This window comes from Corvus cornix, chromosome Z, assembly GCF_000738735.6.
Source record: "Corvus cornix cornix isolate S_Up_H32 chromosome Z, ASM73873v5, whole genome shotgun sequence".
NCBI classification, from domain to species: domain Eukaryota; kingdom Metazoa; phylum Chordata; class Aves; order Passeriformes; family Corvidae; genus Corvus; species Corvus cornix.
This window is the reverse complement of record NC_046357.1, coordinates 29,539,288-29,661,682: the sequence shown is the minus strand read 5'-3', so window position 1 is coordinate 29,661,682 and position 122,395 is coordinate 29,539,288. Positions and strand designations below refer to the sequence as shown.

At 40.4% G+C, this 122,395-nt stretch overlaps 1 protein-coding gene across 6 annotated transcripts; it reads left to right on the top strand.

The window, feature by feature from the left end:
- The first annotated feature begins 29,634 nt into the window (after positions 1 to 29,634).
- Positions 29,635 to 85,956, top strand: PCGF3 (polycomb group ring finger 3). 6 transcript variants are annotated; one of them, XM_039566620.1, is made up of 12 exons: positions 29,871 to 29,918; positions 57,364 to 57,406; positions 60,759 to 60,826; positions 61,904 to 61,966; positions 64,715 to 64,832; positions 69,953 to 70,049; positions 73,756 to 73,811; positions 74,776 to 74,886; positions 75,384 to 75,472; positions 77,111 to 77,248; positions 79,208 to 79,288; positions 80,632 to 85,956. In XM_039566620.1, the coding sequence occupies exons 5-12, from the start codon at positions 64,724 to 64,726 to the stop codon at positions 80,677 to 80,679; spliced, it is 729 nt and encodes a 242-aa protein (XP_039422554.1). In that variant the 5' UTR covers positions 29,871 to 29,918; positions 57,364 to 57,406; positions 60,759 to 60,826; positions 61,904 to 61,966; positions 64,715 to 64,723; the 3' UTR covers positions 80,680 to 85,956. The 6 variants fall into 6 exon arrangements, with proteins under 6 accessions (XP_039422558.1, XP_039422557.1, XP_039422556.1 ...); XM_039566621.1 differs by lacking the exon at positions 60,759 to 60,826 and having other exon boundaries at positions 29,869 to 29,918; XM_039566623.1 differs by lacking the exons at positions 57,364 to 57,406; positions 60,759 to 60,826; positions 61,904 to 61,966 and adding an exon at positions 31,130 to 31,281 and having other exon boundaries at positions 29,848 to 29,918.
- The last annotated feature ends 36,439 nt before the right edge of the window (positions 85,957 to 122,395 follow it).

Here is a 122,395-nt window from a genome sequence, read left to right as displayed (position 1 = left end):
TTCAGCAATGGAGTAGTTGAAGTCTCTGTACTTTGGTTGAAAATGGAAATGGCAATGAAATAACTTAGTCTTGGAAGAGAATTTTGCACTCATAGCGCTTTTCCAGTATTCAGACCCCATGATGGTAATTACAGGATCATCCAGTTCAAAGCAGGGTCAGAAACTGTCATTAAAAGGGAAGGGAGCACCCAAGATTTGTAGATGCTCATGGTTGAAATAAATTACAAGTCAGAGGGTCCACAAAAGCTTACAAAGTTTTATTAGTAAATGACTCTTGGCATGTAAATTGGTGTAAGCACATGGCACTGGGTTTGGGTAATGGGGTAGGGTGAAAGGGAACAGAGGGATGAATTGAAGAGGAGGAGAAAGAGTGAGAGGAAAAAAGGGAGAAGGTGAGATCACCAGTTCTGGCTCCAGCACTGATCCAGCTGATGGTATGTTCAGGGTTCTGGGAATGCCTGCACACCTGGGCTTTATGGGGGTACCTTTTATAGATAAATCCCCCCATCTTGGAGATCAGTTTCTCACTTTCTATGCACATCAGGAATCCTGTGCAGTCCATTCCTCTAGACCTTTCTGGAAATGGGTCAGAAGGCTTTGGGGATCTTTGGTGGTCTCCATCCCCTCTTACAGTCCATGACCCCTTCTCAGCCTCATCCCTGCACTTGTGCTGTGCTGTCCTCATCTCCAGAAGCCAGAAAAAGGATGTTTGTCCCAGAAATGTGCTACCCTACCTCCTTATGGCCTCTTCTCCAGCCACGTCCTGCTCTTTCTCAGTGTGTTATCACCAACAATTCTTGGCTGCTATCACCAACAATCCATGGCTGGCTCCACAGCTACCTGGCTGTCAGTGTTTGACACATACACATTAGTCCCCTAGGATTCTACAGCAATGAAGTCAGACCAGTTTGCTTAGGACTCAATCTGGTCTTGAAAACCCTCAGCAATGGAGACTGCACAACCTCTTTGGGCAGTTGATTCTGCTGCTGGATCAGTCCTAGGATAGGTGCCACAACACAGTCCTCAGAGTACAACTCATTAAGTGTAACCCTCTGACCTCATTTAAAGTTGGATCAGCTAGCTACGCATCCAGACCATAATGTCTTAAGTTAAATACAAGAACACTGGTAGACAGAGTTGAAAATGTTACTAAATTCATGGTGACATCCATTGCTCTCACTCATCCACAAATACCATTCTTTTATCAAAAAAGGGCCATCAGGCACATTCACAGTTATGTTTTATCCTTGGTGAACCTGTACTGATTATTCACAATTGCCTACTTCTTACTCATGTGTTCAGAAATATCATGCAAGGGAACTTGTTTCATGATTATTTTCCCAGGGACTGAAGTGTGACTGGACAGTCTGCAGTTGCTTGAGCTGTTCTTTCAGTTCTTTTTAAGTATAGGTGCAACATTTCTGCAGTTGTCAGGGGTATCCATGGCTCCTCAAAGATCATAAAAAGTGATCTTGGGGCTGGCATCAGACAGCTCTCTCAGCATCCTTGGACACAGCCCTTGTGTTTCCATGGACTTGTATAAGCCAGTAATTTCCCCAGTCATTTCTCACTCACCCACTCATGGTCATCTCTGCCCTCCATGAATCCCAGGTCTGAAGGCCTGGGAGACCTTGCTGTGTAAAGAAGGCATTCAGTTCCTTAGGTTTGACTGTGTCCACTTTCAGGACATCACCCAGCCTACTCAGTGACCGGATGCCATTTTCCTTGTTCAGCTACTTGCCATTTAGCAGCTGAAGCTCTTTTTGTTACTATTGACATGCAAGTTAAAATTCCAGCTGAGCTTTTACTTTCCTGACACCATCCCTACATGCCCAGGCAATGTTTTTAAATTCCTCCTGTGTAGTCCATCCCTGCTTCCATCTTCTGTATATTCTTATTTTGCATTGGAGTTTTGCCACAATTCCCTATTGACCCAAGCTGGTCTGCTTATTTCTCTTTTTTTCCTGAAAACTGAGATGGCCTCTTCTAACACTTGGTTGAAGCTTCAGTGATCTTGTCACTGCTGGAAAGAGTGACAGAGTGAAAAGCAGCTCCTTTACCTGCTGTGCAGTGAAAGAGGTAGGGAACAAGATGTCCTGAGCTGCAGAACTAAGAAGTCAGATACCTTAGGGCTGCACCTTCAGGTTGACTAGCACTGAGTAAGTTGCAACCCTTTCATCATGGTTGGGGCATTAGTAACACCATCCTGCATGGGTCATCTGCTTGCTGCTGACACTGCAGGTTTTCTGTGCTGCAGTGCTAACAGGTTCTTCTCTCTCTTTAGCCACAGATTTTCATGAAAGTGTAGGGACTTTGCTGCTGTTGAGAATGTTGTCCCGCTGTCATGTATCATTAAAACTTGGTAACATTAAAAAAAAGAAAGAAAGAAAGGGGAAGGAAATAGGCAAACTTACTAGTTTTGTGCATTCTGTACTATCTAAGGAGCCCACATGGTACCTGAAAGTGTAATTAAAGGCCATGCAGGCTCATAAAATACAAAATGTGTGTATGGGGGTGGAGGTGGAAATAGGATTGCTCAAGCAATTTTTATTCTGGCGTTTCCTAATGTTTTAATGTTTAAATTAGCAAGTCTTAATTAATTTTCATTACATAAAAATATGGTGAAAAGTGCTGTTGTTACATAAATGGATCCACTGTCCATTGCTGTTTTCTTGCTAGGTCTCAGAAACATAAGGAGGGTTCCCCAGGGAATCCTGAATTTTGTTTAATCTGGAAGTTTTAATGCTAATTAAAGTGTGTATTTGTTTGGTTTGTAGCAGAGAGGGCTCTGAAGACTCAGTCTGCAAACCTGAAGGCCAGCAAGCACACTGTTTGTTTCCACAGTGCACACTGGAAGGTGAATTGGAAGAAACTAGTTAAATTTTTATGTCAAAGACTGCCATGGTACAAGTCTAACCCTTTGTGGAGCAGATCATACATTGAAAACAACAGCAACAATAAAAGATTTAAAAAGGGAGAGCAACTGTTGAGTGCACAGAGCAAACTAGCAGCAAAGTATCTCCCAGACTGCAATAGAGTATTGCATAGGCAAGTTCCGCATTACTGGCAGGTATGGAGAGGAAACAGGAATGCAGAAGTCACTGCACTGGCATGTTTGCAGACTGCTGAACCACACACTTTCCTCCAGACACAGATTATCTGCTTGCTTCAACAAACAGACCAAAACAGACCAGTCAAATCACAAAAAATATTACAGGAGACAGCAAAATGCATGTCCAACACTCCGGGTAGCAAACCAGTTGTCCAGTGGCTGAATCTCTTCACAGTCCTGGGAATGATTCCTCTTGCTCCCATCTCTGGCAGCTGTGAGTCTGGAACACCAACTGTAAGGGAACTGTGAGCAGCTGCAAAAAGCATGGGAAGCTAAGTCACCTCTGCTGCTCTGTGAAAGACTAGTTCATCATGCAGTCTCATCTCACAATCATTTTCTCCAGGATAAGTTGTCTTGCTCCTTCCTCCTTGTGCAGACGTTCCTTCTCCCAAAGCTGAGTATAGATCTGTCTTTGTAGCTGTAGCCATTCCTGCAAATGGGAATATCCAACCTCACAAGAGGTCTTTTTTGGCCAAAACAAATTACATATGCCTTAGAAAGTTCTGCGTGTGGACTCTATGAATGTGAAGTAAAGCATGCTCTTGACTGCTGTATTTGTGCTGCCAGTCTTTTCTGAAGCCTAAGATCACTTAATGAAAGACGTAAAAATTTCCTAATATTTCAAAGTATTTTCTTATTTTATATTTAGTCATCCTTGAGCTATTTTGTTTCCATTTATAGTTATACCAATTTTTCCCATTTATATAGGACAAGCAAGTGGAATTATAATTTATCTGCATAAAAGTCTGTCCTTTGTGAACTCACAGCTTCATTAGTGCCTTGTAAAATTAATTTTTCAAGGACAGAAATAGAAATAATATTTTAGTTTACTATTTTATTTTATTTATTTATTTTATTTTCTGTGTAGGAAGACATAATAATTTTAATGGCTTTGCAAACATGCATAGTTGAAACTATTTCATAGTCATTATATCTGACCATATTTCATGCTCCATTTAAAATAAGCGAATGCAAAATCCAAACAAAATAGGTGTCCAATTTACATTTTGAAGTAAAAGGAAATTTTAATGATTAGCTTTCCTGAGGCAGTATTGTCTCTGTTCTTGTTTTCTTTTTGTATTTCTTTATTGGCACAAAGGTTGCTCAGTGGGTCAGCAATGGCTGGGCCTTCTCCCCCAGATTTGGGCAAGCAAAGACAGGTTTTTCTCAAAAACATTCCCAAATTTATCCTTTGTTCTCTGCACAAAGAAATGTTTCAAATGGGAGCTAATGAGTGAAGTAAGGATCCACCAACACAATTAGATGCCTGATGGTCCCAGAAAGCAGTCAGTGATACCTGTGGACAGCAGCTCCCTGTTCTGCCTTTCTATCTCCTTCTCTCTCTCTCCTCTTCCTCTTTCCCCTTCCTTCTCTCTGCAAGACAACAAAAAAGGTTGGATGATTCATCTATGCATTTCCTGCGTGTTGCTCATCTTAGTTCAATTTCTAGTGTTCAGAAGGCCTGTTTTGTGGTAATTTCATTTTCTCTTCAGTGCCATTTACCATCTCATTGGATGCATATTCTATTACATGCTCCTTTCAGCTGTACATTTATCTGGAATGGCATTCCCTTCCTAAACCTAATTCAAAACACCAAAGAGGATGTTGTCATTTTTGATTGCTAATAACTACAGAGTTCTCAAAAAACTTTCATTTTGTCTTTCAGTAGTCGAATGTACTAATGTATTCCTTCTGCTTTATACAAATTTGCAGATGTAGAGAGCAGCTACAATTACACAGGCTGGGTGAGGCATACATAGGCTGGTAGAGGATTTTAGACAGCAAAGTGCAAAGGTCTACAAGGTTATTTCCTTCCTCTTCTCTTTTGCTCTATCTGTGCATGCCAGAAATCCCCAGCAGGGGACTTCTTAATCCCTCTGCAGGAGGACACACAGTATGTTCACACACCCACAACACATGGAGGCACGCACCCTTGCTTTACTCTTGGTCTTCTGCTGTCAGTTTGTGTAATTGGAAAAGAGCAATTCTATATTTTTATTACACAGTGGCAGCAGAAATTGGCATGTGAAAACTTCACAGAAGTCCAGAATTAACCAGGTTAGGGAGTAATCTCAGTCCTTCTTTTGTTTCTGAAATAGCTGCTGACCAGTAAACATAAAACAAACCAACTGGGTCCTAAACCAGCCCAGAAGGATGAGAAATGGCAAAGTGATTTTGTTTGTCATGCATGTAGTCAGTGTTACCGAAAATAAGAGCTAGCAAGTATTTGTGAAAGAAGGACAATTCACTTAGTCCTGCGCTAGAAGACCGAAGCCTCTGCCAAGGAAAAAGTCTGTCATCTGTGTAAGTAGCTCCTTGTATGTGTTGACCAGCTTCAGTCATGATGGATAGAAGGGTGGAAATCCCAATGACTTTGATGTCGTATAAATTTCGTAAAAATGGGTCTCTAGGAAGATGAGAAGGAAGACACAGCACTGTCTGTTAGGGAAGGCAGAGAAGGGTCAGGTATTCTGTCTTCTGATGAGCTCCCCAGAAGCTCAGGAGCAGAGTTAAGCTGGGCAGTTGGCACCCTGTCTCCTGTTCCAAGCCAACCAAGGCACACACTGCCCCTTGACCTGCTGTCCACCCAACCAAAAAGAGCTCAGGGTCATGGGAGACATTCTAGGTCTTAGAGGGAGACCAAAAGAAAAGATTCATGTGGCAGAGTGGATACTGGGCAGAAATGCATGGTTTTTGTAAAGACCAATTTGTTTAGATTTTTATTACACCAGACCAGAAAGTAAAAGCCATCTGGTTAAAAACTTGCCTACTTTCTTTCTGCTTTTTTCAGCTTTAATGATTCTTGGTTCACAGTATCACAGAGTTGTTAGGAAAATACGTTGGGTATAGTTTAGGTCTTTCTTCCAATTTGTTAGACTAGGATAGTATTTCACAAAGAACCTCTTCTGTGTTTTCATGGTGAATTTCACAGTTGCTTCCCACCTTGAGCAAATACTCAGTTCTTATTTCCATGCATAATTAACAGATCTGAAGGCAGAATTATTTAATACATATCCCAATTGTTATGATTTTAAATTTTGTTTATGGCCCTGCAAAATCACTGAAATCCTTTAAAGCTCAACTCTTATCAGAACTTTATCCACCAGAGGCTGATTTGCTTTCTGTCCTGTGCTGTCACATATGCTAATATAGCTGAAAATGCAATTACACCATTTAAATGTTCTCAGTAACAAAAATGTTTAAAATCAAAACTGTTACAGACAATTTTAAATACTTTTAGGGAATAATTAGCCTCTGTGTAAATGATAGGGTACATCCTGTGGCTTAAGACTAGGAAGCTGGAATTTTTTGACTTTGGAAAACTCACAGACTATATGGATGGCAAAGGTTCTATGTAACAGACCTGAACAATTTTTTATTCCAGCAGAAATAAAGAGATTGATATTTGACAGTCATTGTGGCCTTTGCATGTGCTAAAGAGAAACACTATAATGTGTTACCCAGAGGAGTTGTTCATACAAAGAGCATGGGATAAATTACATACTACAGAGGCCAGTGAAGATAACTGTGTAGAACTGGTTCCTTGTAAAGCAAAGGTCAACTGTGATAGCATTGCCAATGCAGCCAGCCATTCAGGCTGGTGCTGCAGTATATTATTCTGACTCATCACTAATGTAAAGGAAAAAAACCACACAAAAATAATTTATTTTACTATATTAATGCTCTAAAATCCAGCTGTTCAATTCCACATTGAACACGTCATCAATTGCATTTTTAGATGAGCTTCCTTGTACACTGAAAGACTTTCAAGGAAGATCTTATACTTTTAATGTAAATGGGGAAATGTGTGCAGTCATTTCATAAAGGTGAGGCTGCTTACTTTTCACCTATGCAGTTAGAAAATAACACCGCTGTGAAAAAAGCATGCCCTCACCTTTCACAAGTAAAAATTACTGTGAATTGCAGCAGGAGCTACTGTTGCCTCCTCAGACACTAGATTTCCTGCACTGGAAGGAGCAGCTTCCTGCTGACAATAAATCAAACTGCTCTCCTCTGCTTTGTCTCTAAGTACATTCAGCATGAACTCAACTGCTTAGTCTGCCTAGTTACTGAACAGTCAACAGGGTACAAGGAAATTTTATTTGTCAAGGTAGGCTTCTGATTTGGCACTGAAATCTAGAGAGAGGACCAACAAAAAAAAGATGAGTAGAGAAAGCTGTGTCTTAAAATTAAACTTCTCTTCCATGATTTCCTCTATTTCTTGGGCAGAGAAGGTGTCTGCAATGGGCTGTAAACTACAAGGGGCTGAGAGACTGCCTGGCTCTTCTGCTTCCTTACAGTATCCTCATTCCTTGCAGTCAGCTGCTATACACTCATCACTTCTGACACTGGTGCAATATTTTTATATTCCTAAATTCCCCTTGGGCTGGGGCTAAGACTGTAGCTTCTGATAGCTTTTTAAAAAAAACATATAGGCCATGTTTTCTCCTCTGATCCACCTATTTCTTTAGCAGTCTGCATTTTATTTAAAAGATAAGGCTTCCCTCTACACTGGAATAAATATTTCAAACACCATTGAGAAGGCAAAAAGCCATCTCTCTGCAGTTTACATATACAACCTTTCTCCCACATTTTCATTTTCCTAAGGAGAAGTATTTTGCATAAGACATATTGATATCATTCTTAAAACCAAAGGCATTCATACATTCAAACTTACCTAATTTTTTTTTTTGACCTCTGACTATCTTACAGCGGTGTTGGCAGCCTCAAAGGTTGACCTATAATTCTAATTCCATTGTAAAAAGTATAAATAAGTTTCCTTTATTTAGGTCCAACATCTAGGTTCACTTAGATAAAAGACTTTATAATAAAATAATCATTGAAGATCTCAGGGAGCTTTTCAAGCATGTATTTAGGTCCTGTATTAATAGTTCATGTTCTGCTCTTTAATCTGGTTCTAACTGGGTGAAGTAGCACCATTTTAAGTGACAGCATATTAATTAGGGAAAGAAAAGACTTAGAATTACATCCCTGAACAGTAACTATGCTAGATAATGTTGTGTTTAAACTAGCGTAACTATCTGCAAGTCAATAGTGAAGAAACTGTGAATGGAAACACCTATTATGATGAAGACTATTGGTAGGGGAAGGAAGATAAATCATGACAGCATGGACATCCTCTTGCTGAGAACGTGCCTGTGGAACTAACAGCAAGCACCACTCAAAGCAAAGCTTCTCATGTTCTATGACATTGTCAATGCTTTGCCTTTCTTTTTTGAAGGCCTCCTCCCACTATGGATTGTTCTGGATCCCAGAGTAAAATACATGAATGGTCTGCTTTGGAAACATGGTTGAAGAGCTGTGGAGTAAGAGTCAGTCGCGTACTGGCAGTCAATTTCCCTTTGACCTGTAGCTCAAAGGCACATCAGAAATACAATTTAACTAATCTCATTAATAACATGATGAAACCCATACCACACTGTTGGGGTCCCTCCCCTGCCGTGTAGCCCTGGGAGAGGGGCCCTGAGGGCACAGACACGGGGCTTCCCTGCCCCTGCTCAGCCTCGTTCCCATCGGTTGGTTTGTGTTCCCTGCACGGGCAGAAGGACCCTTGGTCCCGTGACTGGAACAGTTCCTGGGCAGAGCTCCGGCCATGCGGCTGGAGAATAAACATCTCTTGAAAACAGCTATCAAGAATCTGTCTGGTCCATATATATTTCCTTTCCACGGGACTTCCTGGTTTGATATATGCGTGTTGCAGGATCCCACTGCAACATAATGGTGGAGAATTGTGAGCAGAACGATCCCCGATCCCTAAGCGACTGATTTGTGTGAGTAAACCCTGGAAACTTTGGATTCCTCTTCTTGTTTTGCTTTGCTATTTCCATATCTAAACTATGGAGGAGCGGTGGGAAGACTCTTGGCTCTCAGAGCGCATATGGACATTTATCTTAAACTTGAAATGATTCTTGAACAACGATTTGTAAATTTTTAGCTTGATTCAAGCTCAAAAGAACTGAAACACTTCCTGGCATGGTTGTTAAGAACTTTTTCTATGTTTCTTGGGGATTTAAATTCTTACCAAGGGGCTTTTGGAAACCGTTTGGACACAGTTTAATTACTGGAGTCAAAAATATGCGATGGAAAGAATATTTTCGTGAAATTATTTTTAGTTACCGAGACTGTTTGAGCAATGTCAGCTGTGTCCTGCGAAGGGAAGCCTGGCGCAGGGACCGTGCGGCCCCAGGCCACATTGCACCGAGCGCATCTGTGAGCAGCAGCGAGGCAGTTCCCGTGCGCGGCGGAGCCACGGCGAGCCGCAGTGTCGGTGGCGGAGCGAGGCGCGGCGGGAGCGGCGGGAGACCTCGCGGTGCCCTCCCCGGCCCCCACGCAGCACGTGGTGGAGCGAGCCCCGGAACGCCCGGCCGAGAGGGGTGGCGCGCGGGCGGCGGCGGCGGCGATGGCGGTGGAACGGAGCCGTGCCCAGCCGAGACGTGCGCTGGAGCAGGACACGGGGGGGGTCATCGCTCGGGGGCCCGCCGAGATGTGGGTGCAGCGCCGGCAGCGGCAGCGAAGCTGCGACCAGAGGAGGCGACGCACGGAGAACTGAGCGCGCGGCCCGGCCCGGCCTCGCGGCAGCCCCGAACGCGACCCCGGGAAAGAGCGCGCAGGCACCAGCAGCCCCGACAATTCCAACACGGGAGCGACCGAAGGAGAGAGCAAAGACCGCAGCGAGACAGAAAACAGCAGCCACTCGGAAAAAGGAAAAGATCATAGTAAACTAAGACCTTAGGGATAGTAAAATGGTATAATGTTAAGCAAAATTATGGTTTTATAAACAAGGTGTGACAACCAAGCAAGAACATATTCGTGCATAGAACCTGCTATTAAAAACAATAACCCTGAAAAATGTCATCCCAAGCTTTGGGAGATGGAGAAGTCGTGGAATTCAAATATACGAGGTAGAAAAGGGTTACAAGCATCGCAGGTCACTGGGCCTGATGGTGTTCCTGTAAAAGGCAGTATATATGCAAAAAAATCGAGTCATGTTAGACAATATCTCCATTGTAAGCCCCCCTACAGTCTCCCTTTCCTAATCCCACCTTTCCCTTTTACCCTATGTCCTATTACCCCCAGTGTATTCCCAATCCGTTTTTTCATCCATGGTTTCCCTCACAAAACCATGCTTTTGCCAATTGTTTCCCCAAAAATCCCTTTCCAATGCCGAGTGGGGGATGAAAAGGGGAGGGAAGAAGTTAAACCCTCTCCTGCCTCAGTTTCCCCACAAAGCATGCTCAGAGAGTCCTGTCTCCCTTCTGTCAGCCCTAAGATGTTCCACAGAATCTGTTGGACATTTAAAGACTCAGGAGGGTGGCTTGTTTTGTTTTGAAACTGTTCTTGTTATGTTTATCCAGTTGTTTTCATTCTCCTTTTATTAAAATAAAACGGGTGAGGTGTTGGGGTCCCTCCCCTGCCGTGTAGCCCTGGGAGAGGGGCCCTGAGGGCACAGACACGGGGTTTCCCTGCCCTGCTCAGCCTCGTTCCCATTGGTTGGTTTGTGTCCCTGCGCGGGCAAAGGACCCTTGGTCCCGTGACTGGAACAGTTTCCTGGGCAGAGCTCCGGCCATGCGGCTGGAGAATAAACATCTCTCTGAAACAGCTAGCAAGAATCTGTCTGTCATATTATTTTCCTTTCCACGGGACTCCTGGTTTGATATATGCGTGTTGCAGTATCCCCACTGCAACACCACACACATTGGAGGGCAGCTATTAAGCTAAAACTAATTTGTATGAAATTGTAGGAGTTTTCCATAGTCCAAGTGCAGAAAGAGGTACTATTTTAGCATGTTTGTCATACGTTGCTGATGTGAAATACCTGGAAAAAATATTTGGTGTAATGTGCCCAATTTTCAAGATGAAAACATCTGACACAGGCACATTGGTTGTAATTAAGTCAGAGAGGGTTCTGATGTGAAGTTGCCTCCCTCTTTGCAGGATTAGTTTCCATCTATTCATCTACACAGATATAATGTCTCTTGAGCATGTGTAAAGGCTACAGTGAAAGTCAAATCTCAGTGAGATTTCTCCTGGAATAAAAAAATCATTTGGGTCTCTTAGAAGTCTGCACTGGCAGATGGAAACTAATGAAGGTCTCTAGCCTGCTGCAGGCTTACTGCTTGAGAAACAGGAAGAAAAGCTTTCCAAATCTGCTGCTGCATTCCCTCTGCAGAGCATGCAGAAAGCCTGACTTGCATTTAGAATCAGGAGCAAAGGCACACGTCATAAATAGTAACAGTAATGAATCCTTTTGTACAGCAAAGTACCTACCTCCACCAAATCCTCCTAAAAAAGACTTCTAACAAGATAATTTACAGGCCAGGCCTAAGTAGAAAAATACCTATTATAAAACTCTGCTCTGTCCTGAGCAAATTGGGAAAAGAGCAACTTTTAGGCAATAGCGCATCTGGTATGGCCAATGTGGTTTATAATCTCCTTTTTCAGATAATGCCACAATAGCAAAACATGAACATGTCTAGTGGTTAGTCCCACACCTGCCTGAAATAAACATTCAGTACTGAAGAAAAGATAATTCCTATGCTTTCCATTTCCCCAATGCTACTCAAATGGTAAATCACTCATTTAAGGGAAATAAAATGTGAACTTTATCATTGTCTCCTGGTCATCAAGCTTTTAGGATCTCTCATTTGATTTCCACACTATTTCCAGAAGCCTGGAATTTTACTTACACATTTTCAAGAGGTCTTTCTGGTAAAAATTTTACATTCACATGCAGTCCTATGTACCATGAGAACTAGTTGTCATTGCAGAGAGATCTGGACTGCAATGGGATAAGGAAACTCATTCAATGCCCATTTATAGCAGTATCTGCATTGTCCAGTGTGTTTTCCCTTATGGGTAGTATTACTCAGACTCATGCTTGGCATAAAATTTGACTATGTATTTTTGTCATACCCACATCTCTAAATCATTCTGTGTTCAGGAATTTTGTCTCTTGCTTCTATTTAATGAGTCAGCAGTTGAATTACGTTTGTTCAATTTAGGTCCAGCAAGAATGACTTGTTAGGCTATTTTTTTAGCATCCTTTTGAACAGGGTTCATTGTACAGAAGAGAATGACAAGATTGTTTTTGTTGCAAGAACATTAAAGAACATAATAAATTAGATCAGCCACGCCCAGGTAATTTCTGCATATAATCTGTAAAATTGCTCTTTAAAGAAATTTCAGAGCAGGAATGTATTTGTTCAGATTAACAATGTCTTAAAGGGTATGCAAAATAAACTCATGTCAGCTCCTCCTATCCCAACAAATGTTCTGTCTCTGATGTGCAGCCTGTTTTTCCTGCTGGTAGTTTGCTGTGGGTGGGTATGGGAAGGTGTTTGGAGCATGGAAATGTTATTACAGAGGCAAGTTAGAGCTCCAAAAGCAAGGTCTCCTAAAGTCTATGGTGTTTGTGAGGGTTTCTCATGTTTATCACTCTGGCTGCACTTGTGTCTCCTGTCTATGACCCTGCCAGCACAGTGCAGCTCTGACCCTTGAATTGTGCTGCCTGTGAGCCTGTGGGCTTCTGTTTTCTCTCACCAGTATGTCCCATGTGCTGGTCATAGCTATTTCATTGAGGCCAGATGGTGGCTCAATGTCTGCAAAAGGCTTCCTCCCACATGCAGGGACAGCAAACAAGGAGTTCCTCAAGAACTGCCCCATCATCACCAAGCATAATAATGTAAAGCTACCCTCAGCACCAACACTGGCCTCCGCAGAAGCAGCCTGTGTCACTTGAAAGAAACCTTTTCCTCATCTCAGCTGGGACTCTGTGTTTTCTAGGCTTCTAAGCTTTGGGGTCTCCTTGATCCCTCAGGTCAGGCCAGGGAAATCATGGGGCTTCAGCCCTGGTGGGGCAGCTATGTTCTGCAGCTCGGCATTCCATGCTGAGGTGAGCGCCTCACCCTTACCACCTCCCTTCATCTTTCTTCTGAGTGTGAGCTCCTACCAAGTGACTCCAGCCTGTCAGGAAAGGGGGCTTCATCTTCCTCTTACCCTGCCATTGCAGATGGTAGGGGTCTTGCTGGGATCTGGCATAGAGCAGGAGTAAGGAGCTGAGACCTCCTGACCTGGGGTTTGACTGAGGTACTGCTCTGCGCAGGGAGGAGGTCTGTATTCGCGTGGCTGCTGACAGCACCTCCTTGTTGCCATGGTGGGGATCACAGCATCACAGGGTCACAAAACAGCTGAAGGTGGCAGGGGTCTCTGGAGGTCCTGGTCCAATCCAACCCCCCTGCTCCAGCAGGATCACTGAGGGCCAGTTGCCTAGGTGAGATGTGAGTGAGCTGGATTTAATTGCAGAGAGAGTTTATATTAGACAGAGCCTGCAAACTCTCTGCAATTAAAGGCAGCTAGTGGCTCCAAGACTGCAGACAGTAATTATATGTGGTTTCTCACTTCCCCATCGTATGAGAACTGATGCTGTGGGTTTGCAACAATAAGGTCTTGCCACTCCAAGGAAAGAGCTGCTCTTATTTTCTCATCTCCTAGGGTTGTTTGTAAATATTTTCTATCTAAAATTATTACAGAAGAGCTGAGTTTGAACCATGGGGTTTACTCTGCTAAGGTGATTGATTTTAGTTTCTCAAATTTAGATCTCAGTCAAGCTACTTAGAATGCAATAATGACTGATCATCTTTGAAGTCAAGCTCCAAATTCAATAGTTTACTTAAAGAATCTAAAATTATTTCTATGGATTTTTGTGTCTTAAATTAACTTCTTTTTGAGAAAGAAGTTTCAGAGACAATTTTAGATTAATTCTTTAGTCCTGAAAATAATTTGTTTCAAAGGAAGTGGATAGCATTTAGATCATTGTACAAAGACAAGTCTTTGTGCAGTTTCTGAAAGACACTTACAAAAACTTGAACTAAAATACTTCTATCAATGTTAAAGTATTAGTATGGAGTATGTAGATATCCCAGGTAAAGGTTAGGAAGCCTTTCAGTTGTTTTCTCATGGACAAGAAAACCTTCTATCTTGGGCAGACAGGTAGTGGGGAGAGTGTTCATTTCATTATGCTAGACTCTGGATCACTGTTTCACACATCAGCATCTGCCAGAAATGAAAAACCAAAACGAGTAAGTGCAATTATCTAAGGAGTCTTGTGGCATAAAATAGATTACAAGCTTAAACCTGTCACCTTTCTATCTCTTATGAGGCCAAAGAAAATCAGGTACAAGGATTTAAGGTACAAGACAGTAGAAAGAAACACATCTAGTCCAGCATCCCCTTGAGGACCGTTTTAAAAAGCGTTCCCCTGCAGAGCTGCCACAGTGTTAAGGAACAATTCTATGCACCTTAGTCTGTGCCACTCACACTTTGATGTCTCCTCCTGGAAAAATCAGTATCTTGTACACAAGAGCTTCTCACCCAAGAATTCCCTGTCAGGTTCAGGAGAGAAACAAGGCCACTGCTTCAGATGACTCTAATAGATTCAGCTGCCTGAACTTGCTTCTGTGCTGCTTCGTCCCAAACTTAGGCATCTTTCTCCTTGCACCAGCACCAGTGAGCCTGGCTGTATCTGGAGACTTGTGCCCAGTTTTGCCTCCTTGGAACTGGGCAGCCATTGACTCCATGGAAAAAGTCTAGCAGATGCCACAGAGATAGAGAAAGTGCTGTAGCGCAGTACATCTGGAAAGAGATGGAGAAAAGACTTTTGTTCAATCTGGAGACACGAAAGGGAGAGGAGGACTCTTTTGGATGTCTTCAACTTCTTTGTGGTGAGGAAACAGAAAGGAAAGAGACAGACTCTTTTCTGAAGTGCAGAGGGACAGCACCAAAGACTCTTGCCAGCGACCAAAGGGGCCCCTTATCCCCCAGCAGGATGCTTGACTGAGAGTGAGAGACATGGAGAAGCCATGGGATCTCCACTCCTGTGGATCTTCCCTACTCTACTGAACAAGTCCTGAGGCACTCTGATTCAGATGGCACTCCTTTAAGCATGAAGCTTAAAGGTGTGATGGGGCAAGTGGTGGATCACAGACCTCCACAGGTCCCTTGTGAAAAAGAATATTCTACAATATTATGTCACAGCTTCCTGAGTACTGCTTCAGCTCATTTTCCTGAAATATCCTCTGCAGTCTGATAGCATTGCAGAGCTAACAGCAGTCGTACTCAGTGTGTTGGCTGAATCCTTGCCTTGAAGGACAAATACAGGGAATAGGAGATAATTTGTTGTGAGGCTTCTTTGCCCTGAGACTCTAGTATTGGTGACAACTGCCCTGGTGGCAGGCAACCAAGGGTTATTTCTAGAAAAAATACTGCATGTTCTTCATCAAACTATTATGGCCTGATTTATCCTGATTTCACAAGCATTTTTAAAAAAGAGACTTTTAATGTGTCATGTTACAGCCAGGCAAATAAACTGGGATTCTTACCAGTAAAGCCTTAAGAAAGCCTTACTTAAGAAAGAAAGAGGGTCAGTGTCTTCTGTAAGTCCAGCTATATGATGGCTACTGGAGAGGGCTAAGGAAAGTTGCAAGCAGATACGAGAAATGTGTAATAGCCTAATCCAGGGAGGAAAGTAGCAGAAGAAGATGTTTATGAATGTACTACTTGAGAAAACAAAACAAAATAAGACAAAAACCACCTTAGCAAGGAACGGGATAGACCTGAAGTCTAACACAGGTATATGCTTTCAGTTTGTCACAAAAATGGAATACTATCAGTTTGGCTTGCTCAAAATATGAAGGTTTTTCAGAGGAAAATTATCACAGAGCTAAGGGACAATGTGTTTCCCTTTACAGATAGCTCTTCTAAGAAAAAAATGTGTGATTTATACCTAGGTATGGACTTTGGGATTATTTTCTATTTCCTGGGTCTGAGCCTTGTATTCCATGATTTGCCCTGGCTTCCTTAGCAACAAAACATCAATGTGCAAGCTGAAAACAATTGAGCTGTGATGTGTTCCTTACAAGAAGCTGAAAATACAGGCTTTGTATTCCTCTGGTATCCATCTTCACAATTTCACCCATTGTTTCTGCTTGTTTTCTGCCTCTTGCACTAGAAATACTGAGAAAGTAATGCTGTAGTCTCAGAGCTGTACTCTTGGGAATCGAAGAGCCCTCAGATCTCAGATCCAAACTTCTGCATGGCTTGGACAGTCTTTCTGTCTGTGTTTTTGGCTTGTTATCACCTTGAAACACCTTCATCCTCCTTTTAAAGTGTACTCAGCTCCCCTGAAGGTCTGGCTGCTTCAGGAGCCAGGATTCTGCCATTAACATCTCTTATCACTGTAGTCTAAATATGATGCTGCACTGGTCACCATAGAAATACCCTGTCACTGTGAGTCTTTCGAGCATTTCTCATCATGCAAATACACTTCTCAAATTTCTTTTTAAAATCTGAACTGCAGTAAGATAACCCACAAATGTCTTGGCATGATCACACTATTAATCACTGACATTGCTTTTTAGGAGCCTGGCATCTTGTTTCATCCTGTGTTTGCAGTTTGCTTTTTGATATTAAAGCTGACCTGTAAGAAGGGAAGAAAGGTGGGATGGCAGCTTTACTGCCCTTCAACTCTTGCCCACTCAGGGCTGCAAAAGCTTATGGTATTTCTATGCCACTGAAATAAACCTGCAGCCTGCAGATCCTCCCCCACGAGCTTGGAAATGTGGCACAGATGGAGCTGTACTGTCTGTGGGGATTACATACTGGGGAGAGTGGCTATGCATAAGAACCCTGTCAGCGTTTAAACCCACTCACTGGAGGCTCATGGGGCGAGTGGGTAGACAAGAACATGGAGAAGAGCTGTGACATCCCAGTATTGGGCTGGGTCCTGTCCTGGGCAGGGAAGCACAGACTGAGAGGTTTTATTCTGACCAGAGAGAGAGAGAACCACCTCTGGAAATCCACAGTGGAAATGGACTTCCTAGCACCTCTAGGAAGACCTAAGTGTGGCTGAAAAGTTGATTTTTAATGAGCAAAAGACAGTCAGAAATAAAAGTCAAACTATGTCTGCTTGCACATAATGTGAGTTACAATCCAGGGACCCAAAAGGATCATATCATGTCAAATGGAAATAACTTCTGTCTTTTGCTACTGTTCCCTGTGGGGTTGCTTCTCCACAGCTCCTATTTTCAGGACACAGTAACTCTTCCATGCTGCACCACTTGAAGGCTACACATACTACTGTATCAGGAAGTGCCAAAAATCTTTGTGAGATAATTTCTCCTCCTCAAAGGAGAATCATGCACTGTTTTGTATTCAGGAGAGTTTCAGGATTTTCAGTGTCCATCTGGTGTTAGACATGGGGCTAATGAGGAAGAATTACTTCTGAGGCCACTTACTCAAGTGTAGGTCTCTGAGCTCTTGCAGATTTTTTTATTGCTATGGTTTTTTAACAATAGTTGAGCATTATATGTATCTCAGATAACATGGTAATTGAGCTGGTACTGTTGACCGAAGAGGCTGTTGTAATGAAGTCATGGATGGCTGCTCAGTGTGCAAATGTCACAATGACAATGAACTCTGGAAAGTGAAAAGCACCCATATGGGAACTGTATGCTGTAGCATGCAACAAATCTTTGAATTGCCCAGTATTAAATGAGCCAAGCTGAATCTTTAAATACATGGGTGTAGATTAACCATCAGAGTATTATCTTCAGTAATTGATTAAATTCTAGCCCACAGCACTCAACAGAATCCTCTTTGACAGAGATTTGGACTCCACAGTGGAGCCCCTTCCCACTCTCACCTATCCCATCCCAAAGTGAAAGGTCGTCCTGTAGGAATCTGCTGAGGGATTTGTTCATCTCTAAATGAGGAGCATAGAACAGCTGCAATCCTGGCTCAGATGGCCCCAGCATTTTTCTCAGTCCATGCCACAGCCTATTGAGCAGATTGACCACTTCATTAGACTGGAGATAGATGTGAAGATTTGACTCTCTCTTTACATATAATGGAAATTTCATTTAAATGTCTTAGGCATAGATTTAAATACAAAACTTTGTATCCACAATCCTGGTTAGATTGAAATTAGTGGCTGGATCTGATTTCAAAGAGTGCTGGCTAAAGCAGCCATATAATTGGTATTTGCCCTGTTAACTGCTTACCTTCTCCGAAGTCTTTTACTGTCAGCCTAGTTTTCTCCCAGGTTAACACCGAGGACTAGCTCTCCAAAATAAGGTAGCATTTGAGGTACCAATAAGAAAGAAAAATATTAAGAAAAAAATCCAGATTTCAAAGCAGGCTGGTACTATGGTTGGTACTTCAGAAGTGCTTGTTGTTTTATTTTTTGTTCTCAGAGAAACATGGCACACTTTCAATCAGGCCAAAAACTTACAGGAACCTCAAAGGGATTTAAGAATGGAAGTAAGGTTCTAGCTTAATTTTGCTTCTTATTATAAAAAAAAATTAAATCCAATGTATTTCAAATCCAATATATTTCAAATGGGACTAAAGGTATTGATTTAAGAAACCAAAACCAGATGCCTGGCTTACAGAGCATCAGACTACAAGCAATGCTTCTTATACTGCACCAATTTGAAATACCCCTAATCATTCATCACTGGTGAGTAACATCATCTTCAGAGTTCATAGAAGGGATAAATGTGTTGCTGTCCATGACTGGGAACCTTAGCAGACTAAGATTCATTATTCAGAACTGCCTTTTCCTCAAGGAAAATGACAGCACTTATAAATTTTATCTGTAGTTTTCATATGTGTGGGTGATTTGGCTGACTCATTAATCCAGGCAGAGATTGTTAATCAGTGGATGACTGCTATGTGTGCCACAAAACCGTGATTCAGATTTGTTCCTTTATAGGAACGCCTGATTGAAATAATAGTATGTCTTACATTAAGCTGCAGCCTTCTCATTTTGATCTTTGCTTTCCTAAGAAAAGTGGCTTGTGTCTGCCTCCTCCAAATCTTTTATTTCATTTGCCAATCTCTAAGACATTCAGCAATAAAGTGGTGACCTCAGTCTCTAGTTGTCACGAGGTTTATGATAGTAGGTGGCTGGGTCAAGAGACACTAATCACTGTAGCCCTCTTGATGGAAAGAGCTGCAGTCCTTCTGAAACATGGGAGGAAGAAGGGGTACAGGAGCCAGGCCTGCACTTCCCTTGTGAGGCTCAGTAAGTGCATCATTGTGGGAAGCTCCTTCGTGGCCAATACAGAAGGAGTTTAAGATATGCAATTACAGAACTCTTTTTTCCACAGAGAGTTGATTTATTTCTTTGGTTTTAAGGGAACTAGTTTTTCTACAGTTGTGTAGAAGAACAGTCCAGGTGTGCGGTTACAGAATTGGACAGATAGTGTAGATGTGAAGAGGACTAAGAGAAGGCAGTTAGTAGACTTCATTTAAATCATGATTCTCCAGTATAAACTACTGTAAAAAGTTAGTCATAAGCCTGAAGTGTTGCAGGCTTTGGTACACTTTGCTGGACAAAGACTAAGTGCCCCAAATCATCAGTTCCTTAACCAAAGCTGTTTAAAAGAAATACAAAAAAACTCAACCCAGAAATTCCTGGGCTTTATAGTAGCTGTATTTTAGAAGAAGGCCTGCATTCTAAATGTCTTTTCAAAACCTGATGTAAATTCACAGTTTCAACTATACCTGGTTCAGCATACCTTGTTTTGAAAGTAAAAGAGGAATGCACTAGTGTCAATTTGAAAATACAATAAATCTAACAAGATGGGTGGCTTTAGGTCATTGCACATAACCTTGAGACACTGCCACATAACCTCTTAGGCTCAGTCACAGGTTACACACCAAACAGAAGGGGGGACACCCATTTCATTTTGCCTACCAATTTTCATGCGAAAGAGAAGTGTGTTTGGAGAATGGATATCTGAAAGTAAAAAATCGGGAATTGCCTTTACACACAGTTATTACATTTTTTGTAAAACTTAAGAAAAATACAAATCCAAATTCATATGCTCTTTCCTCCACTTTTTCTCTTCCTCCTCTTTCTCCCCTCCTACAGACTTCCAAAGTTTGTATTAACCTTTTTCCCTCTTCTCTGCAGAATTCTTCTCTCCCTTATTATTATTTTGTGCTTAATTTTTCCCTGCTTAGTTTGCATAGCAGATCTCAGGGTGCGTATCTTCCAGCCTCCTTTCACTGCTCTTGCATAGCCCATTGCTTGGCTCCTTGGCCATTTCTCCTCACTCTCTGTAGACATTAATTTCACACTCCTCCATTGCTCTGCTTCCTCGCAACCCTTATAATTTGCTCCTTCCTCCTTAGTCTTCTGTGGTTTTGTCCACTCCCTTCCATCTTGTTTCCCATCAGTGGCTAAGGCTCTGAGGTACTCCTGACCTCTCTCCAGTTTTCCTCCCTTCTTTCTAGTTAGCAAGAGCTCCTGATTTCCCCACAGAGAAACCCAGACTCAATCTGTAGAGTTTTTCACTTGTGAAAAAGATTTATGTGACAAGGTTTTAGTGCAGGTGCTGCAGGGAAACCTTTGTGAGAGGATGCCAGGGCTGCTCCATGCCAGACACACCACAGGGCACACCTGAGCCCTTCATCCAAGATGGTGGCACCTTAAGAAAGGGCAAAAATGCCACAAAGGCAAAGAAGGTAATTAAAAAAGAGGTGTGAGCAACAGCCCTGCAGACACCAAGATCACTGAAAAAGGAGGAAGCGTTCCAGACGCTGGGGCAGAGATTCCCCTGAAGCCCGTAGAGAAGCCCATGGTGGAGAAGGTGTGTCTCATGGGAAACACACACTCGAACAGTTTGTTCCTGAAGAACTTTACTTTGTGGGGAAGGCCCACATTGATCCCATAGGAGGAACCCCACACAGGAGCAGGGGAACAGTGTATGGAGGAGGGAACAGCAGGTAGGAACCATTATGGCCCAAACACATCTCCTGCTGCCCATTCCTCTGCAGGTTCCTTTGTGGTCTTAAGGTTCATTATTTTCACTGGGAAGTCCTCAGAGCTGTTAATGGAAGCACTGATGCAGTAATAAACTGTCACTAAGTCCTGTGGTTGTGGCAGCTTGTCCAGATTGCCTAGAGTGTAGCATAGTGAAACAGTTCTGGCTAAATATCTTCAGTAGCTTGAAGGTTAGCATGTACACCTCTGGCTGATCAGCCCTGGGCTTCTGTACCACTTAGGAAAGCATTTGTTTTTCTTTTATATTATCTAGACTCTCACTTAGACCTGAGGCCCTACAAATGATTTTTATCTTCCTCCTTGTCCTGTGGGTTATAAACTGACCTGTGACCAAACATGTCCACTGAAAACTGTGCTCCCATTCAGAAAGACCAGAAAGCGCTGACTCCACACAATTGCTTTTGAGGCTGAAGCTGAAGCATCCTTGAGGATCTATTGAAAATTCTACATGTTGGTGCAGGGACAAGCAGAACTTACCAAAGATCTTGCTGCAACCAATGTATTAAAAAGCCATGAACTTTCCTTCTTTTCATGTTCTGATGAAAACAGAGTGGTGTGCAAATCTCCTCCAAAGCAGAAATCAAACATGAGGAAGAGACAGGAAGAAAGGAGAAATATTTGAAAAAAGTTTCTTGTGGAAGAATTGCTTTTGAGGTATGCATTACTTAACAGGGTGCTTGGCCTGATTTATAATAATGTCTGAGTTCAGGGAGTGGATTGTAGGAAACCTGCCCATGGCTTGTGTGTGGGACCTCATTTTTTCCAGAGGTGCAGACAGAAACTGTGCAACTATTTAACAATTTAAAATAAAACCCTTCTGCCTGGGGCAAAAGTCTGCAAGGGGTGGCAAATATTGAGACTGTGAGTACATGCAGATGAAATGGTGGCCACCACTGCCTTCCAGCTGCCAATCCTGCTTCTGCAGCAGAGGTGATTTCACGCTTGCCAGGGATGACCAACGCTTTTGCTTCTGATCACCAGTTACTACCTGCACTGACACAAATTCGGAAGCTGTTCAGAAAGTGGGCAACTTGTATTGTTCCCATTGCCAGCGAGTAGGTACCGAGGTTTAGTACAATTAAACAACTTTGTCAGGAGAACAACAATTTTTTAGAAGGTTTGTATACTTATACATAACCTTGAGCCAGAACGATGAAAAAATTAACTCTATCCCAGCTAAATCTAGGGCATTTATCTCCTAGATATGGACACCTTTGTTATGTATCTAAATGTTTGAAGTAATACTGCTAAATAAAGAGTTGGGCAGATATAAATAGGAAGTTAATTGGTACCAAATTGAAAATCAGACTACCGTAACTAAATGATATTTAATACTTTCAATAGCATCTTTTATTTTCTTTTCATCCTTCCCTTTTGTTTCATTTTCTTGATGGATTAACTGTGGATGGGATAGTAAATATATAATATTTCTTTGTGATAGTCAGCTGTTTCCCCCTCATCCTTCACAGAATGTACCATGTTCTGACTCACAAGTAAAGTAGGAGGCACTTTTTGTCTGTGAAATGTTAAAGATGGTGTAATTTCTACCTCTTGCCTGAGCTCAGGAAAAGAAATCATTTCTGATGCTCTGGTGAACCATTCTTCCTCTTGGAAGGGGCAATTATTAATTGTAATGCTTTGAAGGCAGTGCTGGCATCACAATTCTTCTTTACCTGCCTACCAACCCTGCCAAGGTGGATATTTTTCACTGGGTCACATTATCTAACTGAATGTTAAGTTATAAAAGGTAGTTCCTAAGTGCGGGTACAGCTCTTTATAGGTCCAGGTTACTAGCAAACTGGTTTAATCAAACAGCTTTAGACATCCTGTTTTCCCTTCATATATATAAACATTTGAATCCTTTCCAGTCCTGGGAGTCTCTGCCTCAAGTTGAATGGCTCACATGCTTCTGTGGAACTTCATGGTAATTAGGTGGTGGTTTTAGTAGTTCCTGCTTTGAGAAAGGCTGGGAGAAACACGTAGGTGATGCAGAGCCAGATATTTAATGGGATGGTTTGTGTCACTTAGCACAGGAGTTCTCATGCAGAATCCCTGTAGCTTTTTGAACACAGTCACAACGGAAAGTCCGATCCAGTCCCACCTAAAGGACGTGTTTTCCCCCGTGCCTGCAGGTGCAGCCTATTCTTGCCATAAACAAGTCCAGCCATCTGATGCAGCTTATCATAAGATAACATTTTCATAATGGACTATAACTATTTCTTCAGAGTGGGGTGGCTGTTTGTGGCTGTGGCTGGTGCAGTATGAATACACTAGTCTCCCAAATGGATATCATCAGAAGGTGAACATATGAATTCCTGAGGTCTTGATGGCAGTAAACGATTATTTTTTAGCTTTTTTTACTCCCTGTGTCTCTCTCCTGATTCCTAGATCAACAGCATACTTCACCTCAAAAGCTGAAGGAGCCTCTGGAAACATTTGCACTCCAGTACATCTGCTACTGTCACTGATCTGACAAACTTTAGCATATCATCAGGATGTCCCCTATTTTTCCTGCCACAGGAAAGCTGATCATGAATTTATAAAACCTGTGGTGGACTTTCCTAACTACATATCCAATTCCATATGGATGAATGACCAGGTGACCACATTTATCCACACCATACTGGACATGTCCATCTACTTCCAAGACAATTCATAAATTTCTTGCAATACCATTGTGAAAATTGCTATAGGGAAGCCTTGCAGAGAATTGGAAAGCTTAGTGGGGAAAGTCCAAGGATGCTCAGGAAAGGTTTAAAAAGGAGATTGTTAAAGGCCTCAGGAATCCCCATGCCATGGTGAAGATCACAGCATGGGCTGCATGTCTCTTCCCATGGAAGGAAGTATTTGTACTTCAGCACAAAAGACAATAGGTGATATGGATCAGGATCAGCCAGGATGCCATTGGTTTTCCTGGCCACCTGGGCACACTCCTTGCTCATGTTCAGCCAGCTCTCAACCAACACGCCCAGGTCCATTTCCATCAGACAGTTTCCAGCCACTCTTCCTCAAGCCTGTAGTACTGCATTGGGGTGGTTGTGACCCAAGGGCAGGTCCCGGCACTTCACCTCATTGAACCTTATACAATTGGCCTCAGCCCATCAATCCAGCCTGTCCAGATCCTTCAGCAGAGCCTTCCTGCCCTGCAGCAGATCAACACTTCTGCCCAATTTGGTATCATCTGCAGATTGATCGAAGGGGCACTTGTTCCCCTGTCCAAATAATCGATAAAGATGTTAAACAAGAATGGCCCCAATCCTGAGCCCTGGGGAAAAGCACTTGCAACCAGCTGCCAGCTGGATGTAACTCCATTCACCACCACCCTCTCAGTCCAGCTGTTCAGCCAGACATTCACCCAGATATTTACCCAGCCAAGAGTGCACCCATCCAAGCCATGAACAGCCAGTTTCTCCAGGAGAAAGCTGTGGGAGACAGTGTCAAAGGCTTTGCCAAAGTTCACATAGACAACATTCACAGCTTTTCCCTCATCCACTAAGTGAGTCATGCTGTTGCAGAAGGAGATCAGGTTGGTCAAGCAGGACCTGCCTTTCCTAAACCTTTGCTGGCTGGGTCTGATGCCCTGGTTGTCCTGTATGTGCTGCATAATGGCAGTCAACAAGATCTGCTCCCTGTCCTTCCCTGGCACCACTGTCAGACTGACAGGCCTGTAGCTCCCTGGATTGTCTCTCCAGCCCTTCTTGTAGATGGGTGTCACACTGACTAACTTCTGGTCACCTGGGACCTCCCTGTTTAGTCAGGACTGCTGGTAAATGGTTGGAAATGACTCAGAGACTCCACCAGCTCCCTCAGTACCCTTGGGTGGATCCCATCTGGTCCCACAGACTTGTGTGTGTCTAAGTGGTAAGTCACCACATGCTGGATACCCAAGAAGAAATAGTTTTTACTCCTTTTTCTAAACGTCCCTTTCTCTTGTAGCCTGCTCCTCTTTGCAGAGTTTACTTCTGGTTTACCATCTCTGCTTTTAATTTTGTACAGGTTGCCCAGAAGTGTATCTGAAACTGAATTGCTGGAATTTAAGTGTTGATGTTTGTGGTTTCTACATGTGTAGTCCATCAAAAATCCGGTGTTCTTGTCAGTGTTCAGTCTGGTATATTAGAGCCAAATTATAATTGATGATCAGGAAGAAATCAGAAAGGTAAGCACCAGTCAGGAAGGTAACTTCCTCCTCAGTTTTAATGCAGTAACTACAGCTGACAGTCACAGGGACAACACACTGCCTTGCACAATGGAGTAGGCTGCTGATAACTTTCCTCTTACTGGAGCAAGCTCCACGTTCTGAGAATGGAATATTCAAGCTGCAGAACTCCTGGGAACCGAGCAAGAGTTTCTGTTTTGCTTCTCCCTGCTGCCCCCTGCCCTCAGTATAAATTTCATCATTTAAAAGTAAGGATATTGCTAAAGCTTTTGTGTTTAAACCCCAGATCGTTGAAGGGATTTAAGCTCTATTTATGTAAGTAATTGGTGGCAAAAGATTCGTATTTTTTGAGTCACAAAATCCCTCACTATTTCCAGTTTTCTATCTAATGCTCATCTTTAAAGCATTAAGCTGTCTTAGGTGAGGAAGACTTCATAACCAGAAGTTTCTAATTGCTAGCTAACAGTTACATGCTCTGGCAAGAGCATTAATCTTTCACTTACCAGTGGGAATATTTGTAAGACTAGAGATACTTCAATAGCTGATATTTGCTTTTTCCTCTTTTACAAATGATTGCTGAATCAGTTTGTCTCATACAGTTGAGTGGATTTGGCTAGAGAATGAACCCGATTTATTTAACTTTGAGAGTAGAGAGAAAATGAAGGATTTTTTTTCCATGGGAAATGAAGGAGCTTGAAAGCCAAGTAACAGAGACGACTGAAGAACTCAAGTGGGTTGGAATGACTGAGGGTATAGTTAAATATCTATCACTTGGGTTTAAACCTCTCTGAGCTTTATAGTATCCTTAAATCTTAAAAAAAATGATGCAGATCAGTTCAGGAATAAAACTGTTCAACTAGAGACTGAGAGCATGCTTTATCAGTTCTTTAGCAAGGACAACAGGGAGAAAGATATCAACTTGCCAAACCCCAAATATTAAAGGTTATTGAAAGAAACAGGAATTTCCTAGTATTTTACAGATGCAGGAGATTGCATAACAGTTATGGAATTAAAAATTTATGGATTATGCTTATGTTCAGGTACATCTATAACAAAATGCTGAACCATATTTCAGAATGTCTGAATTTGGGGGGCAGTGAACCTCCAAATAGTCTGTTGCCAAGTCAGTTTGTCTGACCTATGCAGCTGTGTCTGTAGGGGGTGGTAGCTCATAGCTCCTCCTGTAAAGGACCTCTAGGCCTTTATTTTTAAACCAGAGGATTAATAGACCACATCTCTGAAGCCAGAATGTAGCTGTGGTGAAACTGACATTCAAAAGATTGTTTCCCAGTTGTTCCTAGGTAAGAACGAAGTTATTGTTCAGTCCTGAGGATGACCATGCAGAACCTACAATGTAAGAATGGCAGTGCCTGGTCTGGTGATAACTGAAGAAGTGACATTGCTGCTCTGCCTTATCCTGCTTTGGGCAGGGAGACTGTCCTGAGTCCCTTCCAAACCTTATACATTCGATGTGTCTGATAATGCCCAGATCTTACAGACTTACCCATTAGAATATGGTACTTAAATAATTTGTGCCTGGTGCTTCTATGTGTAAGAAATAAGATGGTCAATGCTTGAGTTCTTTGGCAAGCTGTTTGAGCCCAGCTCTGAGATCTTTGATTTCTCCATGATTTTCTCAGGGACCAAAGTGAAGCTGTAGTTCTCTGCATTAGCTTTCTTACTGTTTTCAAGACAGGTGAAATATTTACTATTCTCCAGTACTGGGGGACTTGCTTGGTCATCATGATCTCGGAAAGGTAATAGCTGGGGAGTAGCCTTGCAATGGCATCAACAGGCTCTCTCAGCACTTGCTGATGCAAACAGTCTAGTTCACAGACCCAAAGAATTGATGTAGCTCTAGTGCTCTGAGAAACTATGGGAAATATTAGTTCTCAACATTGCTGTTTCTAAACACTTTTTCATAGTCTTAAATTAGAGTAATTTTGTCCTTTGTTTTCCACTTTGTGCTTTATTAATTTTATTTGCTACTTTTCTGCTTTTTTAAGAAAATATGTCATTTTGTTGGGTTTGTAGTAATTTCTTTGTTTATGCCATTAATATTAACATGCTCATGCTGACCAATTCCCTTTCACTGTTACAAGACCTAAAGGAGATAAAAAAATTTCTTTTACCTGTGATGTTTGGGGTTTTTTTTTCTGTCAAGAGGTCTCAGATAGATTCTGTTCCATTAAATGTTTTAGCTAGGAAACATATGTTTCTGGAAGCTAGAGATTCAATTTACCTGTGTTCGCGTCATGTTCTTGTTTGGGCGAAAACTGTGAAGACTAATCCATGTAAAGCTAACTTCAAGAATCCTTTAAATGCCGTTTCTAGTTCTCCCCAAGTCACTCTCTGGACTTCTGTAGTTTGACCACAGCTCACTGACTGCAATGCAAACAAGTTTCACTTCTCTTCTAATATCCAGTGTTGTAGTTCAGAAAAGGCACTCTAGTATGCAATTGTGGTATTAGATACTGTAGTCACTGGCTAAGCTTGTATTTCAGAAACATCACTTATGGCTAACACACACTTTAATGGTGTTCTAATGCCAAAGGCATTAGAACTGATGTTAGGTGATGAGGTTGAGAAGAGAGCAAACCACTGCCTGCACTCTCTGAGGGTCATGAATCTTGTCACAGTGGGTATATTACAGCAGATTGTTTCAGTAGGCATGGCCATATCATCGTGCTTAAGGTGCCATCTTCTGAAAAATTCTATAGAAAGAGAACGCCAACACCTATAGACCATGCCCTTAACAGTTTTCCCAATCTGCAGTGTTTGGTCTGGAAACACTAGGAAAAAACCAACCAACCAACCAACCAACCAACCAGCCACACAAGAAAAGCAGGCATACAGTTTATAATTTCATGCACATTCTTGTAGTTTGTTACTTTTGCTTCTGGCTACTTGAACCCCAGTTCCAGGGGTCAGATAGGAGGCCCCATTTCTTTCCACAACACACAAGAAAGGCCCATACAAAGTAATTTGTTGTTAAACTGGAAACAGAGTTTGTATTTCAGACAGACAAGATGCACTCATGTAGCTACATAACCCTTGAACTGAAACAAAGCAAATCTAAAATACTGACATATTTTCCATTAACTCAGACTTAGCATCTGGAAAACATAGCTCCCAGAGCCAAGCACAGCCCCTGTCTTGGCACACAATAAAAGCTCAGTAGTTTGTTGAACATGGAGGAGGGCTTGTGCCATATCAGATAGCCCATTTCCAATGGCATTTTTAGACAAGGTGGAAGACTGTCTCATGGCTCATTCTTTGTTGGAAAGGAAGAAATAAAGAGGGAAATATGCAGGTATTTTAAAGGATTACATTCAAAATATATGCATATTTAGGAATGTAAAGATTGGTTTGGTGTCTTTAGTTTCTGGACAGGTGAATTTTTAAGTACTTGTCTTTCCAAGTGAAGCATTCAGCTGTTTGGTGCAAACCTGAACTTGGCATGGGCTTCCCAAGCTTTATGCATGCTCTTTGACCCATGACTTCACACCTTCAGGAAGACGGGATCTTTGTCATTTCATCAGTTGGGAATGTCTTGAGCCATCCACAGTGGCTCAAGATACCAGCGTGTCTTGAGACCAGCATTCCTATTCAAGCTTCTCCTTCCACCCAGCTACAACTCAAGTTTCCACTCTCATCAGTTGAAAAGACACCTGTGCACTTTTGAAGAAAACCTTTCAGAGAGAAGAGGCAGCTTGGAGCAATGCAGAGGCACATCCTGCCTAAAAGCCAAACCTTTGCTGATCTCGCCTTCCTGCTCAGAAGTTGTATGGATTTTTCAAGGTTGCACACTCAGCCTCTACTCTTACCTCTGCTCTACGCTGGTGTGGCCTCACCTTGAGTGCTATGTAAGGTTCTAAGCACCTAAGTGAAAGAAAGACATTGAGCCACTAACGTCCGAAGGAGGGCAATGAAGACAGTGAAGGGCCTAGCGGGGAAACCATTCAAGGAGTGGCTAAGGTCAGCCTGAAGGTCTGTTCAGCCTGAAGGAGACTGAGGGGGGGATTGGAATTTTCAACACCCTCACAAAGGGAGGCAGACAGGCAGGCACTGATCTCTTCTCTGTGGTGACCAGTGACAAGACCCGAGGGAATGGCCTGAAGTTGTGTAGGAGGTGCTTTAGGTTGGGTATTAGGAAAAGAATCTTCACCCAGAGGGTGGCTGAGCACTAGAACAGGCTCTCCAGGGAAGTGGTCACAGCACCAGCCTGACAAAGCTCAAGAAGCATTTGGACAATGCTCTCAGGCACATGGTGTGATTCTCCGGGGTGTCCTGTGCAGGAGTAAGAGTTGGACTCGATGATCCTGATGGGTCCCTTCCAAGTCAGCATACTCTGAGGTTCTGTGACCGGGACATGGCTTGGGCCCAGGCCTGGCGGGGGCTGCAGGACCCCCTTCCGCCGGCCCGCTGCCCGGGGGAGGGAAAGAGGGGGCGGCCGGCGCCGTGCCCGGGTGAGCGCCCCGCGCGCATGCGCCGCGAGCGCGGCGCCCCCGCTCGGCTCCGCTCGGGCCGCACTCGGCTATTTCCGCCTCTTTGTTTTAAACTCCGGGCCGAGCCCTTTAAATCCCCGTTTTTTTCTTTTTAAAATTTTCTCGGGAAGGGGAAGCGGGGCCGGTGTTTCCCTCCGCCTCGCGTTTCCGACTCCTCTGCTCTCTGCCCTGCGGTGGCGCCCGGAGAAGGACGGGCCGGGGAGCGGAGGGTCGGCGGCGGGTGCGGGGAGCCCCCGCTGTGGCCCCGAGCGGCGGCCGCGCCCCCCCCGTCAGGTCAGTGCGGGGCTGGGGTGGGGGGCGTGGGGGTCCCGGCCTTGCCCCGCCGAGGGGCTGGAGGGCAGCCGAGGGGCTCGGGGGCGGGGCGGGCCCGCCGCCCCCCGCCCGTCTGCGGGGTATTTGCGGTGAGGGCTGCGGGATGAGAGGAAGGGGTGTGGGGGTGCGGGGCGAGGGTCTTCTCCACCCCCACGGGTTGGGGGGCTGCGGAGGAGCGGGCCGGGGGTGAGGGGGGGCCGCGCTTGAACTTTCGGGGCGGCAGTGGGGTGGTCACAGGCGGGGTCGGGGTTCTGTGGGGTTCCTCTCCCGAAACTGTCAGGGAGTCCCCGTGGGCCGGGGGAGCGTCTGTCCCGGTCCTGCTGCGTTTGCCCACCGCCGGGGAAGGTGGCTCGTGGCTGCTGGGGGCAAGGAAACCCGGGCACCTCCTGCCCCACCCGTTCCTACCCTCGGGAGGAGTTGCCGGTTCTGTGCAGGGGCCTGGGCAGGGGACAGAACTCCACGGCTTGAGGAGAAAGGGTCTCTTTGAGTGGAGGGGTGAAGATGGCGTTTCCAGTAAGCTGGAGATAGGGGGGACACGTCCCTTGGGTGTGCGACTTCAGCCGTGCAGGTATGTGGCTCCAGTGCTGTGTATCTGGGATGTGAAGTCGTGACAAATAGGAAATGAATTGATACTCATAGGTAAGGTATAGCGGCTTGAATTGTTTTAAAGTCTAAGAACAAATATACATATATGCACACACACATATATATACACATATATGTATTTGGTATTAAGGAATTTAGAAAGTTTTCTAAACCACTGAGTTCTAGTAAGCTGTGGTGTTGTCACATTTGGCCTTTTAAGTTGGTCACTTTTAGCCTGAAAAGTGCTAAAAATGATCTCTGTGGAAAGTTTTGCATGTCCCGAAGTTAATAAGGCTCAAAGGAGGTTTGATTACTGTGGGTTATCAAATGCTTGGATGTTTTCTTGCTACTTCACATACTTGCATTTTCTCCTTTTTTTTCTTTTTTTTTTTTTTTTTTTGGTTACAAAACTGTTTGTGCCAGCTTTCTGTCAAGTCAGTTTAGACCCTTCCTGCTTTCTGTATGAAATGAATGCCTCTGAGAAACCAGTTCAAGAAATTCTGGTTTATTACCCCTACATGCTCTGGAATGTTCTGAAAATATTTTATTTGGTACTTCTCGAAATAATACTGCATATTTTCTTCCAGAGTTTCACCAAAGAATTAAGTTTGTGGATGAAAAGCTTTGAATTGAAACAAACAAAAAAATTGAGATGAGTCTTTAAGGAGCATCCCATATATGTGTCCTTCATTCTAGATTGGTTTTGTTTCTACAGAATGGACAATTAAGCATATGTTAGGTATGTTGTAATGAGTTTTTTTAGTACCAGATAGTGTACTGTTTAAAAATTATTATTGGTTATTTTTGGGTAGGATACTTGTGAATTTTTGTGTTCATTCTTTTAGGGGCAAATCAGATGAGAATCTCAACTGTGATACTCATCATGTATCTCAAAAAGGTGCTCTGCAATTCATAAAAATTCTTTGGTAACAAGGTGAATAAAAACAGAAACGTTGTGCCCTTTCAGTAGCTTTACTATTTCTTTTGAAGCTATACTTGTAACATTTTATAATGTGTTTAAGGGAATACAGAAGCTGTGCAGAACCAAAGGTACTTAGTGAAAACACATAGGATGCATTAGAAGAGGGTCAGGTGACTGTCTAGAGATGTATAGGTGTACTGTGACAGAAAACTCAGAAATAAAACATTTCATAAACCACTTTTTGAGGAAAATCTACTGGATTTCTTTCTGCAGGCTGATCTGGCTGTTTTGATCTTGTTACTCTGCTGTCACCATAGAAAATCAAGACTGAACACTTGTAAATGTTGTAATAAATTCGACTTAAGAGTTTGTAATTATCCTAGCCTAATACTAATGCCAGGAATGGCAGAAATTAATTACTATGGTATGAAAGATTTCTGCTACTAAAAGACTGTAAAGTACAGCTTTCAGTCACTGCAGCTGTCCTGCTCTTACATCTCCTGTCTGCTTATGTGATTTAGAGGAGGTCATCTCAAAGCTTTATATTTGAGATACAGGTAAGTTTTCTCGTCAAGAACCATTCTACACTTACTTTAATAGCTTTCATTTCTTTTTTCCCATATGGCCGTTTAATCTAGGTGGCATGGCCTTTTTAGCTTTTGTCATGTAATGAACTCCCAGGACTGATATAATTCTAGATTAAATTCCTGAACTCTCTGGGCAACATTGTGAGAAGAAGTTGAAGCATTTCCATTGAAACTCTTAAGTGGAGCTTCTAAGCTCTAAGCTGCAAAGTGGATGTATACATGGTGTTTTGAAAAGCATGCATGTTTATAGTGTCTCACTTTACAACTACTGTCTTAAGTTACGATACTAGTTTACAAGAAAGTGTAAGGACATCTTGTATTTTATAAAAGAAACATTTTCTCTACTTTTTTGCTTTGGAGCTATTGTTGTTTGGCATGTGTGTAGTAACTTAGTACTTACTAAGTGGAAGCTTGTTTTGATAGTAGTGTTTGGAGATGCCGTTGATTTAAGACTCTCGGCATTCCTGAGAGTTTATTAATCTGAACTCTGGTCTCTTTTTCTCAGTGCTACTAAAGATGTTTAATGATGATTGAAACTTCTCTAATTTGCTAGGTTAGGTTTTCTCTCATGTTTAAAGGAAATGTGGAGGAAAACCTTCTCAGGGCAGTTTCACTGCAGTAGGTTAGAAGCCAGGCAGAAGCTGCCTACATCTTTTAGCTTACACAAGACTTATTTGGAAGCTCTGTCTTGAAGTAGTTTTGTATTCCTTACACCTCCCTTTTTAATATACAAGCTTGTTATATTAGACTGGAAGTTTAGCTAGTATGTGAAAGTCTTGTATATTGTACAAGAGAGAGGAAAAAAAAGCAGGTTATTCTGTGTTAGAAGCAATCTTCTCTATTGTGGTATGTAACACAGTTTCATTGCTAACTGAAGAAACACTATAAATAGTGGTTTGTTTTATAATTGCTCTGAAGAGCCTAGAGAAAACTGCTTTTATTGAAATTCATAGAATCATAGGATGTTTGGTTTGGAAGGGACCTTAAAGATCATTTTGTTCCAACTTCCCTGCTGTGGACCCCCACTAGACCCAGTTGCTCAGAGCTCCATCCAAACTGACCTTGAACACTTCTAGGGATGGGGCATCCACAGCTTCACTGGGCAACCTGTTCCAATGCCTCACCACCCTTACATCAAAGGACTTCATTGTAATATCTGATCTAAACCTCCTGTCTTTCACTTTGAAGCCATTCCCTCTTGTCCTGTCAGTACATGCTCTTGCAAAAAAATCTCTCTTGTAGGCTCACTTCAGGTACTGGAAGGCTGCTGTTAGGTCACCCCAAAGCCTTCTCTCAGCCTTTCCTTGTAGGAGAGCTGCTCCATCGCTCTAAACGTCTTGATGGCCTGCTTCCAGACTCACTCCAACAGGTCCCTGTCCTTCCTGTGCTGGGACCCCAGAGCTGGATGCAGTGTTCCAGGTGGGGTCTCACCAGAGCAGAGCAGAGCAGAGGGGCAGAATCCCCTCCCTCCCCTGCTGCCCACGCTGCTTTGGATGCAGCCCAGGGCTCGTTTGGCTCTCTGGGCTGTGAGTGCCCATGGCTGGGTCATGTCCATCCTCTCATCCCCCAGCACCCCCAGGCCTTCTCACAGGGCTGCTCTCCATCTATTCATCCCCCAGCTTGATTGGCTTGCCAAGGCTTCCAGGTCTGGGTGCAGCTCTGAGCTGTTGCTCAGGAATCCCTGAGCTTGGGAACCCCCCTGCGCAGCTTGATCTAGTGCTCACCCCCACAGTTAACCTCAGTCGCTGCTGGTGATGCTATCTCATTGACTGACTTAAAATTAGCTTTTCTCAAGTTAATTCTACTGAATAAGTGCATCTATACTTAATTCAACAGAATATGAAATTGAAATACTCAGTGTGGTGGGAGCTAATTGGACTGAAAGCCCTATGTTCTGCTGAAAGTTTGATTGAAGTTTGTAGAGACCTGAAGTCTTGCAATCATACCAGAGAGCCAGCATTTTAAGAACAAATAAACCAGCAGTGAGTTCTTCAATTACACTATTTTCTTCCCCCCCCCTTTTCTTTTTTCTCCTTAATCAGAAACAGTACTTTAGACTAGGAACTTCAAACTATATGTAGGAACTTAAGGGTCTCTTTATTCCTTTGACAAACACAACACATACTTTTCAAAAGTAGGGGGTGGTACAGATCATTAGAAGTAGGGGGAATGACGAACTCTGGTGAGCTCAAGTTACTTGTTCTTTGTGCCAGAAAATTATTGTTCTCACAGTTATGACTGCCTCTTTCAAATCACAGTTATAAGTTGATGGAGCCAGTGGGGGAAATTGTTGAGGGGGTGGGGGTGAGAACTGGAGCAAATCAAAGTATGTGTGGTGACATTATGATAATGTAGGGATTGTAAGGAAGAAACAAGCAAGAGTGAAAATCAGTCGTTTTTGTAGTTTTGTTGCCAGTAGAAGAACTTAGTTCTGACATTATTTTTCATCTCTGCAGAGTGGCATAGAGAAGACTTATTCTCCCTACAAACATTTGTTTCAGATGATCTTAAGATATAACTATTTTTTATTCTGAATTTTTAACTCACAGTAACTTAGAACTTCGTCTACATTAAAAAGGCCTGTGTTCTGGCAGCAGTAAGGATCCTTCTTGTTTGATTCTGAGACTGTCCTTATTGCTGGACGCTGTTGCTTTATAAATAGCCTGAGTTCATTTTAAGACAGAAAGCATCGTACTTATGTTTGGTGTCAATGAGAAAATGCTGTGTAGTATCTGTGTAATTAAGAGAGAAAAAGTTAATTTTTTAGATAACAGAATGAGTTGCATGTTATCTGCTAACTTGCAAATGGCTGTCTTGTGAAGCTTTTCACTTTTACTTAAGAAGGTTTTTTTCTCTCTGCATAACCAGACAGCATACGTCACTATTTTTATTTATAATGCAAATTTTGTGTGAATTATGATGATGTTATGCTACTACAGGTCATCTTTGTTATTCTTTTGCAATATGCATGCAAACAATATTGCGTTTGTAATCATAAATATCATTTTTTCATGCAAATTTGTCAGTGCAGTGTTTAATGAGTTTTCAGGTAATGTGTTGTGCTGTACAGTTTTTTCTAGGTTGTCACCTGAAAGATACAGTACAGCTGGCTAAATTATAAATTCTTTATGAATAATTATATCTGACACTTCCTGTTGCATTTGAGCTATTGAGTACACAGATTGGCATAATAAAAGCCATGGGTCAGTTGATTACTTAGTTAAGGGACATTGCTGATTTTATTTTAACTGACTAGGCAAAATGTTTTTATGATAAAAAATGATTTGTTGTGCTAAGCAGTGGCGATCAGTAGAACAGATTTGAGGAACAGGATTTTTGGTTTTTTTTTTTTATTCAACGTAGGACCATCCTTTGTTCCTTCAGAGTGACTTTTCCCAAAAATCATTTGGATATGGATACATTTGGAAGCATGAGCTGTGCCTTGGCATTAACATCAAAACAGTCTGGGATCTTAACTCCTGCATTTCAGATGATTGTATTTCATACTTTTTCATTATGATAATAACTGGATTTTGTTTTGTTTACCTTTTTTTTTCCTAATATATAAATTATGTTCTAGACACAAGGACTCAAATACTAATTTCAGGATTCAAAATAGGAAGAGGTAAGGGAATTTTTTACGTGCTGTTTAAGTACCTAATCATGCACTGTGCTGAAAGTGTATGTACCCCTGTTCCTACATCAAATTATTTATATTTCAGAGTGTAACTTCTGTTAAATCTGTATCTGTTATTTCAGTTAAATCTGTATCTGTTATAAGTTATTTCATAACTTTAAGAAAGTGCTAACACACTGTATTCAAACCAGTCTTCTTAATGCTTGAAATGTTTTTCTTTCCATCTTTGAGTTACTCCTTTCCTCTGAGGTCTGGGCCCCACACCAGGGTACAGTGTTTGCCTGATGGCTTCTGTCTGTACTTAGGAAAGCCCCCCAGCTGCAGTGCTACAGCAAGTGATTAATCTTTCTCACTTTAGCATTGTACTGGTTGGTAGTTTACTGTCTGGTTTTTAAGCTTTACTGATCCTTTTTTAGGAAAAAGCAAGCATAACTTGTTAAATGCTCACTTGAAATTGCTCATCCACATGGGCAAGTTGCTCTTGCCCTGTGCAAAAGGCTGCACTTGTGGAAAAGTTTTTTTGGCATGGAAAGTGTAGTAAAAAATTACACTCTTGAGTGAAATCCATGGTCTTAGTGATAAACACCTTTTTTAGTAACATTTGCATAGATTTATTTAATTTGTTGAATGAAATAAATGATTAAACTATCTTTTCCTGTAGCAGTTTCCTTAAACTAATTGCAAAGTAGACTTCCATCTTAAATCAATTTATGCTTTAAGACCATGCTTTTTGTATTGGGTTGCCATAAGATGATGATTACTTTACAGATTTTTAATTAAAATATTGGCAAAAGAAAATTCTCTTATTTATGCTTATACTGTTCTCAGACAAATTGCAGGTGCCCAGTATTTTTCTCTTTTCCCTTGAAAAATCCATATATACCTTTTCTGTGATTGAAGTGCTGTGGTAATAACATATTTTACCAAAAGTTTCAATCTAACTATTATTGAGTAGGATGAGTTTAATTGAAATGCTTTTTAATAACAAATATACTTGTTAATAGTAGTGTTATGCTTGGTAGCACCAGAGTAAGTAATTTATTTGCATACCAATTTATTAATTTTGATTTTCTGGTCTTGTACTTCCCTTTCTTGATTGACTAGAAGGAGGTAGAAATCCCTCCCAAGATCAGGTTATTCTGCAACAATTTCAGAAGACTTGTGTTTGTATTAGTAAAATACTTAATTTGTCATTCTTTCTTTGACCATTGGCCACAGGAAAAGTAGCCTAGACTTGTATAGGCTTGTATCAGGTGTAGTGTAAATGGCACCGGACCAAATAAAAAGGAGTCTGGGTGGAGCAGTTTTCTTCAGTTCACCTTCTTGCTTGTGAGAGTCTTTCAAGCTTTGATAAAAGTCACCAGAAGCAGCCTGCACATTGATCCATGTGGTATTAAGTGAATCTTGGCACTTGAAGGTTTCATTTCATTATCTTGGAAATACATAGGTGTAAAAAGTACTGCATTAGTTGGAGTCATTTTTAATATAACATTTTAGGGATAATCTTAGATATTGCCGCTGGAAATTGTTTATCTAAATTTGTCTGCTCTATTCTCTAACAGTAATTCAGATTATGTAAGGTTATTTTGCTCAGACAATAATAGCTCTTGGGTTGTGTGATTTATGATTTTATGACTAAAAATGGCTTGAATTTGGGCAAAGTTTTGCAGATACAGGGAGGATAATATCTTGTTTTGTTTCCCATTGGTTTTGGTGGTTTTGGCTTTTCTTTTTTTTTTTTTTTTGGATAAAGATGTATTTTACCATGGCCTTTTTTTCTAATTTACTGAATTTATCAATGTCATGGGTTGAAAATAATTGTAGGACTAATTCTGTATATAAGCTATTCTGTGATCAAATATATAAATTGATTACAGTCTTCAAATGCAGTATTTTTGTGGCTTCCCTTAGGGAAGAGAAAGTACATCCTGTCCCCATGCTTCAGTTCCTCTCTCCATTACTTCACCAAATGGGTCAAATTACTTTCATAGTGGAACTTGATGTACACTTCCAAAGCCACTGCTCTGTCAGAGCATTTGTTCTTCAGTCACAAGCATTAGCTGGCAATGAATTGAATTTATGGAGGTGTTTGGAAAGTGTCATAGATTTTTTTTTTTTTTAATCTTTAGAATGGGAAATCTAGAGTATATGTGAAAAGTTTCTGGAGTCCCCTTCTGTAGATTCCATTATTAGGCCTGATGTTATCATAAGATATATTCACTGTAAGAGTGAAGACAAGGGAAAAATGAGCTGCTTTTGCTTCTCCCCCAGATTCCTTAGCCATTTATGGCTTCCCATGGTAAGTAACCTTTTTTTCGACTTACTCATCCATTATCACCATCTGCAGAATTCGACAATTTTAGCATTCAAATGGAAAAAAACCCCCAAATTCAGCTCTTTTCTCCCAACTTTAATCCAAAACCAAAGGAATGAACTTTTATTTTCATTTTCCTCTGAAATTAATTCTTTCTAGTGTGAAGAGATCTACATACGGTAAATCCTGAGAACAAGAATTCTTTCAGATGCCCAGGATTTGCTGTGTGGAGATCGCTGGGAGACATGGTCCTTTCTGATCTTGTCAGCCAAACTTTTACTGGTTTGTTGTATGTTTGTTGTGTTGATGAATGTTGTGTTCTGAAGAATGGAGGGAGACAAGTGTCAGTGTATATGCCATCTATTAAAAAAATATTACATATTTGATAAAGTTGGTAAGTTAAGTTATTTTGGTTATCTCTTATGGCATAGTTCAGTCACCAAAAGAAGGTCTCTTGGTAGTTGCAGAGAAGGACCAAATTCAAGCCTACAGATACTAGTAGCAGGCTGCAGTAGTTAGTAACTAGCACAGAAAGATTTTCTTCTCTTTTTACTGCATGTCATACATACATTTGAAATTTCTTGTAGCATTTAAAATTTGTTGTAGGAAGCAATAGGGGTCTATGAAAATGATTTTGCTTTAAAAAATTCCTGGGGGTAGTTTAAAAGTCTATCTGGAATACAATTATTATGATAAGTAGCAGAGATTGTGTTTATTTACTTATTCCTTGCATGGACTGTCAGACTGTTTAAGCTGAGCCTTTTCAGAGAGTGGTTTCTTTCTGCAGTTTTTGAACAATTTCTGTCGATGTGCAGCTGAAAAGTTTTGGTTGGTAATGGCTATCTCTTTGAATGCTAATTATCAATTCAGTAAGTTCAATGATATTGCTAATGATGGATACCTTTTCATCCAGAATGAATAAAAGATAATTATAAAAAGCTGTGGCTCATCAATGAGTTGCCACTGCTTTCTAATTTGCTGCTTTCTGATCTTAAACTGTGGATTAGGAAAGTTTATCAGTATATCACAGAATCATTATGTCCATGTGAAATGCTGTCATGACTCCTCACAGCACAAAATCTGTTTAGCAATTATTTGTCTTCTTTCATACTAGTCTTCCACATAGGTGTCTCCTTTACAAAAAAAAAAAAAAAACCAAACAAAGCAAAAAACCCAACCAAACAAAAAAAGGAAAGTTGAATTACTTTTCCATTCTTTTGCAGATTTTATTTTTTATTAAGTCTATCACTTTGTTTCACCTGTCTGTTAGTGCTGTCCTTTTTACTTGAAGTTGGCAAGAGCTGGCTGGTTGTTCAGTATCTGTTCCAACTTCTTTATTTTCACTTACAATTTCCCATTACCTATAAAAGTTGACATCAGTGTCTTGTTTTAAGGGATTCTGAGGAGTTTTGTGGAAAGATCTAAGTGCAAAACAGTCAACTCTTTTTTGGACTAAAATTAAACTATTCCAGAGACTGTAGGGTACCGTTACCAGGACTGGATAGGGAAGAGCAGTTTAACTTTTGCACTGGTCAAGTATTTGTTTTCTGTATTTGTGACTTCAGAGAGACAGGCTTCCGTTTAGCAAAATGACTATAGGCAAGGCTGAAAAGGGAAACTTCTGCTAGCTGGAGTATGTGAGTCTTTTGTTAGTGTTGCAGCAGGTGCTTGTAAGAGAAACTGGTAACCACATACTTCATTCAGTTAAGCAGCTGGTATTTGGCAATTTAACAAGTGTTTCCTTGGCTACTCCTTCCTGATTAAAATACAACTCTTACTGAACATGAGGAAGGAAATACAGACTATCATTTTGACAGATCTTAATAATGTATGCTGTTAAAACAGCACATTCTGTCTGTCACGCAGTTTGGTGGATGTAGCTCTCCTTACACCTGCCTTTTTTCCTGAAGAGTTTCTCCTTGCTCTTCCACTGCATTAAGCCTGTACTGCCATAAAGTTGCTTTCATCAGTAATTTGTGCTAGTATCTGTTAAAATAAGCACCTGATGTGTAAGAAAGTTTTGCTTCCAGGTGGCCATCTCTGGCAAGGGGAGTGAACAGTACCAATCAGTAGTTTCTAAAGCTGCAGAAGTGAGTTTGTCTAGGCTCTTGCACAAGTGAAACTAGCCTCATGGTGAGATTTTGTTGCTTTAGTAATTTAGACCTTTCATCTCCTGCATGCTGCCAAGCAAATTTTCTCCATTTTAGATAAACCAGCAAATGTCACACCACGGCAGTGATTAGGTCACAGCAAAGAATTCAAATGTAAGTGCTGAAGCCTCTCATGCTTCTGTTGTCCACTATAGGCAGTGTTCTTCACTGACACTGAAAGACAAGATAGTGATGGTATAATGGTGTTGCTCTCCTTTTTGGTTAGAGTTTGAAGAACTATCTGTTAATAATGACTTTGATGCAAAGTTTGGAATGATTGATATTCTGTATGTACTATCAGGTTTTCTTGAGCTGTAACACAATATTAGATTATGCAATGAAAAAAAATCTTAACAGTTAAACTTCACAAATCTTTTCTTTCTGCAACATTGACAGTGAAATATAAAAACAAACCCAAAACCCGCAAACCAACCAACAACCTGAAACAAAACAATCAACAAACCTTGAACCAAAACCCAGCAAAACAGAAAAAGTTTTGATAACGGCAGATACTTTTTCTGTGAAGTGTCATTTCATGGTGGAAGATAATGCATCTTTTTCTGTTGCTAGACATTTAACTTCTTCCCTTCATTCCTACATGCATGCAGAACACCAGATCTAATGACGACAAAGAAATGAAAATAAATAGAATGTGAGGGCTTTAAAGGTATAATTCTTTCTACAAGTGTAAGTTTTCAAACACTCTTATCCTGCTGAGAATATTTTGAGCTGGAAAGTGGAGTCATCCTCATTGCTGAAATCGTTCAGACTTGGAAGTGTAGTAGTTGTTTTACATGATCACGCATAGCAATGTAAAGAAATTTCAGAGATGCCACACTCATGTCTCTGTAATTATTTCATTAAGCCTGCCACAAGCATGAGCGGAATCTTTCCTTCATGTAATGGAACCGATCCCAAGTACAAACATAGTAAGACAAATTCAGAAACATGTGAAATGTGAGAGACATGGCTGATGAAATCTAGTTATGAGTATCTTCTGTGTTCTGGTGGAAGATACTTTCAAATCTCTGTGCTGAGTGCTGGTTCCAATGGATACAGCAGAACCTAATTGCTGGAAGGTTGGAAAGGTTTAAAAAAAAACCTCCTGAGATGGCTGGGTTAGTAGTTTAGGGCTGCTCTTAATATTCCTGTTCGATTTAATATGGTAAAAGTGGTATGTTCAGCATGTCAAAATCAGCTCAGAGCTTAATAGCTAGAGTTTTAGTGTATTGGAAGAATGTGGTTTTGTGCTTATTGCATGAGTGTAGGGTTTTTTTGCCTGGTCTTTATAGTCCTCTTTTGTTCAAACTACTATTTTTCACTTTCCTTTCTATTACCTGTTAATGTGTCCATTTCTTTCCTAATTCCTCTCAACTATTCCTTCTACTCCAAGCCTACATGCTTTTGTTAGTCTAATGTCAGCCTTCCTTTTAGGCTGTTTATACTGAAGGCTTTTACTTGAGTGCAATTGGTGTAGGTACAAAGAGAGAAAAGGAGAGTTCTGCTAGATTTGATTTGTCCAGGTTGCTGGTTTTTCCCTGTCTTTGTAGGGTTGACAAGTGCTTATTCATTGCCCTTGATTCTGCAGAACACAGATGGGCCTAAGGGGTTTTTGCACAGCTGAGGAATAGTGTCTCACATTTTTTGGACAGTTCTGCTGCTCAGTTGCAGGCTGATGGAAATGGCTTTTGGACCTTCACTACTGGCTGTCTGCTGTCTTTCAAGGGATGTTCGTCACGTCGTGAGTGGTACTTGAATGAAAGATTTAACCATGAGAAATGTGTGCAGTTCAAGCCCTGTGGGGTTGACACTGAAGAAGGGTCTGCTAGAGTAGGAGAGGATGCTGCTTCATGACAAGTGCACACTCACTAATAAGTGATGATTTTTTCCTGGTATATTATTTTGCTTGCAGTGACTGACAAGTGTGGCTTTATCCCAACTGTTAATGGGTTAATGTATCATTGAAATTATTTGTGTGTCTCCTTGTTAAAAAAGGGAAGCTTTTAATAGTGTATTCTAGCATATATTTAACAAGGCAAAATCTTCCAGTCTTTGTAAATCACACATAAAATCCTCTTGTGGTTTAACCCCAGACAGCAGCCAAGTAGAACCCTGTATTATCAACATTGTTCAGCACACATCCAAAACACAGCCCCATACTAGCCACTGTCAAGAGAACTAGCTCTGCCCTATCCAAAACCAGCAGATTCCACCTGTTATTCCATACCATTTACATCATGCTCAGGTATCACACTGTTCAATACAAGCTCATCAACCACCATTCCCCTTCCCACCCTTTGATAAAATACCCAGATGTCATTCCCTTTGTCTGTGGACCACTCCTGAAAAATGTCCATAAAATATCCTTTGAGTTCATTTACTCCATGACTTTGGGCTACATCTGTTATGGTAGTCACTCCAGATGGGAGAGGTGGTGTGTTACATGGAATTACTGGGCACCAAAGCCAGCTCAGATTGTGTCACTGCTGTGCTTGGACTTCTTGTAAGGCTTCTCCTCCATTGGTTTGAGTAGTTCCTGTTATATTTATTCCTGTAACGTACAACTCAAATAATGGATTATTGTAATTTAATGCTATATCCATGATAATCTCCACACCTGGTCCTTCTGGATTTATAGAGTTGAATATTGCAATGAACTCCTCTTCTTGTCCCCAGCCTAGCTGCAGCAAGGGGTTCCTGTTATACTCCACCATTAGTGTAGTCCGCATTGTAGTCCTCCCCAGGCTGCAAGGACACAGCCTGCTTCACCATGTTCTTCACCACAGGCTGCAAGGCAATCTCTGCTTCCCCTACTCCAGTGTGGGGCCTCACCAATGGGAGACAGTTCTCCTTGAACTTGTCCAGTGTGGGTCCTTGCCAAGAGCTGCAGCTGTTCATAAACTGAGCCAGTGTGGGTCGCCTGTGGAGGTCCTGCCAGCAAACCTGCTCCAGCATGGGCTTGTCACAGGGTCGCAGCCTCCTTAAGGCATTCACCTGCTCTAGCAGGGGCTTTTACGTGGGCTGCAGGTGGATCTCTCCTCCATCATGGAAGCGTTCACACCTCACAGTCTCTTCAACTCAGCTTCAGACCGAAGTTCAGCCTGTCAGCAGAGAAGCACTGAAAACAGCAGCACTACCCTGGCCATTTGCCAGCCCAGGCACACTGACATGGTGTTACCAAAGTGTTCCCAGGCACAGTTCAGTAAGGCGAGGAACAGCACAGCAGTACAGAAAGCAATGAAAGCGAAAAGTGAGCACCAGCAAGCACTAGGCTCTTAACACATGTCAGGAAAGCAAGCCCCATGGCAAGCGCAGGAGGCTGCTGTTTACCAGCGAAACAGCACTAACAGCTATGTATTCAGTCTGATAGATCCCAGTGGAATCTGTCATTATCTGGAACCCTTTGTGTCCCATGTCAGGTGCAAAAAAGGACTGCCCTGAGCAGCCACTCAGCCGACCCCCCAGAGCGGAATGGGGGAGGGAATCGGAAGGGCATGCTCTAAAAAAACTCATGGGTTGAGATAATGACACTTTAATAGGGAAAGCAAAAGCTGTGCACAAAAGCAAAGAAAACGAGAAAACAAATTCACCACTTCCCATGGGCAGTTTTCAGCCATCTCCAGGAACAGGGCCCCATCACGTGTAACTGTCACTTGGGAAGACAAACGTCATCACGCCAAATGTTTCCTTTCTTCCTCTTTCTTCCCTCCCACTTAATATACTGAGCATGATGTCACTTTAGCAATTATATTTGTTCTGAGAGAGGACAAAAGGTGGAAAATATTTTGAAAACTGAAGTTTCAAGTCTTCAAGTTAAGAATTGAGGGAATTAAAGGCTGAAAGAAATGGAGGACTGAACATCTGTAGGTGGAAAGAAAAATAGCTTCTGTGCTCTATTGGTTAAAATTCTGCTATAATATTTAGTATGAAATAAATAATGCAAACTATCAGGTTTGTTTTCACATCGTGAGAATTGTGTCTGGGTTAAGAAAGCTGCAGCAGCAAGAGTTCAAAGGAGACTGAGTGTGTTGTATCATTGCTGCAGTTTATATCTGAAAGAGCTGAATGTCAGAATAATGGGAGAAGTGTGTGAACAGAGTGCATCTTAAAGTCCTCCTAGGCTTTCAGGAACAAAAGAACGATTTTGCAAGGCTCCTTTATCATTTGAATTGTATGGTATGTAGATAGCTAATGTTATGTAAGTTACTGGCTGTAGATTTGAATCCAGAAAGAATCCAGAATACCTGCTAACCACTTGAAGGTTATGAGGCAATTCTAGCAACATTTGCTTGTCTTCTGTTGTAGCAGCACAGAGGCAATCATTGGACAGATCAATGAAGTTGAAAGCTTTAGTCACAAGATTTTTTTAACCAAAGGATATGTAGTGTCTCAGGCCCTTTCAAATCTTTGTTTGATTAATTAACTGCCAAGTGCTGCTATCTGGGCTTAATCTACATGGGAATGTGACAAAGTGATTGCTGGTAAAACGTGCCTTCAGCTGAATTGTAGCACCTTCCTACTTCTTACCTGCTGGTAGCTTCTGGCCTCTCACTACAGATTTCCATTTTAACAGCCACTCTTTTACTGTTCTGCCAGTGTACCTGGACCACTAAGTGGAATCAGGTGACTGAAAACCTGAATTTTTAACAGCCTTTTAATAAAAATCAAGAGGAATTGTCTTATGACAATTATATGAAGATTCACCCTCTCTTTTTCAGAAACAGTTGATAGAGTTGTTTCTGATAGAGGTCTGTGACCACCTCAGATGAAAGATGTAAAAATCCTAGCACTCAGGTTATCGTACAGTTACTTACTAGGGATACACATTTTTCTTGTCTTTGTTAATAAGTGGTTAATTTCTGGGGTTGTAAAATTGCATTTATGTAACTAGATGGTTTTATTGTATGGTTTGGATTTCTCAACAACAGAAGTCAAAACATACATGTTTAAGTGGAAGGAGAAAGGCAAAGATCACCAAAGCTTAAAGATTTTGAGGAGTTGATGGCACAGGTCCATAAGGCTTCTTGCTTCTTTGCAGTAAACCTTTCAAGCCCTGGTTTTCTTGTCTGGATGGAGTCAGGGCAATCAGTTCAAATGTACACCATCAGTTCAATTGACAACTGCAAGTCATTTGTTGTTGTGAGTTGCCCATCTGTTCTGCAGAGGTCTTCATAATGAACATTACAGTCTGTTTCAGCTGTGGTTAAGACCTTAAATTACTTTCTCTGAAGTGCATGGATATTAAACATTCAAAAAAGTGATGTGAGATCAGGTAGTAAAATCTCACTGAAGATTTTTTTCTTCATGAGATTCAGGGCTGGTTTTGATCTCAGTTTTAATTACTGGAAGCCAGGGATCTCTTGGTCTCCTGGTCTGTGTGAAAAAAAGTGCTTTTTAAATGACTCTAAATTCTCAACAAGGAGGATGTTGGAACATAATCTTCCAGTGTATGACAAATGCATCCATAACATTTTGTCAAGACTTGATCTGGGATAGCAATCCAGAGTAGTCTTCAAAAGCCTCCTGCCTCTAGCAGTGATTTTGATTTCTGATAATGAGCCAGATTTTATTTAGAGAAGGTCATAGTGTGTTCATTACAGAAAATGAGTTCACTTCTGCAATAATGCTTTGCTTTCATAGTATTTTAAGACTTTAAGAACTTTGACACTCTTAAGATTGCTTCCCATTTTTATCCATGCTTGTAAATGCATGTTGATTGGAAATGATCTTGTGCCCTCAGCACTAAAAAAGGAAATAGCAGAATGTAAAGCGTAGTTTGAATGTAATTAAATCAGTGACTCTTTGTCAGAAGTTGGAAAATGTTTAGTAGGATAAAATCTGGCCAGACAGATGTTTTTATTCAAGCTGTCTTGCAGAGGTTTATTTATCTGTTGTACAAATACTCTTCTGTGTCCTTGTATTTGTTACTTTGTTCTTAGGACTGTGTCAAGACCTTGTTATGAGCATCTCATGGTCTGAACAATTAACCAGGTTGTAATTGGAAGAAGGGTCTGGAAAGCACTTAAATTAAGAGTTTTGAAGGAAGTGGTTTCACAGGCTGTGGAGCCAAGCTAGTGGTGTGTTGCTGCCAAACAAAATTCAGTTTTCACCGTGCAGTACCTCCTCTTTGCTTGAGTATTCTCAAGTTCTCTTGTTAACCTTCTTGTGGGTAAGTTAATTAAGCAGTCCAGCAGAAGACCATCTACAAATTTGAGTCATTCCCAAAGCATTCCTAAGCTTTGAAACCACCTTTCTGGAAGATGCTGTTTTAATGTGACTCTATTAGGAGGTGCTTTGAACAATATAGTGATGAAATTCTAAAGTTCTGCTAATCAAGACAAGCTAGATGTCAGTTAAGAAAACATGTTTTCTAATGTAAAATGCAGCAAAATATTTTTCTTGCAAGGAATTTTACTGACAATGTAATTTATAAAAGCTTTTCTAAGCAAAGTTTCATTAACTAAATTGTATTTTAAATGTATACCTTACTAGTAGGACTTGGTGCACATGCAGGTATTATACAATAAACCACAAATACAGCAGTAAGTGAATTTGATTTTAAAAAATCCACCAAAATAAAAACAAAAAACAACTGCAATACTTTAGAACTTTGAGACCATCAAATCGTGTTTTTTAGTTGGATTATATTACAAATGCGTCAGACTCTCTTAGGTTTTCTGTTACCATGTGAAACATCTGCTCTGAGGCAGTGTTTCCTCATTTTCTGTTGCTGTAGTTCTCTGTTTATGCTGCAGCTGCCTAAGCCCTACCAGAATGAAATGGAAATGGCTTACATTACTGTTACGTGATTTCAGATAGATACATTGAATGCTTGCTGTTAGTGAAAGCAACTGTGTCAAAGTGGTTTCTGTGGAGGGCAGGGTACTGGCTGGGCTGAAATACAAACTGTAGGTGTTTGCATGTGAAAGTCAAGTGAGTTTTAAAAACCATGCCCTCCCTATTAACAGATGAGTACAAAAGTTACGAAGAATAATTCTTTGTCCTATGACTCTTTATATTTAATACCTTTTTTCCTGGAGATGGTACTCAGTCTATTGGGGTGTGTAAAAGAAGGGCATAAACTTCTCGGCAATAAAATTTCATCCTATTTCTAAATGGGCTTAATAGTGTAATAACTGACATTATAGTTAAGCACACATCCCTAATTTCAGTGATACTGAGTGCAAGCACAGCAGCCAAAACCAGTACAAGACAAGGTGTTTTGTTGTTTTCAAAACCTTTCTGTCTTGCCCTTTCTTTCCCTCTCCTTCTGTGCTGCTGACTCGTGCTCTGGCCACTACATTACTTCTCTCAGAAGTTAAAAGGAGTGAATGGCTCGGAAGGCTGGAGCTAAAAGTGAAAGAATCCCACTTCCCTTAGTAGCTGTCACTGCAGGTACAACAAAACTTTAAAGTTTTTGTGCTGTTGCAGTAGGGCTACCTCGTGTGCTCTCAGTCTGAGTCTCCAGATACACTGCTGCTCATTGCAGATCTTTTGCCAGACACTTTTCCTCCCAAGATGCTGAAATTCAGTTCAAAAGCTTGGAATTCTGATCCCACTGATTAGAGTCTCTTGCTAATGCAGTTCAATATCTTGCATCTGAAATTTGGCTAGTTAGCCATGTGCCTCCTAGTGCCTGATGAAGAAAATGTTGATGTGGGAAAAGCATGTCTAAATTACAGGAATTCACAGTGCTAAATATCCCTGTATTTTTGTGGTAGTATGCTTACTGCCATTTTAAATGTCATTCTGGAAACCGTGAAGGGTTTAATAACCTTTTTTTCCCTTTATTGAGGTTTACAGATTAGCTTTATGATATTAATACGTAAGACCAATACAATTTAGGAACACTGTAGCATGCTGCTTTTGAGATGACTATTTGGAGACAAAATAGTGAACCACTATATTAACAAACAAACAAAACTCCAAACCCTAGTATCCTAATACACTGCAATAAAATAATGGGAAAAAATTAGCCATTCTGAAAGTACTCTGAGAACTGGATTAATCTTGTGTTTTGTACATTTTTGGCTAGCTACAGGAACACATGGTCTTTATAATTAATGTTTCTTTCTCTAGGATGAATGTTTTTTTCCAGTAGTCAGCTCTTCTTGCTCTTCTTCTTTTTTTTTTTTTTTAATCCTTTTTCTGTTGTAACAGCAGCAGTCTTTGGATTAGTTTCAGTAAATTTTGAATATTGATTTTAAGATAAGACAATTCTACAGTGAAATTTGTATTGTAACTTACAAGCTTAAGTTAAAGCACTGTAACTGCACTTACTGTAGCTTTTTAAGTTAATACTCTGATTGAAAGAAAACTGAAAGTACCTATAAAAAATCTCATATAATGTATTACTTTATGTTTATTATCATGTTTTATTTCTGATAAGAAATGCCTACCATCTGTTGCCACTTGAAAAGCTTCCTATTGATGAATTATGGGAATGTGATCTCTTCCATAATAATACTTCCAGTGTGTCTTGGGTGGATGTAATACATATTTATCCCTTGTCTGACTCTAAGAAATGTTGAGGCAGTGGAAAAAGTGGAGGAGGAAGGATATGGGGAATAACACACTGGGGCTGACAGTTGTGATGGTAGGTGGGAAGCAATCAAGTAAGTAGGCCAGGTTGTTGCATTTAGTGTGTATGTACATGTTCCTTACTTTAAAAATCTGCCATTCTCTTATTTTTCACTCTTACTGCTCTTCTTCCTAAACAGAACCTTTTAAAATGCCAGCTCTGATTTAGTATTGGTGCTTTATACATATTAATATAAGGCAATTTTTAATCATCATTGCTTGACGTCAGGAAAACCTTAGTCTTGAATTTCTTTGCACTGTGTTTGCTTTTACCTTTAGAGCTGAAGGCAGCTAATACCAAAATCTGTCTCCAGCTTCCTATAGAGAAGTGGGGTGCTTAATTTCTCTGCTCTGTTGAATTCCCATTTGTACATTTTAAATGCACTTTCATTTTCTTTCCTCATGACATAGTCCTGCAGCAAAACTCTGTAGTGGGCTTCTATAGTAAAGATTTTGAGATGTTACAGGTGGTCTTTATGAGAGGGGTTTAATAATGGTTGTGCTGCAAGTCAGAGTTGAGGGTATGACATCATTTGCATTTGGTTTTCTGCAGCTGGCATACTGAGAAGAAAAAAACATTTATTGTCATTTTCCTGAGTTTGCTGTGACCTTGCTGTATCAGAGGCACCATCTTAGAGAAACTGTAAAAGCTTGAAACACTGTCTGGATCATTAAGCTAACTTCACTTTTATCTCCACCATCTCCCACTGTCTTTAAGTAAACAAACAAGGTGCCTGATTACATTTCTACATTATCTGAAGTATTAGGAGTATTACAGATGTTTAGGAACATTTTTCTAAAGCCCACCTAAACATAGTCCTTAGATAGTTTGCACATGTGGTTTCTTTACAGTGTATCTTTAATTTAAAGAACTCTTTCTGTTTTTCCCTTGTCTTGTAAGTAACAGTCATACAGCTGTCTTAGATCAGGATGTGATAGGTGGATATAGGAAAAACATAGGGTTTTTTTAATTCATACTGTGTTCTGATACTTGGTCCAGTTTCATGCCATTCTTCCTTAATGTGTTCATCTAGAATTGAACATTATTTCAGAAGATGCGGTACTAGCGGCTTACAACATTGCACTTAGGGCAGACTGGCTATTTAAGTTGGCCCATGATAGGTTCTGGGTTAGTCTCTATCTGATTATGGCTGCAGTAAACAATGTTTGAAGCTTGTGCTTTCTCATGTTTGGACGGAAGGCACTGTCCATCTGTCGCTGGGGGGTTTTTAGACTGCTAAGTCTTGGCATCTATGCGTTCAAATCTACAATAAATCAAATGAAACTCAATATTTATTGAAAATTAAATATGAAACTCGGTGCAGGGATTATGTCTTTCTTCTTTGAAGCGTTCTATTATGCTATCGGTAGGTGAAGATGTAGATATGTTTTTAAAGTAGAGTTAAATACTTTGTATAGCAACTCTCTAGTCTTGCCATTTTTCTGACAAAAGTTTATTGTCTTTAGTTGATTTTATCAGAGAAATAACAGTTACTTACTTGATTTTCAATATATCTTCCTTAATTTAGTGCTTTATAAGCGTCTGTTGTCAGGTGAAAATTTGAAGAACACTAACTTTGATGATTTCAGTATTTGTTTATCTCTTTGGCTGCAAACATATTGATGGATCAATTTTGAAACCATTTTTAGCTAAAATTTGACAGGCAGTTGCTTGACTGTTCAGGAGTCTAATGTGGTAAATTAATTTTAATAAAGACTCCAAATCTAAGCAATGTATAGGAAAAAAGATTGAAATAAAACCTTGTATCAAAATGTCATTGTGTTCAACCGTGGTATTAAACACATGTCTAGGTAAATGAGATTTTTAAGATACTTGGAAAACTGAGATTGAATGGTTCTTGTTGTTGTTGTTGTTTGTGGTGATGGTTTTCTGTGGGGGGGAGTGTTAAATTTATTTTTAATATATTTAACATTTTAATAGTACTTACGTCTTGTGAATTTTCTAAGAAAGTTAATTCCTGTGACAGCTGGGAGGAGGTGGTGTTTTATGTTCCTCATTTCACTCTTCAAATTGAAATGACAGAAAATGTTATCAAAATTTGTGTGAAGGGGTGTGGGACCCAGTTTTGAGTCACTCAGTCACTTAGACTTCAACTTCATTGCTGTTTCTCCTGCCTTAATGAAATCCTTCTTTTCTTCATGATGCCTTTTACTAATGACATGTAAGACAGAAATTTTGAACATCTTTGTGGTTTTGACAATTTACTGCAGAGCCTATTTAATTTTCTCTGGACAGAAACAGGTGTTTAAAGGAGAAGTACCAGATAGATCAGCCTCTCATTGTACCATAAAAGAAAACATGTGAAAATACGTGAATAAAGAGTAGATGGGTAGATTTAATGCTACTGTGCCCTGATTATTGCTTCTACTTTATCTCAAACATTTGTGTCAATTTTTACATGTCATTTATCATCAGTGCTGTCTTTTACTTTACATTGAAATGAATGAAATCTGTGTAAAAGTGAATGTGTTTTGTTTTGGGGTGAATATTTAAGCCACCTTAATGCAACTCTTAGTTAATGGTGTGCATACACCCCAGGTAGTTTCTCTTTAACCAGTTAGTCAAGTCTCCTCAAGAAAAGAGACAAGTTCTCTTGAGTGTAATAGATTAAAGAAATAAATACTGCATGGTTATTTTCAAGGATGTTTTCATGAAAGTGGTGTGATATGGAAGACTTCTTTGTTTTGTTATTACCTGATAGCTGACATTACCATTAATCATGGTCCAAGTTCTCTAAAATAACATGGCAAACTTAATTTCAAATCAGTTGGCTAAAGGTCCTATTATTTGTGCTTTGGTTGACTTGCAGCTTTTTGTCTTTTGATCATGAATGTGAAATGTGAATTGGCTAGTGAAGAGTAAGAATTTCTAGCCTAAAAATATGTTTAGCATAAAGCTTATCACTGAATCAGGCTCTGGGTAGCAATACTGAAGATCAAGTTTATACTTACTATGTATAGGAAATTTTACTACAGAAGTATTCAGATAGAGCTTATTTGGTTGCCAGGTGGTTGCAAGGAGGGAGCTAAAACCATTTCACTCATTTGTTTAGTTCCAGAACCAAGACTAGAGATGAAAAAAACCAAATCAAGAAAAACTAAACAGCCTTTTCAGTTACCAGCTCACATAATCACTTTAAAACTAGGATCATAAGCTTTGATTTTTAAAAATTTTTCTCCAGTATTCTTGTGGCAATAGTAATGCTCTCATATAAATTAGAAATTCTAATATGTCTGTCTCAAGGATGCTTTCACTTGCTGTGTGCAAAATAAAGTGGGTTTTTTGTCCTTGGTTGGTTTTTTTGAGTCTTTTTTTCCCTTTTTGTGATTTTGTCTAAACTGTGCTTGAAACAAATAAACTTAGACTTGGGGAGTATTTCAGGGAGAAAAATGTGGTAGTCTAGAGCTTTAGTACTGGCCCAGTGTTCTTCTCCTACCATCTTCCCTTTCGTTTAGTTGTGTTCTCAGACTCTGTGAATGTGTTCTGTAGGCAGTGTTCTTGGAAGCAGTACCTCTGACACAAGCATGCAATAATACGAGACACTGGGAAGAAATCTGTAACTCTCCTGCGTCTGCTTATAAAGTTATACCTGCTAAAGAAAGTTCCTGATTTATTAAGGAACAGTGAAATGTCCCAGCATCCCCACCCACCTTGTCCTCCCCAAGTACTGAGATATGTTAAAACAAAATAGGTGTTGATGCTAGCTTGCAGTAGGAAGGCATGGGGATTTTCTTTCTAGTCACTTCATGAAAGGTTGGTGCATTCTGATAACTTTTATATAGGCCTTGTTTGACCTAGTTTTTAATCTTGATTGACTGACCTGATCTCCTTCAGTGACAAGGTGACCTCCTTAGTGAATGAGGGAAAGGCTCATCTTGTTTATATGGACTTAGTAGAGCTTTTGGCACCATTTCCCACAGTATTCTGGAGCAACTGGCTGCTCATAGCTTGAATAAGTGCACTCTTTGCTGGGTAAAAAGCTGGATGGATGGCCAAGCCTAGAGACTGGTGGGAAATGGAATTAAATCCAGCTGGCCATTAGTCACAGGTATTGTTCCCAAGGGTTTAGTATTGGGGCCAGTTCTATTTAATGTTTTTGTCAACAACCTGTACCAGGGGATCAAGTGCCCCTTCAGTCAGCCTGCAGATGACACCAAACTGGGTGGGAGTGTTGATCTCCTGGAGGGCAGGAAGGCTCTACAGGGGTTTCCAGACAGGCTAGAGTGATGGGCTGAGGCAGTGGTATGAGACTCAGCAAGGCCCAATGCAATGTCCTGCCCTTGGGTCACAACAACTCCATGCAGTGCTGCAGGCTGGAGACAGCAGAGTGTCTGGAAAGCTTTTCAGCAGAAAAGAACCTGGGGGTGCTGGTTGACACAGCCAGCAATGTGCCCAGGTGGCCAAGAAGGCCATGCCATCCTGGCCTGTATCAGCAATAGTGTGGCCACCAGGACCATGGCAGGGATTGTCCCCCTGTACTCAGCACTGAGGCCACACCGTGAGTTCTGTGTCCAGTTCTGGGCCCCTCACTTCAAAAAGAACATTGAGGTACTGGAGCAAATTCAGAGAAGGGCAACAGAGCTGCTGGGGAAGGGTCTAGAGCACAAGTCCTATGAAGAGGAGCTGAGGGAACTGAGGTTGTTTAATCTGGAGAGAAGGAGGCTTGGGGAGAACTTCTCACCCTCCACCTGAGAGGAGGCTGTAGCCAGGTGGGGGTCAGTCTCTTTTCCCCGGAAGCAAGTGATACAAGAAGAGGAAGTGGCCTCCAACTATGCCAAGTGAGGTTTGGATTGGATATTAGAAAAGATTTCTGTGCCTAAATAGTGGGTCAGGCATTAGACCAGGCTGTCCAGGGTAGTGTTGGAACCCTGAAGATATTTAAAAGATATGTAGATTGGCACTAAGGGACATGGTTTAGTAATGTGCCTGGCTGAATCCATAGTCCATAGAGCTGGCAATTAAAGTAAAGTAGGTGAGTGTTACTGACAAACCAGCCAAGCTCACCAGCATGGACAGGCGTGTGTGTCTTTAAGGGGGAGATTGGGAAGAACAGACTGTTGGGGTGACCAAGTGAGTCTGGCTGGCTGCCAGGGACACAGCAGAATCTGGAAGTCTCCATGGTGAGACTGCTGGTGAATGTGTTGTTTACATTTATTTTTTTCCGTTTCAGGGCAGTCCTGTTTTCTGTGTTATTAAGATACAGCTATCTGCTTTATTGAAGGTAGAGTACTGGTGCCATCTGGTGGTGGTAGTACATTCCCGGGAATGAGAAAAACGACTTGTGAGGAATTCCGTTGAGATCTGAGAAATTGCTGGCGTGATACTAAAAAGAGTACATGGATTTATTTGCTGCCTTAGCATGTAAATATGCTGTTGAATTGGGTCATAAAAAGCTGTACAAGTATTCATAACTAGTCTTGCTAGAGCAAATTTAAATCTTTTTTTCTTTCTGATCAACAGAAAGGTTTGTTTCTAGTAGTTTCTTTTACAAAACAGTGCTTTGCAAATACAGCATAAGTTTTATTGGAGCTTACAATATTTTAAAACTCAGTTTGAAAGACACATTATCCTCTGTTATTGCATTTTGCTAAACCCAGCACAAACTTCTCACTGCTAATGTTTGAAGTCACTGTGCCCTTTTATAAGTGGCTTATATATTGTTTCAAAGTAAAGTTCAACAGCTGACAAGAGTACACCTGACAACAGTTGAAATAAACAACTTTGGTATCTGAAGCCAAAGCAACCACAATATTGTTTTCTCTATCCTTTCATCTGTTGAAAATGTGTCCTGCATCTTAAGTTGCTTACCTGAGGTAATATACTCATCCTTCTTTTGAGTACTGTACAGGCTGTACTGACATTGCTAGCAATGAAAATAGGGCTATGACTTCTTCTCCAGTTCTCTTGAAGTAAATTTCTGACTGATAAGTATCCTGCCCTACAGTGGAAAAACTTGGAAAAGAGGAAGGTACTTTATTTTAAGCTGGTGAGGCTTTTTAATTTAGTTCATATAGCCATTACTCTTCATCTATTGCAGGTCAGCATATTATTCCAATAAGTTACTTGTAAATAAATAGCCTTGTAGAACAGAGGTCTATATCTTCAGTCATTAACAACCTCTGTCTTTCTGCTACAAATGATTAGTATAACAGACTATTTTTGTTTTAATCCAGCTAGTTGAAGAAGACAAATTCTGTGCTTGTATTTCTTCATAATCTCTGACCTCATGACCAAACAACACTTTACTTGCATTGTGATGGAAGTGAGAGTTGGACTTAGTTCTCTCATTACAAGGTTGTGCTCACAATATTTTAAAATTCTGTCTTTATGGAATAAGGTGTTTGCAGGCCTTTTTAGCTAGTGTAAATTGTGGAATTAAATAGAAACAGCTATTAAAATTGAACATATGTAATAGTACTTAAGAATTTAATGTTAATATTTAAATTAATATTTAAAAAGTTAATTTATTGAAATTTATTGGTCATCTTTGGGAATAATGAAACTGATGGCCATAGCAAGGGCTTTATTTTTTTCTACACTTCAATTCAGCTCATTGAAAATGTAGGTTTGTCTACTGAGTTTCACCAGTGTGTAGCTACTAGCAGAAGTGAGATGCTTACGCCTGATGTAAGCCACACGATCATAAGCATCAGATTTGAAAATTGTCTTTTCCACACTGAGTTTTGGATCTGAACAAAGTTCCATTGTTGTAATGCTTTGTTCTTTGATTGCTTTAAATACAGTGTCCTTATGAATTGAGATACACCTGCTGCTTCCACTACTTTTGTCATTTAGCTTTTGGTGCTGTATGACTTCAGTACCTTTCAGTAATTATTCAGCAAAATTGTTATTATTTGCTACATTTAGCTGTTTTCCTCAGGCTTTCCCCACTGTGAGCATTATACTTCTGCTTTTTAATGAAGTAACATTACTGTACTATGTTTCAGCAAAAGAAAAATGTGTATGCTTATCCTGTTAAAATAGCAAGGTTGTAATGGTTTGTAAATCTGTCAGGCATTCACTTCACTTCTGGATTTGTACCTGATAAGAATAACTTCCTGTTTTGCTTTACAAAGCTAGGTGGTACAAACAACAGTTACAGTTTGATGATCTGAGAAGTTGTTAAGAGCTGTCATAGCACTTGAGAAATCCTTAAAGAAAATATTGGTACTCCTGACTTATTACAGGATCAGTAGAATAATCCGCTTCCCCAGTCTCCAGCAACCATCTAGATCTAAAAAAAACCTGAACTTCTGTGTCTTTAGTTTTCATAGTGCATCACTATCACCCTGTAACTAGAACAGGAGGAGTATGGTGATGATTTAAGACCAATTTGGTTGTTGTTTTTATTCTCACAAATTGAGTGGTACTTCCTTCTTCCACATGAACCAAAGTGTAACCTTGTCTTCTTCCAGCAGTAGTGAGGGAAGATGCGTGACAAGTCCTTCCGAAAGACTGTTACTCGAGTTTATGTTGTGATGTGCATTTGGAATGGGGATAAGCCTCTGAGCTGGTTTCTTTAGAAGCAGTGTCACTGCTCTGTTCTCCACATTTTGCTGGAGAAATAAATCTTTTAAATGACAAAGTGTTATGGACTTTGTTCTACTGTATGAGAGGCTTTCTGTCCTCAATGGGGATTTTTTTAGGGAGTTCCAGAAAAGAACATCTCCTGCAACTCTGCATTGCTTTCAGTTAATAGTTATTTTTTTTAACTTTTTTTTTACTTTGAATTCAATCAAAGAAGTTCATGATGGAACTGCAAAGAGATTTTTATTGTCATTATTCTGAAGTTTCTGTCAAGTGCTATCATGAATATCTTGTTTTGTCATTGTTTTCATAATTCCCTTAGCAATATAACAGCAAAATCAGTAACTACAGGCTATGCCTTTGATTTTTTCAGAGCAGGAAGACAGAACTAGTAGTACTCTTTACCTGTCTCTGTAACAGCTGAATCTTCACTGTGTGAATCAGTTAGAAAAACTGTTTCTTCTGTCAAACTTACCTATTCATGTGAGATTGTATCACCTTTAGCCAGAGAATAAAGGTCTTCTTTTTTATTATTTTTTAAAATATCATTTTATTCTGGCAAATACCTAGAGATTCTGGAAATACGAATTATTTCCTTTGAAAGTATTTTTGGAAGATTAAGATACAGAGAGCAGATTACTTGAAAACATAGCTTGAAAACTGAGAATGCTGCTCACCTGAATGTACGCCTTCAATTCAAAATATTTTCTTTTCTTACAGACTGTCTAGTCCTTCCATTGTGCTTCAAGGTTTCTGCTTACTTATTTGGTTCTTTACCCTGTCATTTTTGAAGATAATGAATTTCTTTTTATTTTGTGATCATGTGTAACAGGACTTCTTAGTTTTTCGAGTAATTTTCCTTGTCTTGTAGGAGACTGTGCTAAATCTTTTTTTCTTTCTTTTTCCTGAGGATCAATTTTTTTCCCCCCTTTTCTTGCTTACAAGTACTTCTGCCCCATTGTTATCTTAAATTAACAGACATACCTAAATACTCAGGTGAATTTAGTGGGTGAGTCTTTTTGGCAGCTGTATTTTGAAGAATTTTGGATGTTAACTTTCAGACTATTCTTCTGTCTTTTCAGGTCTCTGGATGGCAGACTCTGAAAAGAAATGCTGTTTTAAGAGGTATGCCTCATGTAGGCCAAAATATTCTGGAATGGTGTCTATGTAAATGATAAGGCTGTACTTCTGAGGAGTCCCTCTGCTGATCCTCTCTGTAATCTTGCATGAATAATAGTTTCAGTGCTGACATATCTCTGAAATGTGAAAGCTTGTACAGAGATATGCAGGCTTCTCGGTGATACAGTTTTAATAGACAGGCCTGTAATATTTTGCTTAACTTTTTGCTTGATCATCTGAAGAGAACATTGCCTTAGTGGGTGAAGTGGATGAAGCGCTAACAAAACAGGTTGACTTTCTGAAATGTGCATATCCCCTTCCAGCTTCTCCCGACTCTGTGTATGTGTGTGTGTGGTTGGTTGCCTGGTTTTTAATTGGGAATATAGCCCAGATGCTTTTGTAAATGTCCTCACTCCCTTTTTGGTGTGTTGTAAGACTTCCAGACAGTGAGAGGCTGACACCATGCCAACAGTGTGGTTTAAAATAATGTCAGCTGGAACCAAGATGAAGAAACACAAATCTTTTTGCAAATGATCTTTTTTTCATGTTAGCTGAATGTTTTGGAACATTTTCTCTGTTTGGGGTTTCATGTTCCAGCACTGAAAGGAAGTGTCTCTTGTCTCTTGTCTCTCCATTGTTGTATGTTGTTTCTGAATAATTCATTGCTTGGCAGCTGTTAAGAAAACAGTCTTTTCAAAATGGAGTTCTTCTACCATGCATTTCAAGCAGATGTGGTGGCATATATTAGAAAAGCAGGCTTTGTCTTTGTAAGAGAAAGATTGGTCTGAGTATTTTCTTAACTTTTTTAAACAGGATCTCTCAATTCTTTTTAGGCACTTCAGAGGGTTTTGTATTTCTATAAAGCAGGACAGTGCTGATTCGTTTTGTTCTGCCTCCAAAATAATAACCAGGATGAAGTACTAGCAACTTGGATTAAAAGTGGGTCTTCAGCTATTGACTAAGATTTTGGTGTTGCTCTTTTTTATTCAGTGTTTACAAGAGTCCTAAGGAAAGTGATGCTAAGAATTAGGGAAGATGTTATTTCTGTTTTCAACACAACCTGTGGACAGAAATCAAGATGAGGGTGCTGCACTGCTCTTGGAGGTGCACACTTGTAGGATGAGAGGCATCATACCCAAGTTGCAATGCAGGAGATTCCTAAGAGACAGTAGGAGCATTTTTTGCCTGTGGGGGTGGGTCAGGCTCTGGAACAGGTTGCCCAAAGAGACTGTGGAATCTTCGTTGTTGAGGGTTTTCTGTGCAAAAAAGGAATAGGCCCACATTTACTCAATTTAAGTGGGCTTGCTTTGAGTGCAAGTTTGGATTAGAGCAGCTTGGAGAGATTACTCCGTAACATTATCCTATGAATCTATGTAATATGCTGCAGGGATGCTTTTTTTGCATTTCACATTTCCTGTAAAAACAGCTGAGGCTCAGGTTGGTGTGTTTTGTTATGTCTTTTTTGGGTGGGTTTTTGGGGTTTTTTTGTGGTTTTTTTTCTGGTTTGGTTGTTGTTGCTTGTTGGTTTTTTTGTTTGGTTTTTTTTTTTGCTTGGTTAGTTGACGAGTTGAGAAGAGTTTTGTGATTATAGAACTGAGGAGTGACTTACTACTATTCCAGCAATGTGGTTTTGAGGGAGAAGAACGGTGCTTTGGCTCCAGCGTTCTTTAGTTGTCTAAGTAAAAAATAAGACTCTTTAAATTTTTTTAATAAATGTCACAGTTCAGTCAGTGGATTGAAAGTTTCAAAGTTGTCTGCAGTTCTTAAAGTTTGAGAATTGCTTGTGGGTTACTATTTGAGCAGGTAAATCTCAGAAGAGCTAACAATTTAATTTAGAAGAACTAAGGAATTTCTGTGTTACAGAGATTTGCCTTTCTTGGCTTTGGCTTTCTAAAAACTAAATTAAGGTATGGTATTTTCCGTTGTCTGCTAACTTCCATGGAGGTTTAGTGGTAGTCTGAGCTTCACAGTGTTCAAATGAGATATTAGGTTTGGAACATGATATTGTAAATGTTCAGAATTTGGTCTGTCATCAGAATTTGCCTGTTTTTATATAGAACGGCAGCTTTCTGTGAAACTTTTGCTTCTGAACTTGACTGAGCCTGTGAAAAATTCAGAAGCTCTTGAGCATGCGTCTTCTACACAGTGGTTGATGGGTCACGTTACAAAATAAGGCAAATGCAAATAATCTCTTTTAGAACCTTGCTGTTCTTACTAAATCCTGCACAGTCTAGTGAGTCTCTGTAAAAAAAGAAGTGTCAATTGGGAGATACGTTTTTGTTCTGAATTTTTAAAAAATATTTTTAGGCAAGAAGGTATCAGCCTAGGTTGTGCTTTGGAAAAGTAAACTTATCATCTCCTATTGCTTCAGGCTGGTGTGTGTGACTTTAATGTCAACCCGATTCTTTGTGTTGTCTTTTTACAGCAGCCAGTTTTAGATGTTGAGCTCATGCTAAATTCTTTGAGTTAGTGTCTCTGTGTGATAATGATTGTGTAACAGTCGTAAGCAGCTTGAGATCAGTCAATATAATAAGAAGTTCAGCTTGTTTATTACATGGATAGGCAAAGGTGGTGTGATAGTGCAGTAAATTCGTAGGATTGTATGATAACTCAGGTTAAAAAGACATCAGGAGATCATGTCCATCATGTCATATGGTTACCTGCACTAGGACCTGAGGGAATGGCATGACCCTGTGTCAGGGGAGATTTAGGTTAGATATTGGGGAAAGGTTCTTCACCCAGAGGGTGGTTGGGCACTGGAACAGGCTCCCTGGGGAAGTGCTCACAGCACCAGCCTGACAGAGTTCAAGAAGCATTTGGACAATGATCTCAGGCACATGGTGGGATTGTCCTGTGTAGGGCCAGGACTTGGACCCGACAACTCCATGGGTCTCTTCCAATTCAGGAATGTTCTAAGTAGTCCAGCTGCTCAAAGCAGAGTAAACTGAGGTCAGACTAAGTGGCTCAGTGTGTTATCCAGATACCTGTGCTTTTAAGCTGCATGGTTGCTTGGAAATGTGTATTTGGAGATGGACTTCTAGACTTCTGTGGTTTTTGTTTATAAGGTTAGATTACTTGTTTTGGAGGTATGTGAATTAATTTTTAGCTTTCTTTTCAGCATATCACTGCTTCAGAGATGGGAAGATGAGTTTTGTGAAAGAGATCACCTGGAATTCAGATATGAAAAAATATCTCTTTTTCAAAGGGAAGGTGTTTAAGGGAGACCTGGATATGTCTAGAAAATAGAAAAATAGGTTGTGTGATTCTTAGTCAAACTTCATGTTTTGGATGTTGTGTAGTCTTGCTGTTTAGTTCCAGTTTGTATGAGATTACTGACATGGATTAATTGCATGTGCAGAAGCTGTCAGTAGCCTAAGCAGAAGGATGTCCCTTCATTCAGAATTCTTCAGAGGAATCCAGCACCTGGTAAACATGCTTTGCTTCTTTTACATTACTTCATGTTGATATGGTAAAAGTAGCTCTTTGAGAGTCTACCTAAGTAATAAAATCAGATGCTGAGACTTCTGAAGGACGGTGAGATTTTGTCAAGAGATATGTCATCTTGCATTCTTGGGAGTCCAGCAGTTAAAAAAAAACTAACTCGGTCTTCAATTGCTTGTTTGATAAACTCAATATTTGTGTGTTTGATAAACTCAAACTGAAATTTTCAGGGTGATTAGACTGATGCAAAATGTTAAATATTTGAGAAATATCTTTTAAATTATTTTCTGAACTCTTTATGTTAAAACAATGGGTAGCCTTTATAACAAGGTGGAGTTAAGATGACATAGAAATAGGACTTGGCATATCATTTATGGTATACTTGTCAGCATTAATGTATTGGGAATATTTTATTCCGTCTGCTTGCTTCTAATCTCCGGATCTGATCTGCATTTTTTCTCCTGCAGCAGTGTACTTCAGATTATATATGGTTACTTAAAATATGTGTTTGGTGTGGGGTTTTTTGGTGGGGTGGTAACAACTTGGCTGTCTTACATGATAAAAGTGGTGCTTAACTTTTGTTTGGCAGTAGGCTGTAGAAACATGAGTGTCTTGGGACACCTTCCCAAGAGCAGATGTGTGGTTCAAACAGACTAGTACCCATTCTGAGCTAGTTAGTATATTCCAGACAGGAACATGAAAGACATCCTGTGTTAGCTACCCATCGACCTGGAGAGTTTCTTCTTAAGCATTGTGAGTGGTAGCTTAGCTTTGTATTTCATAGTATGACTGTGTATAATTTTCAAATGTGATAACAATGAGAAAAATAATAATTGATGATGAAATCTGCAACTATGTTATTGACTTCCCTCTGAAGTATACAGGATAGGCAGATGATAAATGTGGAATTACTTTACATAATATGGAATTACTTTATGTTTTTAATTAGTTGCTGTGATTAGTGAATTTAATTTCTTAAATGAGGTTGTAACATTAGTGTCTCTATTTTTTCTTTATATGTGTCATTAGTTCTGCTAAAATTTTTTTTTTGTTTCCCTCTAGGAAGCAATTCAAGTTTTCTGCAAAGTCTGAGTATTTATGTTATCTGACTGAACTGACATCTTGGTAATATGCCATTTTTTGTGAACTTCTCTCTACCTTTCTAGATAGATAGGAAGTGGTCTGGCCTTTTAAAAATTTTATTTTTATTAATTTTTTTTTAATTTTAGTAAGTCCTCTTGTTGTTACAGGTTAACTGTTTTGAAAAGCAAGCGGGGCATTCTAATGTTCTTCTTTTTCCCAAGACTAGAGGACATGGGTCGCAATTGCACAAAATGCAGGCTTAAATAAAGTCTGACACTGACAGCTTGCTTACAGACCTTAGACGTTGCATTGTTTATTGGAGATGCAAGGTGTGCTGAAGCAACCATGCCTGGATCTCTGTGTGAGCAGAGAAGAGATCCTTTTCCTGTTTTAGTAGCTGCAAGAAAACAGCGTGGGACAGGCCTTCTGGAGAAATGTCCTGCTGTAGGTTTTATCACCTTTTGAAACTGAGGTGTCTACTGCCCTCAAAAGACCCGCTACCTTTCTGTTGCTTCTTCTAATAGTTCTTATTTTCAGTCCTTTAAACATCTAATGAGAGAGACTTTCTATCCTTCTTGAAAGGTGTATGAAATTTTCATAAGGTTGATTTGATAGGCTTGCTCCTGATATTCTGGAAGATATGCATTTTTCCAGTGCCAAAATGTGTATGATTTTTTTCCTATTAAGTTGGCAAAGTGTGTATTATTCTTGCTATCCTCTTTTTTTTTCTTTTTTTTTTTTTCCCCCCAGCACAATGAGCTTTATTACTATATTGTATTATTTTTGCCTTTGTTGTGTGGTTCAGTCACTGTTCTCATAAAATTGTACCCATCTGAACTTTTTTTTTAATTTGTTGAGGGTTCTTCTAGTGGCAGTGTTTATCTCTACTGTGGTGAGGAGAAACTGTAATTTTTTTTCCAGAAAATAAGTGACTTATTTGCTTCAGATTTCACTGTTAAATCTTTGGCTATTCTGCCTTAGTAGTGCTTGGATTCAGTCTGTGATGGCCCTGAACACCTTCTTCTGAATTCCTGCCTAGACAAGTAACTAGAGTTGTATTGATACTGCCTTTTTCAGGATATGTGTAGGCTAATTTCTCTTTTGCCTGCTATGAATTGTGTTTTTCTAACACAAAGTGTGCTGACTTTCTATTTGACTGGTGGCTTGATGCCATCCCTTGAGCTCTTCTTGAAGAGTGATGTTGAATAGCTCTTCCTCAGCACCACAGAAATCTACATACCTCATGCAGTAGCTTTTAACTAATGACCTCATGCAATAACTTACAAGGATTTAATGTGTGTCTGGTTTTCAGAGGGTTAAAAATAATTCTACAATTTAGAAAAGTAATTCAGTTTCTGAGTATAGGTTCTGACCTATTTTGTCTGCTGCAAAACTGAGCTGCTCTTTATTCTTCCGTAATGGGAGGTCACGAGATTTATAACTAAATCTCAAACACTGTAAAATAAATTTGGTTCCTCGCCCCTCCACCCCCCCAGTCTTAACTATGAAAACTGGAAGTCTTCCTAGTCTTTTTTGCATAGGACTGTGCAGATTTGAATGGGTGTTGGGTATGCTCTTCCATAGTTTATAGTGGAATATAAGGTACTTCTCTGCACTGGAATAGTTCAGATTGTTGTGGAAGTTTGCCTTTTGGTAGTTCCTTTTTCTTAGTACCACTTCATTGAACATAAGGAAAAAAAAAAAGATGACAAAGATCAGACAACTTCGTTGCAATATATCTATGTGAAACTCGGGGACCATGTGTCACCATTCAAATTTGGAAATGTTTTCCAAACTGAGCTAGATGAAAAGCAGTATTTGTGAGCCAGGGACAGTAAAATCACTTTAAGGGAAAACAGTATAATTTGGTGACTTCTGCAGTCTGGGAACCACATGTAGTAGGTTGTAAGCAAGTATAGCCCACTCTGTTAATTAGCTAGAATGCTGTCATGTTCTAGTAACAGTACTATTTTCAAAATATTTTGAAAAACATAATACAGCTATGTTTAAAAGATAACAGTTAATTTGTTAAGGCATGGGCTTTGTGTGGTGTTTTCTCTCTAAGTAATTGGGGTTCCTGCAAAAAAAGGTTAAATGAGCTTTTTCATTTTTGATTTCTAATTTTTTTCCTTTTAAAGGTGCTTATGCCATCTCATGCTCAAAAGAAAGGAAAAATATCTAGTTCAAGTTTTAGCACAACAAACTGCAACTCTGCCAATGAAATTATTTTAATCTGTAATGTAGTCTTTAATTAACTTGTGTTTAAATAAAAGGGATTTCAGAAGGTTTACTTTCCAGCCCCATTATTGAGAGACAGATTAAAAATTATGCTTTAACATACTGACAGAAGGAAGCGCTTAAAAGTGTGGTTAAACCTAACAGTTGCTTTGACTTTTCAATTGTCAACAACCACTTTTGATTCTGAAATTACTTTGAGGTTTTTCTCCCTCTGTATTTTTGTGAGTTTGCCAGCATTGCTAGAGTGAATATGATGACTGAAGTTACCAGGATAGTAGGGTTTCACTGTAAATCTGAGTCCCTTGGTTGGTAAAGGAACTTACTAGTAGCAGGCTGGGAGGGCCGTTTTCTATGCTCTTGCAGTACTGACTTGCAGAATAGTGTGGGGTTTACATTGTTTAGCTTTTGTGAAGTGACATAAAAGTTAGTGCCACCACTGTGTGCACACATCCTTGTATGTTGTGCGAAAGTCTAAAGCTGGGCTAATACTAGTTAATCATTTATTCCCGAATGACTACAGCTGTGTTACTTTATGATATGTCTCTTCCACAGACACCAAAGATGCTAACGAGAAAGATTAAGCTTTGGGACATTAATGCCCATATAACCTGTCGTCTGTGCAATGGATACCTGATTGATGCTACTACTGTAACAGAATGCTTGCATACTTGTAAGTAGAAGTACAATTAAGTTCATGTTGCTGGTTTGTTTGTTTGTTTGTTTGTTTGTTTCTTTTAACTTGATATGCAACATGTTGTAATGGTTTTCAGTTGAAATTTAAAATATCTGTTGTGCATCAGCCAAAATAGCATGTGCTTTACTAGACTGCTTTTTTTAACAGATGATTTGCTTACTTAAAAAAAGCAAATTAAGGGAACATTAAAGCTGTATAGCATAAACTTGAAGCCATATTCAATTAGTGGTAATATAAATATTCAAGAATGAAGTCTGTCTTCCTGCTAAAGGAATGTGGAATACCTAGTTCTCTCTTCTGTGACAGTTGATACAGCATATGTTCTCCACCTGGAGCCTTTCAGATGTCTCTTTCTCTCCTGTTCTGCTGCAGAAAGCAAATAGTTTATTGATAAAGAATAGTATGTTGTCCTGTACCCTAGAAATAAGCTTGTATTCCAAAATACTGTGATAAGGTAGTTGTTTGTTGTTACTTTGTGAATTTCTACTTTCATGTAAGTGAAGGATGACCTAGAACCTTGCAACGCATCCCATGTTTTAAAACTATTTTGTCACAATATTTATGTTTATTCTGATAAAGCTATTATGTTGTTTAATAAGCTTAATGACTTAGTCCTAAATTTTCTTTGAAGGCAATTATTTGGTGGCTGTGTCTTCATCATGAAACGAAAAGTTTCAGCGGACTTCTTCACCTAATATATCTGATGAAGGGGAAAGGCAATGCTCATGATTTGTCACTGATTATGTTTTTTATTATATTCCATTTAGAAGCTTCATCCAAACAACACTTCATGTTGTTTTGGATATCCTCATAGAATCTAGGATCATGGAATGGTTCATTCTGTGATTCCAAGAACCACAGAATGGTTCTTGAAACTGGAACCTAGATTCAATCCCCTGGCCATGGTCAGGGTCAGCATCTACTGGATCAGGTTGCTCAAAGCCCTGTATAACCAGGCCTTGAATGCTTCCAGGGATGGGACATCCACAACTTCTTTGGGCAACCTCTGCCAGTTACCCTCACAATACAGAATTTCTATCTAATCTGAACCTATCCACCTCCAGTTTGAAGCCATTCCCCCTTGTCTTCTCAGTACATGCCCCTGTAAAAAGGCCCCCTCCATCTCTCTTGTAGTGCCCTTCAGCTGTTGGAAGGCTGCTTTAAGGTCTCTCCAGAGCCTTCTGTTCTCCAGGCTGAACAACCCCAACTCTCTCAGCCTGTCTTCTTAGGAGAGCTGCTCCAGCCCTGTGATCAACTTCATGGCCCTCCTCTGAACTCACCGGAATGGGTCCATGTTCTTATGTTGGGAGTCCCAGAGCTGGACACAGTAGTCAGTGTCTCATGTCCCGTCTGCATTTGTTTCATATCTCAATTTCCATAGTGTTGTTTTCAGAGAAAGATCCTTAAGCTAGACTTCCAGTTAGTTTTGCCCAAATTTTTTACTGCTGCTAGTAAGAAGATTGTATACGGAATGAAGATCATAACAAGTTAACATGGCTGACAAAGAGCTAGGGAGAGGGTAATTTTTCACTGTTCTTTAAGAATAAAACAAAAACCTCACAAATACCCCTCAGCTGATATCATCTGTACCATCTCTTATATTTGCATATGGAGGAAATATGTAGATTAATCCACAGTGCTACAGTGCTTGCTTCAAAAGCCAGGGAATACCCTTTACTACCTTTTCCTGCTGCTTTTTGGGGGGTTTGTTTGTCTTGTTTCTTCCTTATTTTGACAGTTTATATTTTATGAATACCACTTCACTGTGTGCCCTGTATAAATAGTTTTGTGAGAACAGGCACAGGATATCATGTAGTAGTGTGTTTTATGAGTACTGTTTTGGGGCAGAACAGAGGAGAGCAGAGTATAAATAGTTTACTTTGAAAGAGAGATGGGTGATTGTGTGTTTGCATATAGAAATGGGCAGCTGTATAATGAATGGCTACTTTAGCAACTCATACCAGGACGTTTTACTAATACTGAGAGTCTGTGATAATGCTGTCTTTTTAACAAAACTTCATACATGTTGGCATTGTTTGTGTTGTGTAAGATAATGCTAATAATGTATTATTATTTAAATAATAATAAAAAGCATCCTTGCAAAATCTATCATGACATTACCCTGTCTGTTGAGATAGTGAATTCTCTTCCAAATTATACCACCCCGAAACTTTCATTCTGTTCTACTCAGAACTGAACATTTTTCTTACCTTTTCCATTTTTCTCTAATTTCCTGATCTTCAGCCATTCAAAGACTCTTCAGTAGTAAATGAAGTTCTTGAGTCCTTTGGTGAAAGTAATTTGGAGGACCAAGGCCAGTCCTCTGGAGGAACAGGGCCAGTTTTGGTAAAACTGAATTCAAGAGAAAACAAAGGGTTTTTTTGCTTTCTTTCCTGCTTGTTTCTCTGCTGTGGTTTTAGTTTGTGGGTGACAGGTAGGCCGGTAAGTCAGTCGCTAAAAACATCATTTTTAGTAAGTCAGCCTTAAATCTTTTTTTAGTTTATATCTATTCCTTGATTAATATTCTATGTTAGATGATATATGCAGATCTTATTTAACTTTGTGTTTGTAATGTCAGTTTTGTTAGTGTTTACATGTAAAAGCTGTCCTTCTATGTTATGAAAGGGAAAACCTCACATTATGAAAGGTATCATGTTCTGGATTCATCAGGATGATAAAAGGTCGACTTGAACTAGATACAGAAATGAAAAAAGTCAAAGAGAAGTGAAACTGTTAAAATAAACAACTGAGCATTAACCTTGCCTGTTCTTGTTCTGATGAAAGCTCTCTGATGTGTTTAAGAAATCAGAAAATGTACAACTCAGTTCATGCCCACAGTCAGTGCCCACATATCTGGGTACAGACCAGAGATACTGGAAAACCAAGGTAATGGAAAATTCTAGTAACAGTATTGTTTCAGACCATAGAATAATTTCCATGGTGTCTGTCCATTACTCCAAAGATTTCCGGTTTCAGGAGAGTTTATTAATCCCAACCTGACCCCAGAAAAAAAAGAATCTAGGTGGCTGCAGCACCCTTCATAAGCCGTCTAGTTGCATTTATTCGGATGCTGTGCTCAGACTGAAACCTGACAGAACCTTAGCCAGCTTGCGACCAGTTCATTTTAGGAGGAGTTAGTCTATACATAGTCCAAACTGGAAGATGTACTGACATGGGATGATGTTTGGGTTGGAAGGGACCTATAAAAGTCACCTAATGCATCACCACTGCAGTGGGCAGGGGCATCTTCAGCTGCATCAAGTTGCTCAGAGCCCTTGGCGAAGCTGTGCTGGGCTGTCTCGAATCACCTCCCTGTCCTCCAGGTGCCGTAGCACTGCTTCTAGGAGGATCTGCTCCATGATCTTCCCAGGCACAGAGTTAAGGCTGACAGGTTGGTGGTTTCCAGGTTTCTCCTTTTCTGCCACTTCCTAAAAGTGGACACAGTGTTTTCCTTTCACCAGGGATTTCATCTGACTGTCAGGATTATCACTGTCAGTGGCTTGGCTACTACATCAGCCAATTCAAGACCCTGGGACACATCTCATTAGGTCCCAGAGACTTACTTGTGTTCAGGTTCCCGGGTGTTCATGAATCTGATCTTCTCGTGCAGTGGAAGGGACTTGACTCCCCCAGTCCTGTCTTTGCGGTTCATCTGTGCGAGAGGTGTGGGAAGAGAAATTGCTGGAGAAGAATGAGGCAGAAAAATTGAGAACCTCAGCCTTTTTCTTGTCCACTGTTACTGGTTTGCCAGTGTTTATCTGGGGGGTACACATTCTCTGACCTACTTTTTCTGACATACCTATAGAAGCCCTTAAAATTCTTCATGTCCCTTGCCAAGTTCAGCTTCAGCTGTGATTTGGCCTTTTTCACCCCTCCCTACACAAGTTAGGAGCATCCCAATACTCTTTCCAGGATACCTGTCCCTGCTTCCTCTGTCAGATTCTGCTTCTATTGACTTGGTAGGAATGGGGTTTGGCTTGACTTTTGCAAATGGATTTACTGCTCTGGCATTCCACTGGAACAAACTGTTGTGTGAGATCTGTGCTTAATGTGCAAAGCTATGAGGCTTCGTCTAACCTCTGCCACCCAGAGTTCTGTCATCCTAGGTGTGTAAATACAAAGCACAGTGCAAAGTTACCATGCTTCATTTACTGTTACTTTTTTTTTTTTTAATTAACGGGTGTTTATGTAATTGTATTCTCTTCTTGTTTGAGAGGTAGATGGCACTATAGTTACAGAAATCCATTCATTTTGTATGGGAACTGCATTAATACCAAGATTACATGAACTAGTGAACTTCAAGAAAAAACTATACCTCCCTTCTTTTCTCCATACCCTTTTGAGTTGTAACTTTAAGTGAGTGAGGATATCATGTAGTAGTGTATTTTATGAATACAGTTCTGGGGCAGGACAAAGGAGAATGGAGTATAAATAGTTTCTTTTGAAAGAGAGATGGGTGATTGTGTGTTTGCATATGGAAACGTGCAGCTGTATAATGAATGGCTACTTTAGCAACTCCTACCAGGAAATTTTACTAATACTGGGGATCTGTGCCAATGTAATTTTTTTTCTGGTAGAAGTTTAACTGTAGTGTACTCTGTGAGAATAGACTTAAAATAACACCCAGATATCCACTTTCCAGCTTTGGAAATTTTTTTTTGTCTTGGTTTCATTGCCACCACACACATTTGCTCTATATGTTGCCATGGTTAAAGCAAGTATGTTTTGTTTAATATCTTAATGGCAAGTAGTTCCTGTAGTGTCATCCATGCAAGCTGAATGTTGACCTGCTAGAAATTGTTGTTCTAGTAAATTTCAAAGTGGGATTTTGTGCTGTATGCTGCATTAAGAAGGTTTTTGATAAGTATGGATGCTTTAATTCTAGTGCATCCCTTCTCTGTATTGAGAACATTAATGAAAGGTACTGGAAACTGTATTCTGCAAATTAGACATCATGCACATATGATGTAAAAAAATGAACTTGATGTAAATTTCAGTAATGTGCATTTCTGTGACTGTACTAAAACAGACTTTTATTATGCTACTTTTATATGCTATTTTTATTCCTTTTTAATTGTGAATGTCTTTGTCACTAGTCTGTAGAAGCTGCCTAGTGAAATATTTGGAGGAGAACAACACCTGTCCAACCTGCAGGATTGTTATACATCAGAGTCACCCATTACAGTATATTGGGTAAGTATAAAAGCAGAAGTGCGAGTAGGTTCACTCTAGACTGGTTCACCCCCTTTGATACAGTACAGCTAGTCCCAAAATTTTCATTCTTGCTTATCAGCATGTTAAACACTAAAAAAGAAGTTTGAAGGGGATTGAGGAGATACAGGATAAAACTTTAGTTATGAATTTGCAAAATTCATGCATGGCAGCTTGTTCCAGACTTCAAAAAAAACCCAAAGCATACACTTAAATGTCTAATTTCTGTGTGATTTTTAATGGGATTTAGTCATTCCTCTTTTTGTATGCTTGAATTGTAAAAATAATATATATGAAACATTTGTAGGAATTATACTTTTAGAAAATTACAATAATTAGTCTCAGTTGGACAATGCTTTTCAGCATCTGACAGTTATGAGATAAATAATTTTCAGCTTTATCGTTCAGCTAATCTTTTAAGGGTCTGCTTAGGTCATAGGAACAGGAAAGAATGTCATAGTATCATCATAAAATGGTTTGGGTTGGAAGGGACCTTTGAGAGATCATCTAGTTCTAACCACCCTGCCATGGGCAGGGACATGTTTTGCCTGGACCAGGTCACTCAAAGTCCCACTCAGCCTGGGCTAAACATTTCCAGGGGTGGGGTATGTACAACTTCTCTGGGCAACCTCTTCTGGTCTTGCCACTCTCACTGAAGAATTTCTACCTGTTATCTAACCTACACCTGCTGTCTTCTAGTTTAAAACCATTCCCCCTTGCCCGTGTCGAAAGTTTGTTTCCAGCCTTCTTGTGGGTTCTCTGCATGTACTGGAAGGCTGGTCTGAGGGCTCCCTGGAGTCTTCCTTCTCCAGGCTCTACAGCCCCAACTCTCTCAGCTTGTCTAAACAGGAGAGGAGGTCCATCCCTCTCATCATTTTCGTGGCACTCCTCTGGACTCACAGCAACAGGTCCACATCCTTCTTATTTGGGGGCTTCAGAGCTGAACGTAGTGGTCTAGGTGGAGTCTCTTGCAGGCAGAGTAGAAGGACAGAATTCACCTGCTTTGATCTGCTGGCCAAGTTTCTTTCGATGCAGCCCAGGATGCAGTTGGCTTTCCAGACTGCAAGTGCACTTCGCCAGGTCATGATCAGTTTCCCATCCACAAGTCCTTCTCCTCAGGGCTGCTCTTAATTACTTCTCTGCCCAGCCTGTAGCTGTGGTTGGGATTGCCCCAACCCAAATTAGCTTTGATGAACTTTATGAGCTTCACATGGACCCACCTCCTAAGCATCCCTTCCCTCCAGCATGTTGACTGCCCCACACAGCTTGGTGTCGGTGGCACACTTGCTGAGGGTGCCCTCGATCCTACTGTCTGTGTCACTGACAAAGATCTTGAACAGCACCAGTCCTGGTACTGACCCCTGAGGACACCACTTTTCACTGGTGTCCTTTTGGATATTGAACCATTGATCACAGCTCTTCTGAGGGCAACCATCCAGCCAATTCCATATCCACCAGGTGCTGCATCAGCCAAATCCCTGTCTCTTCAGTTTAGAGAGGATGTCATGCAGGACAGCATGAGTCACCCTTTCCTCATCCACTGCCTCTGTAACCTCATCATAGAAGACCACCAAAGTTGTCAGACACTGCTCTTAGTGAAAGCCATGTTGGCTGTTGCCAACCACCTCCTAATTTTCCATGTGTATTTGCATAGTCAAATTGCATTTTCACTAAGTATTTTTGTTGGGTTTTTTCCTCCTTTAGTTTTTAGAAAAGACATTCTCCTTCTTTTCCTTAAGTGCTTTCTTTTCATTTTACTGCAGTGTAGTAACTCCTGCTGATGAAAATACATTGTGACGGTGTGTCTGCATAAACTGTTGCACATCAAGTAGTGTTTTGTCTTCCATTATAAAGAACTTGGGTTTGTTCACAGCATTTTTCGATATGCCTTTCTCACTTCTATAACAATTTCTGAAGCAATGGTTATAGCAAATGGGTCTGATTTCACTTTTACAGAAAACTCGATATTCCGTACACAGTTGTATTTTTCAAGCTCCTCCTCATTCAGGAGCCTGAAACTATGCTCTCTACATTTATATAATACACTGATAATAGCCTGTATGAGTGTATAATTGAAGGGACAGGTAGATGCAAATAGGCAAGAATGAATAAATGACATGCAAGATAACATGTTTGCCTTGCTTCAAAAACCTGTTTGCTGTGCAAAGAGGGGCCAGGAAACAACGTGACATTGAGAACAGCTAGAAGGGAATTTGTTATTTGTTTTTTTTTTTGTTGAATACACTTCAACTTAACTCAGCTGCTTGAACAAATTGTAAAATACTGCCCCATCAAAACTGAAACAGACTTTGTAGGGTCTACTTTGTCTGGTCTCCTTTTGGGTATATTTGCTTACCTTTCTTAAAAATAATTGGGAGTCCGAAGTTTCACAAGATGTTTGAAAATGGAGATTTAAACTCCTATTCATCCTCCGTCTGTGTGGAAAATAGGTAAACCAAATGTATCACCTTGTTCACATTTCTAAATACTGTTAAGTAGCATCATAGAGTCTTAAAATTCTTTGGAACCTTAAAGATCATCTGTATCATCTAGTTCCAACCCCCAAATTCTCACCTCTGATGTAATAGTGATGCCTTATTTACGTATTTTTGTTGAAATATTTTTGGCAATGTGTCTGCAGTCCATATGTGATACTTCATAATCCCAGCCTGTACAAATGGGATTGCTACTGGTCAAAATGATGTGAATTTAGGATAAATGATATTCTGAATCTTGTTGTAGTGCTACTTAAAATATTGTAATTACTGTTTGTAAATGTCTTGATTTGTCACCTTTCTGTGATTGTTCACTGATCTCCACTGCTGTGAAGTGCTCATGTCAGGTGATGAGAAGCCTGAGACTACTCTTGTAAGCCTTTTCTTTTCAAGTCAGATTCAGGACTTGATGACGCAAACTCTTTTGGGGTAATGACATTGCAGCAGCCAAGGCAGACACTTGAAATGCTTATTATACTATTTTTTAATTGGAATTTAAGGTAATATTTCATTTCTTTCAGACTATGACTTATTTTAGACTAGGACAGGATTTTTCTAGGTGAGCTGGGAATGAAAGTTTAGAATCTTAATTGGCCCTACTGTTATACTTGCAGTGGGATTATTACCTTTTCTTCATTTGAGCCATGCTACCTGTACGGACTACTTAGCTACATAACATTTCTCACAGTTAAAATGTTGTCTTTTAAGAAGAAAGTAAACTTTAGTTGTTGTGATCTTTTTCTGTGAACTGTTCCTCTTGAATTTTAGAAGAATCCTAGTAAAGATAACTAATCTATAACTGTGAGAAACGAAGTCTATAGGGGTGAGAAACAAGTTATCCTTGATTCTTTTGTAATAAAAATGAGTTTATTTCTAAGTTCTAAAAGAATTTTAGACTATTAGTGACATACTTGTCTTGATGCAGAAGGACATATTCAGTGGAGTGATTTCCTCCACGGACTAGTCTTTCTCAAACTTTCATTTGTTTTCTGTCTTAGCCTGTACTTTTTTATAATTTATGTTGCTGTCCTCCCTGGTTTGATAGAAACATCGATTTGAGATGTAAAATTCTTATTAGGTGAATTTAGAGATTTTTGCATGTGGTTAGTACTGGAGCTTTTTAAAGAGAAATGTTTTGAATCAAGATGATGAATTTAATCTTTTGATTTGGGTGTTTGTTTTTTTTTTGCTAGTCATGACAGAACAATGCAAGATATTGTTTACAAACTTGTGCCAGGGCTCCAAGAAGGTAAGTTGTGGTGTGACCTTTCTAAAAGTCAGTTTGCACATACTTCTTTGGCATTAAAAAAAACAAAGTTTCAAGTGATGAAAAAGGAGGGGGCAACTGAGGAAAAATACAATGGAAAACCAGATTCTTTCACCTGTGTAATTTTTAGCAATTAATTTAATTTCTTGCCTGTACTAGCAGAAATTGAGTGTGGGGGTGGTGAGAGGCAACATGGGATGTTTCTTCCAAGAGCGGTGTTAAGTAAAGCAGAATTCAGCTTTTGAATGTTGCCATACCATAACTCTAATCTGTTTTTGTTAAACTGTGTACCTGTTGTGCAAGCTTTCTAGAATTCTCAGAGGTAAAATGCAATGCAGAACTACTTTTAGTTTCTGCTATTCTAAGAGTTCTTTCTTATCAGGGAACTTTCAATTTCTGGTTTCATAATCCTCTTTGACACTAGATCTGTTTAACTAAAGAAATACATTATAAAAATTGCTCAGTGTTTTTTTTTTTGTCTTAATGTATGTTAGAGCTTTCATTTAAATAGAGTATTTTAATCTATTTAAGCTGCTTTTTAACCAGAGCATTTTCAAATATCAGTGAGATTAAATTGATAATATAAAAATTATTTCTAGGATCTTGAAAATCAGAACTATAAATAAAAATTCAAACCCAGTGTTTTGACTGAAATACGGTTATATTCAAAATGGGGGTTATTCAAAATCAGCTGAAGTATTTTAAATACCATCTCATTCTAGCAGTAATGCTGTAATAATAATTATACAGACAACTTAATGCTATTCTAACTCGGAAAAATAAGATGAGGCATGACTTGATGCGGTAGCAGAGATAGAAGACAGTAAATAATGACACCACCACCACCACTTGTTGGCAATCCTTAAGTGGGAAGGGATTTGGAATAACTTCATAAATATTGCATTAGAACTTTATTACAGGGATTAATATTTGCAATTTTAAACAGCGGAAATGAAAAAGCAAAGGGAGTTTTATCACAAACTGGGCATGGAAGTTCCAGGGGACATCAAAGGGGAGACATGTTCTGCAAAACAGCACCTAGATTCTCATCGAAATGGTAAATAGTCCCTTATTTATTCTGTCTTTGGTGGGTGACAGCTAGTAAATAGATAAACTGTTCTTTTGGAAGTATGTGCCCAGTTGGTATTTTACAGTCACAGTTTTTCCTAGTGAGGAATAGAGTCAGCATAGGATTGTTGCTTTGTCCCTTATTTGTGCACAGAATCTTTGTTTTCAGCTGTTAATAGCATGTTGCTTGTGGCAAAGTCAGTCTCCATAGCAGTGCCTACATGGGGATTGTGAAATTACCCAGCTTCTGGGCTGGTAGCAGCTGAACTCCGTATGTGTTGCCCTCTTTCATGTCACGGGCTGTTGGCTGCAAGTGTTGCTTGAGCCAATAAGCACAGTTTGGGAATAACAAAGTTTATTCTATACTGCGAGCCTGAACTGTGCTGTTTTAATTGTATTATCTCTATGAGCTGCTGCTGAGTATATCCGGGGTTTAAATATAAAAATAGTATATGTATCCCATATATCTGGCTTTTTTTATCTAAGGTGAAACTAAAGCAGATGAAAATATAAATAAAGAAACTTCGGAGGAAAAACAGGAAGAAGATAATGACTACCACCGAAGTGATGAACAGGTGGGCTCATAGGGCATGCTCTAGTTTTATCTTGTATTTTAGCTGTTGTGCTTTGGTAAGATAACTTCGATAATCTAACAGAGAAGAAAATAAACTTCTTTCAAGCTACTTTTTCTGTTCTCTGATACAAACAAGATGCAGTTTGTGCAATGCTTTTTTGTAAGCATGAGGTTTTACCTTTGAGTTTTGGCAGGAATAGACAATACATTAAAGACATTTGCATTAAGATTTGATAGTTCTGAATGTTTATGAATTTTCAAAGTATTTATTTGCTTTCAAAACAAATTAATGTAATTTTTCCCCTTCTACAGGAGTGTACCCCAGTGTTACCATGATACATTGAGGTGAATGTGTATTGATAATTATGAATTAAACCTTTGGCATTGTTAACACATTCAGTGCGGGTAGCTTGGGGTGCAGTTGCAATGAGAGCTGTAGGTTGAGCTCTGGATGGGAGCCCAAGTCAAGAGGCCATGAACTGCCAACTCTTGGCACAGGAAAGGGCACAGGGACCTGTGGCACCAGCCAGGGAACTGGACACTGAGACACAGCAGGAGCTGAGACCCCCAGACTTCGGTGCTGTGAGGGTACAAAAGCCCAGGGGTTCCTTTGTTCACAGTCCCTCCTCAGAGGCACCAGCTCGAGCTGTTGTTATTTAGTTATTGCACCATGATTAAGCTATTTGAAGGACCTGGATGTCTGAGAATCTGCTGTGGGAAACCTGGGGTTGAGCTGGTAAGGAGTCCTGGTCAGACTGTGAGTGTGGGAGGTGTAGCTGTGAAGGGGCTTCAGTTCCAGCTCAGGTGGTGTGAATGTGACTGCCAGAGTGGCTTCTGGATGGTCAGACAGGGAACTTTCCTTAACAGCACTCTTACTAACTTACTACATATTTTATTTTCAGCCTTTAATACTAAGACAGTGTTAGCTCTATATCATAAAAATATCATAAGAGTGGGGAAGGCCACTGTTAAATTTGAAACACAAAGCTTGTTTGAAGGTGGAAACTCCTTTTGGGATAAACAAGCCATGCCTTTTATGTTTTCCTGTTATGTGTGTCCAGAGTAACTTTAGCTTGGGTTCATTTTCAGTTGCCATGTAAGGGAACTTTCGAAGGGAGTGTCCTTGTTATTAGATGCTCCTAGTGCAATACAAGCATATCATCACAAAGACCTTAGACTGTAATGAATAGCTGGATGGGAAAAGAAGTGAGAATTTGAAAAATTTGTCATATAATTTGTATTCATTCTTTTTAAACATATTAAAATTAAACTAGATTAGCAGTTGCATTAAAAGTAAGAAGGTATGTTAGAAGCAATCATTAAGAATTGGCAATGGTTTTCTTACTCTTTTCTTGCTCTAAGTTTTAATATATGGTCCTCTTAAGCTATTGACAGCCTATGAATTTGGACTGAAGCAGCCTTGTTCCAACATCAAAGATTACTTTTTGAACATTTTTGTCTATTACTTACCACTCAGCTTATGAGGTCTTAGAAAATGTGGTTTTTTTAATAGGCATTTCAGTTTAAAGGATACTGTGCTTCACTTCATTGGATTAATAATAACTGTGTTTGGAATATATAATAGGGGACTGCAGAAAATTATTCTAGCCAACTCTTGGTTCTTTACCTTTTCCTGAAGGTAAGCATCTGCTTGGAGTGCAATAGCAGCAAATTGCGTGGATTGAAACGGAAATGGATTCGTTGCTCAGCACAAGCAACAGTCTTGCATCTAAAGAAGTTCATTGCCAAAAAACTCAACCTTTCTTCTTTTAATGAGGTAATATTTTAATTTTTAAAAATAAGTTTACAGATATAAAAACTTAAAGGGGTGGGTTTGTTCCTTTGCAAAAGAATGTCTTTATTCTGATTTTGTTTTCAGAAAACAGCATACACTGCTTCTTAAATTATATGTTATATAGCCATTTTCCTGTCCTTTCTTGGGTCTGTACAGGACTTTACACTTAGTTTGCAGTGCATCTTTGCATGTGCATTTATAAATAGTTGAGCTAAAAGGCTTGGTTATGTGCTTCCACGTGTTGAAATGGACTCTGGCAAGATGATTTGTTTGATAGATTGTAGTTGAGTTTATCCCCACCCTTCCAGGAAGGTTGCACTCTGCGGGGTCCAGACAGTAACCAACACTTGGACACTACTGAAGCCCAGTTGAAGAGAAAGCACCACAAATACTTTGTTCTTTTCTGTGTTCTTAGGGAAGCTCAATCTGAAGTTGCTGCCTACCACAACCAGAGTGTTACCAGATGCCTACTTTTCCCTGTCTTTACAGGGAATCGTGGGAAGAATTTAAGTTGACAGGTACAGAAGGAAAGGCAATACTTTGCACTTCTCCTAGATCAGATTCAAAAATTAACAGTGGCTAACTATGAATGCAGCCTCAGTTTATCACATGGCTGGATCTTGGTCACAGTCTCTGGACATCTCAGTTGACTCTGATCTTGACATCTCTCAATTCTGCATTATGACACTGATTCACTGAATTTCATTAAGATACTTCATTCAAATCAAATCATCTGTTTTCCAGTCCAGTGTGTCAACACCTTTCTGCTCAAACTTGTCAACAGCCAATTTGCATCTCTACCACTTTTCCTTCTTAGCTTCTGTACATTTCAAACTAACACTCTCTCTGTCCTGTGGTTGAACTATATCTCCAAGCTCTGCCAGTCATCCTGAAACAAAACCATGTATCCTGTCATGTCCTCAGCTGTCTCAGAAGTGGTTGACTCCTGGCTTTAGCCTAGCAAATGTTCAGAATGGGTTTTTTTAATACATTCTTTTGGTATATGCATGTGTAAGCTATCCAGTGAGCTGTGCCAGTCTGTGACTTAAAAACCTGCTTGGCTTCTACTGAAAGAAAAACTTTCAGGAGTACTGTTCATTCTTTTGTTATCTCTTTCTACCCTCTTAAAAAGTACATAAATGGTGGTGTAATCATTCTACCAGTACCAAGTAACATAGAAGAAGAACTTGAGCTTGTGGTCACTTGGTTGCTTGATACAGACTATTCCAGGTTTGAGTTACTGTCATGTAAGTGGACTGCCTGCACATTCAGGCCTTTCTGGGCTGTGGGGTAAAGCATTGTGATATAAGGCACCTTGGTGGAACTTACTGTTTTAGTTCATGTTCCCTGGTTTTAGTTCATGTTCAGATATTGTAGTTCAGCTGATTAGTATAGTCATATGATCCTCATGCTTTTGAGATCCTCACTGTTTCTAATATTGAGATTTTTTAAAACTGAGATAGAAAATGAAAAATACTTGTTGAGTATCTGCAAAAAACCCATAAATATAGCATATGAGTATATGGCAGAGAGGGTTTTTTAAAAAAAGTCTTGTAACAATGCTGCCTGACTGGTGTTAGGTAAAAAAAAAATCATAGCATGCTAAATAACAACTCTCTTTCAGACTTCTATCTCCTTGCTCATTTATTCGACCTTTTTAAAAGCATGTAAAGCTTTCAGGAAAAGGTATTAGTACTGCTTGGGAAGATAAATCAAGCAGTTAAGTCTAGATCATACTGTATTTCCTAGGCAAGCACTGACATGGTCTTTCAGTACTTCATGTTGAGAACAGATACTATCTTTTCTTTCCGGGCAACTGCAGGATTACCAGTTCCAGTATCTTCAGAGCAAAAATGTCTTGTCAAGTGTGTAGTATTATGTGAAATACGTTGTTTGATGTATTGGGTCCCAGTGAATTAACTGTCGCCTTTATTTTGTCAGCTGGACATATTATGCAATGAAGAGATTCTTGGCAAGGACCACACGCTCAAGTTTGTAGTTGTTACTAGATGGAGATTTAAGGTATGACACAATGGTTCAATGTAAATCATGAAGTGACCAAATAAAATGGTTATAAAATAGTGATAATTTGGAACTATACTGCAGTAACTGCAAACTCAATAAAAAGGTACTTCTATGAATATCTGCTACAGCATCCTTAGACACCAAGTATTTATTTGTTTCCAGTAAATGAAGGAAAGGAGAATTAAGTATTCATTGCAGGAGAAAAGAGAACACTGCATTAGCTGTCAAATTGTTATCAAGTCTGGCAAAGGAAGGGGAAGCTACAAAAAGTAGTATTTTTAACTCTTTCAGGTGGTAAGAATGATTAGCAAAACAACACTTAGGATGGAAGTCAACACTGAACAGAGTCAGTATATGTATACATGGAATTATTGGAACAAGAAGTTTGTATTTGTAATGGAAAAGCAACACATTCTGAGCATACAGTGTACACTGAGGTGAAATCACTCAATGGCTTTGGATAAGAGTCACAGGATAAAGTCAGTGGTCAGTGTTAAAAATGGAGAGATGTCACAAGTGGAATCCTGCTGGAATCCGTTTCGTATGGTGTTTCTGAATGACCTGGAAATGGATTTGAGTAGTTCATTAACAATGCAGTGACAGCATTGTCGTTATTTAGGTTAGTGACAGATTGATGATAAAATGTTGGATGAAGTCTACAATTCTGAGTGACAGGTGATTAACAAACATCTGAAGTTGAATGTAGGTGTAGATAAAAGGATACAATGGAAATGTTAGCAATTTGTGGGGTAGCAGGGAGAACCAAACAGGAGCATCAAATTGATGTGCATCTGTACAGTCTACTCTTCACCTTTATTAGGGAGATCTGTGTGAGTCGTGTAGAAAACAGAACTGTAAACTGCCTTCCCAAGTGAAGGAAGTGGTAGATGGAAAATGAAACTGAGACTTGGAAGGTCCAGAACAAAACAAGCAGAAGTAATTGTTTTCATGAGACACAGAACTCCATGGTGCAGGATGTTCTGGTTCTTACAAGTTTACCTATTCATAAAAAAAAATTAATAGATACTTTCACAGAACAAGAATCAAGTGAGAGCCATTATATATGAAGTACCACATACTCTAATGCTGCTTTCTAGATATGTCCCTTACTTCAGGGAGTTTTCCAAGATAAACAGATCTGCTCCCGAGATAAAGGGGAAAGGGTTCTTCATCTCTTGAAGATGAAGTTGCACCTTGTCTTTGTCTTGGTGAATTTTTGACAGATCAGATAGCTGCTCTCATCTTTAGTTGAAGCTTTAGTTTATGACACAGAAGTTCCTCCTACTGAACAGAGCAGTTCTGGGTTTGTTTTTTAACTTACTGGTATTTCTGTCTTGCAGAAAGCACCTCTACTGTTACATTATAGACCCAAAATGGACTTGCTGTAAGGGAACTTTATTGTCCTTCTGGACAGAGCTTTTTGCAGAGACTATCATCTGGCACCTTCTTAGTGCATCACTAATCACATGACACAAACCAGCTGAATAATTTTGGAAGACTGGAGGGCTTTCATAGTGGACTGTCCTGAATATTTCTTCTAGGGATGCATTTCCTAGACTTCTGGGCAGAAAATATTTATACTTTTTTTGTACGGAAGAAAGAAGTTTCAACTCAGCAAGACACTACCAGCATTAAGTTTACAGATACTGAAAACACTTCACAGTTCCATGTAGCTCAGCTTGATTTGTCTCTTACAGTTACACAGAAAAAAATTAGAGTGTTGTGGGGTGATATAAATATGTTGCTTTTGACACCAAGTTGCATTTAGTTACTTTTCGCATTCTAAATCTTTAAAAACTATATTTTTGCAAAGTGTTATTGTCTTATATAGTATGCCTGATTGCATTGGCTTTATTCAAGTTATTCTGTAGAGCATTGAACATACCTAATAATACAGTGACTGGTGATAATTTATTATGCTGCATTGAAAACTTAAAAAAATATGGGAAACCAATAAATTCATTTTTGCCCAGTTATTGCTCTCCCTCACCTTGTGTTTTAATAAAGTTTTGATATTTCTGTATACATGTTAATTTGGTAAGACTAATAGAAATAATTTCAGTTGATTTTAATGTGCTGTGATATATATTTTGCTATGGTATAAATTGCACCACGTAATGACAAATACTCACAAGTGCTAGATTTGTGAATTTCTTAAAAAATAAACATTTCTTATGTAGTTGTGGCTTGCAGAAATCAGTTTTTAATTTAGAGAGAGTTTGCTATCACTAGGTATTGAAACAGTGGCTCTTGGACAACTTTGGGAGTATTGAAGATTTTTCATTTCATGGATTAAAACTTCCTCAGATATTATGGGCAGCTTTATATTTCTTTAGCTGTTTTCTTACGAAACCATAGCATTTTCCTTACTGCAGTTCTTAGCTCACTTGGGGTAGGGAGGAAGGGGGAGTCAGACAAGATTATTTTAGCACCTTTTGGCCTTAACTAATAATTTTGCTTGCATCAGCCCTAATGGATGCAAGGTAATACACATTCATGTATGTATGGGTACATACCTCTATATACACATGTAACTATGTATGTTATAGAAAGCACCCTCAATGGCACTTAGCAGGGCTCACTGCACTTTTTGTAAGGCTTTTTGAAATAACTCACTTTTTAAAAACAGTAGTTGAAAGTGATTTCTGCAAGCTGTAATCCACTATGGTATATATAGTATGATTGTGAGAACATTTGTCTGGCACAGGTGTCAAGTCACTGAAAACAGTCTATGCCCTATTATTGCCAGCTGGAAATAGTTAACCTAATATTTGGAAGAGTTTTCCTGTCAGCTGAAAAAGCTAGTTGCTGTTCCTATTATTAAATCCTGTTATTTTTTGATAAATTGTCTTTGGATAAGAAGCCCTGCTTCCTCTTGCTGTGCTCCTTTGCTTCTTCTGTCAGAAAGTGTTACTTGATAACCAGAAGCTGATACTGCAAGAGATTTATCTAAGCATTTTAAATCATCTTCTTTTTGAGTTTTCAAAGCGCTAAGTTCCTCAGCCACATGTCCCTTAATTTCCTTCTTTGGAGTCTTCAGTCCTCCTTTCCCAGCTCTGTTGCTGCTTGTGCTTACCTTTGGCAACAGGGCTTTTTAAAAAATTTTTGATTACAGTCACAGATGTGAATAGGAAGAAAATAAAAAAAAGAAACGTATGTGAGCAGAGAGTGAAAGGAAGCCTCCTGAACTGTGGAGATGGAAAGGAGAGCCACGCAAAGGCCAGAACATGGTGCTGTCCTTGCAGGTGAAAGTCTCAGATAGCTGCATTTGTATGTTTAGGTTACACAGAACTCCATGTCTGGTTCTTGTGTGCATGTCTGTGATTCATGGAATCAAATGTGGCTCTGATTTTGTCTTACTGTTGTGGACTCAGATATGTGTATTTTTAGCTTTTTTTCTGTCTTTTGCATTACTTGATCTGGCAGAAAAGAACAAATGAGATCATATGTCTACCATTTTTTAAACTTTACAAGAAAACAGTGAATGCCAGTGGTGTGGATGTGTACACAAGCTGACATACTGGGCCTTTCTGGAGATGTGCTTTACATGGTTGTTGCTGTTCTAGTGTAAATAAGAGGCTGGCTTTGCCAGTGAGGCACTGAGAATATGGACAGGACTGTAAGGCTCCCTGCTCTGTGCACCCAGAGTATACATGCAGTGGCTGTACCTGATGTAGACATAAAACTAAAGCTGCCAGACAGCATTCTGATTAACCACCCTAATCAGAAAACATATATATATGTATACACACACACACACAAAAACAAATATATATACATATACACGTATAAATGAGATCTGTCTACCTCAAGTGTGTGTACTGCAGAAAACTTTTGTATGAATAGATATTGACGCAGTGCTGTTAAAGTACATTGGGACTTCATTACCTCCCTGTGTACTTGAGCAACTGAGAAATTAATTATGAACACATAAATTCCGAAGCCTTTCAAATCTATTTCTTGCTGTAACAACTTAACAATACAAAACTTAAAAGTTTATAACCATCTTTAGAATCACTTGAATTTGTTATGGTGCTATCAGTATATAGAAAACTCTGTTTATAACTATACGGATACATGAATTCAAGCCAGTATTAATACCTATAGCTGGGGTTTTTGCTTGTATTTGTGTGTAACTGCTTTTGCAATGTGTTTAATCTGATAAAACCGCACCAGTAAAAAAAAACCACAATAACACCCAAACAAAAAAACCCCCAAACCAACAAAAAATCCCAAAGTTACTCAGTTGTTTTTCTAAATTACATGTGATAACATCTTCACTACAAAAATTTCCCTTGGGAATGGTGTGACTGTGTCTGGACCATATGTTCGTCTCACCAAAAGGCTACAATGAGAATGAGGTCTTCTTTGGGTCAGAGCCTTGTTTCATTTCTGTGACACTTAAGAGACAATTTATAACAAGATTGTATTGGGTAAAGTAACCCTGATACTGTTCAAAGTTGAACTAAAATTTGAACTTGGCCCTAGATATTTCTTAGTCCTGGTGAGATCATGGTAGTTTATTTTGGCTTTTGTGAAGATGCCATTACTGTGAAGTAGTTTTTACAATTTCTTACGCTGGTAAATAGTTGGAGTAAGGAAGTATCTTGTTGCATTATCCTCAGCAGCAGTGAGACTGATGAATCATCCAGGCTCAGAGTCTCATTAAGTACACTTTCATTAAAAATAAAGAATTCAGATAGAATATAAACTATTGAATTTAAATAAGATTTGGGGGTTTAAATTTTATCTTTATAAAATTATTTATTCTATTTTAAGCCTTCTGTCTTATTTTACCATCCCAAGTATTTTTGGTTTCAGTGGTCCAGCTTTATTTACGGGCATATAAAATGAAATTGTAAGATGTTTTTACAAGCTTCTTCCTTTTACATTGAGTTTGCGTAGCTTTCATCTGTATGTTTTTGTTTTGTATGGATAAAGAGCATTACTTATGCTTTTGTGCAATAGGTTTGAAACATGCATTTATTAGGCATATGTTTAAATTGTAAATGTAGCATCTACTTACCATTACATTTAAAAGGAATGTAGATCGCTTTTCTCACTTGTTCAAATGGAGTTTTGTTGGGGCTGTTGTTTGGGGGTGGGCATGTGTGTTTTTTGCTTTGTTCCATTTTTTATTTTAAGAGTGAAATGGGGGATTTAAAATTTGTGTAAGTACAAGAACTATCTGTCAGCAATATTTTAAAATAAATGATCTTACAAGAAACCTTAATGTGAATTGTGGAAGCAATCGCCAAGACTTGCAGCCTATCTGAAAATGTTTTGTGCCATTGTTAGGTCTGGTATATTTGTGTACCATCAAACCTGGGAATATTTTTTTCTACTGGTTGTGCAATAGTATACACAACACTGTCACCTCAGGAGATATGGGACCGTAAAAAATATCAGACTACAACTGTGATGGTGCTATTTTTTCCAATAGGCTATGAGCCTTTGAAAGCTCATCTGGCTCTTATTGTCTTTGTAACAACACAGTCCTAGGGGATTTACAGATTTTTTTTTTTCGACTAGATGACAAATATAACTTGCTATTTTACAGCATTCCGCATATTACATTAAGATAAATATAATAGGAAAAAGCCAACCAGTCTGTACATCAGTGAGATGAGTCTTAGGTACACGGTTTGTACAGAAGGCTTTACTGAACAGAAGAATCAAGTTTCTGCTTTTCCTCAGGTAATCACTTCAGTTTGGATGTTTCTCTGAAAACGTTAATGCAACTTCAGTTAGTCTGCCTAAAGTTGATAACAGGGAAAGAAATTGTTCCACACACGAGTCACCCTACATAAGATATAATTAAATGTTACTTGGGTCTTGAGATCTGTTTTTGAAGAAAAAGCTGCAGAGAGCAACATTAAAGAACATGGAACAATGCTTCAATCTCTGCTTTAATCACAACTTGCAGTCAGGACAAAAAATACCTAGGAACTTGGGTCTTGTGGCAAGTCAACGGATTATGTTTTACCTGCTTCTGCAAATTAAAGGTGTGACTCCACTATTTGCTCCATATTTTATCCTACTTGGAGCTTTTTGGAAATCTTTTGAAGCCACGATGACCTATCCATGTCCTGGTGGTAGGGTAGGAACTAAATGTCCAAATCTATGAACATCTACATTGGTAACTTTACTAATAACATGGAGGTTCCACAGAAACCAGTGGGATCATTCATGCAAACAGATAGGTATGGCTGAAGGAAGAACTCCTGAATTTTGAATACTGATGTTCCACTATTTTTGTTATTTCTGTTTGAAACTGAAAGTATTGGTTTGATGGAATCTTTAATTCAAGTGACTTATCTGGACAAAAGGAAAGTTTGTTCTTTCCTTCTGCAACAGGATTATTTTGCAGTAAAGGGACAATTAGCCAGTGCAACCACTAAGCCTTTTATCCTCATATGTGGCATAATAAAGATTCTGGAACTGTCAGAGTGTAAAACCATATTTTTGGCTTAGCTTCATTTAAAAGTTTACAATTTTTTATGCTTTGTGTTGCTGTGTAATTTCTGTACTACTGGTGGCTAGTTTTGTCTGAATAAGCCTTTTGGGGATTAATGCTTAATGTTTTGATTTTATGATAGTGAAGCTTGTATCTGGTGTTTTGCCAATGAATATTATATGCTTGTTAATAAAAGCAGAGAAACTAACTGAAACGCTGTGAGGCTGGAAGTTTTTGTCCCATTCTCTCCCGGGAGCATAAGGAACTAGCAGTTGTCTTAGCACTGAATAAATGCAGTGTGACTGAAACAGAGGTGGTGTGGCATTGCATTGTCATAAAATTTAGGATGGCCTAAAGTATTACTTCACTGGCAGTTTGTCTGTGACAAGTGCATGTCAAGTAACTGCCAGATAGGAAATTAAATGGCTTCAGTCACCAAGAGGGAGAGCAGCATTATCCTGGTGTCTTTAGGTACCTGGATAAAAAGGTACTTACCTGACCTGTATGTGTTCCCACCCTTACGAATGCCTGGTTGAGACAATACAGTAACAATGCAAAACAGATGCTACAGTAGTTGAATTTCTTGCAGCATCTACATGCAGTAATGCAAATGTATAGCTTGTGAACTGCTCTACGTGCTGAGAGGGCAGGACCTTTATTTACGCTCTTGGCTTGTTAGGAACTGCCAGCAATTCTGGGCTGCTTTGAAGTCGGTTTTATTCATACATGTATTTCTTAATTGCACTGATAGTACCCATGCATAATTGTCCTGAGGAAATCAGGCATTTGCCAGTTAAAGACTTCATTTAAATACCAGTATGAGAGACTGACTGCAGAAAGGTCCCTGTGTATAGTAACTTAAAAGTGAATGAAAGTTAGCACTAGTTCAGCAAGTGTTACATTTTGTAAGTCTTCCATGCCTTTATTATAAGTGGTTCTAATACTTACCTGAACTTTGTACTACTGTTTGCTTCCATCTATCTGTGAAGTAACCAGTGATGGGTCTGGCTCCCTCCCTTTCCTGAACATGGTGTTAATATAATAAATAAAAAGTAAAAACTTTTCCTGTTTGATTAAAATTCCCCAGCATCCCAAAAAGAAATTGTGCTAACAGTTGTGTTAGCTAGCCCTGAAAGCATAAACCTGCCCCACAGCCAGTAGGAACTAACTACATTTTTTTTCCCCAGAAGTAATACAATATTAGAAAGTTTTTACTGGTATTTCTTACTTTATTTGTAACTGATACTTTCTTATTTTGCTGATTGAGTATTCTGCCATAAAAATCATTACTTTGAGTATAATACCTCTTTTTGTGCAATAACTTCTTCCTTGGGATTAGAGCAGTCAGAGAAAAAAGTCCATATCAATTGAATATGTGCATTTAAGATAGATAAATGCAGCTGTTTAAACCCAGATGTAAACATAGTCACTCAGGATTAAATTGGTCTCAGCTCAGGTTAGGCTTAATCCAGTGCCACATCTGAATAGAGGTGTATTGCAATGCAAATCCCTATATACCTCTGTAACAAATTCCTGCACATCTTTTATTTCAAACATCATCTTCATTTAGCTTTTTATATTCTTGATTTTTGTAGGCTTCCTTTTGATTAGTTTTCCTTTGAGAAAGTCAAGCAATGATCTGGCCTTAGTGGAGAAAAAGGCTTACAAGAGTAGTCTGAGAGATTCAGCTGCTAAGAGGAAGATGTGGTCCACATCTGTATAAATATGTCTAGTCTTTCATGTGGCACTTGTCACTATGTGGAGGTGTTTTACTGAAGGGTTTAAATTGGACATGTCTGTGGTTCGTGTGTTGTGTGTAATGATTGCATGTTGATGTGTCCATGGAGAAAAGAACAGAACAAAAAGGAAAGCCATTAGCTTTAATAGGAAGACTGATTGGGTGGTTTCCATGAGGTCATGTTGCCCTTAAAGCCTTGCCTGTTGTTTCTGCCCTTGTTTGTAGATTGCAATGGTTTCTTCACACACCTGAAGAAAGGGAAGCTTCATTCCCATAAAATTCTTTAAGGCAATTTATTTGTTTTCTCCTTTGCTGCAAAGTTCACTGTCTGTTGCCTGAATCCTGACTCCTTGTTCAAGAGAACACAAAGTCTTTGATCCTGGATGCTCTAAGGCTGCACCATAGACAGTTTCCACTGCTGTTGGGAACAGTGCTGACTGCTGATGCGGTAAATAATGTCTCTACTTCTGGTCTCTTCTGCTGGTTCTCAGCAGGGTGCAGAGCAGAAGTTCTGTTTTGGTGTATTTTTTAATACAATGTATTATCCAAATTCTTCTGTTTTCTCATTTAAGCAATGCCTTTGTAACCAGCTGCAATGGACTGTATTAGCATTACTTGGATTATTGTTCTAAATTTATTTTGCTGTTTTACAGGAGTGCCTGGAAAGAGACTGATAGTACACTAGTGAATCTGGATGTCAGGTAGAATGTATCCCTTGGGCCTGCTCTGGAAAAGATTCCTTTCTCTGCTTCATGTCAGTGTTACAGACTGCAGCTGCAACTTGATGATTTCAGCTGAAATACTCAGCTTTGAGGGTTTCTCTAGATTTTACTGCAGCCACTGCAATGGGCATTGCTTAAAAATGGTCAGTGCTGGTTTGAAACACAGACAATGAGTTGTTGTTTCTGGATCCTCTGTCACTGGCACCCTCAACAGATCCTGTGTGTTGTGACTCAAGAGAAAACAGGCTTCTTATGCTGATGACTATCTCCTCTTTCCCTAGAAAACAAGCAGTTCCAAGTCTGTGCCTTCTGATCTGACAGGGACTCTTCACCATTTCTCTCTTCAAGAATTGTTTGAGATTAGAGTATCCTTTACAGACAAGGTTGACATAGTTCTGTTCAGGCTCACAAGGTCTCACAGTAACTTTGCTGGTTTTTAGTTGGAATGGCTGGAGGCTAAACAGGTGCAAAGAGTTGCTCACCTGAGGGCTGTGATGGGCAAGTGGGGTACTTCACATTGCCTTAAAGAAAGTTCACAGGGCTAAAATACTAGATGGGCCCCACCTTCAGTATTTTCCGTAGCTGATTAGCATGTTGGTATCATTTGTCTGATCTCTCGGGGTCCTTCTTAACAAAATGTGCTTTCAGCTTGCCTTGGGCCTCATCCTCTTGCTTCCTTGTGAGTTGACTGCCTTTGTCGCTGTGGTGTGGAAGCTCTTCCTGCTGGATATGAGGAGGCTTCATCTCTCCATCTTTCCGTGGTCCATTTGCACATCGTGCTGAGAGTGGTGAAGATGACAGTGCAGCTTCCTGCTTCACGCTAGGAGCAGGAGCCAGTGCTGTCGGTGCTGTTACCACCTGCCCGCAGCACGGAGGAGCAAAGAAAACTCCCTGTAAATAAGGCGGGGTGAACTAAAAGGTTCGATTATTCCCAGAAACAAGATTAAAACCAAAACGAGGTTAAGCATTGGTACCAAAATTTTCGACATACTTTATTTAACAGTAAAAGAGGCAAAGAGAAAGTAAAAGTAGAGAAAAGTTAGAAAAAGCTAAGGTTACTTTAAAAAGTACAGGATATCTCACCACCACACTATTGCGGTGTTTTTTGCCCCTGAGACGGGGGCGGGTGAATTTGTGCCGTTTTCTCACTGCCTTCTGCCGTTTGGAGAATCTTATTTGCCTTCTCCGATCTCGGGAGCAGTTTAGCTCGAATGCAGCCGCCCGTCCTCCGAGATGCAGGCGCCGTGCCCAATCCTCGCGGTCGCGCCTCGGTCCACTCGCGGTGCTCTCGCCACGGAACGGAGGAGCAGGGAGAGGAGGGATTTCAACAGCTCACTCGTGACTTCGGTCCAGGGGTGCACGATTGGGGGTTCTCCCTAGGCGGGCGGCGTCGGTTCCCGGAGGCCTCAGGGTGTCTCGCAGCAGGTGATGGAGGGAGTGGGGGAAAGACAAGGGTCAGAGTTTCTGCCCTTCTCTTTCTCCTCCGTACTTTTGCACCGGTTTTGCCTTCCTTTTTACGGGCCTCAAGCCAAGCTGCTCACAATCCAGCCTGCACGTAGTTCAGGTGTTCAAAAGAGATTTTGGTAAGCAGACATAATGACAAAGCACTTTTTACAGCCTTTCTCTTACTATCAGTTTCTTACAGGTACAAACTGCAGATACAAGTACGCATGATATTAAAAACTACCTACTGTTTTTTGTGTTTTGTACTGGAATTGGAGAGGAGGCTGGTTTTATTACTAATGAATCATTATCCATAATTCATGGGAGAGGTAGGAACTGTGTGTAGACTAACACACTAAGTGCCTGGAACATACAAAATGTAATTGTGCTGTGGATCTGAAAGAACAGCCACTGTTACATAACTGATGATAGACTTAACTTGAAGTCAAATTAAAAAAATGGAATTCTACAGGAGATCCTGAAGGTCATCAGGAAGGGCAAGTTGACTGTCAAACAGTGAACTCTGTTCCTAGACAACAGAAAAAATATGGGCTTCACAGGGGTTGCTTGGGATGACTGAGAAGTCAGTACACTTCTGAGTACAAAGTAATTGGAAGAGAGCACAATGGAAAAGAGAGGTGAGTTGTGAAATGCCTGTTCCAGTACATGAGGTTGCTTTGGATTTTGTGTCACATACCACTTGATGTCTTGTTGCATATTGGAGGTGCTGGGCGTGTGTCCCTGCACACTGCCTGGTGACCCCGCTGCCCCAGTGCAGAAGCTGTGCAAGAAGGCCATTATTGAGCCCTGTGGATGTGAGGGAGTGAGATCCTTGTTTAGAAACTCTGAGGTGGCCAGTCACAGCTGGGGGGGAAGAAACTGTGCCCTGGGGTGTTCCAGGGTCATTGGATCACCTCTGAGGTGATCAAGCAACCAGTGGGAGAGGTGAGCCCTGGAAGCAGCAAGAAGGGTATCCAAACACAACATGTAGCTCTATGGATGGCTACCAGCCAGCCAGCCTCAGGGAAAAGAAGCCATACCTTTGAGGGAATGGGCATGCCACACCATCAAAGTGACAGCTAGGGTGCAGTCATTAACTGGTAAGTCAGTGATACACCTATCATCCATCTTCCCTCTCACAGATCAGTTTTATCAGAGAGGCATGCAGCTATTTTAAACTTAGTACTGATCCAGAGCCAATGTCAGCTAGATCCCATCCATCTGCTGGCCTGTACTCACAGGAGGCTTGGGAGCACAGGTCTGCAAGATTTCTGCAAGATGGAAGCAGGCATAACTTGTCATTCTAAGTCCTCAAAGGTTTATACCATGTTCAGGCTCTTTGCTCATTCCACTTCTGTAAGTCTTCTTGGTCTTGGAGTCCAGAATTGCATTGCTCTGATTATTTTAGAACTGGATTTTCCTGATTTAGCTGCAGTTTTGCAGCTCTTTCTTTATCAAAGAACTCTTTAGTTGGTTTTCCCTTATTTTGTTTCACTTTAGGGCATCTTGTATCACACTATGGCAGCTTCTTTCCAAGTGTTTTTTTGGTCTGGTTCATTCAGTGATTATTAATGGTTACAGGGCAGTGTTGGACTGCTGAGTTGACCACCCTGGAAGCAAACATTTGGCCAAGGCATGGTAGATCCATTCTCTGAACTGCAGCATAAAAGCAGTTAGAAATCCCCTTATAACTACGGAATCTAGAGATCTACAGAGAGTAGTGGATGGGGTAGATGATGGCTGCAGATAAGGTGACAAACTAGGGACAGCTGACTTTGTCACTTTATACTGGGCTGTATGCTAACACATCTCTTTTACCATTAGAATTGTAATTCAGGAAACCTCTTGGTTTTGTTCTGCACTGTGCATAAACCCAACTTCTTGATAACAGACATGAAAGTCATGAGTTATATGGGCTTTCCACAACACTCATGCATCTGGTTTTTGTCTTTTGTGCAATGGGTCTATTTTAAAACTGTGTTCCTTGCTAGCCATTTGTGGCTTGTTTTAGAGCAGCCAGTCGTGCATACCATGTAGCGAAAAAACCAGATGTTTTTTGCAAACAGCACACTGCTCGCAAAAGTGTGTTTGTTAGAGAAGAGCAAAGCTTTGAGGAACACAGGCACTTTTTTCTAGAAACCAAAGATGAAACAAAAGTCCAGAACTGGCACCAGTAACAGAACATGTGGACTGCACGGGCTTGTGTGTGTTTGTGTGTGCTGGGGCCTCTGAGCTTCACCCGTAGTCATTCACAGAAAAGGTTTACTCAGTACAAGGTGGGCTGGACTCAGTCCAGCACCCATCTGATAGCTGGACCCCGAATCCCAGTCTCTCCAGTTGCTATTGCATGGGCATACATGCCTTGGAGGGCGCAGCTCCGTTCCAGCTGCTAGTACTGACCATCACACACACATCACTCAGCCCCCCCCGATGCCTGCATGCAGAACTGAGTGCCCCTCACACCCAGGAAGGAATTCACTGTGAAGATGAGACAGATGCACACCAGGTACAGGTACACGAGGTAAGACATAAGTAGTGATGAGCTGACTATTTATGCAAACCTGCTCCTTTTAAATACCTTTACAGCTCTGTTTTCCTATGGGTTTTTTCATCCTTCAAATCACCTAAGCCTCTCCCTTTTTCTGCTTTTGTTTCCTCCCCCAAACATCCCATAATAAGTCCTGTGTAATCCAGAACTGCTTTTTCCCTGCATTTCATAAAACATCTCATAGCCCTAGGAAGCAAACCCCCTCAGACACCTGATCTGGAGAGCTGCTCCTGAATGACTCATAAGGGTGGGTATGAACCTGAACCTGAACATTGGGCTGATGTTCTCCTGGGACAGCCCTGGGAGGTGTCAGACAAGGCTCCTCCAGAGTCATTAATTTTCCTACCATTGTGTCCCTGTGTCAGAATTAAATAAAGGCTAAAAATATATCATCCTGGTGCAGAAGTGATTCAGTTTTGCTGCTGTGGACATGCAGAGTAGCAGGAGGGGTAGTAGACAAGAGCTGGTTGCAGATCTTGCTCACGTCTCTTGTTGGAAAGACTGTACAGGATGCCCACTGCTGCGAGTCATCCTTGCATGGACAATGAAGCCCATCTCAGCTCAGCTGCAGTCAGACTTTGTGGGTTTATGAAATTTCCAAGGCATTTTCAATAAACTCCCTTTAAAGCCCACCACCTACTTTGTAACAAAGAGAAGAAGCAAATTGCTTTTAACACTGTCTCAAGCATGCTCGTGTTAAATACTTCCCACCTCTTACAAAGTGGTGGCAGTGTTCAGCTTTGCAGGAAGAATAATTCTTCCTGTAAAGCCTCTGTAGGTGATCGTCATGAGGTTTGGTAAGTGCTTTGCACAGGTTCCTCTCCTCATGTGTTCAGCTTTCCTGGGCATGGAATATGTTTCTTCAAGGCAAGAATAAAGGATTATAGCTGGCAAAATAAGTACAAGCTGAGCTGCCCACAGGCTTTGAGTGCCCTAACAGCAGTGTGGCAGCTGCCTGATGACTTTTCAGAGCAACAGGCTTTCTAGACAGACTGGAAGTGGGGTCACAGTTGGGGCTGGGCTGTTGTGAAGTGTCACAGGAGGGATGATTGACATTCAGAGAGCACTTAAACTAATGGCTTTTTTAATGCTATGCCTCCTCCTGGTTTACATTCTGGGGGTATATCCATGCTCATACTTTCAAAAGCCAGTTTTCTTGAGCTAACTGTGGGTTCTGCGGAGCACCTCCTAGTCCAGGGAGTGCAAAAAAAGCTGAGCTTAGTTTAATGTGCTGTTTGATATCTTCTCTTCATCCTGGTCAGCTTTGCTTTATTCTAACCATTTTGTAAAACTTCCATCATCCAGCCATGCTTTTTATGTGCAGTCTGTGGGTACTTCAATAGATTTGGCTCACTGATTACAATATTGGACAGAGTGAAGAGGCCTGGGGACAGGACAGGCAGAGCTCTCATGGTCTGCTTGGCAGTAAGCTTGGAAGTACTTAGGTAAATCTGACCTTTTCCAGCTTTGCTATAGAAAAAGGTTGTGAGTTTAAGTCGGGTTAGTCCTGGAAGTCTGGATCATTTTGGAGGTCCTTCCAGGCTTTCCTCGACTTTCTGGAACATAACCTAAAGCTCCTCTTTGCAGGACAATGTCTTTCAGCTGCTTTGCGCCAGAGGGAACCAGCAGTGTATGCAGAATGTTATATGCTGGCATAATGAAATATTTCAAGGGCAGCTCAGATGGCTGGGCTGGTTATAAATAGTACTGGAGGAAAGCTGCATGAGAGTCACATAAACCACTCCTAAAAATCTCTGCAGGGAGGTATTTTTAAAACCCACCCACTGCAGTTTCATTAGCACCACCTGTCTTACATTTGGAGAAAGACAGAGATGATGTTCTCCAAATATTTGTGGTACCCTAAAAACCAATGCATGCAAGTGATTAAATATTCATAGTGTCCCTTCATATTCCAATGTTTCTTTATTAAGCCTGCAGCTGATCATTGGCTGCCTTAGAGAGACACTTGAGGATTGCAGGATTCTGTGAGATTTCATAGCTAATATCTGAAGCAAATTAACTGTTGGCCCTAGGAAACTTGCGGTTGAGATACGTGCAATAAACTCAGCTATGGGAAACCAGCAGAAATTCCTGTGTATTTCATAGTTGCAAATTTTATTTAACTTTCCAGTATAGGAATATTTGAAATGATGAGAAGATAGTAGAAAGATGTAAAATTCAGAAGTCTAATCGAGTAATAAATTATCTTTATAATGAGTAGAAGTTCTCCCATCTGTCCCAGGGAGCTAGCAGGGGACATTTGAAGCATACTGCAGCTTGGTGGCTGCTCAGCAGATTTAGTTAGGAAGAGTAAATGGAAGATTTGAGACTGGTTAGACTGGTCCCAAAACAGTTAGTGAAATTTTCCTCAGGATATGAACAAACTTTATCAGACTTACTCCTGCTTCAGCCACTCTTACTTTCAGACCTAGGACTTCAGCCTGTTACAGTAATGCAAGGTAATTCCTGGAGTGATTCCTGTCTAGGGCATGTCTAGTCCACATCCCAGCTTTTCTTGTAAGTGAAGAAGTGCAGTAGTTCAGTTAAACCGGGAAGTGGCACTGTTTGAAAGGAATGAGACGTCAAGCCTGCTCTGCAGCTCCCATAAAGGCAAATTCACAAGGAGACAGATAATCGGGTGGGACAGGGGGATGGAGTATATGACCCTATTGCCAAGGCTGTGAGTAACCTTCATGTGTCACTACACCAACTCTGAACCCTCTGCGGGGGTCACCTCTATTCAAGTTTTAGCAAAGACAGGTAATAGAAGAAAGAAAGAATCAACTGGTTTCTTCACTTCTTGCCCATCAGACCCTCTACCAGAACACAGAGAATTTGGCAAGTTCCTTCTTGCAGTGCCTATGTCTTTTAATGTTTCAGAAGGTACAACACAGAGAAGATGTACAATCCTAGGTTTTTCTCTTAAGGCCTCAGATCTTCTGAAAAGCCTTTCCTTCTTTGCAAAAAAAAAAAAAAAAAAAAAAAAAAAAAAAAAAAAAAAAAAGAAGAAAATCAGAAATGCTACTGAGAGATTGACACCTGCAAAATTAAAGAATTCTTGTGTTTTGCACGGTGATGTGGTGGTGCTGCTGTTCACTACTATTACCTGTGAGACAAAAGAGAGCACTTGAAAATTTTTGAGGCATAAGGCACTGACTTCACTCTTAGAAGCTGTGATTCTTCCCGAGAGAGAGGAAGAGTCTCTCTGCCCCAGGGCACATTTATTTCACAGCTTCTCCTCTTGTGGGCAAGGATGCAAACCTTATCATTTCCCAAAATGATCACACACCAAATAGTCATGTCCATAGTTGCCTCTCTGCACTGCCTGTTTGATCTCTTCCTGTAGCTTGACAGTAAAGAGCTGATACATGACTCCTAGAAGGAAGACACCAGCAGGTTGGCCATCGTGCGGCATTTGAACTGGGGAGTCACCAGCTGTATTTCACTGACACTAAATTTACAGCAGCAATTTTTGGAAGTTATCAAAGTTCACTACATTGTAGAAGAAATGTCCTGTTTCCTTTCCTCTCTTTGTCTTGTCTTTTGAACGACAATGCTCTAGGTAATGCTATGCCTTGATAAACTGACTGACATGCAGCTCCTTTAGGTTTTCAGAAGGAAACAGTCTCTTGATTCGAGTGTCTGTGCAGCTGCCCAGCAGCATGGTGCCATCAGCAGGCAGTGTCGCCATGCAGAGCTCCAGGGGCTGGGCAGTGGGCAGGTGCAGGCTGGTGAAAAACTGAGTAGAACTCTGCCATTGCCTAGATTTGCATCCTCATTCCAGGCAGACTTGTCTGTATTTTTCACACTGTGGCTGCGAAGATTTAGGGGTGCATCAGTCAGAGCCTCTAACAGAAGAAACTTGGGAGATGAGTATGTGCACACACACTGCTGATGTATTTCTCCCATGACCCTATCCATGCTGGTTAGCATTGCTCTCCAGGTATGTCGTAGTGGACGAGTAAAGCAGTCCTAAAGACTGAGGGATTGTCATGAACGTCTTCGTCTGATCTCGGTTTCTAGGTCATTTTGTTCATTCAAATCTGCTGTAGTATTGTCATGGGTTATTTGAACAAAAATTTGTGCTGTATTTCTTTTAGAAAGGCAGCTGAAACAGCTAGCTTACCACCCAAACATTTTTAGTGTTAATATTTCTTCTGCATTCCCCGACCTGCCAATATAAACTGCTACTGAGCATCTCCTAGCAGAGCTGTAGTAGTAAACATATAACTTTTTTGGCAGTCTGTAGCTGTTTCATAAATTTAGACAAACTAAAATATATAAGCATTTCTGAGTAATATATTGAGGTTTCAAAAAATGATCCATCCATTTTGAATCACTTTTTTACTAAATAAAACATCTTCTGTTAAGCAAAAAGGTAATCCAAAAGAGAAAGTTAATAATTTAGCTTTTAGTTATATCAAAAGTCTTCACTGTTTCTTTCTACATATCCATCTCTGACAGTTCTCATGAGAATACTCATATCTCCTCTGGGGAGAGTACTGTATTTAATTAAATACATGTATAATGGTAGTGCAGTGACTCACATTTAACTTTTCACTCCCATATAACTTACTTTGGATGACGCATTTTCAGTGCACGAGGCATTTGAGATTTCTGGTCCAGGCATATTTTTATACAGGAATTGCCATATCTGGTTCTGGGGAAACCTGTAGTTTCAGACTTTCCCCTCAATGCTGGAACAGGACTGCTTCCTCACAAGGCTTGTCCCTCTGGAGCGAGACCAGGGGTAGTGAGGGATCTGAAGCACAAGTTTTAAGAGGAGCATCTGAGGCAGCTGTGTGTGTTTTACATGGAGAAAAGGAGGCTCAGGGGAAACCTTATCATTCTCTGCAACTCCCTGAAAAGAGGGTGTGGCCAGGTGGGGAGCAACCTCTTCTCTCAGGCAACCAGTGACAGGACAAGAGGACACAGCCTCAAGCCGAACCAGGGGATGTTTAGGTTGCACGTTAGGAGGAATTTCTTCAAAGAAAGGGTGATTAGACATTGGAATGGGCTGCCCCGGGGAGGTGGTGGAGTCAGTATCCCTGGAGGTGTTTAAGCTAAAACTGGACATGGCACTTGGCAAAGTATTCTTGATTGGTCAAAGGCTGAACTTGATGATCTCAGAGGTCTTTTCCAACCTAATCAATTCTGTGACTCTGTGATTCTGCAGCACCCGTCCCCGACAACCTCAATGGGCCACCATAAAATTCCCCTTTGACAAAATCACAGTGCTTTCCTGGAATTTTGACACTCCGGACCAGCCCCTTCCCGCTGTGAAAAAGCGTGGCATGCGCCTGCTGACAGGGAAGATTGAGGCCCTGTGAGGGCAGCTGGCTGCTCTGGCTGCCCTTGGTTAATGCTACAAGACAGTCCAGCTGGCAGGATTACCCAAAATACATTAGCGAAACTACTTTGGCACCGATCGATAACTTTATCCCTCACTTAAATTCCATTAGTTAATTTTGCAGGCTGCAGCATGAAAGTCAAACTGCAGTAATGTAATTTGGGTGGATAATAAAAAAGGAAAAAGCAAAATCACCCTTACAAATAGTCAGGAAACATCTATTTTGTGTAATGCTATGGGATATGTTAGAATATCTCTTAATTCAATGCAGAATAAAGATAAATCTAGGTTTATTTTCCTGCAAAGTTGTTTTGTATTCACCTTATTTGAGTATGAAAGCCATTATCTCATTGCTTTATTAATGCAGAGTATGTCACTGCACGTTTCCCAGCTATCTTCTTCAGTTTGACTCTGTTATACCTTTGTTTTGCTTAGTCTCCTTCCGCCCATCAGGTCAAAAAAGAGAATTACAGTTGCCCCAGGAGAGACAATTTCTATCTTAAAATTCATGGTAAAATGAGTTTTCTACAAGTGGTCTGATAAGTGTGTTCTTTTTTAATTAAACTTTTTAGCCTGTCAAGACCAAGGAAGTCATGCTGGTGATTTAGTACAGGGGAAAATACCACTTCATATTGTGATACTTGCTAATCTTATTTCTCTATGATTTATTGCTGTTATATACCTTAGAAGGGCTGAGCATCAGAATAGATAATTTTTATTGTACTGTTAGGCTGTAAGAAATGGATAAAAATACCTGGTTTTGTTTAAGAAAAGTTACACTGGACTTTAAACTAAAACATACTGCTCATGGACTTACAGATAAAATCTTTCTCTCTGGTTAGGAATAGTGCTTGTCTTCTATTCCATGTTCTTCTATGGAATTTGCTATAGAGTGGATGGGATCTTCACATTGTCTTCATTTCCACCTGGACAAGAGACAAAGAAAGAGGCTCAGAGATGAGAAGAACAAATCATTTCAGTTTTTGATCATCAGAATATTTTGGGACAGACACAATCACTGCTTACTAAGTTTACCATACTTGGTAGTATTGGTGAAGAATTTTGAGTTCTTTTGTTTGGAGCCTTGTTCTCTCACCAGAGAAATAAATAAAAAATTTGGTCACACTGAGGATTAAATAGGGGACAAGTGTTGAGTTCTTGACAGCTCTCCCCTGGGGCAAGAGAAAGGGAGTATCGCTATGACAGACTAATTATAAAAATTATGGGGAAGTGATATCCCTGTCACACATCTGGATGCAAGTTCCCTTGGACAGCATGTTAAGTTTACAGATTGAGTCCACTCATGTAGCATGGCTCAAAGTGAAATATTGTATTTCACACTTTTTGGTTATTGCTTGATGCATCCTTGTCTTGGAAATCCTGACACAGCTTTTGACTAAGAGAACAATTCAATGATGTCTGACTTGGCTGAGCAGTGTGGCCAAACCTGCAGCAATCTGCAGTGGAGCATGCCAGCACCCTCTTATTCCATCTCTGGAAAGACAGCAAGGTTGTTTTCACATCATCTATCCCAGTGGGGATAGAAAAGACTTGGGGAGAGCTGGGGAGGAACATCCTTCATGGAAGCTTTGTCACAAGTAAACTGTGTCCCTTTGGGTTGGTATGGGATGAAATCCCTCCAAGGTCTGCAGGCTGGCGGACAAAGACTTGGACACTAACACTCCAGTGAGCTCTGGCTGGCTTTAAATTTCACCTTCCCTTTGGCTCCCTCCTCCCCCACATGGTGCTGATGTAAGATGTTAATTAACATCTTCTACAGAAGCAGCCCTTTCCACCTAATGGAGACACAGCTGCCGCTGTTATTCATTAGGTCTGCAGGATCAGGTCTGAGCCAGAGGCTGGGAGGAAGTTTCTGAGGAACTGTCCCAAGGCCCTGCTTGCCAGCTTCTCTGCCTCATTAGGTAACAGATTGAACACTGTTCAAAAGAAGAGTTAACAGCAAAGTAACCTAGAGTTGCACTTGGTGAGCAGCCCAGCAGCTGGAGGCACAAACTGTATGATCCTTCTTGCAAACACTTTGGTTAGTTGCCAGCAGCCCTGATCTGCGTGTGTAAGAATCCTGAGACCAAAAAGTTGGAGAGGGCTGCCTGGGGTGGCTCTCCTGGAACTTCACAAGGGGAGGTGGAGAGAAAGCTTCTTGGAAATCTTGATAGCCGTGTCAACAGGGAAGAATTTCATTTAGCAAAACCAAGAAAATATTTTCCTCTTCCTGACAAGGACCCTAATGCAGCAATCTGAGATTCACTGCACAGTGTGTGTGTGTGTGCAGGGCACATTATGGATGAGGGCAAATGGCTACACATTTCACTGATAACTCTGCAGGGTGCTTCAGAAGATTGGCCACTTCAGGCTTCTGATTGTTCTGTCTGATAACTGAATTTGATTTGCCATCAAGCTTGTGAGACCTGCTTGAATGTGCTTCCCTCCCACCTTGGGAGAGTAGAAGCTCTGAGAGGGAGAAAAGGAAATTTTCCTGGTTCAGCCAGAAGAAGTAAAGATTTCAGCCTCTCTCATGATACAACAGTATATGCTGTGATTGGTCCATTACTACTAACACAAGGCAGCATAAATTGCACCTGAAAAGGGAAATAAGAAAGAGAGACTCCTAAAGATCTCAGCTGCTCATAGCATCCACTTCTGCTTTAAACTTGTCTCTGGCACAAACTGAAACAATCTAAGTGTAAAATTTTGAAACTTCTAGTGAAAATAGGGGCATAGCAAGGGGGAAGACAGCTTGATTTATGATCAGACAACAGCCAGAAATTACTTGTAAGACATGGGACCTGTGCATTTTGAGGTTTTATGGGAATGAGCACTTTTTTCTTTAGAGGAAAGTTCAGGTAAGAGGAAAACAGCATTACTTGATTGGAGCAATTGCAAAACTTAGAAAATGTCTGTAGCTTAGCTAGGATGTTGATGAACCTGCTGGAACAGCTCTGTTCTGATTTGTTTCCTACAGTGTGCCAGAGCCAATTCTTGGAGGATTATAATTATATTGCTTTTAATTACGTCCACCTTTTGACATTATTGATTTTGTCAGATGCTACTATTACAGCATGCTAGGCTTTATAATCTGTAATTACATAGGTTTGCACATGGCTTAGAAAACATGCAGCGAAGAGTATCTACAGTGTCACCAAGAGTTATTTACCCTGTAAACTCCTCCTTGCTTCAGGTATTAATTCTACTTCTTTCATGTCCTGTACTGCTGCCTCTAAGATTATGTGCTGTGCTGTTGCATAAGGAACAGATGCAATGACAACGGTTAACAGATCAGGGAAGCAAGTTGTAGTTAATATCTGGGCTAGAGTTATGTAGTTACATACTTAACTAACTATAGGTCTATAGTTCTAGTGAGTGCCACGGCAACTTGTGCCTGTCCACAAGACAAAACAATTTCAGCTTCAGCTTTAGATGTGACATAAAAACAGAGGACCATTTGGAACTTGCTGATGGGCTCTGGCATATCCCAAACTCTTGAACTGTTGCTAAGAACGGTAGTGCTTTGCTCCTTATAGACACCTCACAGTTTTTTAAGCACAGGAATGTAAGTTCAACTGACCTAAATGATACCAGAGATCTGGCTCTGGCCCAGTATCCTGGTCAGCAGCTGATGCCAAAGAGTCATGTGTAAGAACGGGTCAAACATGATCCTCTCCTAGCACTCCTTCATGGACTCCTGCAGATATCACATCTCAGTTATCTGCCCTGTACTGACTTTTACTGGCAAATTTCTCCAGGTTTGTTTTCGAACCTTGCGCAGATCTCTAGCATCCTGTAGTGGGGAGTCACACAGATGAACTACATTTTAGAAGTCACTTCCTTTCTTTTGTTTTGGACTTACAACAGATAGATTAATCTGATATGCCCAACTTTTTACCAGAGGAAACAGTTGAATAGTCTGAGCCTCTTGTCATTTTGTGTAGCTTTCCCTTTCTACGTTCTGTATTCTAAGACCTAGCAGCCAGTGTTATTAGCTCCTCCCCCTGGTCAAACCATTTTTGGGGGATATTCCTTATGCAGAATCTGATCATCCCTCTTGCCATCTTGGCACCTTTTGTAAATCCATTAGATTTTCTTGAGTGCCGGGAAAAAATTAGAACACAGAATTCAAGATTTAGTCACTTATACGGGGATGTAATATTTATGTTCTCTACAGTGTCTTCCACTGCTTGTGTAATAGTTCTGAATATGTGAAGGTTTTGACTACTGCTGAGTACAGAGCTGGTGTTTCTGGTGTATCATCAGCTAAAAACCCATTCCTGAGGGGTTATTATTAGCTCAGATACCATCATTTTATATATTAAATTGATGTCAGTTTTTTCCCCACCCATGTGCATAATTTTACGCTTGTCCACATAAAATTTAATCTGCTCTTTTATTGTCTAGTCACTCGATATTACCAGATACATGTGCCAAGTCAGCTCTTTTCTGGATAACTGTGATTAGGCTAGTGGAGTTTCTGGCCTCCCTGCTTCTCTTCTGACCTTTTACAAGCTTATTTGAAACTGTGTTGAACAGCAAAGATCACCAATACTCATTTCTCTTGAGATTTTCCTCTGCTGAAAAAACCCCCACTTCTCCTGCTCTTTATCTTTTCTCTTTTAACCATTTATTGAAGTCTGTACGAGGGGTTTAGCCTGCCATCCCATGGTAGAGTTGTATCTCTTGAGGACTGTATTGAAAGCCATCAGAACTGTTTCAAATGGGCATGTTTACCAGGCCATTCCAAGAACAAAAATAAATTAGTAAGGCACATACTTCCTTCACAAACACCACTGTGATGTGTTCTCAGGGCCTGTGGTTTATCCATGTGCCTGTCAGCTCTGTTGATTAGCAGACTCTGTGAATTTGCCAAATACAGACAGTGTTTGCAGGCCCATGACTCCCCACATCTCATGGCTCTGGCTCTTGGTGACCTGCCTGTCTCTAGAGAGGTTCCCAGTCAGAAGCAGAGTCTGGACACGTTAATCAGGTCAGATAAATATAGATTTGCCTGAGAACATGCTGGGAAGAAAAGCAGAGGGAGAAGTGACCACATAGGATTTTCATAGTCCTGTAGAGCTCGGTACAAAAAGGAACAGAGAAGCTTTCAACTCTCTGCTATTGGTGGCAGAAGAATGAAGACAAAAGTTGTGTGAAGGAAGCTAGGTGAGGAATGAAAAGCCATTCAGGGATAATGGGAGAACTAGTGATGGAACACTTCTTTCTGGGAAGGGCACACATGTATCCATAGTCTGATTTTTGGCTGAAGTGAAGAAATGAGAAGAATTTCCATCTCCTTGTTAATGATTTATAAATAAAAGAACAATAAATATAAATGAAAGAGCAGCAACATAAAAACAATCATGTCAGGTCATGTTTATTAATTTTCAAATCAAAGTCAGTTGCTTCAGCAGAGGAGAATTGATGACAGACTCTCAGTGGTATGGATATTTATCCCTGGTTGCAGTGGTGTTTTATGGGTGCCAAACTATTCTGGCAGATAGAAGAAATGATCCATGGTCGTGCAAGCTTCTGCTTGTGTAGCTAATTCTCTCCCAGTGTACAAGCAACTGAATGCTTGGGAGATATACCCAAGCACTGGCTACCTGATTGCAGAGGTGCGTCCAGAGTAGTTGTCTACATTCACCTTTGGCCAGCATGACTGCTTATGCCATCTGCCCTAAGACTGCCTCAGTTGTTCTTGCCCTCCTGGCTGCCTCCAGCAGTTTCTGCTCAGGACACAGTACCTCTTGTGTGAAACCTTCCTGTACCATTGTTGCCCCCAGTAACGAGATGTTAAACTTTTCTCATAGTACAGAACATTGCCAAAAGCCTAGTGCAATCATCAGTAGTAATAGCAGAAAGTTACCGTTTTAGGTGTGACCAATAGAGTGAAGAATAGAGTGAAGGCTTCATTACAGTAAAGGCCTTGCAGACAGGAAAAAGTAATTATTGGCACCTTGGAAAGCTTATGGCCTAGGGATGTGTTTAGTGTTCAACACCTTGTGATTATTTCTCTGTTGATGTAATAGAAAAATGGTAACCTTGTCTCTAGATCATAAAGGCTTCTGAAGGTCTAAAAAGTAAAGCTGTGAATTCCCCCCTCTCCAAAGCTGTTATCACTGATTCCATAGTTTTCTGTTCAGTTTTCAGCAGCATTGGTCTCATAGTAACAAAGGCATTTTCTTTTAGGTAGTTGAAAAAGAGCTGTGAGAGCGCCACAGATCTTTCCTGTCCTCTGTATATTCTTTAAAAGACCAGTGTACACATATATGTATATCAAGATCTCCAACCCTCCCTCAAAAGCCATAGAGCTCAATATGTGAATTTTTAGGTAATTTTTTGTGTTCTTTCACTGCAGAGCTGGCTTTCCCTAAAGATGCTGAATGGTTAGTGATGCTGATAAGATGAATTCACAGTCATAGCATTTTCATGACAGCATCTGCTCTTTTGCAATTCCCAAGCCTCTGAGGATTAACAAGCTGAACCACAGTTGTTCATAGGCACCTCTGTGATGCCTGTCAGGTTCATGGTTTCCATTACTCCGCCTGTGACAAGGCCCTGCGACATCCTGGAAAGAGAATTGCACTTGGCTGGGCACTCCTCTTCATCTCCCTCGTGCTCTGCCTTGTGCTGTGCTCTGGTGTTGGTTTGAATTATCAGGCAGGTGATTCAGAATGACCTGCTTGCTCTTCTTCTTACCATGCTCACATGGCAGTATAGAGCAGTCATTGTTGTGACACAAAGAAAAGGGAAAATGATTCAGAGGTGAAAAGATATTATGAAGAAAAACTGCTGTGGTATGTGCACCAGCAAGTTAAGTCCATGCATTGGAAGAAGAGGATTATTAAGTCCCATCCTATAAGATGCACCATCTAAGAGGAAAAAAGTAAAGGAGCAGCTTCTAACCTCTTCTGTGCTTTAATCAAATGGAAACTGGGAATCATTGAAGCCATAGGAGGAAGGCCAAGCAAAGTGCAAAACCTGTATATGCACAAGAGAGTCATAGAGTAGGAGTTCACCAGTGAAGAAAGATTCTTATCTTTCTGGTCATCCCGTGACTTATCTCGCTTGGGGAAAAAAGCAGTGGGAATGTTGTTTTGAAACAAAATAAATCCTTTCAGCCATTATGTAGAAGCTGTAAAAATGTATGTACTTCCCAAATCTTTCTGAAGTTCACATAAATCATCTGAAAGAACTGGTAAAAGTGTCTTTGAACTTACTTCTGTTGTAGGTAAAACCCAGATGCTGATGGATGATATGCAGTGAGTTTCTGCAAAGCACTGGGCAATTCTTCTTCAGAAGCTTCATTGTGTCTAGATGCCAGGAGCTGGAGTCTCCCCAGTGTCTGGAAGCTCTGGAACCAGGACCTGTCAGGTTGTGCCTTGGGATAAACACCCCACAAGCATGAAGCTTTCTAGTGATGAAATCTTTTGGCTCTCTGTTGGCAGAATTTTGGACAGAACAGAAACAAATGCCATCTCCTGGCCATGGCTGTAGCACTCTTGAAGAGCCTTGTCTGTATGCTCAGCTTGCTTGATTATATGTAAGAAGAAAAGAGTATTTGCAAAATTCAGGTTTTATTGCCTTAAAGCAGAACTTTCCCAGCAGATGTGCAGTAAGGGCTCCACTTGATTGTGCCAAAAGTTTGGTGTGCAGATGATAGAGGAAACTGGATAAACTTAGAAGGGCCAGGGACAAAGACACAAGCATTTCTGGGGACCTTGTGGGACTGTTTTATCCCAGGAAGCAACTGAAAGCAGTTGGGAACATGGCTGGAGAAACAGGTGTTTCTGTGCCAGAAAAACGGTGTTTGCAAATGCTTTATTTCAGTCTGTTTCCTCTGGCAGATTTTTTTCTCTGTTAGAAAATGACTTCGTTCATTGTTTTTCCATTCCAGTAACAGAGCAGAGAAATCTGGCATCTAAGGGTGCTCACTAGCAAGACAAGCGCGCTACTTCTTGTCAGGTTTTTGCTCCTTAGGGATTGCATTATGGCCTGCAATACCTCATTTCCTGGGAAGTGCCCTTGAGCAGGTATCTTCCCACATGTCCACTGCCTATAGGGACTGTGGGGGATCTTTTGGAGAGGAGGGACAACAACGGGTTGGCGTGCTCTGCTCAGGCAGCTGTTTCCCAGCTGGTGTGTTTGAGGAAGCAGGTGCAGCTTAGCAACCACTGCCTGAGTCATGGCCAAACCCCTGTACCTGCAAAGGCTTTAAGTCTGCAAGTGCAGAGCAGCAGATGATCTGAGTGAGTTTGTCATCTGGGCAGTACCTTTGTGAAAGAACTGACATGGTGAGAGTCACTGTTCTTGCAAGTGAAAGGACTTGAATAGTCACAATCCATGGGCAGCATGTGCTTATGCCCACTGCTGGCCAGTGTTGCTTCTTTCAAGCCATGCTGGGTAAGTGCTCCAGAGCCAATGCAGTCTCTGAACCGTGAGGCAATAAGTAGCTCTTGATGCAGTTTCTGAGCCTGAGGAGAGCTTGGAAGGTCAAAGCAGATTGTGATTTAGAGTAGTTTTGCATATTCAAATTTTGATACAATCCAAAGTCTAGCTTTCTAATGCCAGCGTGTACTGTCCTGCAAAATTTGTGTCTGTTGCAATGTTAACTGAGGGATCAATCTCCTTGTGAAAAATGTTTTTTCGAAACGAGAGACTAAGGAAGCGAAAATGAGAAACTTCTTGTGTCCATGAAATTATCCAGGAAACAAGCTAAACTCCACTTGCAAGTGAAAACCTGCTCTCGGGTTTTTTTTCCCCCCTCTGGTAACATAAACAGCATAACTTGTCATCAGTGACATCAGTTGTACACAAAAGTGCTTGTGTGGGTTTTGTGTAAAGCAGATTTCTTTATTTGGAGTTATTTCAGCGAAACATTTCCCCCTTTCCCTATGTCACTAAAAAATGTTTTGAGAGTACAGTGTTTTCTAAACAATTAGATTTTCTAACCTGCAATTCTGGTCTTCACCGATACATGCAAGTGATTTTAGATGGGGAAGTTTGAGCTGGCCCGCCTGCTATGGGGCTTTTGCACATTGGAACAACCTGCAATGAACACAGCAGCAGACAGAAACACTTTGAAATGTGGTCAGGGAGGAAAGCTTCTGAAAGTCAGGGCTACACCAGTTTGTGGGGAGGCAGAGTGAGCTAAAATAATGCCACAGGAAAACTTATGGGGATGATCTCCTCGGGGCTTGGGGAAGGGTGAGGTTGCTCTGTGTCTTCCTCAAAAGCTGGTGTTCCGTTACACCTTTTTTCTTCTTTTTTCTTTTTCTGCCCTGTGGGAATTTTCACTGCTTTATCTTATTATTCCCTCCTGATCCAGAACAAAAGGTTAGGTCTAAAAATAAACTGTGGACTGGAAACAGGAAAAAAGAAACATCAGCCTACACACACACACACACACACAAATCTCAAAAGAAGTGAGTTTAGTACCAAAATCAAGTTACAAATGTTTTTAAAACAAAGAAAATTATAAAATTCCTCTTTTCATGAAAATTGTTTATGGGGGCCATTGGCAGAAATGAAGCTCTTACAGCCGGCCGCAGGCTGATGACTGTTTTGGGTTGTGTTTATCCTTCTCTGGGTATCCACTGTTCATTCCTGCACTTGTGTTTGTTTAACTGGTCCCATGGGACTAGTTCTGTAGTACTTTTCCTTTGACTAGTTGATGCAATTGTCCAATAATTTGCCATTGGTCTTCCTTGAGACTTGCACAAATTCCCTCACCAGGATTTGAAGAGATTCCCCCTACCTTCATCACCGGCAATGATTTGTTTTTCAGTTTTTCCCTGAATTTTATGTTTTGGATGGGTCTGCCTTGTGCCATGTGTGTGTGCAGATGGAGAAGGTACTGCCTTCTTTCCCAGCTGCCTCTTCCATGCTGTCTTCTTGGGGACACACAACCTGTTTTATATTCATTCATTTGCTTTCCTTATCCAAGTTTGTTTTCTTAGAGAGTTTCCGGCCTCACCAGGACTCTCCTCATTTCTTATCACGCTGACCCAGTGGCGCTTCCCAAAGGAGAATTTCAGTGGTGTTGAGACTGCCACAGAGAGCCAGGGTAAGTTGCACAGGAGAGGTGCATGCCCCTTTCTGTTGAGTCTTCCCAGCTGACTGCCTCTTGCCGAGTGGAGTCAAGCCTCCACATCTGCGGCTCACACCACAGTGAGGCATCATCTTCAGGAAGCTCTCTGAAAGCTTTTCAGCATCATTAGCAGGGGATTATAAGTTTTTCTGCAGTGCCCACTCAAGTGGGCAGATGGCTGCAAGATACAACGCTGTGACAGAGGCATTACACTCAGTTATGAGGTCCCTGTTTCCACATCTAGATTGTTGTCAGCTTGCACTGCTCGAGCAATTACTGCCTTTATCAGCAAACTCTGTCCCTCCTGTCCCTCCCTTTACAGCCAAGAGCAAAGATCACTGCTAGCAAGTGGTTCTTCCTGACCCCGAAATGTACATTCCTCTCTCACCTTTTTTAAAAAAGTTTTATCTGTTAGATATAGCTTAGAGAAGATGGCACCTGTGAATACCTGGTCTATCTTTCATTATGTACTACATACAAGAAGTCATTAAGAGCTTGTACAAGGTATTCTAAGGGGTATTCCAGAGTTTTCCACAGGGAATTGTGAGTTATTCTGGTAATGTTTTATTCAGAGTCTCCAGGACTTTAGAGGTTAAAGGAAGGTTATAACATGTGCAAAGGTGTCTCATTCTCATTCAGTTGAAGTTCTGGAGTTTGGTATTTGGCAGAGAATATATGAAGGAGAATTTTTGTGGCACCCCAGCAGGTCAAATTTTATGCAGGAGCATTGTGAACAATACATGATTTTCTAAATCCATTTTCTATGTGCTTGGTAAGAAATGTTTCTTTTGTTTTCTGATTTCTCTGTTAAGAAGCATTTGAAAAAAACCTGTGCCACCTCAAATAGACAACTTTGATTCCTACAAACAAAGGAATGGAAGAATGGTGTTTTGTCTGCTTGTCCACAGGTGGTTTCTGAAACTCAGTCGTCTCAGTTGGTTCCTTCTCTGGTTCTGAGATTTGCTGTGAACTGGGGGCTACAACATTTTATGGACAGTCAGGGAAGATTTTGGAAAATTAGAGTACCTTGGTAAACATAATTTTTCTGTCTATTGCTTATTACAGTGTTTACCAAAGCATTTATTGTGCTTTAATGCTGACATGTGTCTCTCAGTACTATCTAATATTTAAACTTTGTTTACTTCTTATGCAATCTGATTTATATTGCAGCAAAACTTCTGTCAGTGCTTGTGCTCATAACTTGACAGTCTGAGAGATGTAGACTATAAATTTCCAAATGAAATGTAACAAATCTTGTCAGAATCAACATTGAATCATAGAATCAACACAGCTAAAATGGTCATGAAGAGAGCATCTTCAGGATGTGTACCATTTGTTCAGGGAGAGAACTCTGGAAACTAAAAGAAGAAAAGAATTATGATATATTAATGGCTCTGTGTACTCTGTTCAAAGCCCTGCCCAGGTGTTTGTGTTCATGCTCTGTCATGAGGGATTCTGTTGTAAAAAGGAAAGTATTTTCTTTTTGGAAATAAAATTCTGGCAGTCTAGAAGACGAGATTTCTTAGCCTTCCTTCAGTTCAGTCTCCTATGTTTGTGTGCCAAGTATCTTAGACAGCATTTGTTATGTGTGGATAAGAGATGGAGTTGAGCTTGAATTCATAATAAGTTTGAATCTGAAAATAGATTTTTGAAGGAAATTGATGGGTTTTTTCTAATCCAGAAATATGCCATGGAAGAGTTGCTGGAAATTGTCAATGCTTGCAGCAATAAAATGAGTGAAGATAAAAGTCTATGTCTATAATGCAAAATATTCTCCTAAGCAGTCAAATCTTTGATAAAGGATGGTTCTAGTGCGGTACACACTATGTGACCAGTATTTGTGTCTCTAGCTCTCCTGCACACTTGAGCAAGGTGTGTCTGAGTTCCTTACCTCCATGATCTAGTGCAGGTTTGTGAAGAACAGATTACCTTCTCAAATTCTAACACTCCAGGCCCTCTCCTGATTCCCAGGCTGAACCTGCTGGTGAGTTTCTCGGTGGCCTTGTCCATGGAGAAATTACACGTGTGAGACCCACGTGTCAACAAGTGCCTTGCAGAACAGGGCTAAAGCAGCCTGAAGTCTGCTCCTAAGGTCTGGCCTCTGCTTTGCTCCAGTATGGGACACAAATACAAATATATGTATTTCAACAATTTAGAGTACCTTGGTAAACAGGAGTACATAATCTATTGCTTGGTCTCTATAAATATATTAAAACATTTCTCATAAGGAAGATAACCCCATTAAGTTGTGAGGAGAAACATCTCTCTAAGCAGAAAAATGCATTTTGCGGAATAAAGAAAGCTAGGGGGGAAAAAAAGGGAAGTGTTGTCTGCACTTTGCTGCATAGAAAGGAAACAAAAAAACAGGTTCTGCAACCATAGCGAAGTACAAAACTTTTCCTTGCTTCCACCAAGTCTTCAACTTATCAGAGATTAAAGGCTCATGTCACTGCTCAGCAGTCCGTCCTTGAATTTTTTTGCCCTCAGGCCAGGCTGACCTGTTCCCAGGAATGGCACAGACATCTTCAGGGGGTAAGGGAGCTGTGCTCATACATAAATAAGCTGATCTTTCTGATGTGAATCTCACAGCTACTATTGATTTCCTTTTATCTGAAAGTACACTGGAGTGGAAAAATGAAAACTTTGTCTTGTGGATTTGTTCTTCATTGGACTTTATTATGTGTGAAGGCACAGTTTCTATTTTAAAGGCAGTAGAAGAGAATTTTTGTTTAACCCAGCAGTATCTGAACTGCAAAACCTTCTCTTTATCTCCTTTCTGAAGATTCTTGTCGAATTTCAGACAGTGAATAAGAAAGTTGTACATGTGTTGATTTAATCAAAATCTTTCTCATCTAATGATGCATTTTCTGATTTTTTAACTCTGGATTTCATTAATTAGTTCAAAGAAGTGTTCTGGATAAAAGTTCCCTTATAGGAATAGAAATAGGAGGCTGTAAAGCCTTTCCTTTCTTAGCTGGTGAAGCATAAGCATTCATAGCTGAGATCTCTCGTATCTATGGAGCCCCAAGTCCCCAGCTTTTCCCAGGTGAGCTGTTATGAACTTTTCAGTGCATCCTATGGACCACAGAATCCACAATCAGAGAGAGATGGAGGTGAAAGAGCAACTCAGACCTCAATGTTTTCTTATGGTGGTGTCATTATTGGAGCCAGACAGTGTATGAATCGCTGCAACTTAGCAAGCTTTCTATTCAGTCAATTTCACATTGTGAAAAGCATATTAATTATGTGAATTTCCTTTTTGTAGCCCCCAGGAGGGGCCTATGAGACCCCATTAGTGGTCTCAGATTTGTCAACTAGATATAGGAGAACTAAAAAGTGAGCAGTAAAAGGTTTATCTGTTGAGTTACCAGTTTGCATTTGAAACATGTTAAGAAGTGATACAGCTTGTATGGAAGCAGAATTCAGAAGCAGCTGTGAGCAGATTTCCTGTCTCAGATTACCTTGGGAATGAAATGAGTCACAGAAGATTTCAGCCCAAATAAATTGGAGACATTTAAAAATTCCAGTGAAACCAGTGTGTGGTACTAGTAATTGAAATACGGCATTGCCCAATCCCAAGTCCTGTAGCTAAATGCAAAGCAACTTGAATAACTCAAATTAACCAAATAACTCAAATTAACCAGTACAGCAGGAGGGCTAGACTGTATGAACTCCTCCATTCACCTGCAACCATGCTTTTAAAGATTGTGAAAGGTTTAGTAGCCTCTTGTGTTATTTGTGCCAAAGAAAAATTTTCATAAATAGGATGCTTGCTAACAAGTAGGTAACTACTTGAAACTAGTACAGTGCCAAGGTCAGATTTGCAATTGTAGTTACTCAGTCCTTTGAGGGCTATAACTCTTCACAAGCCTAGCAAATCTGGGTTAAAAAAGTTAAAATCCACACTGATGAAGAAAGGTCCAAAGCCATCAAGTGTGAGCACAGCTGATTTGTTTATAGAAGATGCTGTGGGACATCTTTTGAGCTGCCACACTTAGAAAATGTGTGAAATCTTGCAGGAGGGAGATGCAGCCTCAAATACAACTACCTCAGTAGAATTTACTAGATACTGTAGTGGATATGAAAATTTACTCCATCTATGCAAATATCAAATCAAATCCTGCAGCAATGTCCATCTACTGCTTAATTTGTCAGGAGTTCTGTCTCTCGTGAGGAGCCAAACTGCTATCAGGGAGAAGGTCAGGTTCTCTTCTCAGTGAATTTGCACTGACTATGCAGTAAGGAGATACAGACCTGCCCAGGAGATTTGCTTTTCTGACTGTTTTAACTCTTGTGAAGTGTTTTGAAGATAAAAGTCCCAAATATTTGTTTTAGTCATCACTTGTTGCCATGTCCAGTGCAACTATAATTTCATAGTTGTGCTTTCTGCCAGATATGTCAGACCATGAGCAGAGGGGTTTGTAGTCTGTTCTAAGTCTTTGATTTATTTCTAAATGATTTTGACATTTTCTAGCAGTTCCAAGTGTTACATTTTTGCAATAAATTCACAGGGGGAAGAGAAGAATTCAATAAGGATTTATAAAATCTGTACTGGCACTTTGATGTTGGTTGAGGTTGAGTTGGGTTGGCATGTGCTGTCATGGTACTTCTAACTCAGCAGATGGCAGTCCTGGGGACTGTACAGAAAATTGTGCCTCTTAATGTCAGGCAGGACCCAAATCTTTCCCTGAGATGTATGCAGGTGTTGGTGGGTGGAGCTAGCTGCTACCTGTGGCAGGGACAAGGCACGTGTCTGGTTTGTCTCTGGTTTGGTTGAGAATGCAATGATGGCTCTGTAAAGGCAAGTTTGTCCTGAGCCACAGCCGATTAACAACGGCAACAGCAAGGCAGGGATGCAGGAGCTTGGTTGTTGCTGGCTTTTCCAATTTAGGGCATCAGATGTGCCTTCCTCAAAGCTGAGGCAGGGGAGCTAAAAACAACAGAGTTCAAAGCAGACTTGTGTTTTCACTATTCACAGTTCTCTCCAGGAGAAGCTGTGAGTGACACATAGAGGTGACTCCACCATTCTCTTTTAGGAGACTGAATGGGTGTGTATGTGTGCATTTGGGGCTTTTCAGCCATGCTGTCACAAGTGTTTCCTACGGTCCAGTCACTTCTAATTTACACTGTGGGTCCAGTGCTCAGACCCTGGCCAGACTCTCCCTGTGGGACCAGCACTGCCATCGCTGCTGGTGGTGGGAGCCCTAACAATGGTTACAAAACCTGTGAAAGTGTGGAGAAGGTTTTCATCTCTTTCAAGCCCAGGAAGGCTGAACAGGGCACTCACATTTCTTTGCATCCATGAAAGCTAGAAAGGGAACTTTTCCCCAGCAAAAAGGATTTTGGTAGAATTTAATGATCACAGGAGGTGAAGATTAACACGCATGAGTCATAGATATTTCTGGCTCTGCATGCAAGCAGAAATGCTATACTCAAGTATACATCCAATTTCTCTGTACAGTGCAGCAGCAAAATTAAGCACAGAGAAGACACTGAACTTCAAACATCTTGGCAAAATTGCTCATATTTTCTTGATTTTATCTTAAAGACTATCTGTAATTTACAGTAGAGCCCTTTTCTATTCTAGACTGAAGCAGCAGGACTGATTTCTGAGTGTGAAAAGTGGCAGTTCTCCTCAGTACCACTGTTGCAGAATGTGGAATATGTCGAAATTATCTTAAGTTGGGATGTTCTTTAAATACCTTAGGTTGGCTAATTAAGACTTTCCTATATCAGCAAGAAAGGACTCCTAATCAGTGGAACAAACAGTTAGCATTCCTTAGTCAAGGGCATCCAGGAACTAATCTATAAGAATGTGGTAAATTAGGATCTTGTATGTCTATGAATGTCACAGAATAAACTTGGCAAATACCTCAAGGTCCATGTATCCCTTAGAGGAGCTATCTTTTTATAATACTAAAAGTCATGCCTAAAAGTCAGAATGACACATGCCTTCCCTTGGGCATGCGTAGAAGTTAGGATTACCTAGTTTATGTGGAAACTACTAACCAATCATAATAAGTGGGCCGTACTTGGGAAGTTACTAACTTTGAACTTCTGTGTGTAAATAATGGTGCAGAAGGTCCTGCTGGGGTGCTTTGTTTATGGAAAACCTCTGTGCACACAGCACAAATCTGAAAAAAATAGTCAATGTCTCTCTCAAGTGTGTAATTATTGGCTTGTTGCACACCAGGTAATGAATCAAATTTTGTGAACAATACCACCATGCTTTTCCCTCTGCTCAGAAGGGTTCATGCAGCAGTGGTGAATTCTGGTGTGAAATAGGTGGCTCCAGGCATGTCTTTCATTGTTCATCTTTCACAATGCATGTTTTTGAAAACTGTTGAGAAATTATATGGGACTTAGAGATAATGAAACCATTTTCCTGGAATATATTGATTCTTCAGCATGACATCTGCAAGTGCTTCAGGCCTTTCACTACATAATGTTACTTAAAATGTAGGAAAACATCTGGAAAACATTTTTATGAATTGCTGATGTGCCATTTACAGAACTTTAGCAAAACTGATTTTGTTACAATTTTTAAGCTGTGAAATTGTTGGGGAATTTAATGCTCCTAAAGGCCATTTACTATTCTTAAACACCATTAGTCACACTATTTTACCAGTAAAAGCCTTCCTTGTAGCTGATGATAATGTACTCTCTCTGCCTAACTTTAATGAGAGAAGGGTGAAGGGATCGGAGACAGGAGGTTGAACCATTATGTAATTCCTCTCTACAGCCTTGGTTGTTGTAGCTTCTGTGCACAGATGGGAAGATGAGCTATGCTTGTTTTGTCTGCAGTGGCATCAAGTGTACCAGAATGCTGACAAATTTCAAAGGTGAGCTGGTTAAAGCTGCAATTTCTCTCCTATGGGGATATTGTGACATTTTCACATATTTTTCACACTTACGAAAAGGGGAAATGACACATTTCTCTTGCAGCTTATGAATACACTTTTGAGTCAAGTTTCTCCTAGTTTCCAGCAACCTGCCTGAAGAAAGCTGGGAGCCCCAGAGCCCCTACCTGTCAGGCAGTTAGCTGAAAGAGAGTCTGGATGACTGGCATGTTCTCCCTAGCACCTGAAAGACCAGTTGTTCATAAGAAAACTTGGGCTAAACCCTACCCTACACGCCCAAAATCGGACAGCATGGCCCAAAGGCTGTGAGGGAGTTTTGGGAATAACTGGTACTGTTGTCTTGAGCAGCCACAGCACTAACTGGGCTGTTAATTAGGTATTTGATGAGGGTGCCGAGTAGCTTCTTCCAATGAAGTTAAGGACAACTGTTCCTCAAAGAGACGTTCAAAGACGGATTCCTGCTTCCCTCTTCTTATGGGGCCCAGACACCTCTTGCCATGATGGGAAGGAGGGCAGTGACCTGGTATTTATAGGTCTCCTTTGAGAACCCTTTCATTGTACTGATTTGCTGTCCAGTAAAGAGTGCAAATGCTGAGATTTTTAACATTGCTGTTGATGTTTCAGGGATGTAGTCACAGGCTGTCACTTAAAATGTGAGGCGAGGTTCCCAATTTGCATCTTGTTTCTTTGATGCCCTTTCTGGGGCCAGGCACTGATGTGGATTAGGGCTTATTTTAACTGTTGTCCTTGGCAGGGAAACTCTGATTGAAACAGTCCATCCTTTTCCAGCCTCTCTTTCACCAATTCTGGCCCATCTGGAAAGAACCTGAACGTCTGCAGGCAGTAGCCAGAATCACTGAGCAATGCCATCCCTGCTGTTGCTTGTTGTACAGTCTTGTATTAGAGCTGTCTGTGACATTTATTTTGTTTATGAAGCAAACATTCCTACACCCACTCCTGTTTTTGTTTGTTCATGTAAATTACGGCACTTTGCAACTTAATTGCTGTGGGCTTTATGAAGCTGCATTAAGGACCATGCTAATTGTGGGCTTGCTCCCTTCCTATTTCTGGATAGATTTTGAAATTCTGTAGTTGGATGTATTAAATTTTTTGTAACTTTATGTAACAAAATTGCGGATTTATATAAAAGAAGCAGAAAAAGTCTGGTTCTTCATCAATGCAGAGCAGTTTCTAGAACAAAGTTTTGCGTTCTGGGCGTTTGAGCTGTTTTTCAGAACAGCGATCCTGGGAAATGCTTAGGGGATTGGGATTTGATAATTGGAGAAAAGAGTTCTACATAAATATCTGAGCTAACCCTCCTGCAGGTATGAGCTGTGGAACCTACCCAACCTGCCCACCTGTCAGAACCACCTTCACAATGAGTCAGGGGAAATGATTTTGTCATGAGGTACAGGAATTTGTGGGAAATAGTCAATGATAGGAGCCATCTGGAAACATGAACATTCAGATGGGTAGGTCTGGCTCACTGCAGGACAACATCCTAGTTATTGCTGTAATGGGCAGCAGAAGCCTAATTCTTAGGAAATAACGCTTTCAGGAAAGTTATACCTCTGCATTGACTTGGGATGGAGAACTTCCATCAGTTATTGTTTCCTGTCTATCTTTGTGAGCCCAGATATTCATATAAAGAAGCTCAACAAATTTGGTGAAGACAGTCTTTCCACAGCTGGCTGACCAAAGCTCCAGGCTGTGGATTAGACATTTATATCTGAGTTACCTATCAGGTTGCTTCCCCTATTCCGTCACTGGCTCTACACAACTGTGAGAACTTCATCATATTCAGCAGTTCAGTGAACAAATCCTGCTTTTTCCTGATACAGTTTTTCATGGTGCAACATAAAGAACATAAAGAGCAGCAGATGGGCCTGACAATTTGCAACACACTCTTTTTGTCTGGTAAAATGTCTTTGTTATTTTTAACTCCATTCCATTCTTTTTATTTTATTTAATTCACTGTGGAAATGAAATGCTGTATTTGGTTTTCAGTGCCAGCTTTTAGTAGGGAGGAGGGGAGGTAGCTACAGTGGAGGTAGCTTCTCCCATATTTGTCACAGCCAATGCCAGATGGCTCCAAAACAGACCCACCCCTGGCCAAGCGTGAGCCAGTCAGAGATGGAAGTAATGACTCTGTGATAACATCTTTAAGAAGATGATAATTGGTGAAGACCATGGTGAAGCAGCTGTCCCCCCACAGCACAAGGAGGTACATGGAGGGTGTAGAGATTCACCCTCAGCCTGTGGAGGAGCCCCATGCTGGATCAGGTGGATTCCTGAGAGGAGGTTGTGACCCCATGGGAAGCCCATGCTGGAGCAGCTTTTCTGGCAGGATTTGTGACCTTGTGGGGGACCCACTCTGGAGCAGTTAGTGAAGAACTGTAGCCCATGGGAAGGACCCAGGCTGGAGAATTTCATGGAAGACTGTCTCCCATGGGAGGAACCCCATGCTGGAGCAGGGGAAGGATTCCTGTCCCTGAGCAGTGTCAGGGACAATGTGTGATGAACTGACCATAACCCTCATTCCCATCTCCCTGTGCCGCTGTGAGGACAAGGTAGAGCTAGGAAGAAGGGAGGGGTTGAGGAAGGTACTGAAATTTGATACTTGTTTTACTTCTCATTATTCTGCTCTGGTTTTGATTGACAATAAATTCAGTTAATCTCCCCAAGTCAAATCTGTTTTGCCTGTGACAGTATTTGGAGAGTGGTCTCTCCCTGTCCTTATCTCAACTCATGAACCTTTCATTGTCCTTTCTCTCCCCTGTCCAGTTGCACAGGGGAGTGATAGAGTGGCTTTGGTGGGTGCCAGGCATCCGACCAGGGTGAAACCACCACAAACACATGATCACATAAACAAGAAATCTAACCTATACAAGAAATCACCATCCCCACTTGCCCCCAGATAAAGAAGGCTGGATGGTTGACTCAGAAAACAGGATTTTTCCGTGTATGCGTTAAGCTGTATAAACTGAACATCAAAATGTTAGGTAAAGGATTGTTAGCCAGGCTCTTACCTTGAAGTAAAAAGATTTCCACCTTCCAAATGTGTGCAGGATTATCTGCATGATTCACATTACAATAGCATTATCATCTCACCATACTCCAATATGTGTGGAATATAAGGATCCCTGGTATATAGTGACATCTAGTTAAGGACTATTCAGCAAAATAGACAAATTTAAGAGGTAGTAGTAAAAGTAATAAAGAGATGTATACACAAGCCTTAATTGGTTGACCAGAGATGTTAGGTCAGGTCTTTGCAGGAATTTAAGCATATACTCAGAGACATTCAACTGGAACCTTCCAGTTAATGAAAAAGGAGGAAAAAAGGTTGTCTTTGGTCTCCTGTGAACCAGTAAATTTTTTATGAGATATTTGAATGGGCTTGCACAACTGTACAAACTTTCCAGAGGATTTCTTAAGGGAATTATGGAAATGTGTGGGAATCCTCCCCAGATTTTTCTACATGCATGTGATCTTGTTAACTCTTTTTCAGATGCATCACTGTCAATGAGACAAAACCTCAGCGTTATCTGTGGTTTTCTATTGGCCTGTTACACATTTGCAGATGTGTGAGGGACATATGTGTAGTCATATGTCCATGTGCTATCAGATCAGTAACAGATTATTCCTGGCTGACCAAATGGAGAAACCTGTTCAGCGTGGCCATCCACTTGGTATTACATGAATCAAGAGTGGTGAGAGGAATAAGTTTTTGTGTTCTTGTGTTCACAGATAACAGCAGCTGACTACAGAAGTGGGCCCTTAAGGAATTTTTCTTTGTAAGGTCATCTGTGTTTTGGGGTTCATCTCCAGCATTGGGACAATTGCTCTCCTTTTTCCAAGAATGGATATTTGCCCAGTGATGTATATAAACACAGGCCGTGTTTTGTACTTGGCTCCAAAAGGATTTCTTTTTGACTAGTTTGGTTTCCCCTGCTTGTGAGTCAAGTTTGGTTCTTCCCTGACAATCAAGAATTGAGAATTTCTGATTGTTTATTTTGGTCTGGTGTTGCCACTCATTCTTTTCCTAGTTTAGAATGGAAAGTCAGCTGGAAATAGTGATTATGAGCCTGTTGTAAGTTGTGAGGTCTCTGTGTGCCTCATCCTTCTTCTCCTGCACCTGATTCTTAGGTGAAGTGACTGTAAAGCAACTGGCTTTTCTTTTGCTTTTGGGGGAGCACAGGTTTACCTTCCCACTGGATCGATCCTGTGAGCTTCAGTGAGAATGAGCCGAGAAGAAAATCACTCAGAATGTGTTTTCTCAAGGTAGAAAAACTCTGGCCTGCTTTTAACTTAAGTCCAAGGTTTCCTGTTCACAAGAAATGTATTTTAGTTTGGTTGAGCTGTGCAGGCCTTTCCTGTAAGTCTCTTTTTGAGCTCCGATCACTGACAATGCATGTCAGTAGTATATCCTTGCATCAGTGAAGGCCCACCCTGTGGTGGGCTGTATCACTGAAGCATAAGCAGCTGGATTCAATGTGCAATTGCAGGACAAAAGATTTTAGCTATATCACTAATCATAGGATTTTCTCTGTCACCCTTCAGGATACCAATTTTGGGGCCAAACTGAGAGTTCATGAAGAGATTTTGAAGCATGGGTTGGGATATTTCTGCCTGTCTGCAGTGGTCAGTACTTTCAGCTTTCTGCCTAGATTGACTGAGAGTTCCTCTCTGCCTACCTTTATGTCCTCTCAGTATTCACTGGGGAGATACAGAGGCATATGAGCTTGGATTTGCAACCTAATTAGCTGCATTAGTTCTGTGAGGGAAGAACACAAATTAGTATAGCTGATGAAGAATTGTGGTGGGAGAGGTTCATAGAAATGCTGTTTGTAATGAAGTTTGAATGCACAAACAAGGACCTTCATGGCAGGAGTAAGCCTGGTCACTGCAGGACTCTTAACAAATTCAAATCCGAGTTGCTATCTTTTCTAAATTTCAGTGGAGGTGTTTCCATAAGCCACCATCTATCTCCTGCTTAGCAGAACCAGGTTGTATCACTGGCAGTCAAAGAAGATGATGAAATTCCTGAGTAACAGTCAAGCAGCAATAAGGGAGTATTCTTCCAGTGAGTTCAATCCACAGTGTAAGTGCTCTTTCTCTTGAGGGTAACTAATGTGAAAAGCGAGTGCATCCCATAGCAGCACTCTTCACAGGGCAGTTGTCCCTTTTTGAGTAAAAGTCCTCTGTGGATCCTAAAACTGTGTATTCCAAGTGACAGGGAGTAAGTGTCACTGTGGGACAAAGGGCTTTTGCAAAACACATGTAAGGATCCCAGAAGAACAGCAGAACAGGTTCATGAAGAGAAAACCTGCTTCACACACAAAGGGAGAAGCGCTTCTCTTGGTGCATCTTGGTGAAGCTGGAGGGTTGCTGGGAATACTAGGACAGGCCTCTGGCAAGACAAATACATTCAATGCCTGTTGTGTATCTAACCTTGTTCCTCTCCTCTCTGTTCTGGAAGCATGGTGAACTGTAATGTTCTAAGCAAGCACTGACCAGCGCTAGCTCATGAGGACAGATGCAGTGAAGGTTTCCTACAAGCCTCAGTTAGTTCAGCCTGCTGTGCCCACCTGATTGCTCCAGCTGACTGGCTCTGCAGTAGCAGTGGTTTTTAGTTTGCAAGAGTTGGTGGCTGCATGCTCTTCCTGAATGCTGTGGCTGTTTCTCAAGTCGGATATTTTGCATTTCCCTCTCAATAGTTTTGTAGGAAGATCTGAAGAGTTACTCTGGGTCTCTCCCGGATATAATTATTCTGTTGTCCTAATCAGTTTCAGACTACATAATTGTGGTCTCCTTACAGTACTGCATAGGAGGTTTTCTTCATACATGATTCCTGGCTTCTGCAATTGTTTGTAGCTAGGGCAATGCCACTGCAGAGCTGTGAAGAACAAATTGGGCTGGAAAGGTGAAAATAGACATCTATAATTACCAACTTTATTTTTGCATGTTAGTCAAGTATTGATACAGTTGTTGACATGCTCTCTCATGTTAATAAAATAAATAATTTTATATTTGTGAAATCAACAGCAAATTCCAAGAACAACTGTTATGTAAGACCCTCTGGAAAAGCTGTACATTTGTAAAGAAGGAAGGATTTGGTTTCACTTTACTGCCTGGTTGACTGACATATCCAAAACACGTTGTTATTAGCAGGGCTGCCTGATTTGTTGAACTGCCAATCTGAAGACCTGAGGAGAAGCAGTTTATAAATAAAACAGTGGAAAAGTACACCAGAAAATAAGACAGGAGCTTAAATCTCTTGGCTTAATTCAGATGAAGAACAGGTTGGATTTGGAGGAATTTGCATATGTATCTATTGTTGAAAGAGAGATTTGATCCAAATTACGGTATGACCTCTGGAAACCTCTGCACCAAATGACAAATCTACAGCCGTAGCTCTTGGTTACAGCTATTTTGCGTTCAGAGCCTGGAACCTGTTCTCAGATAATGTGTTATTCTTGGCATTTCACCAATTCTCTGTCTTTATATTGTATCAGTTAGGCAACCTGAAAAGTTATACAATATAATCAAGCACTAAAATTTAACACTTAAGTGATAATTTTAATATGAGGTACCCACCCTAATTTCTTACAGCTTTATTTGATTTGAATTCCTTTGAATAACCATGTGATGAAACACAGGTCTCTAGGCTAGCTTTCTGATTTAAGAAGTCAGTCTGAGAAGCAATGCAGATTTAATTATCCCAATAATTTATTTTCAAATGCCTTTAAATAATTTTTTGTTATAGTGATTGGAGGATTCTCTGTTTTGTTCACTGAGTCTGATTCTTAGTAAGAAAACCATTGTTTTGAATGGAAAAAGATCCAGAGATCCTGAAATTTCACTCATATACTGAAAAAAAAAAAAAATTAAGCCGTGAATTAACCTCCTTTCCTATTCCCACTCTTAGTTCTGTGACTGCCATAAAGTGCTTGTTCTGCTTACTTTTGTGCTGAAGTTCACATACAGGAATGACTAGTGTTTATCATCAGCAGCTTCTCTCTAAAAAGCTTGAAGCTGCCAACAGGTATTTTTGAACTCAGTAAGACTTCCGGAGGATCTAATGACCAGGGTTTGTCTGTGGTGGGCAAATATATCCCAGTAAGGAGCTACAACCAGGCATCAGATATGACACCCTGGGGGTGACCATTCACAGTCTAGGCAAGGTGATATGCTGTCAGAAAACTTTGTTCCCAACGTTTGCATGAATTTTACTTCGAAGAGGCCAGAAAACCTAACAATGCTAAAACATGATGCTTGAGCTGATGCTGGAGAATTGATCTTCTTTGCCACTTTCTGAACACGAACTCTCAGACCAGTGTTGTTTGTCTGGGTGCTCTTGCCTACTGAATCATTCTTATTTCCCCTTTGAGTACTTGTCATTTACACTTGCAGCTGCAGTCCTGTAACTTGGGCAGGTTGAAAGTAATTTCAAGTCAGTCAATATACCCAGGGCAATTTAGGTGACCTTAGTAAAATGTTTTTCCATCCAAAACAATTATCCCTGATCAGGTATAACAGCCTGTGGGACAAACCTCTCCTAAAACGCAGAACATTTCTTCTGCATGGTTGGAAACTCTTCTGCTCGTCTCATTTAAATGCTTCTAGTGCAGACAAGTCTGATTATCCAAGGATGAGGCCTGATCAGAATTTTAGTAGCTTTAGTACTATTAATTTTGATATCTGCATCCAACCCACTTCCAGACCCCACCCTTCCAGCATTACAAATTCTACTTCTTCGGAAACAAATGAGATGGTAAAAACAGGTAAACTCAATGAAGTTATTGGAGGGAGAGAAGAGACAAGAATCAGATTATACTTCCTTTGTTTAATTCAGTGTTCTGCAAAATATATTTATTTTTATTT

What these genes read in the sequence shown, in the direction of transcription:
- PCGF3 (XM_019286202.3), top strand. Translation starts at nt 62,270, where the DNA reads ATGCCTGGATCTCTGTGTGAGCAGAGAAGAGATCCTTTTCCTGTTTTA. An exon ending in CCTAGATTCTCATCGAAATG is followed by an intron (nt 74,887 to 75,383) that starts GTAAATAGTCCC and finishes TTTTTATCTAAG; the next exon opens with GTGAAACTAAAGCAGATGAA. An exon ending in TTACTAGATGGAGATTTAAG is followed by an intron (nt 79,289 to 80,631) that starts GTATGACACAAT and finishes TCTGTCTTGCAG; the next exon opens with AAAGCACCTCTACTGTTACA.